Genomic DNA, 132,288 nt, shown 5'->3' with positions numbered 1-132,288 from the left:
CTCTGACAAGTATTTGCAACGTAAGTATGCATATGGATAATGTATCAATACACATGTGTAATAGATGCCAAACAAATTATTCAAATAATTGTCACACATTTAAATTTTCAGACATTCACAAAATCAAATGTAAAATATTAAACTGAAAGTTCGCAATTTAAATTTTCAAAAATTAAATCTAATTTCCAAAATTAACCGTTTTCAAAATTAAATTTTAAAATATTCAAAATTCCAAGGTAAATTTCCAGAAATAATTAAAACTTCAAAACTCAAATCTTTTAAATGAAATGTATAAACTTTAAAAGGTGAGTCATTCCTCAGCTGGAATCGCACCCAGGGCCCTCGAATAAAATGCTATTTTGATCGCTAGAACACACAGAAACTTCCCTAAAACTGCTCTACAAAATTCCCTAAAAACCCGGCATCAACCCGCCTTTAGCGGCGTTCTATAGGGTAGGTTGTATCTGGGGATCTGCCTTTTCTGGTTCTGCCTGTCCTGAGTTGGAGATGTAACAGGGAATCTGTGAACCTAAAACAAGCTTCCTAACCCGCTTCCACGCTCTAAATCTGGCTTTCCACCTGACACCCCACTTCCGCCCTCTCCCCTCGGCCTTCCCCTTGACCCGACTGCATCGCCAATCATATCCTTTCATTTGTCATCACCGCCTTGGCCCCGCCCCCTCGTCTCAGGCCGTCGCACACGTTTTGCGTCAGTAGGCAAGGCACTTTACGGCCGTCGTGCCGCTCATGTCAGTCAACATGGAGGCAGAGGAATCGGAGAAGGCCGCAACGGAGCACGAGCCGCTGAAAGGGACAGAACAGACACTAGACGCGGAGGAGGAGCAGGAGGAATCCGAAGCAGCGGCCTGTGGCCGCAATAAGCGGGTAGTGCCAGGTATTGTGTACCTGGGCCATATCCCGCCGCGCTTCCGTCCTCTGCACGTCCGTAACCTTCTCAGCGCCTATGGCGAGGTCGGACGCGTCTTCTTTCAGGCTGAGGGTAAGTATGCAGACCCTGACGGTGAAAGGAGGAGGTTGTCGCTCGTTGGCGGGGTGCAAGCATGGATGTCCTGTTGCTTCGCTGCGCGAGACCGAGGCACGAGTTGTTGGATTTTGGGAGTGGGGAGTGCGGTGCTCGGCTCCTGGCTGGTGAATCAGTCTGTGAGGATGCTGGGGTGGGTGGGCGGAGGGGATATGGGGAGAGTGGGTAGCGCAGTGCGTCTGGTGGTTCTTTAGTTCTCGGATTGTTACTATTCGTGTTCTTATCCCGGCCCTGCTCACCTCTCTTTCCGGATCTGTTTACTGGTTTGTTACATGAGTACAACAGAGTAAAAGCCTCGTTAGCTTTTCTACAAAACTGAACATACCCCTTTAGCATCGCGGCCTAGGTCAAGAAACTGATCAACCGCCTTTCCTCTTTCCACCCTCAATTTTACATTGAGGTTGGGGACTTGCGCGGGTGTTAAATAGCGTTCAAAGCCGGCCAGATTAAGGAGTGGACAATTAAGGAAATAATTGAGTTAGCTAGAGGAAAGGGTGCAATTTACAGTTCCCTCCCTCCTGGGCAAAAACTCTCAGGTGGAACTCCCGCTGGCAGATGTGAAGAACGATGCGGGCAATGGGAAGTGGTTTTGAGTGAGTGCTGCATAGTCCCTGACGGGTCTTTTTGTCTTTGGAGCTCAGATCGGTTCGTGAGACGCAAGAAGAAAGCAGCAGCAGCTGCGGGAGGAAAAAAGCGGTCCTACAGCAAGGACTACACCGAGGGATGGGTGGAGTTCCGTGACAAGCGCATAGCCAAGCGCGTGGCGGCCAGTCTACACAACACGCCTATGGGTGCCCGCAGGCGCAGCCCCTTCCGTTATGATCTTTGGAACCTCAAGGTGAGGAGATAGATCTTTCTGCCACACCTCTCACCCTCCCTTCTCCCCAGCTCTGGCCCAGGTATACCCATGGCTTCTCATTGGTCTTGTCCCCTGTCTCATCTTTCTCCCTAATCTGCACTATCCTGATCTTTTCTTATTTTCTGCCCACAGTACTTGCACCGTTTCACCTGGTCCCACCTCAGTGAGCACCTTGCCTTTGAGCGCCAGGTGCGCAGGCAGCGCCTGAGAGCGGAGGTTGCTCAGGCCAAGCGTGAGACCGACTTCTATCTTCAAAGTGTGGAACGGGGACAACGCTTTCTTGCGGCCGATGGGGACCCTGCTCGCCCAGATGGCTCCTGGACATTTGCGCAACGTCCTACTGAGCAGGAACTGAGGGCCCGGAAAGCAGCACGGCCAGGGGGTCGTGAACGGGCTCGCCTGGCGACTGCCCAGGACAAGGCCCGCTCCAACAAAGGGCTCCTGGCCAGGATCTTTGGAGCCCCACCACCCTCAGAGAGCATGGAGGGACCTTCCCTTGTCAGGGACTCCTGAGGGCCAGGGTGGCCCCTTCCAGCTCCTAGCCCTGCTCTGCTTCCTGTCTACCTCATACTAGAATGATCGTGACTATCCAGGCAAACATTTTACTGTGTTTCTCAGACCAAGTGTCTCTGCTAAGGGCCCAAACGTGCAAGTTTTGAGGGCTTCCACTATCCTCACTCCGAACTCCTGTATATGCCTGGCTGAGTCACCTAATTCATACTGTCATACTAGCATGATTATGACTATTGCATATGCTTGTTTTGTTTGACTCTTGGTTGCCTACGTCTATAGGGTCCCCTAAAAATCCCACGTTCTGCCCCCAGGAACGGGCCTTTATTTCCAACTAGGGGGATAATGCCTAGTCCCGGCAATCTTTCTCTGTTTAGCAGTCACAGGTGAGGGTGGTATTAGCATCTTTTTTATGTAGAAAAAATTGACAGTTAATGGCGTGGACTGAGTTGGGAAGAAATACATTTCCTAATGTATTTATAGAAAATAAAAATATTTTTTATGCCTTTTTATTTTTGTTGGGGAGGGTCATTGGACAAGTTCCAGCTTTCATCTCCTTGTGTTCACCTTCATCTCCTGATCTTAGAGCCCCCCCGCCCCCGCCCCCGCCACCCACCTTACTGTTTAACCTGGATTTTTTTTTTTATTTAATTTCTGTCTAATATCTTAGCCCAGTTTATCAATTAGTTATCTTAAGTCAGCATTTTCTAAGCCATTGTTTGAGGAAACAATGACAATAGGTAATAACACATCTTAGTATTAAGAGTTTTACAGGCCACTAGTATAAGATAGGCATCGTGGTAGATGCATATACGGGGTGGAATGGGGGCCACGGCATGTCATAGAGCCCCTCTCAAGGGGGACGTGATTGATGATCACAGTCTTCAGTGGTGAGTCAGTCCTCACCAAGTTTTCCAGGTCATTCCTACAAAATAACTGTAAGAATAATAAGAAGTTTGAAAGAGTCTGGAGTGCTCCCACAATTGCAAACAATGCTTCCTGGGTGGAGTGTTGAGTTGGAACCATTGTAAAGGTGGGCAAAGCCTAGTAGAGAACCAGTGCGCCTCAGGTGCACTTGTATATAGTGGGGCTGAGGCAAAGGAGCCCTGTAGGCTTCAAAGAATCAGTGTAAGCTACTAAGAGGAACTGAAAACCTAGGTGTCACAATAAACAGTATACACAGTTTCATGTAGACAAAAATTCTGATCATTTTCCAGGCTGTTTCAGGAAGTGGTAGATGATTATGATTAGTATTTTGCTTGTGCTGTTTGTTTTTGTTTTTTGTCTGTCAATGTGATGATCTGTGTTTTATGGGGTAGAGTGGATTTGTCTACTTTGGCTGTAAAATATCCTAACCACATTATGATCTTGATAGGTGCACTTTACTGGGTAGAGTAAAAAGGACCACACAGTAAAGCTTGGTATAACATTTCTCACAACCCACATACCTCTTATACTTGGCACAAAAACTTCATTTCCACTTAGAAACTTTCATCTTGTTTCTCTTTTTATTTCTTGTGGGTTTGTTTCATGTGAATTGTTTCCTCAGGTCATTGATGTCTTCAAGTGAAACAGAAAAATCCAGAATCTGAATTTGACAGGCTGGCATATTTATTCAGAATTCCAAGTGCCCATTGCTACTTCTGCTAGATAAAGAGATACCGATGTGAAGAAGAAACTTTCCTTCCAGTTGCTAACAGCTTAGAAAGTACAGTAGACATACTGGGGTTTTATTTAAGACTTTCTTGAATGAAGAAAGAAATTGCATTCCCAGGGTGGACAGACAGCATTAGATAACAGTATGTTCAAGGGTTGGTATTTCAGGCTTCATCTCCAAAACAGTTCGGTACAAAGAGCTCACACCTGCGGCCAGGCAAGCTGATTAAGTCACAGGTGGAGTGAGGACTGAGAATAAGTGGGTGGAATAAAATATCCTAGGGTCTTTCACCTTGACTTTAAGCCTATTGAGGGTAGGAAAATAATTTTTTTACATCCACAATTTTCTTTCTTTTTAAACAGCACTTTGTTTTTTTATATGAAGTAACTCATTTAATCCACAACTATATAATATTGTTATCCCCCCCATTAAAACTGAGCTCAGAGATACGACTCAATTTGCCTCTTAATATTTTATCCTTTGTTCCCCACCTTTTTCCCAGCTTTTCCCAGTGTGCATATAGTGAATGCTTATTACATGAAACTCATGAGAAATGCACGTCATAAACTAGAGAATGAAGTGTACCTGCAAATGTGAGTGGACTTATTTTATCTAAGACCAAGAGTAGCAAACGGAGTAATAATTCTCAGTCATGATTCTGTGGTTGCAGTGTATACTCTGATTCAACTTAGTTTCACTCCTGTCTGAGAAGCTGGGACTCTGCATTTGATGGCAATGGAGTGGGCTGATTTCTTTCCAAATAAGTTGAGGTGGGACTCCTGGTAGAATAAGAGGGCTTTAATAGGGTATGTCTGGGTGCCTAAAAACTGCCTTTTTTTTTTTTTTTTTTTTTCCAGAAGCAGGGTATCTCTATGTTGCTCAGGCTGGTCTTGAGCTCCTGGGCTCAAGCGATCCTCCCTCCTCGGCCTCCCAAAGTGCTGGGATTACAGGCATGAGCCACCATGCCCTGCCCTAAAAACGTTCAAAAGTCATACGTAGAGCTACTCTCAAATTACTTTTCTTGTGATTCCTTATAAAACCTTTCTCCCTGAAATTTGTCTTGTTACACCACAGTAGAATTATGAGGGGAAAATCCTTTGGTGGAAGTCTAGGGACACGCTCAGCTCCCCAGGAGGCTTTATATGAATTTTAGCGAATTGCTTAAGATCCAATATTAGATCTGCTGTTCCCCACCCACCCCCCTTTTATTTTTTGAGACAGGGTCTCACTTTGTCACCCAGGTTGGAGTGTAGTGGCACGATCCTGGCTCACTGCAGCATCCATCTTCTGGCCTCAAGCGATCCTCCCACCTCAGTTTCCTGAGTAGTTGGGACCACAGGCATGCACCATCATGCCCAGCTAATTTTTAAAATATTTTTTCTAGAGATGAGGTCTCACTGTGTTGCCCAGGCTACTCTCGAACTCCTGTTCTCAAGCGATCCACCCACCTTGGCCTCCCAAAGTGCTGAGATTACAGCTACAGCTCTCAGCGCCCATCTTGAAATCACTACCTGACAGAATATTAAAGAAAATGAAAATTGGCTGGGTGTGGTGGCTCACGCCTGTAATCCCAACACTTTGGGAGGCCAAGCCGGGTGGATCACTTGAGGTCAGGAGTTCGAGACCAGCGTGGGCAACATGGTGAAATGCTGTTTCTACTAAAAATACAAAAATTAGCCGAGTGTAATGGTGGGTGCCTGTAATCCCAGCTGCGCGGGAGCCTAAGGCAGGAGAATCGCTGCTTGAACCCAGGAGGCAGAAGTTTCAGTGAGTCGAGATTAAAAATCAATCTTCTGTCACCAGGGCCATTGAAACCACACTTTTTTCGCACCCCTTGTTAACTGGAGACACGAAGGCGGGCTGAGGGGAGAGACCATCAGAAACCTGGCAATGTCTTTTGTAGCTGCGTGGTGTGTGTCCAGCCACCTTCAGCAATTATTGTAGTGGCCAGTCTGTGGCTGACCTGGGCTATCAGGGTTAGCACACTCCAATGAGGTCCCCCAGCACGGTGGCTGTAAATGAATTCAGAGAACTTCTTTTTGTTTTTCACCTTTGCCTCCAATTCCAATGTGTCAATTATCATTGATTATTTAATCAGGACTTTATGGATGGATGTGCAGCTTCTTCTAATCTTTTTTTCTTTTAAGTGTTTAAAAGAATAATGCTGACATGAGTCAATTTTAGTTGTACAAATATACCTATTGTGTAAAAATTGTCAGAAGCGAAATTGCAGAGTCTAAGAGAGACCATCTTTGGTATTCATTTTGTTAGCAAGAAAAAAATAGAGAGTCTGGTAATTTAGGAAAATACCAGTCACAGGAAGCCTGTAGATATCCTAGCTAGAGGTCTCCACCCCTTTCATTCGTGGTCTATTGTGACGTCCAAAGCCTGACCCAAGGAACTGATTCAGGTAGAGGCAACACCAGCTCAGTGTAGAGGGCCAGCTCTGCAAGACCTTGGCCGAGTGACTTCTGCTGCTTTTTGCTGTGGGGACTCTACTGGATAGACTAGCACATTGAGAGAGATGGAGTTTGGAAACAAAATAAGTGGTTCAGAACAATGGGATTTCTTTCAGATCTACTGGCATTTAGAAGGAGCTTGGTAAATTTAATCAAGAAACAAGGAAATGAAGATACCCAAGGAACATCAGGGGAAGAATAATGGTTGGATTTTCATTTAATTTGCCAGACACAATCCCTGAAGTAAGAAAATACCATTTCTCACGAAATTCCGGCACCAGAGGTTCAAACCACCAACCCTACGGTTAACAGCTGAATGCACTAACCAATTGTGCCACAGAAATGAATATGGTGGAAGATCTCCATTCCAACAAGGTTATTTTACTTTTTTTCAGTCTAAACAATACGTTAGAAAGGAGGCTTCTTCTCTGTGTATTGGAAAAATGTTTTCCCATTTTTTGACTTTCATTGTTCCTATGTTAATGTATTTTAAAAACAGAGGTTTATAGGCTTGGCACGGTGGCTCATGCTGTAATCCCAGCACTGTGGAAGTCTGAGGCGGGTGGATCACGAGGTCAGGAGTTCCAGACCAGCCTGGCCAACATGGTGAAATCTGTCTCTACTAAAAATACAAAAATTAGCTGGGCATGGTGGCGGGCACCTGTAATCCCAGCTACTTGGGAGGCTGAGGCAGGAGAATTGCTTGAACCCGGGAAGCAGAGGTTGCAGTGAGCTGAGATCACACCACTGTACTCTAGCCTGGGTGACAGAGCAAGACTCCATCTCAAAAAACAACAACAAAAACAACAAAACACAGAGGTTTGTAATAATACAGATATTATTTTTAGAGAGGAACATCAAAGTGTTAATTGGGTGGAGAGCAGGACGCCGGATAGCTGCGTTTTTCAAAATAAGTATGAGTAGAATCAAAGGAGAGACATCAGACTCAATTTATTTTCGGTTCAATAAGGAAGTTTTCACTGATAGTTCAGTTGAGAGAGAAGCCACTGGAAGGCTGTTGCATGGAAGAAAATATATTAAATGAGAAAGACACCAGCAAGAGCAGAGGGGAAAATCATTTAATGCAAAATCTGATACAAATATTAAGGGATAGTACAGTAATTTAAGGGGCCAAACCCCAGGGCACGAAACCAGAAACTGCTGTACATTTGTGCTTGGCCACCAAACTGCGAGTCTGAAATTGCAATCATACCTTGTATTTGTTTTTTAAAGAGTAAGTTGGTGACAGATTTTATTTCATTTCTTTTCTGCCTGTCTTCCTGCTTCCTCTTTTTCTTTCTGCCTTCGTCTAATTCTCCAGTATGTATACCTTCTAATAATTTTCTTCTGGGTTTTATTCTGAATATTATGATTTTCTAAATTTGTGCCTGTTTTTCTCATTTTCTTAAGCATATGTGGGTTGACCTTGGAAGTACGATGATGGGTAGGAGATGGGTGAATGTGGTGATATTCACTACCCTATTTGTCTTTCTAGTCCTTTCAGTGACATTTAAGCCCAGGAGTCAGATTACATTAGGATGATTTCCTCAACTTGGAACTGTTGATTCTTGGATGTCCTCTATTCATTTAGTCTCCCAACTAACAGTTATTGAGTGTCTGCTAAAAGCTAGGCACAGTTCTAGGCATTTGAATACATCAACAGTATGCAGCAGAGACTAGGGTGGACTTTTCAAGCTGGGGAGAAACACACAATAAACACAAAAAAGTAAATTGTATATATTTGAAGATAATAAGTTCTATGGAGCAAAGAAAAAGTCAAGCAGGGTAAGGGGACCAGGGAGTGGGAGGTATGTGGTTTGCAATATTAAACAGGCAAGTTAGGGTGGCCTCTTTGTTTATGATGTTTTGGAATGGCTTGTTGGAGTTTTGATATATCCATCTTTGTCTTTAAAAGATGTCTCTCTGAGAATCTAGGCTGAAACAGACAAAAGAGACTGGATAGATCTTTCAATAGCAATTATGAGGAGTTTTGAGAGGAGGTGCTCCCTGGGATTGGATAAAGATACCAGTTAGGAAGGATGTAAATGCCTATTATTTAGGAATAGACAAACCTCCTAATCTATTTTACAACCATGAATTATGTGTTGGCCATTTTCAGAGATTTGGGTAGGGGGCTCAATGTAGAATGCCCTTTTCTATGGATCACTATATTCCATGCCAATGGGTCTCTTGGCTAAGGATTCAATGGTGCATGTGCAAGAAATGCTGCTGATAAGTAATATTAGATCAAGTTTCTCAAGAGTGGCTAAAGCTGAGCAATCTCGCCACTATACTTGGAGAGGATAATATGGATGGTGTAAATTAGAATTGTATATAAGTAATAAGTTAGAATATGGACAGTTTTTTTTTCCTTTTTTTTTTTTTTGGAAATGGACATTCTTTCATGATTCATCAAAAGAATCATTGAAGAAACTGATTTATCATGCTACCTCAAGTGTTTCTTGAAAACCTGTTGAAGGAAAAAGAAATTAAATATGCTGAATTGGCTGAAAAAATATAGAAGAAGCATTTTCAGATCACATTAATATATACAAACTGGAAATAATCTATGCACACAGAAAACACCCAATTTGAAGTGACTTTTAAAGTCTTCAGCCGAGTTAGAGGCATGACAACAGAATGAAATGAAAGTCTGGACAATGTTGGCTCCACTTAATATGGAGAAGAAAAACTTCCCAACATAGATGATGATCTGAGCCATGCACATGAAAGTTGCATTTCTACAGAAAATGGGCCAAATATCTTACAGAAAATCCTGAAAGTGCTGTTTGTTCTTCACAAAGCCAGATGAGTTCCCATGAGGAAAAATTATGATAACTGGAGGTCATCGACTCTGCTTGCTGAGAAAAACTTAGCTACATAAGAAAATAAAATGAGCCAGGCACGGTTGCTCATGCCTGTAATCCCAGCACTTGGGGAGGCTAAGGTGGGAGGATTGCTTGAAGCCGGAGTTCAGAACCATCCTGGCCAACATAGTGAGACCTCATCTCTATTTTTTAAAAAATGAAAAATCTGTTGTATGCATTTTATATTTATTTTATATCTTATATATAAAGGAAAATAAAATGCATACAGCAAACAAAGTATATGGAAGCCAAGATCATATGCGGCTTTTGGGAAGAGGATCCATATGCTCCTGTTTTAACAGGGCCACTTCGGAAAGGCCCAGGACAATAGGTTTCCCTGGAATATCAGATCACCAAGGAAGGTTAAGCTAGGTGGGCTCAGAAATCTAGGATCCATAGTTATCCTGTGAGGACCTGAAGAAACTTAGGATAAAAGACAAATTATTTCCCTAGAACAATTCCATTCTGATCCAGATCTTGCTCCAAAAAGCCTTTTGACTTTGATAGACTTGCTGAATCTGAAGACTTCAGAAGTTTCAGTACACCTTAAATGGAAATGAAGTCCAATAGAAATACTACAAAGATGTACCTGATGAGAACAAGTGACTTGTCTCCACCACCTGAAAGTGGAACAGCTGGCTCAAGCATAGTTCTGCCATCTCACAGTCAGAGTCCCAAACATTCTTATGAACTCCAGGGGCATTTCACATTCCAAAGACTTCCATTTGCTCGCCCTTCTTTGGAGAGTATATACGGATGTTCCCCAAGTGCTTGTTCTCTTAAGTGATTTCCAGGACCTAACACACTCTCCATTTACAATGTCAAGTTATTCTCTCCTAATTGCTGTATTCCTCCCCTCCCACTCCCATTGGAAAACCCTGAAGGTAGATGTGACCCGCACTTAGGGTTAGTTGAGTTTTCATATAAAACTCAATCCAAAGATCTGAAACCATAGTAAGGAATTCTTCAGTCCCTTGTGTCAACTAATTCTGAATTATCTGTTATTTAATGCAAATAATCTTAGTTAAGTAGTTACAAAATTGGATCAAATGGAAGCCTGATAGAATTTTAAATCTTAGTGCTTCCACTATATCCTAGAAGAGATAGTATAAGTATAGTAATTGTTATTACCTAGTCTTCTATAACAAAAACTTGAGTGGAAGTCTGACATGAGCAGTTTAGCATTTGGAGAAATTTGGAAGCGCAAAGGCCATTTTTCTATGTCATAAATTGTGTTTATTATAATTCTTAGACAAATGTTAAAATAACTTGTTTACTAATACAATTTAATTTTTTTAAAAAAATTATCTGTATATTGTCAAAATTAGCATGATAATTTGGGATATGGGAAGAAACATTGAGGACCATGGGGTTAAGTAATGTGTTGCTGGTTTTAGGGCTGTGTGAGGGAATGAGATATATATTTACATGAGCACTACATATTCCAGTAACTGAGGCAGATCTAGAGTCCAGGTTTTCTGACGTTCAGATTTGGATCTTAAGCACAGGGAAAAAGGAATTTTATAAGAAATTTTAAATCATTTACTAATTTCTATTCAATTTACTTTGCAACAAACATGTAAAGGTATAATTTTACCTCTGCAATAGGTCTGGAAATAATAACACTTAAAACATCTTGCAGTGGGGTAACTTGTAGTACAGAAACTCACATAAACACACAAATTCAATATAAAAATGATGCCAGTTATCATATGTGCCAGTTATCAAACAATTGTGTCCCAGCCCTGAATTCACCCTCAAGCACTCCAGGCTTTGAGATGCGGGGCTTGGGCTCTGCAAAACATTTTCTCTTTTGCTTGCGGTTCCCTGTTAGATTCTGACACTAGAGGGCCCCAGGAGCCTGTTGGTTCTCTGTTACTTTATTACAGGGCAACAGCCCTTCACCCTGGCAGTGATAGAACAGTTTGTTCCACTTTCCAGATTTTGAAAAGTGCCTGCAGACCTAGGCTCATTGCACCTTCAGCGGTGCCAGCGTCATCTAGGAAGTGTCTCCTTCTCAGATACTGAGTCTCAGCTCCACAAGACCCCAGTCCTAGGAGCTCCTGAGGTACTGACAGCAGCTAGGATGCACTTTCTCTTCAGAGCTCTAAGCCCCCATGCCGGGATCTCTCTTCTCACTTTCCAGTTTCTGATACCAACTCCTTTCCTTTATTCCCCACCATAGTGGGTGGGAGCTGTTTGCTGCAGTTTTCAACTCTGTGTTACCTTTTCGTGTTTTAGATTTCTAAAACCTGAGCAAACAATTTCCTGTATGAATTTCATGGTGAAATGCCTCACGTGGTTTTTGAATTGCTGACTAATTTATTTCTCCTTGATGTCTATCCGAATCTTGCCCGCCCACCCTTTCAGGCCCAAGTCTTTCCCCACAGTTTTTCTCTTTGCAGACTGGATGAATCTCCAGGTCCTCCAAATGACTACATTATATCATGCACACCTCAGTTATAGACCTCTGGGTAGTTATTTTAGTATTTATGCTTTATTACAGACTTCTAGGTTTTTATAGTCATATTGAAGACATGGTATTTTGTTATTAACTAGCATATATGCTCTTCAGGGACAGAGAACAAACCTCAATGTTCTTGGGATGTTTTTCGTGTTTTTTTTTGAAAATCAAAATGGTAAAAGTGAAAATAAATATGCCCCATCCAAACTTAGAATTTTCATTGGTTACAGAGCTGAGATGATCCAGGAAGCTGCCACCTAGCTAACAAGCCTGTCCTATTTGGGAGAGTATGGGCATGGGGGATAATTCTACGTTAGGAGAAAGGTCTTTAAGCGTTAAAAAGACAATTAGGCTGATCATGGTGGCAAACACCTGTAATCCCAGCACTTTGTGAGGCCAAGGCGGGCAGATCGCTTGAGGTCAGGAGTTCAAAACCAGCCTGGCCAACATGGTGAAACCCCATCTCTACTAAAAATACAAAAAACAAACAATAAAAAACAGCAAGGCATGGTGGCACATGCCTGTAATCCCAGCTACTCAGGAGACTGAGGCAGGAGAATCACTTGAACCTGGGAGGCAGAATGAGCCGAGATTGCGCCACTGCACTCCAGCCTGGGCAACAGATCAAGACTCTATCTCAAAACAAAACAAAACAAAAGACAATTATTCCAAAGTATGTTCATTAATTCAGAATTCTTAACACACACTAGGGGTGACATAGACTGTACTGAGGTCAAAAAGATGGACAAGAACCAAGAGAAGAAAGAAGCAAGGGTCAGCCATGCCCCTATTCCTTCCCTGTTTCCTCTGTTTCCTAAGTCCTCACTGATGAAAATGAATGCGTGGTTTGACAGTTCAGAAATTAGTATTTGAAGACATAAAATGGTGCTGCTTTCTTTATCCTGAAAACTTGGCCCCAGAATATGTTAAGCAGTAAAGTTCAGTTCTTACCAACATACCATCTTTGGTAGACAGAATGACCCCCTCAAAGATATCTAAATCTTAATCCCTGTAACTTGTGAATATGCTGCATTTCGTGGCAAAATAGACATTGCAAATGTAACTAACATTGTGAATCTTATAATAGGAAGATCATCTTGGATTTCTGGGTGGGCCTAATCACATGAACCCTTATAAGCGGAGAACTTTCTCTGAATTCAGAAAGATGCAGAAGGAAGAGAAACCAGATATTTGAAACAAGAAAAAGACTTGACAAGCCATTGCTGGCTTTAAGATAAAGGAGTCCATGAGTCAAGGACCTTAGTTCTAAGAACACTAGAAACTGAAAAATGCAAGCAATCTGAATGATCTTGAAAGCAAAATTTTTTTACAAGCCTCCAAATAAGAGTCCAGCCCAGCCAACACCTTGACTTTGGCCTCATGAGGTCCTGAGCAGTTGGAACACTCTGTGCCCAGACTCCTGGCTCAAAGTACTGTGAAATAAGAAATGGGTGGTGTTTTAAGGTGCCGAGCTTGAGGTGATTTATTATGGAGGCAGAGTAAAACTAATTTATCATCTTTCATGCAAATCAATTCCTCCTCCAACTCAAAGAGCAAATATACACAAATGTCAGACAAAGGCACAAGAGAAAGGCTTTTCATAAGCAAACCAGGGGAGACAGAGATTAGTCTAGTAAAACAAATGGGGAAGGAAGGGGAGATGACAGCTGTAAGTAGCAATGGGCATTCAGCCCACTCCAACATTGTAGGAAAACTGCCTAAGAGGTTCTTTCTCAAGGAGCAAGGAATCTGACTGATGTTTTCCAGGCTAACAGTCTTAAACCTCTAGGTGTTTAGGGCTAAATGGGCAGAGAGAGGATGGGGATGGAACATGATTTTTCTTTTCTTTTTTTTTTTATTTTTTGAGATGGAGTTTCTCTCTTGTTGCCCAGGCTGGAGTGCAATGGCGCGATCTCGGCTCACTCTCTGCATCCCGGGTTCAAGCGATTCTCCTGCCTTGGCCTCCTAGGTAGCTGGGATTACAGGCATGTGCCACCACGTCCACCTAATTTTGCATTTTTAGTGGAGACAGGGTTTCTCCATGTTGGTGAGGCTGGTCTCAAACTCCCGACCTCAGGTGATCCACCCACCTCAGCCCCCCAAAGTGTTGGGATTACAGGGTGAACCACCGCGCTCAGCCTGAGCATCATCTTTCTAAGGGACAGTGCAGACTTGGTGGGAGGAAGTGATTCAGCAGGAGCAGCATCCACGGTGTCTCTCAGGGGATGATCAGTATTTCCCAAGGATAAACTAGATTCAAGATTTTCTTAGAAAGAGCTCCTCCAAGGACTGTGTATGAACAACTAATGAAAAGTGAACAAACAGGCTCCCTATGAAGCAAGAGAGGGCCATGCCTGGTGGCTCACACTTGTAATCCCTGCACTTTGGGAGGCCAAGGTGGGCGGATCACTTGAGGCCAGGAGTTTGAGACCAGCCTGGCCAATCTGGCAAAACCCCATCAAAAAAAGCCAGAGGAAGAAAACCACACTTTACAGCCAGACCAAGGAAGGGAAATATTAAAGGCAAATGCAGTTTCCCATCCCCAAGATGCAAATGAAGAAAGACTATCTTCCTTATTTTTCAGGCAAGCATATTCCTAGGGAAAAGCAGGAAGGTAAGACTCCTATCTGAGCTCACATATTGAAAAGAGAAATGTTGGCCAGGTGCGGTGGCTCACGCCTGTAATCCCAGCACTTTGGGAAGCTGAGCTGGGCAGATCACTTGAGGTCAGGAGTTTGAGACCAGCCTGGCAAACATAGTGAAATTCCTCTCTACTAAAAATACAAAATTAGCCGGGTGTGGTGGCGGATGCTTGTAGTCCCAGCTATTTGGGAGACTGAGGCAGGAGAATCACTTGAACCTGGGAGGCAGAGACTGCAGTGAGCTGAGATTGCACCACTGCACTCCAACCTGAGTGGAAGAGGGATGCTGTCTCAAAAAATAAAAGATAAATAAAGATAAAAAATAAAATAAAAAGAGAAATGTCAATAGCATGGGCAGAAAAGTTGTGGAAATTTTCCAAAGGTTGTTGCTTCTGGGCTTGCAGTTGCTGAGCTCTTGTCTTATATCCCAAACTGATGGAAAATGAAGGTGATGATGCTCTGACGGGTTCTTCTCCCACTGAACCCTAGTTAGGGAGCATTGACTCCCTAGGGGCATTTCTGCTGCTTAACAGGCCCACTCTAAGCAGGACACTCTGACTGAGGCAGCAGTTAAGAGGTTTTGTTTTGTTTTGTTTTTTTGTTTTTTTGTTTTTGTTTTTTGAGACGGAGTCTTGCTCTGTCACCCAGGCTGGAGTGCAGTGGCGCAATCTCGGCTCACTGCAACCTCTGCCTCCTGGGTTCAGGCCATTCTCCTGCCTCAGCCGCCCAAGTAGCTGGGACTATAGGCGCTGGCCACTATGCCCGGCTAATTTTTTGTATTCTTTAGTAGAGACGGGGTTTCACTGTGTTAGCCAGGATGGTCTCGATCTCCTGATCTCATAATTTGCCTCTCTCAGCCCCCTAAAGTGCTGGGATTACAGGCGTGAGCCACCGCGCTCGGGGGAAGTGAAGAGGTTTTGAAACCCAGACTTACTCTGTGGTGCTGTCTCCTTTGAAGGGAAATCATGTGCCCTGAATAAAGGATTCTGGGTGTTCAGGACCAAATATACCCCAAAGGGCTGACAGCACCAGTGGTCCTACTAGGGCCTGCTTCAAAGATGAATGTTTCAGAAACGGAATTCCTGACTGAGCTAGACAGACCTATCCTAGAGCACCAGTGCCTTAGGATTGGCATTTCTCCAAAAGGAAGGCTCATGGGACTGTGCTACCAAATGCTGAGCCACTGGCCTCACTGTCAGGTGACTGTTTGGCAGGTCCCAAGTGGCCTTCTTTCTTTCAGACTGGGCTTCTATACTAGTCTAAATATAGGTGGATCAGAAGATCCAAAAGGATCTGTGTGTGTAAGAGAACTAAGGGTTGGGATGCTTACAGGAATTGGTTTAGAGCAGGTATGGTTGGGGGCTTGGCAGTCCTGTCAGTCTGAGGAGTCAGAGGTGGCTTGGTGGGGTCAGTGATGGGTAATGTGGTAGAAGCAGGAGTCAACCAGGAGTAAGTGACTGTTGGCCTCAAGTCTGAAGAGATGCCTGGAAGTGTCTCTGAGTTCCAGGACACCAAAGGGGTCAGCAAGTTGGATGTTTCCTAAGGCAAAGCAGCCACACAGGTTATCCCTCCAGTGGATTATAGGAAGGCCAGTGGGCCTGGGATATTCTGCATCACTTTCAAGCTCTCCAGCTTGGATTAGTGCTCACAAATGGAAGGGTAGTTGGAAATGGAGCAGTCCCAGCAGCAAGTAGGGTGACAGAAAGGACGGGTTGAGTGGCAGGCACAATCTCAGGGACAGTCATTGGTGGCCTCAGTCTGCTCCTTTATGACTTTGTTGATCTACCAGAGTGCAGCTTTCTTGTCCAAGTTTTCTGCAGTGACTGCATAACCAAGTTGGGGCTTTGAGGACAGGATAAGCTCCCCCTATGGCTTAGAAGGCAGTAGCAAAGTTTTGCCTTCATGGGGCCCAGAACTAACAGATGTGGTTGATGTATTCCTTGAGTTTTGTTTTGTTTTCTTCTGTGAGGGAGTCTCTTCAGCCTGAACCTCATTGTTTAATCCCCATACAGCAAAATGTGGACAGCTGTTTTTCTGTGCTCTTTTTTTTTCTTTCAGAGGGAGTCTTGCTCTGACGCCAGTCTGGAGTACAGTGGCACGATATCATTTCACTGCAACCTCAGCCTCCCGTGTTCAAGCTCTTCTGTGCCTTTTTTAGGGGAAGAAGATACTGAGTACTTTAGACATCAGGAGCAGATCAGGAGGGATGGCAAACTGCAAACTGGGACCTCCTCTCTTCCCTGCCTTTGAAGTTTCCAGTAGAGCTGTAGGAGCTGCCAATGTCATTTCTGTTGGAGCTGAGGGGACCACTTGTGAATATACTGGTCAAAGGGTTCTTGGACGGATGATGAGACTTCTTACTGCAGTGGTCATCTGAACTCTGGGAATGGAGGTTTGTCTTCAACGGACTCAGGCACCAAATAAACGGAGACTCCATTGGCCATCACAGTTGAACACCAAATATCTGGTCTCCTGGAGATTTGTTTTCCTGTCCTGGCTCAGAGAATATTGGGTCTTCCACTTTCTTTTTTTTTTGCATTCTCCGAGGGCCTCGGTTTGATCTCTGTGCCACAAGGGTGTGGAAGCTTTAAGGGTGCTTAGCTCAAAGTGGGCTTTGGTACTGGAAACTGGCTCACTTGGATGAGGTCGGGGGAAGCAATCTTGATGGTCACCAGACTCTTTCAGGGTGACCTGCTGGCTAATCTGTGGAAAGGAATGGGGCGAAACACATCAATGTATTGAACACTGCAAGGTCTGAAAGAGCCGGCGTCTGGAGGGCTTCTCCAAAAGCTCCTGGTCCCCCTAGGAAGGCGGCGGCGAGGGATCAGCCTTTTCCGCGTATAACTACCTTTAGTGAGTGATGTGGCTGGACCTGGGCTTTCGAGCTGGGTACTGCCTCCAAGGAGTTTAGTTGGCTACCGATGAGACCCCGCGCAAAGCGCAGTGTTCTGGTGACAGGTGGCCGTCAGGGACGAATGATGTGCACGGGTCGTCTGGGGCCCTGGAGCCCTTCTAGACAGCTGATTCTCTAACCTGGCGAGCCAGCGCCCAGCACATGGGCACTAGGGACCACCGAAGTATAGCGACAGCCCCAAAGAGCTTCCCCAGCCCCAGTTCTGCCACCGCCGACCCCTCCAGTTTCTCGTCCAGCCACTTCATTTATCACTTGCCTTAGCGAGGGCTTGGGAGACACCAAAGGAAAATAAATCCTGGAATGAGCCCGGGCATCAGGACTGATAGGTCCACCCGGCAGCCTTATCTCCCGCTACTGCTTAACTGCTGGAGATCTCAGCTTTGGGTTCCCGGGCACACGGGACCCCTCCCTCCGCCCTGTCCGGACCCTAAAGGCAAGTTCCCGGGGAAGGTTCCTTAACGAACAGCGGGCCTCCGGGTAGCCGGGTTGCCAGTCCAAGAATCTTCTCATTCACCTGCGCAGGGCCGCGGGACCTCACCCTTCCAGTGTGGTGCCAAGACCCAGACTGCCTGACGTGTTTTCGTGCCCCCGGGCGGTGTGTTTAATCGGTGCTTAGTTTTTACTCTCTAGTTTGAGGACCCGGCGACAGGGCTCTAGTCCCTCTTCCTGCAGCTGCGGGTGACAGACATTGGCTCTTTGGGAATCGCAGCGCGCCAGCCCAGGAGCGCCGCGCCGTCTGGGAACTGTGGGGCAGTGGTCCCTCGGGGCGGACAGAGTTTGGGTCCAGGGGGCTCGCGTTGTCTGATCCCGGCTTGAAGGGTCAGTTTGAAGAGAGTCTGTTTACCTTTCCACCCACTCCGGGCCCTGGTGCGGGTCGAAGGCCACGGGCTGAGAATTTGCTGGGAGGGATCGGGAAGAAGCGTGGGAGGGCTGACCGCCTCCCATTCCTCTTTCTCTGACTTCGCAGGCGGCACTACTTCCCTTTCCCGAATTCCGAGCGTCCCTCTTCAGGTCAAACGCTGGGCGCGGCCCTTCCGAGACTACCCGAGAAATTCTGACTGTGAGCGCCAGACAGCGGCGTGGTAGCGGCCTTCCAGGGAACTGCCCCTCGGGAGAGGAAGGAACGGGCGGGGAGACGCCCTCGGTCCCTCTCATTCCCTGAGTTCCTGCGGCGGCCCCTCTCCTGGAGCTTGAGACCTCAGGGACTGGGGGTCGCAGGGAGCCTGGGACACAGCAGGCAGATGGTGCAGAAGGTGCCTTCATTCTAAGTCTCTGGGGGCTCTGGTTTTTCCTGCCAACTGCCCATCTCTGGCGATCTCGGGAGGAAAGGGCCAAATGGCAAATTCTCTCGCAGGAAAATTCAAGTTTCCAGGGTTTTTGCCCCACAGGTCTTTAGAGACTTTTCAGTGGGTGAATCTTCCGGGGTCCCTCTTTCTTCATCTCTCTCTCACCTACGACAACTTCAGATTGTGCACCAAGGATGGGAGGGAAGTTATCAGGAAAGGACAAGATTATATTTAGAATTCACTGGGGAGGTGGTGATTCTGAAGACAAACCATGGGATCTTGGTCCTGTGCTTCTCAAGAGTCGGGTGTGGAACTGCTTTTGCTCTTGCTTCTGGCAATGACCTCCCATAGGATCTGCATCTCCAGCCTCTCCAAACTCCAACTCATCCTACACGGGACATCAAACCTACCTTTATACTGCCCAAGGATAAAAAAATTGTTTTCTCAAGGGCTCCTCAACCTTTGGGTACAAAATGAGTTCTCACTAAAGCTAATAGGGATATTCCCAACTCACAGGCCCCAGGGAGCAGCAGGGGGTGAGGAAGGATCTAGCAGCAGGCCATCAACACCAGGCTTGATGGAGGTCTGGCAGGAGACACCTCAGTGCTGGACGTCTGGATGAGGCACCAAGACCTCAGCACAGATCTGGGGTGTGTTCACAGTGGGCTTCTTTATTAGAGTGGAGAGTGGAAAATGGAAACAATGGAAATATCCAAAAAAATTGGACTGTCTAATTAATTCAGATAAAGACATGTGATGGGAAAACAGACAAGATAGACTGTGTGTGTGAGTGTCATGTATCTTGTTCCTGATACACAGTATATTATGTAAATCATACTTCTATTTATATTTTGAATTAGCTATTGATATATAGAGAGAGATGTGTTTACAAAGGCATAAAAATCAATTGAAAGGATATAGACTGAACTGTAATAAAGTGATTAACTCTGGTGTGGGACTGGATTGGCAGGAATGGCAATGTTATAGTGGTATATTGTTTCAAATTTTCTACTTGTATTATATCTTTCCAGTAACAAAACAGTGAACATAATTATAATTTTATTTATTTTTTTATTCAGTTATTTTTGAGACAGATTTTACTCTTGTTGCCCAGGCTGGAGTGCAATGATGTGATCTCGGCTCACCACAACCTCTGCCTCCGGGGTTCAAGCGATTCTCCTGCCTCAGCCTCCCGAGTAGCTGGGATTACAGGCATGTGCCACCATGTCTAGCTAATTTTGTATTTTTAGTAGAGACGGGGGTTTCTCCATGTTGGTCAGGCTGGTCTTGAGCTCCCAACCTTAGGTGATCCACCCGTCTTGCCCTCTCAAAGTGCTGGGATCCCAGCACTTTGGATCCCAAAGCGGGCGGATCACGAGGTCAGGAGTTCGAAACCAGCCTGGCCAATATGGTGACACCCCGTCTCTACTAAAAATGCAAAAATTAGCTGGGCGTGGTGGTGTGCGCCTGTAGTCTCAGCTACTCGGGAGACTGAGGCAGAAGGATCGCTTGAACCTGGGAGGTGGAGGTTGCAGTGAGCCATGATCGTGCCACTGCATTCCAGCCTGGGTGACAGAGCAAGACTCTGTTTCAAAAAAACAAAACAAAACAAAACAAAACAAAAAAACAAACAAAAAAAGGATGCTTTCAAAATTATACACGTTGTGCAGATGTTTAATGCTCAGTTCAAAGATGAACAACAGAGAGCATGTACCTGGCCTTATTTCTCCTGGTTTTCAAGGAATCTGGATTTTTCTATTCTTTAAAAAGAAAATGGACCAAAAAATAGTAAAATATAACTTTTTGCCATAGAAAAGACAACAAGCAAAGAAATACAAAGTCACAGATTCAGAAGACACTTGCTCATTAGCAGCTTTGTCTTTTAGCAGACTCTACAGCCATAATTCCTGATTCAGATATGCATTTTTATTGAAGATCACTTTTTTTTTTTTAAACATACTAACTGAATCACAGGCCGTTTACAGTCAAAGAGGTAGCAGTGGGTAAACAGATGACACTGGAAAACAGTACAGATCACAAACAGTTCAGGGATGAAACTCTGAATGCAGCATCTTCAGTGAAACTTGAAAGGGTCTTTTTAAACATACACTGTTATGTCAATGTGGGCAATTGATTTTTGATAAAGGTGCAAAGGAAATTCAATGGAGAAAAAATAAAGTATTTTGTTGTTGTTGTTTGTTTTTTTGAGACAGGGTCACATTCTCTCACTCAGCCTGGAGTGCAGTGGCATGATCATGGCTCACTGCAGCCTCCATATCCTGGACTCAAGTGATCCTCCCACCTCAGCCTCCCAAGTAGCTAGGACTTACAGATGTGCACCACCATGCCGGGCTAATTTTCACTTTTTGTAAAGATGGGGTCTCATTATGTTGTCCAGGCTAGTTTCAAACTCCTGAGCTCAAGCACCCTCCTGCCTTCGTCTCCCAAAGTGTTGGGATCACAGGCATGAACCACTGCACCTCACATAAAGTATTTTTAACAAGTGCTGTTGAAAGAATTCAGCATCCGTATGTAAAAATAACAAGCCTCCACCAAAATTTCATGCTGTATACAAAATTTCACTTAATATGGATCATAGACCTAAATGTAAAATCTAAATTAGCTATTAAAACTTTTAGAAGAAAGCATGAGAAGAATTTTGTGACCTGACATTAGGCAAAGACTTCTTAGATATTAGATACTAAGACTGGCCTAACATTTCTTTGGAGGAATGTTTATTCAAGTCTATTGCCCATTTTAAAATTAGTTGTTTTTGCTACTGAGTTGTAGGAGTTCTTTATACATTTTGGATATTAATCTCTTATCAGAGATATGATTTGCAAATATCTTCTACCATTCTGTAGGTTGTCTTTTACTTTCTATGATAGTGTACTGTGATACACAAAAGTTATTAATTTTGATGAAGTCCAATTTATTTATTTATTTTGTTACCTGTACTTTTGGTGTCTGTCATATTTATGAAATCATTGTCAAATCCAATGTCATAAAGATTTCCCCCCATTCTTTTTCTAAAAGTTTCATAGTTTTAGCTCTTGAGTTTAATTTTTGTGTATGATACAAAGTAAGGGTCTAACCTGAATTTTTCACATTGTGAACAAATGTGAACCTGAAAGAGCCAACCTTTAAGATGGACCTTAAGTGGCTAATTGGGCCTAGATTTAAAATAGAGCCAAGTGGCATTTTATTGACAAGAGGTCACACCAGTACGCTGAGATTCCTTGAAAACGCTCTCTCTGTTTAACTTAGGAACTTTCAGAGCTCATCTGAGTCAACAATCAGAGCTCACCGGTACCAACCAATCAGGGCTCAGCTGTATTGATGAATCAGAACTCAGCTGCATCAACCCATGGGAATTAAAGCAAATTTCAATCTTTAATTTGCATAAGGGGACTAATTGGGAACCTCAGCGGGAACGTCTGCTATAAAACCCTCTCTTTGTCCTCTGGAACACACCTTTGTTTTTGAAGGCTTCTCCCCGTTTGCAAACTTTTCACTGGACAAAAGTCATTTTCCTGTACATTTCTTTTCAGAGAACTTTTGTTCACAATATGTGGGTCTCTAGCATCATTTCGGAAAAGGCTCTCCTCTCCCCCATTGAATTGTCTTGCCATCCTATCAAAAATGAGTCATGTATCTGAGGATTTATTTCTGGACACTATTCTATTCCATGGACCTATATCTTCATATGTCAGTACTATCCAGTTTTAATTACTGGAGTGTCATAGTAAGTTTCAGTCAGGTCAGGAAGTTTGAATCCTCTAATTTTATTCTTATTTTTCAAGATTGGTTTGGCTATTAATGGCTCCTTGCAATTCCACATGCACTTGAGAATTTGCTTTTCCATTTAGGTGAAAAGGGCTGTTGGATTTTTAGTAGAGATTGCATTAAATCTGTAGATCAGTTTGGGTAGTATTAGTAGTGGAATATTAAGTATTCCTATCCATGAATGTGGGATGTCTTTCCATTTATTTAGGTTTTTAATTTTTTTCAGCAACATTTTGTAGTTTTCAGTATACCTGTCCTTCAGCTTCTTGGTTAGATTTATTCCTAAGCAGTTAATTATTTTAGATGTTATTATAAATGGACTTGGTTGTTAATTTCCCCTTTCTGATTATTCACTGCTGTTCTGTATTAACACAACTGATTTGTGTGTGTTGATCTTGAAAACTGAAACTTTGCTAAATTAGTTTAGCAGCTTGAGTAGCCTTTTGTGGATTTTTTGAGATTTTCTTCATAGAGGATTCTGTTATCTGTGAATAGAGATGGTTTTTACCTTTCCTTTCCAATTTGGATGCCTTTTGTTTCTTCTTCTTATAATTTCTTCTATTATTAACATATTATATTAGTATAATCATTTGTTACAATCGATGAATCGATTAGTTATCACATTATTATTAACTAATATATGTAGCATTCATATTTCCATATTTACCTAATGTCTTTTTTATGTTCCAGGATCCAATCCAAGGTACCACATTTAGTTGTCATATCTCCTTAGGATCCTCTTGGCTATGCCAGTTTCTCATACACATATTTTTAGTTTTGATACCCTGAATCCAGGATCCACTGGGACCTGATCATCTTCATTCCTCAAAACTGTAGGAATGAAGATGATCAGGTCCCAGTGGATCCTGGATTCAAAGTCCAGAGTACTAATCATTACACCAAGAGGTCTGGCAAATTTACTAATTGTTACTTTTATGGATTGTACTTTTGGTATCAAGTCTAAGAACTCTTAGTTTAGCACTAGATCTCAACGTTTTTCTTCTGTTATTTTTTTTTTCACAAGTTTAATAATTTTACTTAAAGAATATTACACTTAATTCAAAAGCCCACCAATGAAAGGCCAGCAGGGAGCACACTTACAATTAAACAAAATTAGGTTTATTTAGCTTCCTGTGGTAAACCAGAATGCACCCCAGAGGAACCTGCAGAAATCAGTAAGGAAGAGATGGGAAGTTCATTTTTTTTTAGAAAAATAGAGTTTGGCCAGTACTGGCTGTCTTCACCTCCAGTTGAAAACACTGATTTAGCTGTTTGCTGATTTAGCTTCTGGAAGAGGTTCAAATACCAATGAATATGTCAGTTTTGGCTTAGCTTGCTCGATAGTTTTAGCTTTTATTTTCAGGTATGAACCTTGAACAAATAAAATTAAATCAAGGTTATCCAAAGGAGTTTCCAAGAGAACTATAAGGGGAATGGGTAGTTCACAAACGTAAGTTAAAATATTGTGTGGGCCTGGAGCAGTGGCTCATGTCTGTAATCCCAGCACTTTGGGAGGCTGAAGCAGGTGGGTGGCTCGAGCCTAGGAGTTCGAGACCAGTCTGGGCAACATGGCGAAACCCCATCTCTACAAAAAATTAAAACAAAAAAAAAAATTGAGCCAGGTGTGGTGGCGCATGCCTGTAGGCCCAGCTACTCAGGAGGCTGAGGATCACTTGAACCCTGGAGGCAGAGGCTACGGTGAGCCATATTCATACCACTGCACTCCAGTCTGGGCAAAAGATAGGGACTTTGTTTAATAAAAAAGAAACGAGGAAAGAAAGAAAGGAAGGAAGGAAGGAAGGAAGGAAGGAAGGAAGGAAGGAAGGAAGGCAGGCAAGGAAAGAAGGAAAGAAGGAAGGAAGGAAGAAAGGAAGGAGGGAGGGAAGGAAGGAAGGAAGGAAAGAAAAGAAGGAAAGAAGAAAGGAAGGAAGGAAGGAAAGAAAAGAAGGAAAGAAGAAAGGAAGGAAGGAAAGAAAAGAAGGGGAAGGGAAGAAGGAAGGAAGGAAGGGGAAATCAGATAAGGGGAAGTGTTACTAGATTAAGGGTATTATAAAGATGAATAGTGGACATGTAAAGATGAAACAGATACGAAAGGCATAACATCTTCAGAGTCTTTAATTTTTCTCAGAGTATAATATGAATACCACTTAATGATGAAGATATTTAAGGCCAGAGACAAAATCTTTTTTGCAATCAATTTGTTGACAGTTATTGTGTCATTCTTTATATCTGAAAATCAGTATTTTTAAGGATACAACTGTTTCAGCAACCATTAAAATATTATATTTTGACTTCATTTTTAAATAAAATTTAAAAATATTAATTAATAGACTTTATTTTTTCCTTTTTTTTTTTTTTTTTTTTGAGATGGCGTTTCACTCTTTTTGACCAGGCTGGAGTGCAATGGTGTGATCTCGGCTTACCACAACCTCCGCCTCCCGGGTTCAAGTGATTCTCCTGCCTCAGCCTCCCCAGTAGCTGGGATCACAGGCATGTGCCACCACGTCCAGCTAATTTTGTATTTTCAGTAGAGACGGGGTTTCTCCATGTTGGTCAGGTTGGTCTCAAACTCCCAACCTCAGGTGATCTGTCTGCCTCAGCCTCCCAAAGTGCTGGGATTACAGGAGTAATCCTTGCCAATAGACTTAATTTCTTTAAAGTACTTTTGGGTTTATAGAAAACTTGTGCAGAAAGTACAGAGAGATTCTATATGCCCCCACACCACCCCCACAGTTTCTTCTATTAATATATTACATTTGTGTGATATATTTATTACAACTGATGAGCCAAGATTGATACATCATTATTTAACTGAAGCCCATAGTTCCCATTAGGGTTCAGTCTTTGTGTTGTACATTATAGGGGTTTTAACAAATGTATAATGTAATATATCTACCATTACAGTATCATAAAAATAGTTTCACTGACCTAAAAATTCCCAGTGCTCTATCTATTGGTCCCTCCCCCAGCTCACCCCCATTCTGGAAAACATTGATCTTTTTACTGTCTTCAAATAGTTTTATCCTTTTCAGAATGTCATATGGTTGAAAGTATATAGTATGTAGCCCCTTAAGATTGGCTTCATTCACTTAGAAGAATGCTTTTAAGGTTCCTCCATGTCTTTTTTGTGAATTGATAGCTCATTCCTTTTTATTGCTGAATAATATTCCATTGTATAGATGTACCACAGTTTATCCATTTGCCTAGTGAAAGACTTCTTGGTTACTTCCAAGTTTTGACAATTATCAATAAAGCTGCTATAAACATCTGTGTGTAGGTTATTGTGTGGACATGTTTTTACCTCATTTGGGTAAATATTAAGGAACAGGATGGCTGCATCATATGTTATGTTTAGCTTTAGAAGAAATTGCAAAAATGTCTTCCAAAGTGGCTGTATCAGATGGCTTTTTCCCATCAGCAATGAATGAGAATTTCCACTGTTGCATATCTTGGCCAGCATTTGGTGGTGTCAGTGTTTTGGATTTTTGACATTCTAATAGTGTGTAATGCTATTTCATTGTTGGTTTAATTTTCAGTTCCCTAAGGGCATACAATGTTGAGTATCTTTTCATATGGTAATTTGTCATCTGTATATCTTTTTGGTGAGGTGTCTGTTTAGATCTTTTGCCATTTAAAAAATTGGGTTGTTCTCTTAGTGAGTTTCTAAAGCCTTCTTTGTATTTTGAATACAAGTTCTTTATTGATACATGGTTTGCCAGTATTTTCTCTCACTTGTCTTTTCATTCTTCTAACATGATCTTTCACAGAGAAGTTTTCAGGGAGTTCAACTTACCAGTTATGTCTTTCATGGATTGTGCTTTTGGTGTTGTATCTAAAACAATCACCATTGCCCGGGCGTGGTGGCTCACACCTCTAATCCCAGCACTTTAGGAGGCTGAGGGAAGTGGATCACCTGAGGTCAGGAGTTTGAGACCAGCCTGACCAACATGATGAAATCCCATCTCTACTAAAAATACAAAATTAGCCGTGCATGGTGGCACATGCCTGTAATCCCAGCTACTCAGGAGGCTGAGGCAGGAGAACTGCTTGAACCTGGGAGGCAGAGGTTGCAGTGAGTCGAGGTGGCACCATTCCACCAGGTGGAACCGAGCTTCCAGCCTGGGCAACAAGAGCAAAACTCCTTAAAAAAAAAAAAAAAAAAAAAAAAAATTCATAAAATCAAGGGTCCCTAGACTTTCTCCTACATCATCTTGTAGAAGTTTTATAGTTTTGTGTTTTACAGATTAGGCCTATAATCCATTTTTACTTAAATTTTGTGAAAGTTGTAAGGTCTGTGTCTAGATTTCATTCCCCTCCAGTAACTCTCCTATCATTATTTTGGGTATTTCTTTTGTACTTCTGCAGTATCAAATCTCCTTTTCCCTCTCTCATATATTCTTGTGGTTTGGTTTCCTCACTCAATTCAATGGATCATATCACTCAATATTTTTCTTGGCCAGGCGCAGTGGCTCACTCCTGTAATCCCATCAAATTGGGAGGCCGAGGCGGGTGGATCACCTTAGGTCAGGAGTTCAAGACGAGCCTGGCCAAAATGGTGAAACCCCGTCTCTACTAAAAATACAAAAAATTAGCTGGGCGTGGTGGCACATGCCTGCGATCCCAGCTACTTGGGAGGCTGAGGCACGGGATTCACTTGAACTCGGGAGGTAGAGGTTGCAGTGAGCCCAGATTGTGCCATTGTACTCTAGTCTGGGCCACAAGAGAGAAACTCTGTCAGAAAAATAAAATATATATATATATGTATATATGTATATGTGTGTATATCTATATTTTACTGAGATTTTACTGAAAAAAAGAATAACATTCTTTTTTTCTCTTATTATCAAAATTCTTTTTTTTTTTTTTTTTTTTTTTTGAGACAGAGTCTCGCTCTGTCGCCCAAGCTGGAGTGCAGTGGCGCTATCCTGGCTCACTGCAAGCTCCGCCTCCCGGGTTCACGCCATTCTCCTGCCTCAGCCTCCCGAGTAGCTGGAACTACAGGCGCCCGCCACCGCGCCCGGCTCATTTTTTTGTATTTTTAGTAGAGACGGGGTTTCACCATGGTCTCGATCTCCTGACCTTGTGATCCGCCCGCCTCGGCCTCCCAAAGTGCTGGGATTACAGGCGTGAGCCACTGCGCCCGGCCCACTTATCAAAATTCTTTTCGTCTGAAACCTCATTTTTATTTTCCAAACATTTACTGAATTTTTCATTTTTGCTATCATATTTTTAATATCATCTTTTCCTTGTTTCACTTATGCATAACTTTTATTGTTGTGTGCATACTGATAACTTTCTCCTTAATATTCTGTCATCCAGGGTTCTCTCTCCGATTCATTTATTTCAGATTTTTTTTTCAGCTGCCTGGTGTTTCTTATCTGATCTATCCATGTTTAAAAATCATAGGCTAAAAACTGGCAGCAGGCCAGGCATGGTGGCTCATGCCTGTCCTGTAATTCTAGATCTTTGGGAGGCTGAGGCAGGTGGATCACTTGAGGTCGGGAGTTCACGACCAGCCTGGCCAATATGGGGAAACCTCGTCTCTACTAAGAATACAAAAATTAGCCAGGCATGATAGCGCAGCCCTGAAATCCCAGCTAGTCTCGGAGGCTGACGCAGGAGAACTGCTTGAGCCCAGTAGGCGGAGGTTGCAGTGAGCAGAGATCATGCCACTGTACTCCAGCCAGGACGACAGAGCGAGACTCCATCTCAAACAAAACAAAAAAAAACCCGGCAACATTTAAAATGTAGTGGGGGCTTGTTGACAGTGATCTTCACTAGAAGATAATGTGGCAGGGCGATGTTTTCAGCATTGATGATGTTCGTTTTCTTTACATCTCTCCTCTTCACTTGGTCAGATTTACCAAGTAGAACTCTTTCAATGACATGCCTGGAAGGTAAGGACCGCCTAGCCTGAAATCTGGCAGTAGAGTTGGATAAGACTGCCAAGATTTTGTAGCTAGCATGAATAAATTTGTGTGATAATTCTATTTCAATCTTCCCACTCCATGCTACCCATCACATCATCTGTGCCTTGCATCCTTCATTCAAGATACTGTTTCATCCTCTTTCTGCCACGGTTGGAAAGACAGAGAGCTTTAATACATTCTTCCTTATTTTAGCCCTTCACCAATTATCCCTCAGATCCAGAAGTACCTATGGTCACAAATTTCTGAATCTTTAGAAAATTCTGTGGTGTAACTTAGGTTGATTTTTAGCTTTCCCCACTGCAAACTTAAAACTCTTTTCTCTTTTCAATATAAAATATTTTTTAATGTAAAATATTATCTGATTCATTTGTTCTTGTCTTTTATGGCAATACAGTTGACCTTTGAACCACACTGGTTTGAATTACCAAGGTCCATTGTTCCGTGACTTTTTCCCTACTAAACGCAAATAGAAAATATAGTATTTGTGGGATGTGAAACCTGCCAACAGGGAGGGCTGACTTTAGACTCTGTGGTTCTGCAGGGCTGACTGCTGGACTTGAGTAAGTCCAGATGTCGGTATACCATAGGGTCCTGGAAACAATTTGCTGTGCATACTGAGAGATGGCTGTACTTTTTTTTTTCTTCAAAATCAATTTTTGTGTCCCATTTGTTTAGAAGCTCTATATTCTATATATATTACTTTTTGCATGTCATAAAACTTTAGCATCCATAATTAAACAATCAAAATTAATCAACATGTTTATAATTCTCCCAACAATAGAATGACACTAGAACACTTTTATAACTTTCGTCTCAAATTTTGTGATATTATTGTTCAATAGGCTGTTCACTCTGTGTAAATCACTTACCATTATTGTTTCATATACTGTGTATTTGTTAATATACACCTACCTAGTGATACCATCTCTCCTCATCATTTCAGCATTTTTCTTTCTTGGAAACATATATATAAGTGCAAACTGAGATTGTGCAACTGTATTTTTACATCTTACCAAATATTACTTAATATTTTTATGTGCATATATATCAAATGTCTGTGGAAGGACACATGACAATGTGATAACACTGTCTTTGGAAAGGAATTAAGTGACTAGATTTAAGTAAGGATGATCAAAAGAGACTTTTTTTTTTTTGAGACGGAGTCTCGCTGTGTCGCCCGGGCTGGAGAGCAGTGGCACGATCTCGGCTCACTGCAAGCTCTGCCTCCCGGGTTCATGCCATTCTCCTGCCTCAGCCTCCCGAGTAGCTGGGACTACAGGCGCCCACCACCACGCCCGGTTAATTTTTTTTTTTTTTTTTAGTAGAGATGGGCTTTCACCGTGTTAGCCAGGATGGTCTCGATCTCCTGCCCTCGTGATCCACCCACCTCGGGATTACAAAGTGCTGGGATTACATGCTTGAGCCACCGCGCCCGGCAAAAGAGACGTTTTTAAATGTAATGTTTCAAAATTTTTAACCTTTATATGTTGAGATAAATGTGGATTCACATGCAGTTGTAAGAAAGCATACAGAGAAATCCCAGTTTCTTCCAGTGGTAACTAGTATTTTGCAAAACTAGTACAATCATACAACCTGGATATTGACAATGACACAGCCAAGCTACAGAACATTTCTATCACATGGATCCATCATGTACCCTTGGATAATTACACCCACCTCACTCCCCAACCTTTATACACGACAACCACTAAGCTGTTCTCCATTTCTATAATTTGTCATTTTAAGAATGTTATAAATGGAATCATACAGTATATAACCTTTAGTATTGGATTTTTTTCACTCAGAATAATTATTTTAATTTTCTTACCAGTAGACACTATTTTCCTGCTTGAGGAGTTATGATTCATTTTTCTAAGGACAAGACAATATGGATGATCAGGGTTTTTTTTGTTTGAGATGGAGTTTCACTCTTGTTGCCCAGGCTGGAGTACAACGGAGTGATCTCAGCTCACCGCAACCTCTGCCTCCCAGGTTCAAGCGATTCTCCTGCCTCAGCCGCCCAAGTAGCTGGGTTTACAGGCATGTGCCACCACATCCGCCCACTTTTATATTCTTAGTGGAGACGGGGTTTCTCCATGTTGGTCAGGCTGGCCTCGAATTCCTGACCTCAGGTGATCCGCCCGCCTCGGGGTCTCAAAGTGCTGGGATTACAGGTTTGCACCACTGCATCTGGCCTGGATGATCAGGTTTTATTCTTTATCAGTTGAGATAATTGTATTTTTAATTGAATTAATTATGATTATTGGGCTGCATTCTTTTTGGTTGTTGATTTCTCATTTTCTCAAAGCAGATGCCCAAAATCTGTGGAGGTGGTTGTCATTGCAAAGAAGTACCACAGGGCTTAATGAGGTAAAGTTCACCCCTATGAACTTCTTGGTATTCAAAAACACAGGTTCAGTTTTTGAAAAATAACCTAGACTGAAGGAAACAATCATATTGAGCCCACAGGAAAAAATGAAGCACAGGGTCAAAATGATGGTCTCTTTAGTTGCTTTTATCACAGGGCTTTTTTTCTGGGGGAAGGAGTTTCACTCCTGTTGCCCAGGCTGGAGTGCAATGGTGCGATTTCGGCTCACTGCAATCTCTGCCTCCCGGGTTCAGGTGATTATCCTGCCTCAGCCTCCCGAGTAGCTGGGATACAGGCATGCGCCACCACACTCGGCTAATTTTGTATTTTCAGTAGAGATGGGGTTTCTCCATGTTGGTCAGGTTGGTCTCGAACTCCCAACCTCAGGTGATCCGCCTGCCTTAGACTCCCAAAGTGCTGGGATTACAAGCATGAGCCACTGTGCCCAGCCCCAGGGTTCATTTTGAATTAGGGGCCTGACCTGTGAAGGTGCTGTATTTGCTTGTGATGTCTGCAGAGGGGAAGCATCATATACCCACTCATCCAGCACATAAAACCCAGGAGGGGAAATGTCATGAATGTGAAATGCCATGAACATGAGAAAGAACCACCTAATAAAATTATCCGTTAGCAAAACAGAGCAAGATTTCACAATGTATCTGGATACAGTCTCATTCTTGAGGGCTGTAATTGAGATAAAATTAAGTTAGAAAATATGAGTAAATTAAGAATTCAAAGAAAAAGGAGTAAAGGTCACACAATGGTTTTCTGGTTTTGAACATGATCAATAGGGGTTACAAAGGCCAATGATGATGGCATAAAGAATGCTTAAGTGGCTTGTCTAACAGATGGAAAGGTCACGTGACACTGTGTAGCTATTTGTCTTAAAAATAACATAATTTATGAGAGTTCTCAGGACCACAGCTTAAGAATCCTTAGGGATTCCTATAATACAAGCCACTAACATGTGGACCAAGGAGAAATGGGTTATTAGTAGACATATGGGCCTCTGCTTGAGACTCACAATGAAAATATGAGCATAGCTCACAAAGAGAATGGCATTCCCCATGGCATCAAGTCTAGCTTAAAAAAGAAAAGCGGCCAGGTGCAGTGGCTTAGTCCTGTAATCCCAGCACTTTGGAAGGCGGAGGTGGGTGGATCACTTCAGCTTGGGCTCAGGAGTTCAAGTCCAGCTGGACAACACAGCAAAAACCCTGTCTCTACAAAAATTAGCTGGGCATGGTGACTCGTCCCTGTAGTTCCAGCTACTCAGGAGGCTGAGGTGGGAGAATGGCTGCAGCCTGGGAGATAAAAGTTGCAGTAAGCAGAGAGAGCACAGAGGTGGAGTACTGCACCACTGTACTCCAGCCTGGGCAACAGAGACACACCTTGTCTCAAAAAAAATAAATAAAATAAATAAGTAAAACAATTTCCAGGATGCCATGTGTTGAAATCATTCCAACACTTTATAAGTTGCATAATTGCTTTTTTAAAATTCTGCAGTTTAGTGGTTATTACCTGTGAGGACTAAACTCCAATTTTTTATCCTGCCTAAATTCCTATCTAAGGGGTTTGGAGAGTCTTGCCCTGAAAATCATAAATTCTCATCAGATGGGATTTATTTAACCCTATATATTGTGACTTACTTTCCAAACTGACTCTGCTGGTTAACTTCTAGGTTTTTGTCACTTTGGAGTCTCATGCATTTGAGTTCAGTTGGAACTGAGCTAAGTGTGTATGTTGCAATGGCATTTGTATTATTTAACAGCATTTGCAACCCACCTCCATTTCCTAAATCCATTTGTCATGCTCTTAGACTGATCTGTGTTCTTGCATCTGGGAAAGTAGATAGCAGAAAGTAGCAAAATGGGTACTGTTTTTTGTTTTGTTTTGAAGCTCTTGAGTTTCAGAAGCAGAACCTATTACAGCAATGAAGGGACCACAGTCAGTACTCTTAAGGGAAAACAATCAAACAGCTCAATCTTTATGCCATTTGGCCTGAGGTTTTTTTTTTTGGAGACAGGGTCTGGCTCTGTCACCCAGGCTGGTGCAGTGGCACAATCTCAGCTTTCTGCAGCCTCTACCTCCTGGGAACAAGTGATCCTGCCACCTCAGCCTCCAGAGTAGCTGGGACTACAGGTGGGAACCATCATGCCTGGCTAATTTTTGTAGACAAGGTCTTGCCACGTTACCCAGCCTGGTCTCAAACTCCTGAGCTCAAGCAATCTGCCTGCCTCCAATTCCCAAAGTGCTGGGTTACATACAGGTGTGAATCACCGTGTTTGGCTTCATTCTGCTTGAGTCTATCTACGTGTTTGCATCAAGTGTCTTAGATACATAAATGTCCCCACTTAAAAATCTTAATTATTTTTTCCTGCTTTTCCTATTAACTGTCCTGTCTAGGGGACTATCTTTTTAATTAGCTTTTTCAAAGAATAGTAGGGTGTTGGTTTTATTGATTCTCTGCATTATCTTTTTGTTATTTTCTATTAACTTTCCTCTCTAGGGGACTATCTTTTTAAGTAGCTTTTTCAAAGAATAATAAGGTGTTGGCCAGGATGGTCTCCATCTCTTGACCTCATGATCCACCCACCAAGGCCTCCCAAAGTGCTGGGATTACAGGCATGAGCCATCGCACCTGGCCTACCCCAACTTTTTAAGTTTCCTTTGCCAGATGGAAAGATTCCCTCTGCAAGTGTTAACTGCTTTCAGCCTCTCTCACTCATTTAAAATCCAAATCCCTGCCTGGGTAAAGTGACGACACAAGCTGATGTTTCAGGGAGAAAGAAGCTTCAATTGCACTATGAGTTTCTTTTCTCAATAAACAACGTAAAGACTATTTCAGGAAACACTTGTGGTGTGTGTGCTGGATAGTACTTTTCCCTTTCTACTTCACCAGAGACACATTTCTCTTTCAGTTACTTCTGGGGGTCACGGTTATTATTTTTCCCAGAAATATTTCTCACAACAGTCCACTTCAATGTTGGGAGTAATATCACTTTAAGTTAGAAAAATAAGCATGAAGGCTGCAAGTCTTGTTCTACCTACACAACTCTATATGAATCTCAGGAGGAAAAACCAAACTTAAAGCTGTACCTTTTCCCTTCCCTGTTTCATCCACATCATACCTCCTTCTTATCCTCCTCTCACAATGAAAGCCACTTAAAACTCTGGGATCTATTCTGTTGGTAGAGCAGACATAAACTAAGACAAACTTTATAATGGTGGGTAAATCAGAGCAACTATTTTTATACCATCTCCATCCCACTCTAATTCAACAAGCGATAAGACAAAGAAGGAAGAATTGGAACCAAATGTGGATCTCACTGGGAATTATAAATTTAAAATTTTCCCTAATTTTGAGGGTGTTACTCACACAAAAAAACCATAGATGGTTTTGCTGCTAATGAATTTCAGTAGGGCCCCAAACATGGTCAGTTCAAACTATTAGCCCCATTTATGGAATACAGTGCAGAGGTTCCAACAGGATCCAATGTCCACAGCAGAGCATAGACAATATTCCTTCTGTTCCTCTCTGCCTCAGCATCCAAAATTGCTGGAATTACGAGATGGTCCAATGGTTATCTCTACCTCCAGGTCTAAGTATCACATTATTAACCACTTTATTCTAATGCAAGTGTAGAGGAAATGCTGTTTCTCTCAGTACAGTGCAGACAGAAATGGAGTTTTTCAGAACAAATGTTTATTTAAGAATTAAGGGCAAACAAAAACATTAAAGCATAGGAATACATCAACCGAATACAAGTTGTCTTGTTTGGTCTGAAATCTTGAAAAAGTTAATCTAACTACTTACCTGAGGTAGATTTAGGTTGGCACTGCTTCAAGGGAACCTCCATCCATCCCAGAAGTTACCATCTAGTTTTGGTTACAGGCTCCCAAGTGGTCCTCTCCAACCTCAGGTTATGCTATATGAATAATACCAAAACCTTTTTTCTCCCATGGTTAAAAGCCCTCAGTCTTGTTTCATACTCCCAAAGTTCTCTGTTTGAGGGATGGTCCATCATTAATTTACTTAAAAACTAGAGACAACTACCAGTAAGATCAGTGAAAGAGGGTCAAATCATTGCCCTGTTAATGATACCAACTTTAACCCCTTCTCCATGTTCTCTCTAATGACTAACAAGTAGCCATAAGGCTACTTTTCATCACCACCATGCCTCACACCCAATACTATTTTAAGTATATTACAAATGTCAAACACATACTAGTGATAGGCATGATTTTCACCAAAGAGAAAAAAATACATCTTGTGTGTCTTACCATACTGGGCATTTTTCATGGTACAAGAGCTATTTCTAAAAATTACGAAAACATGTCAGATCAAATAAACTTCCAGGATCTTTTTCTAAAAGAAAGAAAAATACCCTAGAATCCTTATTATCACTATAAGCTATATTCACTGGTCCTAATATTATCATGATCATCAACCAGCCATTAGGATCAAAGCTTAGAGTCATACACAAGGTAGCAGTGTAGCAGTTCGCCAACTCCAAGAATCCAAATGGCAATACTCTCTGAATCTCAGGGATCTGCTAGGACAAATCAAACCAAAATCAGAGGATTTGGACTAGTAACAAAATATCTATTCACTAGTCTACAAAGTCCCAAATACTACAGGAATCTGAAGTATTGGTATTACACGTCTTTGAATCTGAGGGAAGAAAAAAACTGAGATGTGACCATTGATAGATCTCTGGATTAATTATAGTATTTCTGGAGATCATTAAAGACAATCCTAATTATACTTTTAAATTGGAAACAAGTACTTATCCTTAAGCCTCTGATGAATCCGCCAACTACTTTTCCCTTCTAGTATTTAGAATTCTGCATTCCACGCCAAATATATACCTTATAATGTGGTGATTGCAATCCTTTCCCTGGGATTAAAAGGTATTTTCTCTTTCCTTGGCAGAACTGAAATAAATGAAAGATGTATCATTATGGGTCTTGATTTGCTATAAACAGCAGGAAAGTGGAGTGAAAAGAACACTAGGTTTGGAGTTAGGACACTCAAAATAAAAAAAAAAAGCCTTACTCTTATATTAATAATGCATCATTATGTGATTTTTTACTCTATGCCTACTGAGGCTTAAACTTTTCTTTCAGTCTTCCTGTAGCCATTTTACTAGGAGTTGACTGTGGGTATCTATTGCTGAAAGAGATGATAAGTGAAGTCACAAAAATATGGACACTAAAACCATCATAACCATTATATGAAATTTGCACTTTGAGTTAAAAAGAAATGAATTTCTAAACTTGAAATTTCAAATACCAGCAAAAACTTGAAAGATATTTTAGGGGAAAAAACTTTTGAGAGTATGCCTCAACTGACACTAAGTAAAAAGCTGAGTATGTCTCTCTTTATAAGATTGGTCCTGCAAAGGGAAAACTATTGGGAGAGTTTTGATCTAGGATAGCTACTCCCTAGCTTCTTAGTTCATTTCACTGCCACCAAAAGGCTGCCATGTTACTATCAACACTCTAGTTCCGTCCTAGACAAGCATAAAAATATCAACCAAGGCAAAGTCAATATACTCCTTTCCCCCAACAGTAACACATGCCACACCTTCTATCATAAGGTTACAGTCCTTTCCTTTATTGGATTTCTGAAATTTTTAAAAAGTAAAAGTAAAGCAATCATTAAGTGGTTCAGATAAAAGAAAAGCATCTTTACCTGAGTTAACCATCAGGTCTACTCTGACCCGCCCTAGCTTCTCCCAGAACAAGATTCTGGGTATCTAAAAAACTATTTTCATACTGATTTCATGTAAAGTCCTCTCTATCATATGAGTCAACTAACTATGAGAACAGTTCTTCTCATACATATTATATGTATATAGATTCTCACCCACAAGTAAATCTCTCACTGCAGAACAGGTTTTTGGGGGCCCAATAAGACAGGAGCTTCTACCAAAGGTTTTTTCAGACTCAAGGTAAGTATGGGTTTTTTCACTTATGTGAGTTCCCTGATGTACCACAAGAGTTGATCACTAACAAGCACTCTTCATTCAGACACTTGTAGTCTTTCCTCAGATTGGGTTTTTTTTGGGAGTGCAAACCCAAGTAAGGCTCTCCAATGAATGTTTTTGCCATACTTAAGACAAATATACAATTTTTCACCAGTATGGCTTCTCTGATGGGTAAGTCAGAGTTCTGTTAGAAGCTTTTTTCACACTTGCTGGGGCTTCTCCCCAGGGTGGGTTTTCTGAGATCCAATGAGATGTTCATACTGTCTGCAGCACGACTGACACTGAAGGCATTTAAAAAGTTGTTCTCCGGTGTGAATTCTCTTGTAACGAGAAGGGCTGAGCATTGCTAGAAAGCTCTCTCACACTCAGTGCATTTGTAAGGTTTCCCACTTGTATGAATCCTCTTGTGAGGGATCAAATTTGAGCTCAGACAGAAAGTTTTCAAAAACTCTGGGCATCTGAAGTTTTCTCATTGGAGTGAGGATGAGGTGTTCTGTGAGGGCAGCTCTCTGGGCAAAGAATTTCTCCTACTTCCAATTGCAGGCTCTCTGGTCTCCACTGAATTCTGAGCTCTGAGCAAAGTCTGAGATTTGTCTTCATCTTAATGAGTTCTCTGATACGTAAATAATTTTTAAGATTGGTATTACAGCTTCTTGCCTGGTCAAGACATCTGTGAGGCTTCTGATGCATGGGGAGGGCTAAGCTCAAGACCTTTTTCACTCACATTACAGATAAATGGTTTTTCACCAGTGTGTACTGTCTGATGTTGAAGAAGGGCTGAGCTCTGGTGGAAGCTTTTATCACATACAGTGTATTTGTAGTGTAGCTCCTCTGTTTGAGTTCTCATTTTCTGTTGGGCAACAAAGTCCATACCTAGGAGGAAGCCACTCTCACACGTAGACCACTGATGTGGTTTCTCTTCCATGTGAATTCTCTGATGTACAATAAGATCTGAGCTACAGTTAAAACTTTTCTCATACTCAAGGCATTTAAAAGTGTGAGTGTGAGTTGCCTGGTGCCTAATTAGGTTGGCACTCCGAGTAAAACTTCTCATACATTCCAGGCATTTATACGGCTTCTCACCTGTGTGGACTCTCTGGTGTACGATAAGGTCTGATTTCTGGCCAAAGCATTTTTCACAGGCACCACACTTATAGGGCTTCTCCCCAGTATGAACTCTTTTATGTACAATGAAGGCTGAACGGTGTCGGTAACTTTTCTCACACTTATTACATTTGTAGGGCCTTTCCCCAGTGTGAGTTCTCTGGTGGCTAATAAGATCTGATTTCCCACTGAAAGCTTTTTCACACTCGAGACACTTAAATGGTTTCTCACCTGTGTGAGTTCTTCGGTGCCTTATGAGGTTTGTACTTCTACTGAAGCATTTGTCACACTCACTACATAGATACGGTTTCTCGCCAGTATGGCTTCGCTGGTGGACGAGCAGATCAGAACTCTGACCAAAATTCTTGCCACAAATGTCACATGTATAGAATTTTTTACCTGCGTGTGTTCTCTGATGTCCTGAAAGCGCTAAGTGGTGCCAAAAGCTCTTCTCACATTTGCTACATTTATAAGGTTTCTCGTAATTGTGGATCCTCTGGTGTGAAATAAGATCTGAGCTTTGGACAAAGGTTTTCTCACACATATCACATTTATAAGGTTTCTCCCCAGTATGGGTTCTCTCACACATAATAAGAGCTAAGTTTTCACAGAAGTTTTGCTTGCATTCAAGGCACTGGTATATATGACCATCTATTTGAGTAATCGCATGCACATGAATAAAAATCTTTTTACCCTTCTGAGGGCATACATTATATATTTTCCTTTTTTGAGTTCTCTGATTACATCTCTCTTCTGAAGTGTACATTTTCTATGGCTCTCTCCTAGGGAGTTTTCCACTGGTCTTCTTGACCCATCATTGCCCTCACAGTCATTTTCTTGATAAAAACTTGGAAGATACATCTGTTTCAGGCCTTTCAGTCATGAGCCTCTACAAGTTTCCAGCATCATATACGTTAATTCCTTACTTGACATTTCCAACCCTGTGAGACAAAGTAGAAATATTATTTATATTCCTACAACTAAGAAAAGAATTCTCAAAATTAAAATCACTGCAGAAAAGACAAACTCTGTATCAGAGGCCCTAAGTCTTCTTGGTTTTATATGGCTTGAAATCAGTTACTTGCTTTTACTCTTTGCTAATATAAAACTGATCAGCAATACATATGGGAAACTACAAGTAAGAACTCTTTCCTCTATGAATCTGGGTAATTTTAAAACAAGAGCTCTTCATTTTTCTTTGCTTCAGCTGAGAAATCAAGACAAGACTAATAATTATTATGCCTGCTCATGAAGAAAGCAAATCAAAAGGGACCGTCAATGAGTATCTCTGGAGTCCTTTCTGCAGAAAGCTTGGAAGAAAGTAGTTAATGATCATTAGAATTCCCAGTGACCAGAGAGAAAAGTAAGGTTTCTATGACTCTATCTTCTTAGTGGTGATATTAGGCAAGTTTCTTAACCACTGTGTGCTTTGTTTCCTCATCTGTAAAGTGGATTAATAATAGAAACTACCTTACACGGTCCCGTAGAACATTAAATCACTACGAATCTCCTGGTAAGCCCTCTGTTTTGGCTCTTACTGTCACTATTATTATGACAAAGGGGCTTAAGATTCTGCTTTGATATGATTATATAAGCACATAGCTTGCTCAAAAAGAAAAATCCTGACTGATTATAGATAAAAGTCTAGGCTTGGAACATAGATTTATAACAAGTGTTTCTTCACATGGTGAAAAGCTGTAAAAAAAAGTTGTTTTCCTCCTCATTCTATGGTTTAGAGGTATGCATACATACAGAAATGCCTAAAGGATCAAGTATCTTAAAAAGAGTTAGGTTGATTCAAGAGAGTTCAGAGGGAGTAATGAGTCAATGCATTTATCAACTACCAAAAATAGACTAAATAACATAAATAAAAGGAAGAAAAGAAGCCATTTTCCATATCCTTCACACTTAACTCTCTTCAGTGATCTTTTCATATGTTTGAACCTCTCCCTCATACATTCAGAACCCCCTATCCATCACCTAAAGAGTATGACCTGATAATTTTGCTTCCTATTTTACTAAGAAAATGGAAGCAAGCAAGCAAAACACCACCACATACACAAAACCAAAATCCTTTCCACGTGCTCCCACCACATCAAACAACCTCTTTTAAGTGTGGTCATATACTGCATCTTTCCTTCTGCTACCATAAATGACAAACTTTCCTTGCTCAACCTAAAGATAGCCTTTCCATCTGTATACCCACTTTGTTCACAAGGACATCACTCTAGCAACTCCACCCTCCCTTTCCTGCATTATCAATTTATTCCTTCCTATTGGACCATTCCAATATTATTTCTCTTCTCAAAAACAAAAGCACAATCAACAAGAAAAGCCTCTCAACTGCTTCACACTCAGGCTGTTCTCCCATTTCTCTGTTCCTCTCCACAGTAAAACTCTTTGAAATAAATAAACCTGTTCATTGTCTCCAATTTTTGTATTCCAAGATTTCTGGAACATACTCCAATTAAACATTCAACCCTCACCACTCCACCAAAACCACTCCTGTTAGAAACCTACAAGCTCTTAAGAAATCTGACTCCTAGTTACTACTCCAATCCATTTCTCTGCTCTTCCTCTACTTACTCATTGCACTCCAGTCACCCTGAGTTTTTGTTGTTGTTCAAATAAGACAGACTCACTCCCATTTCAGGGTCTTTAGCCTTGGTATCTCTTCCTGGCTGAAGGGCTCTTCCTCAAGGAATCTTCAAGGCCCTCTCTCTCACCTCATTCAGATCTTTGCTCAATTGGCATATTCTCAGTGAAGTCATTTCCAACCACCCTGTTCTAAACTGTACCACACCTCCATCCCAGCTGACTCACACAAACAATACTCCTCTCCTTTTCGATTTTGTTTTTCTCTAGAGAATGTAAGCCCCTAAAAGACAGGGATTTTTGGCTCACTTCATTCACAGTTGTTTCCCCAGCACTTAGAACAGTGCCTGGCACACAGTAGGTACTCAAACCTAGAAGAGGAGTTCTTAGTTGGTATCCACAGATTCCTAGGTAATTTTTGAAACCTTTGAAACTGCAAAATGTTCAGTATATGTGTACTTTTCTGGGGAGAAGGCACACAGTTCCTTAAATTATCAAAAAGGTCCAGTATCCAATAAACTAGATATTAGATTGGAACCTATTTGTAAAGGAAATGATATTAAAGCTCACCGAATACAGCAAATTACTAAGTGTAATGAGACCAGAACACAAATAACACTTGCACTCAGAGAAAACAGGAAGTCAAAAGGATCTAAAAGACATAGTAGTAACATGGTTACCTCTGGGTAATGAGATGATAGATAACATTCTGTTTCATCAATTTGTTAACCACAGTTTTCCAATTTCCATTCAGCAATTTGTATGCTTTCCTTGCGAAAGGCACAGAGGCTGCTACTTTTACTTACTTTTATTGTAGTAAGTAAAAGTTATTTATAAATATAAAAAGATATACCAAGATTTCAAATGTCAACTCAGAACTGTTCTAAAATTTAAAGGGATAGGAGAAAGAACTGAATGAGGTGGGAGTAGCGCAGTTTCTTCAGAGTCAAAACACAGATCCACAGAAATGTAGTATTGTGACCACAGAGGGACATAATGGGAGAAAAATGCACTGCAAGGCTAACAAGAATGGGGAAGTCAAAACTGAAGCAGACAAGCTAAACAAAACAGACATGTTTATGCTAAATACAGTGATTAAAATTCTACATTTCAAATATGTGGCGGAAAGAGAGATCAGACTGTTACTGTGTCTATGTAGAAAAAGGAAGACATAAGAAACTCCATTTTGATCTGTACTAAGAAAAATTCTTCTGCCTTGAGATGCTGTTAATCTGTAACCCTAGCCTCAACCCTGTGCTCGCAGAAACATGTGCTATATTGACTCAAGGTTTAAGGGATTTAGGGCTGTGCAGGATGTGCCTTGGTAAAAATGTGTTTGGAGGCAGTATGCTTGGTAAGAGTCATCGCTATTCTCCATTCTCCAGTACTCAGGGACACAATGCACTGTGGAAGGCCGCAGGGACCGCTGCCCAAGAAAGCCTGGGTATTGTCCAAGGTTTCTTCCCACTGAGACAGCCTGAGATATGGCCTCGTGGGAAGGGAGAGACCTTACTGTCCCCCAGCCCAACACCCGTAAAGGGTCTGTGCTGAGGAGGATTAGTGAAAGAAGAAGGTCTCTTTGCAGTTGAGATAAGAGTAAGGCATCTGTCTCCTACTTGTCCCTGGGAATGGAATGTCTCGGTGTAAAACCCGATCGTACATTCTATTTACTGAGATAGGAGAAAACCGCCTTATGGCTGGAGGTGAGACATGCTGGCGGCAATACTGCTCTTTACTGCACCGAGATGTCTGTGTAAAGTCAAACATAAATCTGGCCTATGTGCACATCCAGGCACACCACCTTTCCTTAAACTTATTTATGACACAGAGTCCTCTGCTCACATGTTTTCCTGCTGACCCTCTCCCCACCATTACCCTATAGTCCTGCCACATCCCCCTCACCAAGATAGTAGAGATAGTGATCAATAAACACTGAGGGAACTCAGATACCAGTGCCGGTGCAGGTCCTCACTTGCTGAGCTCCGGTCCCCTGGGCCCACTTTTCTTCCTCTATACTTTGTCTCTGTGTCTTATCTTTTCTCAGTCTCTTGTCTCTACCTTGTGAGAAATACCCACAGGTGTGGAGGGGCAGGCCCCCTTCACAAATATTTGAGCATATCTCTATGATCTATGAATTGTCCTAGAAATTACTTTTTTCTGGTCCAAATTACATCTTTCAGGTGACTTTCACAGTATCACAGAACTCCTTAGACTATAAGACCAGAGTATATTCTGTCACTGTCACAATCTCAATCCTCAAAGCCTAAAGTATCACAAGCATTACTCCTATTTTATTAAATTGAGTTTACAGAGCTAAATGGCAAGTATCTGCTTTTGCCTTATAGTCAAAGGAAGTGAGCAAAGGATTTACACTGGGGCTGGATGCCAGATCTACTCCACCTATCACCTGCCTCATCTCAGTTAATGGCAAATTCATCCTTTATTTCTTCAGGCTAAAACCTTGGAGTCATCCTGCACTCTTCTTTCTCATACCTCACAATCAAGCCATCAACAAATTTGTTGGCTCCATTTCAAAACACATCCAGAGTCTAACCACTTCTCACCAGCTTCTGTTGTTACATTCCGGTCCAAACCACTCTTTATTTCTTACTTTTACAATAGCCCAACAGGTCCACTTGAGCTGCCCTGCTAGCCTGTCACTGCCTCTCTGACACCCTTTTATATTATTCTTCTCTTTGCATGTTCTAATCCAGCCGCAACGGCTTCCTAGCTGTTCCTCATCCAGATATACTCCCCTTAGGGCCTTTGCGCTTTCTTTCTTCTGCCTACAGCTTTCTTCCTCCAGATGTGTGCACAAATTTCTCTTAATTCCTTCAAAGACTATTTTTTTCAGATGTCATTTCTGAGGAAGGCCTTTCCTAATCACTCTGTTTAAAGTTGTAAATAGTCTTCATGCCCCAACATTCACTATTCCCCTTTTCTGCTTTACTTTTCTTCATGGCACTCAAAACCTTCTAACAGACTACATAATTCACTTTATTCAGTTTATTGTCTATTGCTAAAATATGACAAGCATATCTGTTTCGTTTGATGATCTTTCCCTACCATATAAAGTAATGCCAGCTACAAAGTTGGTGCTTAACAAGCATCTGCTAAGTGCATGAATGAATTCTCATTGAAATTCTATTTCTCTACTTGTCTGATAAAAGGACTGAATGTCACAAAGAATGGGAGGTACTCTCATGAGATGGAGACTGGGGAAGAGAAGGGACACTTCAAAATACTGAAGTAACTGTCGCTTACCTAGAATCCAGACGGAAGAAAACATACATTCTTGATCCTGAGAATTTGACTTCTCAAGGAAGATAGCATTCTGTAAAACACAAAGACAAGAAAAGGATAGAAGCCATAAATGAGAGAATTTAGCACTAGATCATTTACACTCAAAGGACTTAACAATGGGTAAACTACAGTTAAAAAGAACAGATGGGTTTTCTTATCTAATCCCTTAAATTCAATTCTGTAGAGTCTTAAATCATCCCATATGACTCCTTAGAATCTATAACCCATCTGCACAATCTATAGCTTCCTTTGCAACTTTAACAACATTGCAGCAAAGGGCTCCTAACACTAAATCTCGGTGGTATCTTGAAAACACTAAGCCATTATCTTCCCCACAGGAACTCAGGCTGTCCTGATCCAAAGTATAATAGAGACTACAAAGTATTTTTGGGATTATAACAAAATTACCACCTTACTACCACTGGAACCCACGTAATTATCACAATTTTGGTTATTCAAAATTTATAACACCCTAAGTTGCTTTATATTTCAACCACAAACAACCCAGGAGGTGGTCAATTAGGGGCACAAAAAGAAGTTAGAGAGTCCACGCTTAGCCGCTGATGTCTTTCTCTAGAAGTTTTAACCTGCCTTATCCTTAGGTTAATGGGACTTTCATTTCCCTCAACAACCTTCCTGCTACTGAGGATCAGAAGCAAAAATGGAACCACTTGGACCCAGGCAGCATATAGGGCCATAGAGCTGAGGCTCTCTATGACACTTAGCTCATAGCTGCTAGTATTAAAATGACATGTTTTATGGCTCTACTTCCAGGTAAGATGGAGTAAACACATGTCACCAATGTTATCCTACTGAACCCAACTAAGAAGTCTGGACAGAACGTATGGCCCAGTTATTTGACAACTCTGAAAAGCACATAGCATGCAAGTCAGGAAAGACCAGAATTTTAAATGCCATTCAACCAGCAGTGATTTTACTTCCTTTTTTTTTTCCCCTTTTGGTCCTCTTCAGTATCCTGGGGCCTAAACTCAATGTAGCCCTAAATACAGAAGTGAGAAAAAACTGTAAAACATAATTGTCAACTGAGACTTTTCAGAAAACCTATAAGCTTCCACATCATTTATTTATTTATTTTTATTTTAAGTTCCAGGGTGCCTGTGAGGGATGTGCAGGTTTGCTACATAGGTAAACGTGTGCCTATGTAAATGTGTGCTGTACCTATCAACCCATCACCTAGTTATTAAGCCCAGCATGCATTAGCTATTTTTCCTGATGTTCTCCCTGCCCCCACACCTTGCTACAGTCCCAGTGTGTGTTGTTCCCCTCCCTGTGTCTATGTTCGGATTGTTTGGCTCCCACTTATAAGTGAGAACATGCAGTGTTTGCACACCAATTATTTAAAATTGGCCATGGAAGTCAATGGACAGAAAACTGACTTAAATATGAAAAAAAAAAAAAAAAAAGGAAAATATCTCTAGAGGAAATATAAAGAACGTGGTAATAAAACATAGTCAGAGGGGATAATGGTGGCTACAGAAATCCAAATCTCTCAATACATCCTTTTAAAGCAGTAAGAAAAAGATGAACAAATGTACTATACAAAGCCCACACTGTCACCAAATCCCATATAGCTGTCTCTCACATTCTAGCCATAAGCTATCAATGAGAGCAAGGACAATCTGAGAATGTGGGGTAAAGAGAAGAGAGCTAGCAGTGGGCAAGATTGGCCTAAAATTTATTGCCAGAAAGAAAAACCCACTCTAAGTACAAAAAACTTTATCACAAATAAGTATGTAAAAAAACAAAACAAAACAAAACAAAAAGCCATTTAGGGTTCAATACTATCTGCAGTTTCAGGTATACACCAGGAGTCCTGGAACATATCCCCCACGAATAAGGTGGGATTACAATGTTGTATTAATGGCAGGTGAGAGTTAAAAGATACTATTAAACTAAAAAATCACCTGAAGCTAAAATGGCCTTTTGGAAAAGAAAAATTTTAAAAACCTTAAAAACCAAATAATTAAAGGTTAAATATAGAAATTTATTTTTTTAATGGACTAAAGGCATTAAAAAAGATCTAAGTACGGACGGGTGCAGTGGCTCATGCGTGTAATCCCAGCACTTTGGGAGGCCGAGGCAGGCGGATCATCTGAGGTCGGGAGTTCGAGACCAGCCTGACCAACATGGAGAAACTCTGTTTCTACTAAAAATACAAAATTAGCCGGGCGTGGTGGTGCATGCCCGTAATCCCAGCTACTCGGGAGGCTGAGGCAGCAGAATCGCATGAACCCCGGAGGCAGAGGTTGCGGTGATCCGAGATCATGCCATTGCACTCTAGCCTGGGCAACAAGAGCAAAACTCCACCTCAAAAAAATAAAATAAAATAAAATAAATCTAAGTACAAAAGTAGCTAATGTAACAAAAATCAAACATTCAAAACAGAAAGTCACGAAAGAGCTACGAAAACCTATCATGTAGAAAAACATGTAATAAAATACAGTTATAACAAATAAAATGACATTGTTAAAACCAAACATCAACTATATCAATAAATATAAGTGAGCTTAACACGCCTATTAAAAGAAATTTTCATTTTGGCTCACAAGCAAGACTTAACTGTATGCTAAATACAAGAGACACCTAAACCAAAGTGATTCAGGCAGGCTAAAAGTAAGCAGGTGGGAAAGGGAACGCTAGGCAAACAGAAACAATAAAAGTAGAGCTTTTGATCCTGATATCAGGCAAAGTAGAGTTCAAGCCAAAAGCATTAAACATAATAATACTTTCTAAATTACACTAAAGTCATGGTTATCTATGTATCACATTACACAGCAGGCACATTTACAAAGGAAAAACAGAGACATAGACACAAAGAAACAGAGGTAAAGTACTAATAATAGGAAAGCTTAATATACCACTCTCAATAAAAGACATACAAACTGGACCAAGAAGAAGTAATGATGCAGAAGGCCTAAATAACCTAATTAATAAGTAAATCTTATTTATATTAAACTGTATGCCATGATAAGTACACATTCTTTTCAACCACACATGAATCATCCACAAAAATCTGTCATATATTATGTAACAAAGAAAGCATCATTAATTTTCATAAAGAAACATTATAAGAAACAATCTGCAGTAAAACTAGAAATTTATTAAAATATCAAATAACAAAAGGTCCTTTCAAATAGAGGGAAACTAAACCATTAAAAAACTCTTCAGTAAAAAGGGCAATGAAAAATTCAACAAAATTTCTAAGTATTCATAATTGAAAATATTATATATTACAATCTATGGGATAAATTTAAAGTAGTTTATGCCTATATTTCTTTAATCAATAAAAACAGAAGAATTAAACTGAACAAGTTAAATTCTTAGATCAAAAGCTAATAAAAAAATAAATTTCAATTGAGCCCAGGAGTTCAAGACCAGCCTGGGCAACACAGCAAGATCCTGTCTCTATCATTTTTTTAAATGGGAAAAAAATCAAAATAATAACAAAAATAGATAAAAGGAGAAATCAATGAACTAAAGAATACAAAAACAGTAAATCTAATGATAAATCAAAATCATACTTATTTTGTAAAACTTAAAGAAACAGATAAACCACTAGGTAACTTAAAGAAGAAAAAAAGGGAGAAAGCACACATTTACAAAATAAGAAATGACAAGGAAGAATAACCACCAAACAGAAAACACACACATACATGAAACCACTTTGCAAATCTCTATATAAATAAATATGATTAACTATGAAATAAGTGTTTCTTTATGAAACACAATTTATTAGAGTTGACTCCACTAAAGACATAAAGTTTTAAAACACCAATTTGCAGAGAATAAATAGAAAAAGTTATAAAGGAACCATTCCATAAAAAGCACTAGGCCCACATTGTTTCACAAAAGAATTCTACAAATCTAAACAGACCAAATAAACACAATGCTTCATACATATTTTCCAGAGCACTGAAAACAAAGAACAACTTCCTAATTATTTTTATGAAACAAGAATAGCACTGATAACTAAACTGACGAAAAGAGTATAAAAACTATTAATGTCCAATATTGCTTTTTTTTTTTTTTTTTTTTTTTTTTTAAAGAGTTGGGGTCTTGCTCTGATGCCTGGGCTGGAGAAGAGTGGCCCAATCAATCATAGCCCACTGTAGCCTCAAACTCCTAGGCTCAAGCAATTCTCCTGGCTCAGTCTCCTGAATAGCTGGGACTATAGATACACACCACCATGCCTGGCTAACATTTTTTATTAATGTGAGAAATACTAATAAAAATCGGTATCACATTAAGAAAATAATATACCATGACCAAGTGGAATTTTTTGCAAAACTGGTTCAAAATTAGACTATCTTTCAATATGAGGAAATCCACTAAATATAATACCCCATACAGACCTATGGAGAAAAATAATTTAATTATCTCCATAGACGGTGAAAGAACTTGCAACAGAAATCAGCATCTATTCTGGACAAAAACACTCAAGAAAGTGGGAATTAACAGATACTTCCTTTTAATATCATAAAACATACATTCTTTCATCCAATACCTTAAGTTAGGAAAACTATAATAATTTTTACTAAGATCAGGAACAAGGCAAGGATGGCCAATACTCCTCTTTTCAGTCACTGACCTGGAAGTATTAATCAATACAATTAGAAAAATGAATTAGAAGTGTGAAAGAAGTAAAACTATCTCTATTGGAGGTGATTTAATAGTATAATTAGAAAACCCTACAAAGGACCAATGCTAAAACTAACTCAAATGATAAAGGAATTCAGTACGATAGCATGATATAAAATTCACCACATAGAAATCACCAGTTTTTAAAATAAACATAAATAATACCTAATTGGAACACACAATGATAGAGAACAACCTTTGTATAACAGCAGCAATATAAAACTACTTAGAAATAAATAAAAAATAGCCATGCCCAATAAACCATAGGAAAACCTTCTCCCTCCTGACACCCAAAAATAGACTTGAAAAAATGAAAGGACATCCTTTGTTGTTGTATAGAACAATTCAATATTATGAAGATGTCCCCTCCTAAGATTTATAAACAATGCAATCTCAATAAAAATAACAAGCTTATTTATGAAACTAGACTAAGGAGTGGCAAACTATGGCCCACAGGCCAATTCTGGCCTGCCACATTTTTTTTCAAATAAAATTTTACTGAAATAGGGTCATACTTATTCATTAATGTATTGAAAGGCAGAATTGAGTAGTTACAATAGAGACCAGATAGCCACCAAAGCCTAAATAAAATACTTTCTGGCCCTTTACAGAAAAATCTCCAATGCCTAAGCTATACAGTTGCTACTCAAGTTCACTTTGAAAAGACCAACAAGGACAGCCAGGAAGCAATGAAAAGACAGACTATGAAGGGTAACTAAACCCATGAGACATTAAAATAAACTCTAAAGCTTCTAATATTAAAACAACAGAGTTTCAAAACACAATTAGATAAAGAGACAAATAGAATAGAGAATCCAGAAATAGACACAAACACATATAGAAATTTAGTATGCAATAAAGATGACATCTCAAATCACCAGGGCAATGGACTTTTAAATAAACGATGGTAAAACATCAAGGTAGCCACATGAAAATAGGTACAATTTCATCTATACCTCATACAACTCCCAACTGGTTAGGGATGTAAATGTATACATGGAAACGATAAGCTACTATAAGAAAACTAAAGTAAATTCTACTTTAATCTTAGGGTACCAAAAATTTTCTATCTGTAAGACTAATCATTTGACTAAAAATAAAAACTTTTTTTTAAAGTTTTCTTTTTTCTATTTTATTTTATATTTTTTGAGACTGAGTTTTGCTCTTGTTGCCCAGACTGGAGTGCAATGGCGTGATCTTGGCTCACTGCACTCTCTGCCTCCTGAGTTCAAGTGATTCTCCCGCCTCAACCTCCTGAGTAGCTGGGAATGCAGGCATGAGCCACCATGCCTGGCTAATTTTGTATTTTTAGTAGAGACGGGGTTTCTCCATGTTGGTCAGGTTGATCTCAAACTTCCGACCTCAGGTGATCTGCCCGCCTCAGCCTCCCAAAGTGCTGGGATTACAGGAGCGAGCCACCGTGCCGGCCAAAAACATTTTATATATATAAAAAATGAACAAAGTCAACAGTCAATGGGCAAACTGAGATAAAATATTTGTAACAATATTTGAGATACAGGAACAATATACCTAATATATAAAGATCTCTTAAAAATTGATGGAAAATAAAAATCTGATACAAAAATAAGCAAAAGACAATTCTCACACACAAAAAATATAAAAATGTCCCTTAAACATATGAGAAGCTGTTCAATCTCATAATTAGAGAAATGCAAATTAAAATACATGACATTATTAGGAATAGAGAGAAACTTCTTTAAGTTGATAACAACATCTACAAGAAAACCACTGCTAACATCATACTTAATGGTGAAAACTTAGAAGCTTTCAGCTAACATCAAAAACAAGGTAAGAATGTTCTCTCTCACCACTGCTTTTCAACATCATACGGGAACAGACAGATAATGCTGTAAGACAAGAAAAAGAAATAAAAGGTATACAGATTAGGAAGGAAGAAATAAAACTGTCTTTGTAAGTGGCATGACCACATATGTAAAAATCTGAAAAAATAATCAACAAAAAACTCCTGGAACTAAGAAGTGATTACAGTTAAGGTTGCACAATACAGGGTAAATATACAAATCAATTATTTTCCTCTATACCAGCAATGAACAAGTGAAATTTGAAATTAAAAACATAAGACCATTTACATTAACACTCTAAAAAATGAAACATCTTAAGCATAAATCTAACCAAGTATGTTCATAATTTATGCAAAGAAAATTTAAAAACTCTAATAAAAGAAATAAAAAAGAGAACTAAATAAATGGAGGGATATTCCACATTCATGGATAAGAAGATTCAATACTGTCAAATAGTCAGTTCTTCCCAACTTGTACTATAGATTCAACACAATCCCAGCAAATTATCTTGTAAATATTGACATATTGATACAAAGTTTATATGAAGAGGTAAAAGACCTAGATTAGCTATCATAATGCTGAAGGGGAAGAACAAAGTTGGAGCGCTGATGTTACCTAAGTTCAACACTTACTATATACTACTTGAAGTCACAACACTAAAGATACGGTAATCAAGAAAGTGTGGTAATGGTGAAAGGACAGACAAATAGATAAATGGAACAGAAGAGAGTCCAAAAATATACCCATATATATAGAATCAGCTGACCTATGATAAAGGAACAAAGGCAATAGATACAATGCAGAAAAAGATAGTCTTTTCAACAAATGGCGCTGAAGTAACTAGACATTCACATGCAAAAAAAAAAAAGAAGAAAATCCTGTCATTTGCATCAACATAAATGAAGTTGGAGGACATTAAGTGAAATAAGACAGACACAGAAACATGAATACCACATAATCTCACTTACATACAGAGTATAAAACAGTCTAACTGATAGAAACAGATGGTAAAATGGTGGCTACCAGGAGAGAGGTAGCGGGGTTGGGAAGATATTGGTCAAAGGATATAAAATTTCAGTTAAACAGCAGGAATACGTTCTAGAGTTCTACTCTAGGTAAGTTCTAGAGTTCTACATCATGGTGACTACAGCTAATAAAAATACACTGCATATTTGAAAATTGCTGAGAGTAGATTTTATGTTCTCACCACAAGAAATGGTATGTGAGGTAATATATGTTAAATAGCTTGATTTAGCTATTCCACAATGTATACATATAAATACATACATATTTTACTTCTCAATTAAAAAAAATTTACAAACCCCAAATGAATCAGATACCTAAGTATAAAACACAAAACTATAAAACTTCTAGAGGATAACATAGGAGAAAATCTAGATGACCTCGGGTATAGCAATGATTTTATTTTTTTGGAATGGGGGTCTCGCTCTGTGACCCAGGCTGGAGTGCAGTGGTGTGATCTCAACTTACTGCAACCTCTGCCTCCCAGAATCAAGTGGTCCTCCCACCTCAGCCTCCTGAGTAGCTGGGACCACAGGCATATGTCACTAGTCCAGGCTATTTTTGGTAGAGACAAGGGTTTTACCGTGTTGCCCAGGTTGGTATTGAACTCCTGAGCCCAAGTGATCTGCCTACCTTGGCCTCCAATAGTGCTAGGATTACAGGCGTGAGCCACCATGCCTGTGCTGGCAATACTTCTTAGATACAACATCAAAGGCATGATCCATGGAGGAAAATTGACAAGCTGGACTTTAAAATTAAAAATGTGTGCTCTATGAAACAAACTGTCTAGAGAATGAGAAGACAAGTCACAGACTGGGAGAAAATATTTGCAGAAGACACATCTGATTAAAGACTGTTATTCCCAACATTTTAAAATCTCCCAAATATACAAAAATATACATATACCTTAAAACTCAACAAAAAAACAAACCAGTTTAAAAAATTGGAAAGTCGAGCCGGGCGTGGTAGCTCACGCCTGCAATCCCAGCACTTTGGGAGGCTGAGGCAGGTGGTTCACCTGAGGTCAGGAGTTTAAGATCAGCCTGGCCAATATAGTGAAACCCCGTCTCTACTAAAAATACAAAAAATTAGCTAAGCCTGGTGGCAGGAGCCTGTAATCCCAGCTACTAGGGAGGCTGAGGCAGGAGAATCGCTTGAACCTGGGAGGCAGAGGCTGCAGTGAGCCGAGATGGCACCACTGCCCTCCAGCCTGGGCAACAAGAGTGAAACTCTATCTCAAAAAAAAAAAAAAAAAAAAAAATTATAGATACCCCATAGAATGTACAACATAAAGAGTGAACCCTAATGTAACCTATGGAGTTTGGGTGACAATGATGTATCAACTTAAGTTCATTGATTGTAAGAAATGTATCACTCTGTTGAAGATATTAACAGTGGGGGATGCTGTGTGTGCTGTGTGTGTGGTATGTGCATGTGTCAGGGTAAAGGGAGTGGTAGGGGACATACGGGTACTCTCGGTATTTTTTGCTCAATTTTCCTATGAACCTAACAGTTCTCTAAAAAGTAAAGTCTATAAAAATGAAATAATTTTTTAAATGTACATGAAATACCAGTTCTCACCAATTAAATCTGCATACACTAAAAGGTATGACAATGCATTTTGTGGTCAACACTGTAAGGAAACAGACACACTCATATGTTGCTGGGGGGAATGCAAATTGGTAAGTCTATATAAAAATGAAGTAATTTTTTAAAAGTACATGAAATACCAGTTCTCACCAATTAAATCAGCATACATTAAAAGGTATGACAATGCATTTCGTTGTCAACACTGTAAGGAAACAAACAAACTCTGTTGCTGGAGAGAATGCATATTGGTACAATCTCTTCCGCAGGGGAATGTGGCAATATGTAACAAAACTAGATATACATTTACTTTTGACTCAGCAATCCCATTTCTAGAAATGGACTCTGAAGATTCAACTCCAATAACATGAAAATATAAAGCATAATATTACTCACTGTAGTAATGTTTGTAATGGAAAAATATTTAAAATAACTTAAATATCTGTACATAAAAAAATGGTGAATAAACTATGGTACATCCACATATAATGGAGTACTATGCCACTGTAAAAGAGAATGTGGAACATCTTTATCAACTGATGTGGAGTGATTTCCAAGATAAATTATAAATTTTAAAAAGCAAACTGTAAAAAAGTATGTTGTATTTTATGTAAGAAAGTAGAAATAAAAATATGTATTTCTCCACTTGCCCCAAAAAACAAGAAAGTAATGAGATTGGTTATCATTACAAGGCAGATAAAAATGGAACTGGGGGCACAGGAAAACAGAATTGGGTGGAGGAGGAAGAGTCATGTTTCTCTAAGAATATGAAGACACAACACACATATTTTTACTTTTAGAATTATGTTATATTTTACATATTCAATAAATGAATGAACTAATGAACTAAATAGTCAAGATGGAGGAGAAAAGCATAAAAACAAATGTACCTGTGTTTCAAATAAATAACAACTATGCAGAAGAGGAAAAAAAAACTCTTTAACACAGTATTGGGACTATGTATATTCAATCTCAAGATAAAAATAACTCGAATCAGTAGAGGTTTTCTCCCCTGTCGGGATAAGGGTACACTACTTAATGTGTATCCTAGGACTGCATAAATAAGTAAATATACTATGGATAATGTCACCTAGATTCCTCATTGTCAATGAAGAAGGCTAAAAATATAGAAAAGAGAAAGGCTAGAATCAACTCTGTAGTGTTTAACTGGAATTAGAAGTATCAGTATAAGTCAAGATTTTAAGGTTTATATAGAGAATAAAGAAATGTATGTATGTGTGAAATTATGTGTATTTTTTTTTTCCTAGTAATGTTTGCTGAGAAGTCACAGAAACAATAAAATCCTAATAGTAATGAGTATACCAAGCATTCAGATATGGGTTTCTAAATACCATTCTCCATTGAAAAGAATCAAGACTCTTTGGAGAAATGGCTGTTTCCAGGGTTTGGAAAGTGTAAGATGAGCCTGGACTATCCTGATGTGTCAGAAAGTAAGGAAGTGCTCAAAAAGTGGTGCAATATGCCAGAAGGACCCACAATTCAGGATGGAAGGACTGCCACTGTACAAATCTGGAAGAAGTAGAACACTGAAATAAGTAATAACAATAATAAATTAGTCACACAATAAGAATCCATGAATTTGCACTCATTTAAAAAAAAGTGTATAGAAGGGAAAGCTTTTTTGCATTAGAAAAGCAAACAATTAAATATAGAAGAAATGATGGAATTAAAAACTTCATGTTCAATCAAGAGTACTGTGCAAAAATCTAGTGGATGAAAAATTTTTTGAGAATCAAGATATTTACATAATCTGAAAATATCTCCCCACTAGATATTTAATAATTATAAATACAAAAAGAGTAACTTCATATTATAGAAACCTGGAAGATGCCACCTTAACCAAGTGGTACTTCAACTAAAGTGAATATGACCAGTAATGAGCTAAAACATCATGTGCCTCCTAATATGATGCAAAGAGAAAAACATAACATCACTTCTGAGGTATCTTGCCAAAAATGTCTAACCTGAATCTGATCATGAGGGAACATCAGAGAAACCCAAACTGAGGGAAACTACAAATAAATGGCCTAAATATTCAAAAACTGTCAAAGTTATGAAAGACAAAGTCTGAAAATATGTTCACAATAGAGACAATATTATAATTAAATTAAATGACTGATGCTGAATTAGATCTTGGCCCACAAAAAACATTTTTCTCTTTTTGTCTTAAACAACATGAGTGGAGCAATTGGCTAAGTTCAAACAAGGTCTGGAGATTAGATAATAGTACTTATTCTATGAATGTTAATTTCCTGACTTTGATAATGGTAACGATAATTTCTAGAGAATATCCTTGTTTTTAGGAAATATACAATTGAGTATTTAGGACAGGCTTTCTCAACCAGGGTTCTAGAAAAGAAGTCCCCACAGAAAATGAATCTGAATGACTGTTTTCTCAGTTCTCCTAAGGATGGCATGTAGCTAGTAGTACTGTACATGCATATGAAGATGTTGATTCTGATTGCTTCTGTTGGAGAAGAGGCACGATGTCTACAGCTTACTCTCAAATGGTTCAGGAAAAAATCTATATATACGTATATGCGTATTGCTATGCTTTGAATGTATCCTCCAAAGTTAATGCATTGGAAACCTGATCCCCAATGCAGTGACGTTGGGAAACAGGTACTAATGGAAGGTATGTGGGTAACAGGGGCACCACCCTCATAGACTAATGCCATTATTTCAGGAGTCAGTTCCTCATAAAAAGATGAGTTTGGTCCCTTTCTGAGCACTCTTGCCTGCTCTCACTCTCTCTTTGCCCTTTTGCCATGAAATGACACAGAAAGAAGGCTCTCACTAGATGCCAGTCCCTGTCTTGGACTTTCGAATCTCCAGAATCATAAGCCAATAAATTTCTGTTCATTACAAATTACTCAAGTCTATAGTATTCTGTTATAGCAGCCCAAAACAGACTAAAACGTTTGTTTAATAGAGTCAAAATCCTAAAGCAAACATGGTAAACTGTTATTTAGAGCATATGGGTGTATCATTTTGCAATTTTTGTATGTCTGTACTTATTCAAAATTAAAAAGTATTTTATTTTGGTTTTCAAAAAACATGGTGGCTAAAGGTTGGTTTATTTTAGTGGTTAATACTGACAGTTTAAGCTCTGTATGCAGATTTTGGTTCAAATTCCCACTCTACTCCTTTGTAGCTGTGGTGAGTAACTTAATTTCCTTTAACTTCAACTTTCTCTTTTTTCCTCACAGAGTTGCTATGAGAACCAAGACACTGCCGGTACTAAGCTCAATGTCTAGGTCTCAGTAGATACTTAATAAATGGTAGATTCTACTATTTTCTTAATTCTACCTTCACATGCACAGAACCACTAACATGTATTAAGCCCATTTTCTATGCCTGATTCTTGTGCAAAGCCTTGTTCAAAACCCACTTAAAACAACTAATAAAACAATTTGGCCAGTTAATGATAAATATGAAGATTATGCAAAAACTAGAAAAAATTTATGGAGCAATATTAGAAGGAAAAAGAAGAATTCCCACTCAGAATCACAATTAAGTAAAGATATGCAGGGATACAGACAAATAGCTGTAAGATGGGGGGTTCATTAAAGGTTTTGTCTTTTAAAATTTGTACTATTGTTAAGCTCAATAGGAGAATACAGTGAAAATAAAGGATTCTTAGTTTTGTCACAGCCAGGCAAATCACTTACATTTTTCCCTAAAGTTATCAGTCCAAGGTGTCTTATTTGTGCTAAACAACCAATGAAGTGTGGGGCATTAAGAAGAAGAAGAAAAAAAAACTGAATAAATAAGGAAATAATTTTCCTATTTATATCCAAGTTTTTTTTTAGATGTCAACACCTAAAAAAGTAAGTGTGGGTGCCAAACCTCAAAACAGATCATAAGGCAGGGCGCGGTGGCTCACGCCTGTAATCCCAGCACTTTGGGAGGCCGAGGTGGGTGGATCACAAGGTCAGGAGTTCCAGACCAACCTGGCTAACACCGTGAAACCCACTCTTCACTAAAAAATACCAAAAAATTAGCCGGGCATGGTGGCAGGTGCCTGAAGTCCCAGCTACTCGGGAGGCTGAGGCAGGAAAACGGTGTGAACCCAGGAGGCGGAGCTTGCAGTGAGCTGAGATCGTGCCACTGCACTCTAGCCTGGGTGACAAAGCAAAGAATCCGTCTCAAAAAAAAAAAACAAAAAAAACAGATCATGACACTTCCCTAATTTCAAATACTGTTTCCTATCACACTCAGAATAAAATCCAAAGTTTTTACTGCCCTACATAATGTGGTACCTCTGCGTATCTTCAGCCTCACAGGCCACCTCCAAGCTTTTTGCACCTGTTCCTTCTGCCTAGAATGCTCTTTCCCATGCAGCTTACTCATTTATTGGACTCAAGTCTCTGCTTGAAGACTACTTCCTCAAAAAGCAGCACACCCTGACTATCTTATTTAAAATTTAGCCTGTGTTGCTTTATCCCATTTTATTTCTCTCCATAGCACTTATCACCATTCAACTTTGTGGTACACATTTTATATTTGTTCATTTGTTTGTCTTTTTACTAAAATATAACTTCTATTAGGGTTAGGACTTAGTCTTTTGCTTACTGTAATATCCCTAGTACCTAGAGTACATTTGTTGAATAAATGAAAAGTGTGAACAAATACCAGAACAAAAAGGCAATCATCATCCTTGGACCCCCAGTAGCAATATAACAGACTAGACCAGTAGCCCTGGCTGGTTCATCTAGCAAGCTCAAATACATCTTTCAAGTCTTAGCTCCAGGGTACCCTCCTTTAGGATGCTTCTCTTGCCGCATCCTAGGAAGAGACTAGTACTCTTTCATGCCTAGGGTCGAAGTGAAAGGAATAAACTGGAAGACAACAAAAGTCCAAGCAGACAGGCTAATTCATACAACTTGAGAGTTCATGGTTATCCTTAAAGGGTATATGGGACCAAGAGACAAAGTTAGTAAAGCATTATTTAAAAACTAGATGGTGTTTATAGGCCTTAGGCTTGGAAATTTCTCATTTATTTTTCATTGATTACATAGATTATCTCATTTAGTCCTCCCAAGGATCCTATAAAATAGGTATTAATACCAATGTTTGGATCTTACAGATGGAAAACCTGATGCTTACGGCAGTTAGATAATCACCCAACAATTTACAAATAGTAAGTAGCAGAGTCAGGATTTAAATACCTATCTTCTGACTCCAGAGCCTACCTAAGCATTAGGCATACTACCCTCTTTGTGTTACAAATCAATCAAAAAGCAATTACTGCAAGCCTAATGTGTATATGCATGCATGTTGAAAAGGAGTAGAAAATAGCCTTAAGTTGGTAGGATAGAGCCCAGTTTTATCACTCTGCTATCTTAGGAGCTAAGAAAGGGCCATTCTCTTTTTCCATATATCTTCTCCCATACTTTCCTTTCACCCTGCCCCACCCCACGCCCCCATCCACATTTATACAGAAACAGAGCCTGGTATGCCACTTACCATAACAAGAAAGACTCAAGACCATCTTCCTTTTGGTTTCAAAAGGTTTCTAGTCCAGAACTATTCACAACACTCAATTCTTCCCTCTCCTAGAGGAAAAATAAATAATGTAGACGATGACCTTGTGAAATTTATAATTCATAATTTTTCTAGAGCTGGCCTAGAAAACTGGTCTGATTTCCTCTCCATTCTAGTGAGTATCCTTCAACCATAGCTTATCTCTTCCTATCTTTGTTTACATTGTTTCTCCTGCAGGAAGTACCTGCCACGGGTAGCCATCAGTTCCGACTAACTCTAGACAAAATGTCAGGAGTCTTTCTGAATAATTACTAACTGCAACTTCGTAACAAAGCCCTAAGCCTCGTTTTTCGTTTGTTTTTTCTCCTTCTGCTAATTGTTGTTGTATGTATTATCTCAGCTTCTAAGATCAAAGACCCATTCGTCTACAAACCCCAAAGTGCACGCGATAAGTGTATATAATATAAAGTTATATGTAATTCCGTTTTCCAAAAAGAAATGGTTATAGGAAGATTAAACAAACCAGATTTTTCTGCAGATAGATTCAACTGCAACATAATTAATTCCTGCACTGAAGATGAAGAGAAAAATCCACTCAACGTCCTTTTTTTCCTCGATATATATGAAAGATATATATTGCTTTGAAAAGTGCCTTGACGTGTTTACTATTATTATCTCTAGGAACTACCGTACTAAGGTTCTCTTCTTTCAACTTTTCATTGACCATCTTTCAGTCCTCCGTCCGCCGTCAGGGGGGACCAGACCATGCTCAGTGTCCAGGAACAGGGGCTGGTCCCACTCGACTGTGGCCCTGGGTCTTGGGTCCCGCCGCGCACCCTTCCCACCCCTGGGCCCCGCAGGCCGCGCTTACCCTGCAGCCGCCGGCGCCGCCCCTAGGCCTGGGGACAGCACTTCCGGTTACTCTCCGGACACTCGAATCTGGGCTTCCTGGCAGCCGCAGACTCTGCGGTAGTGGATCTAAGAGCCAGGCATCGGGAAGGAAAGAAAAGCGAACCCGGGACGGACGAGAGCTAGGAGCAACTCCCTTCGTGCGCCTAGACTAAGGGAGTTGAGGCCAGGCCGCCTACAGAGCGCTTTAATAGAGCGCTTTAAGGGCCCACAAGGCCGGTTACGCAAACCCTTTCAAGCTGGCTGGGAAGAGGCCGGCGCAGCCCCACCCCCGCAAGTCACATGATCACCCCGGTCCGGCTATTAGGGCGTTTCAACCCCGGCCCCTGGGCCAATAGGAGCCGAGTCTTCGGAAATGGGCGGGGCCCGGGGCGCCTGCGCTCTGGGAGCCCTCGGCGCTTTGGTTGGAGGCGGTCTTGCTAGCGCAGTGGAAGGCCGGCTGTCGGGGTAGGCAATCACTGCCACCTTGTCTAACAAGAAACGGCACCAACAGCGTTGCAGTTTATGTTACAGTTTTCCCAAGGCTGTTAACTGAGGTCTCAAACCAGGAGTAGAGTCACAAAGATTAGATGCCACTGACCCTGAGAAAAGCACCTGGAAAGATCTGGAAGAGATAGAGGATTCTGAAGCACAGTGGCAGCGTTGTCATCCACGAAGATGTGGCCAGCGAGATGGAAGAAATGCTTTTAAAAGTGGTGGACTTGTGTGGGTGGAGAAAACTGCAGCGAGAGAAAGTACTGTGGGAGGTTCCCCAGTCCTTGCTGATTATGTTTCTGATTTGGAATCAGCTAAGAGTAAATCACCTAGTGGTGGGCCGGAGCAGAACTCACAGTTCTTTAGCTTGAACACTGGGTATTCTCCCAGCTCAGTTGTTCAATTAAAAACAAACAAACAAACAGTTTTTAAATGTCCTCAGCTATCAAAGGGGAAAGGTGAGTAGTAGGAATATGGAAAACTAAACCCTGGGCAGCCTGGCCAAGGACTTGGATTGTGAGCCGATTGCTGGGGTTTAGTAATTGAGGAGCGCAGCCTCTGGGGCACGTGTTCAGTATTAACTAATCATGTTCCTACTATTGGAATTCTTCCGCAGAGGGGCTGCAGCTTATTCTACTTTCATGTTTATTTTTAATGAAACTTCCAATGTTCCACTCAGGGTGGTCTTAACATTTTAAATAATAACATTTTGAGTGTGTAGCATGTATCAAACACTGTTCTAATAACTTTACACTATTGTCTCATTCAGTTGTAACAAAAATTGTGTGAGATATGTATTCTTTTAGGAGGAAACTGGTGCACAGAGAGATTAAGTAGCTTGCCCAGGATCACATATTACTAACTGATAAAGCTGTAATGTGAACAGCCTGATGCCAGATTCTGTGCTTGCAATCACTATACTTATGGCTGCCTCAATAGTGGTGAGTGTATTGTGGAAAAGTATTGGAATAAAAATTAAGCAAGTTGGATTCTGATCTCTGCACTGCGTATAACAAGGTCTGAATATGTGTAGAATTGAACTGTTCAACCTTTTCTTTCAGGAGACATTGGCCGAAAGTACTGTTTTTATTCATTGTTTTATTCAGTTAAACATTTATTGAACACCTCCAATTAACAGGACACTATAGGCCGGGCGCGGTGGCTCACGCCTGTAATCCCAGCACTTTGGAAGGCTGAGGGGGGTGGATCACCTGAGGTCGGGAGTTTGAGACCAGCCTGACCAACATGGTGAAACCCTGTCTCTACTAAAAATACAAAATTAGCCAGGTGTGGTGGCGCATGCCTGTAATCCCAGCTACTCGGGAGCTGAGACAGGACAATCGCTAGAACCTGGGAGGTTAAGGTTACGGTGAGCCAAGATCGCGCTACTGCACTCCAGCCTGGGCAACAAGAGTGAAACTCTGTCTAAAAAAAAAAAAACCAAAAAAACAGGACACTATGCTGTGTATTAGGAATTTAAAGATTTAAAGGCCAGTGAGACTCAGTACCATTCCTTTAATGGCTCACAGTCTGTTATGGAGACGGCAAGGGTTTTAAGTGGTGTGGTAGAGGTAGAAGTTATATAAGGTAATCTGGGGGCATAGAAGTGAATCACTTTGTAAGAACTTTGAGAAAGAGTCAGAAAAGACTCTGTAGGATATGAGACATAAGGTGAGACTCGAAGGAATAGAAGCAGGGAGTTGGCTGAAGATGAACCTGAAATGAAAGATGGAAAATAAGTACAGAGACATTTGAATGTGATTTCAGTTAGTGGATTTTATCTTATATGAAATAGGAAGCAATTCTTGGAATTTCAAGCTGTGGAAATAGCACAATTATCCCCAAACTTAAAATCTTTAGAAAGATTATTTTTAGTTTTAAGTATGGAGATAAAGAATAAGAAGGAGCAGCCAGCAAATTATGAGGAAAACAAAAGTGGATTATGACAACCAAGGGAGGAGAGTTTGAGTGAAGAGGTGTTTGACCAGGCATTGTGGCACATGCCTGTAGCCCCAGCTACTTGGTTGGCATAGGTGGGGGAAATCACTTGAGCCCAGGAGTTCAAGACCAAGCTTGGGTAACATACTTGTAGCTCAGAAGAGGATCTGGCTTTGAGGATAGAGATGAAGGGTAGGGAAAGACTATTGTGACTAGAGTTGAGCAAATGGGAAATTGTGAACCGCAGTCCCTGGAAAGGTGCATTTCAGTATCTTGTTTCCTAGAAGCCAATAGGTCTGAAACTTTTTTCTGAGATTATCCACTGGAAAGTAGATTGGTCCTATGGAGAGTGTATGTATCTAGAGTTGCCAAATTTAGAAAGAAAAAAGTACAGGAAACCCAGTTACATTTGAATTTTAGATAAACAATAGATTAAAACAAAGTTTTTAGGGAATTTTTTTTTCCCCATGGGACATACACTAAAAAAATGGTTCATTGTTTATCCGAAATTTAAATGTAACTGGGCATCCTGTATTGTATCTGGCAACCATATAAGTAGCCTTTGTATGGAAACAGATATTCTGTGGAAGCAGTTCGTTTATAAGGTAGAATTTGTGATAAGATGAGGCAGCAAATTGCAGTTTCCTAGGATTTCTCCTTTTGGGAGAATAAAGAGACTTCACTTTAGAGGGTTAGATCATGTGAGTGACTGAACTAATGTGATAAGATCTGATTATGGGAGAGAGAGATTGAGTTATATCTTTAGTTTGGTCAAATATTTGGTAAGAATAAGGACGTGGTGATTTGGGAAAGAAGAAATATAAGTTTAGGACTAATGTCAAGTAGAAAGATAAGAGATTGGAGATCCAGGGAAAAGGAGCAGGATCGGGGATAGCATAGGTTTAGTGTATGAACCATATTGAGATGGAAAGGTAAATTTGAGTAGAAAGTAACATCAAATAGGTTACTTGTATGATCAATTAACATTGGTTGGATGAACATGATGAGGCAAGCAAGTCAGAGGCATGGAGGGTGTGAATTGGGGTTGGATAAAGTATGGGGAGTTGATGAGTTGTAGAGGAAAGTGATCAATGGATTTGAGACTGAGGAGTTTTTTTTTGGAAGGTGTAGATACATTGGAGTTCCATTTGAAAGCCTTTGTAATTCTTTTTAGACATCATGCAGTCTTTTTATTTTTCTAAATCATCTTCTAAAGTGATTTACACACTAAAAAGGAAGACTTTAGGCCATGCAATAAAGGACAGACAGATGACCTGAAGGACAGGACATAATCAAGATTTAAGTGGAAATTCCCAAGATACTTAAGGAAACAACTGGAGCCAGAGGAGGGCTAAAGAATACTCAGGCAGGTTTTGGCCATGTTAGAATTTTTCCTGCCCAAATCTAAGCTGAATGTTTCCAGCAAGGATCTCTGAAGAGGAGAAAGGCCTCTTCTGTGTCTCCATGGCAGGCATATTTGCGATTTTGGGGATCCTGATGCATGCACTGTTGCAGATTTACAGGAGTCAGACCCAGAATCAACTGTTAGTGCCCCCAGTTTGTCCTCATATGCTCCAGCTTGTTTCTGAGAATTCTGGTGATTGTTCCATACCTGTTAATCCAACCAGATTTTAACTTAGTATAGAAAAGGTCTTCAATCCATGTCATCTCCTCTTTTTTTCTTTTCTTCTTCTTTTTTTTTTTTTTCTTTTTGAGACGGAGTCTCACTCTGTTACCTAGGCTAGAGTGCAGTGGCATGATCTCAGCTCCCTGCAACCTCTGCCTCTCACGTTCAAGCAGTTCTCCTGCCTCAGCCTCCCAAGTAGCTGGGACTACAGACACATGCCACCAAGCCCAGCTAATTTTTTTATTTTAGTAGAGTTGGGGTTTCACCATGTTGGCCAGGCTGGTCTCGAACTCTGGACCTCAAGAGGTCCGCTTGCCTCAGCCTCCCAAAGTGTTGGGATTACAGGCGTGAGCCACCGCGCCTGGACTTTTTTTTTTTTTTTTTTTTTGAGATGGAGTCTTGCTCTGTCGCCCAGGCTGGAGTGCAGTGGTGCAACCTCAACTCACTGCAACCTCCACCTCCTGAGTTTGAGCGATTCTTCTGCCTCAGGCTCCCGAGTAGCTGGGACCACAGGCATGTACCACCATGCCTGGCTAATTTTTATATTTTTAGTAGACACAGGGTTTCACCATGTTGGTCAAGCTGGTCTTAAACACCCGACCTTAGGTGGTCTGCCCGCCTCGGCCTCTCCAAGTGCTGGGATTACAGGTGTGAGCCACCGCGTCCAGCCCATCTCTTCTTAATTTACCTTTTCTCTTATACATTGAATCTATCTGGCTATTCACCATTATTCCTTCTCCTGAATAATGCCTGGTCGCCTTTTTGTGTTTTCTGTCCAGCTCTCCAGCTTATCTGTTTTACAGTGCTCTACTTTGTCTTTCCATCTTGACTGTTACAAGTTCATAAGACAATACCTCCCTCCTTGAGCTGGGGTAAGAATGAAATGTAGTAATTAATGCAAGAGACCATCATAGTGACTCGGCTTTTAATAGGTACTCATTAAAATATTAGTTCTAGGTCTGGCATGGTGGCTCACACCTGTAATCCCGGCACTTTGGGAGGCCAAGGTGGTGGATTGCTTGAGCTCAGGAGTTTGAGACCAACTCAAGACCAGCTTAGGCAATGTGGTGAAACCCCATCTTCACCTAAAATACAAAAATTAGTCAAATGTAGTGGCACACACTTATGGTCCCAGAAACTCAGGAGGTTGAGGTGGGAGGATCCCTGAAGTCCTCTGGCAAGTTGAGGCTGCAGTGAGCTGAGATTGTGCCACTACATTTCAGCCTGGGTGACAGAGTAAGACCCTGTCTCAAAAAAAGAAAAAAAGTCTTTAAAGCAGGGGTCCTCAGCCCCTGGGCCACATACAAGTTAGTTGCTTATTCAGAACTGGGCTATACAGTAGGAGGTGAGTGACGGGCAAGCGAATGAAGCTTCCATCTATATTTACAGCTGCTCCCCATCACGCGCCTTACCTCTTGAGGTCCACCTCCTGTCAGATCAGCAGCGGCATTAGATTCTCATAGGACCGCGAACCTTATCGTGAACTGAAGATGAGAGACATCTAGATTACATGCTCCTCATGGGAATCTAATGTCTGATGATCTGTCACTGTCTCCCATCACCCCCAGATGAGTATTTGAATTACGTCTCTAAGCCTCACTGTGCTGCACCTTTTATACTCATAGACTCTGTATCTAAGTTAATGAGACATTTTATGTAAATCATGCCCAGTGAATCTAGTCTAGTTGCACAAAGACAAGCTCAGGGCTCCCACTGATCTTACATTATGGTGAGTTCTATAATTATTTAATTAGATATTACAGTGTAATAATAATAGAAGTAAAGTGCACAATGAATATAATGTGCTTGAATTATCCCAAAACCATCCCCCTCCACCTTCTGTGGAAAATTCATCTTCTACAAAACTGGTCCCTGGTGCCAAAAAGGTTGGGAACTGCTGCTCTAAGGGGCACCATGCTCTCTGTTTCTTTCTGGATCCAAAGTTTTCGGAGCCCTTAGATGCCAAATAAGTGCGAAAAAATTTGAGACTGTTTTCTTTGAGTCTTTTTTTTTTTTTTTTTGGTCTTTGTCTCTGTCTCTTGGTTTTATCATATCTTTATTTTTCATTTACATTCAGATTTCTCTTTTTCTATTTCTGTTTCCTAGGATTCCTTTCATTCAATCCATCCTCAACCAGATATACTTGGAGGACTAGCCTTAAGGGGACTAACATAATCTGAGGAAGGTAAACTATAAGGAAGTTTAGGTGAACCTAAAGCATATTCCCTGAATAGACTGAATCTTTCTAAGATTGCCCACAGTGGTAGGGACAGCACCTGAGTGTTTGAGTTACACCTGTAAGCCTCATTGTGCTGTACCTTTTATACTCATCAGCTCTGTATCTTAGTTAGTATGACATTTTCTGTAAATCCTGCCCAGTAAGTCATGTAGACTCAGGTTTTGATTTAGACAAGAAGGTTGTTTTTCAAAAGATTCATTGTCAGCTCAGATGAGCAAGTAAAACCTTGTATAGCCCCTTATAGTCCCTCCTCTTCTGCAGCTGAAGAACAATATCTTTCAGTTAACAGAAAGCATATTGTCAGTTTATCAATCAACAACAGTTTGCTGATGTGTGTAAGATAATGGAAGCCCTCAAAACAAATGGGAGACACTTTTGCAACTGAAGGAAAAAAGTAGAAAATAAAAATAAAAAGCAGGTAAAACAGTCAAGAAATAACTTCTGATTCAATGGAATTGTTTTGTAAGACGTCGGTGATTCTTCTTTTAGAGAACAATCATATAGTACCTCAACCTCAAGCTAGCCAAAAATCTAGGTACACATTCATGAACACAATTGGGGCAGTTTTAATTTATTCATTTGGTGAGTAGCAGACTCTCATCAAAGGGCTTCATATGTGTGGGAAATCATGCCCCCAGATTGCTTTGGAAGAGAGAAGCAGCAGTTCTCAAGACAGATAAGACTCTGTATACCCTAAAACAGCAGTCCCCAACCTTTTTGGGGCCAGGGACTGGTTTCATGTAAGACAACTATTCCACAGACTGGTGGGGCAAGGTGGTTTTGGGATGAAACTGTTCCACCTCAGATCATCAGGCATTAGGTTCTCATAAGGAGCACACCACCTAGATCCCTCGCATGAGCAGTTCATAATAAGTTCGTGTTCATATGAGAATCTGATCTGACAGGAGGCGTAGCTCAGGTGGTAATGCTCGGTTACCTGCCACTCATCACCTGCTATGGCAGGCCACACATCGTTACTAGTCTGCACCCTGGGGGTTGGGGACCTCTGCCCTAAGAGGAATGTGAGTTAGTTTTTTTGTTGTTGCCGAAACAAATTACCACAACTTAGTGTATTAAACAATATATTAATAAATGTATTATCTTAAAGTTCTGTAAGTCAGAAGTTTAACCTGGGTTTCACTGTGTTGGCAGCATGTGTCCCTTTCTGGAGAATCTGTTTCCTTGCTCTTTCCAGCTTCTAGGCTTCCTACATTCCTTAGCTTATAACCCTCTTCTTTTGTCTTCAAAACAAGCAATGAAAGATCAGTTCCTTCTCATGTCACCTTGCTCTAATCCTCTGTCATTCAATTGCTCTCTGAAACAGCAGAGAAAATTTGTTTACTTTTAAGGATTCATGTGATTAAATTAGGCTCACCTGGATAATCCAGGATACTCTATCTCAGATTCCTAACTTTAATGACATCTGCAAAGTCATTGTTTTCATGCAAAGTAATATATTCACAGGTTCTGAGGATTAAAATACGAATATCTTGGAGGGGGGCATTATTCTGCCTATGCGGAATTTTAACTACACTTTCCCCATTTTCCTATTTTCTTGACTGATTTTTGTCACGATTTGGAAAATTATAAATTTCCCAAGAAATGCCAGGAAGTAATTTCCATGTGGAAGCACTGCAATACAGCCTGGAAAGCGCTATGGACAGTTGCATGGACCTCATAGTAAGAAAATCTAACATAGGCTTCAGGCTGGGGAGAGCTTTATATACAATGGATGTCATAAATAGTTTTTTGAAGAATATGTAATAATTATCCTTGCAAAAGTTAAGGGAAAAGAGGGAGAGAGGATTGGAGTCATTAATTCACAGGACTGTGATTAAACTGAGACATATACATTTCATTTTTAGGGGGAAGTTAAAAATAGTTTAGTATGAATTCAAGTGTAGGAGGAGAGGGATATAAAATTTGAGAGTTAAGCATGGGACCTGTGTAAGTCTATTCTCATGCTGTTAATAAAGACATGCCTGAGACTGGGTAACTTATAAAGGAAAGAGGTTGAATTGACTCACAGTTCAGGATGGCTAGGGAGGCATCAGGAAAGTTAGAATCATGGCAGAAGGGGAAGCAACCATGCCCTTCTTCACATGGTGGCAGCAAGGAGAAGTGTCAAGCAAAAGGAGAAAAAGCCCCTTATAAAACCATCAGATTTAGTGAGAACTCACTATCATGAGAACAGCATGAGGTTAACTGACCCCCATGATTAAATTACCTCCCACAGGATCCCTCCTGAGACATGGGGGTGTTATGGGAACTACAGTTCAAGATGAGATTTGGGTGGGGACACAGCCAAACCATAACAGACCCAACATTAAAGCCTAACAAGCTTTGACTTTTAAGACAACATTAGGAATGCTTGAAGGGTTGTAAACAGTGGCACCACAGAAAGAAAATTGTGTTTTTAAGATAACTTCAGAGGCTACAATACAGTGTATACATTAAAATACAATCAACAGATTAAAATGAAATAAACAGGGAAATGGTTTGAGAACCTGCATAGTAATCACAATGAGAAACATTACAGTGACTTCAACTAAATGGAGCAACAAAAACACTAATATACAGCTACTGTGAGTGCAAGTTAATGCAGTAAATTTGGAAAAGAGTGTGGCAGTATCTAGTTGAAGATACTTTTCTTACCAGTAATTCTGTAATCATTTGACAGGTTCTTCTTGTCTGCTGCCCAGAAAAGCCAATGCAGTGAGAACAGCAGGTTTTGCAGCAAAGAAAGAGTTTAATAATTGCAGGGCCAGCCAAGTGGAAGGATGAAAGATAATGCTCAAATCCACCTCCCTGAGAATTTGGAGGCCAGAGTTTTTCAAGGATAGTTTGGTAGACAGGGGGTAGGGACTGGGAAATGCTAATTTGTTGGGTAAGGGATGAAATCATAGGAGGTTGGAGCTGTCTTCTTGCACTGAGTCAGTTCCTGGATCAGGGGTTCATGAGACCCATTGAGCCAGTTTTGTTTTTTGTTTTTGTTTTTGTTTTTGAGACAGAGTCTCGCTCTGTCACCCAGGCTGGAGTGCAATGGTGCGATCTCGGCTCACTGCAACCTCCACCTCCTGGGTTCAAGCGATTCTCCTGCCTCGGCCTCCTAAGTAGCTGGGATTATAGGCACACACCACCATACCTGGCTAATTTTTATATTTTTAGTAGAGATGGGGTTTCCCCATGTTGGTCAGGCTGGCATTTTTTTGTTTGCTTGTTTGCTTTTTAATGGGTTACCTGTCCAGGTGACATCAGCTGGTCCCTCAAAATACAGGGTCTAAAAAATACGCCAAACACCAATCTTAGGCTTTACAGTAGTGATATTATCTACAGGAGCAACTGAGGAGGCTACAAATCTTGTGACTTCCAGGTACATTATTCCTGAGCCATAATTTTAACCTCATGCCTAATTTGTTAGTTTTACAAAGGTAGTTTCAGTCCCTTAGCAGCGAGGAGTTACTTTTGGGAAGCAGCTGTTATCATCTTTGTTTTAAAATTAAACTATGAATTCCTCTATAGTTAGCTTGGCCCATGCCCAGGAATGAACAAGAACAGTTTGTGAAGTTAGAAGCAAGATAGTCAGCTATGTTAGATTTTTCTCACAGTCATAATTTTTGCAAAGATGGTTTCAATTCCGCCCATTTTTGTATAGAAAATGCATGCTTATGTGTACCAGGATACACATTCAGGAATGTTTAGAGTGGCATCATTTGTAATAACTGAAGGATAGATACAATATAATAGCTATCAATGGCAATATGGTTATACACACTGTGATATGTTCATACATGGAAGTCGGTATTGCAATGAACAATATCAGGCAAGTCGTCACCCAACAACATAGATGGAATTTAAAAACATAAGAAAAGTTGATATAAAAGAAGCCAGACCTAATAAATTCCTACATGATTCCATGTGTATAAATATTGAAAACATGTATGTATACATACATACATACAAAACAGTTTGGAAAAAGAAGACTTGCTGAGTCTTCTGGCCTTCATCTTTCTCCCATGCTGGATGCTCCCTGCCCTCAAACATTGAACTTCAAGTTCTTCAGTTTTTGGACTCTTGGATTTACACCAGTGGTTTGTCAGGGGCTCTTGAGCCTTTGGCCACAGACTAAAGGCTGCACTGTCGGCTTCCCTACTTTTGAGGTTTTGGGACTTGGACTGGCTTCCCTGCTCTTCAGCTTGCAGACGGCCTATTGTGGAACTTCAACTTCCGACTGTGTGAGTCAATACTTCTTAATGAACTCCCCTTCGTATACACATCTATCCTGTTCTGTCCTTCTAGAGAACGCTGACTAATACAGATCTAGGTGTACATACAAACAGATTTTGTGTACATACATACATACATGCATACATACATACACGTATACAGCATACATACACCCCTACACATGCATGTGTGCACACATACATGTACACTGGCATGCAGGAATACACATGTCCATACATATGTGTGTGCATGCACACACATGCCTACACACATGCATGCGCATACACACACAAATATGTGTGCAAACACATGTATGTACACACATACATAAATAACATATGTGTGCATAGATGCACGTACACACATGCACACACGTGCACATACATACGTCCATACACACATAATGCACGTATACATATGTACATACATGTAGGCACACATGAGCACAATGTATACATGTATGCATATATGTGCATACACATGCACACAATCGTACATGTGTATACACACATGCATAAATACACACCTGTATACACACATGTATACATGTTTAAACACATACATGCAAACATGCATGTGCACATTTATATATACACGAATACCTACACACAAACATGCAAAAATTCTGTGCACACACATACATGGACACACATGCATGCATGCACACACACGCATGTGTGCCTGCAGACATGCATATGCAGACACATGTATACACACATGCATACACGCAGATGCACGTGCACATGGGTGCACACACGGTACATACACACGTGTAGATGTGCATGCACACATGTGCACACACATGTATAATGCACATGTGTTCACATGTACATGCGAGCATTATGCATGTGTAGATACATGTCTACAAGCATGATACATGCACATATACATGCACACACATGTATAGTGCACATATGCATGCACATGTACATACATTTAGACATACATGTAGATGCATATGTACATGCATGTATACATACACATATACATCTACACATGCATGGACCCACACATGCATGTACACCTGCATACTGTGCACACAATACATGTATACAGATACATGTGTGCATACATGTGAACACACATGCATGCATACACACATGCATTTGTAGATACATGTGTACATGTGTGTACACACAGACATACACATATGCATCCACACATACAAGTATACACATGAGGTGGCACATTCAGCTTTCAGGAGGACAATCAGGGACTCTGTCACCTTGACAACTTTAGCCTCGCCTTCTTCTAGTCATCTTGCCAGAACACCTGTGCCCATGTTTTCCTAACACTGTCATCAGAGTACTTTTACCATCAAGGCATCTGGGGGTTAGGAGAGCTTTTTGCACAGAAGGCTAGTTGGCTTCGTTGGAAAACTGATGATACATGAGGACTGGGGTGGTCAATCCCTCACAGGTTTCTTCATATGAAAAATGAGGACTGTGGGATTCTCTGGCTGGATCTCAGCACCTAGAGGTGGATCCGGGCAATAGGAGCTGCTCAGCAAGTATTAGCTACTGCTTTGGTTGCCTTCTCCCTGTGGAAAACTGGCCTCTTACATTGAATTTGTATCATAGGCACTCATGAGGGGCTTGACTGTATCAATATCTGATGACAGATTTTAGTGCAGTTCTGTTGTCGTGCTGATTTGCTCATTTGGTAGGTAGCATCCAGCTTCTTGTGAACATTAAAATGAAATAAAATAGATTATGGAGGAAAAGAATACAGATACATACTAAGGTATTATTTTCCAGACAAAATGGATTTGGATAAAAGAATCTAATTAATACTTTGTGCATAATTCTTTTAAAATTCCTTTGAGTCCTTTTTTTTTTTTTTTTTTTGGCCTGTTTTTCAAGTCTCTGATTTTTGTCACCCTTCTCCCATCAGGTCAGAGAGATAGCCAATGGTCAGAAGGAATCTTCCAGCAACGACCATAGCACTTTCTCCTGCCTGCAGATACATCTTTTTATTCAGCCATTATGGGAAGTAGCAGCACCATCCAGTTCTCAGAGAGCAAGCTCTGGGATAACTGAGCTAACCCCAGTTGCTAATCTAAGATAATCCCAGTTACCCCAGTGGATTTACAGATTGAGGTTAAAACCTAGCAGGGTTCTCTTCCTGGAAAGGACAGCCTTCCCTCTAAGGTTTCAGATAGACCCTGGGTGAGGAAAGGGCCCTAAATGGCTTGAAAAATTGAATGCCCTTTAGGCAAAGCAGGAAGCCCTGCTATGGAATAGCATCATTTGAACATAAATCAGGTTATCAGTACAAACAGAGTGTTCAGGAGGTCAAGATGGTTAAGCAGAGAGCCTGACCAGAATGTCCGTGGTGGAGAGAAACAATCTTGTTGGGAGAAAGATGACAATAATTGGAGACTTAGAATAAAGGCTGAAAATGATTCAAAGAAACTGCAAAAAGAATAAGGCATAAATCGTTTACTATATTATGTGGTGCAAATCTCACCTTACTATGTGTTTGTATTCTATTCCTCCACAATCTTTATTTCATTTTGATGTTCAAAGAGACTTGTGGTGCCAATTAAATGAACAACACAGCTAGTGACAACAGAAATGCACTAAGAAAAAGTCCCTCATCAGCTCTTGAAAGCAGGTTCCTTAAAGATGAACAATATTCCACATACAAGGACTTTCTCAGCACCAAACATTAGAAATGGAACTGAATGTTTATTATTCTTTATATAAGTTGGTTGATATGACTTTTCAGCTTCTCTCAGTATCATTATCCAAATTTTGTAGATGACACTAAAGCTCAGAGGAGTTAAACAATTTTCCTCAAATCACATAGCTTTAAATGGGAAAACCAGATATGAAAAGCAGATTTCTTTCTAAACTAAAAAATAAAATAAAATTTAAAAACCCATGAACTCTTGCTTTACCTTAGCACATAGTCTCGCCATCTGTTTTCTCCACACCAGGTCATTCATGTAACATTTACTCACATAACAAACACAAATAAATGAGTGAATTCATTCATCAGATATTAATTCACAATCTCTTTTGTGTCTACAATACTAGGCTCCAGCCTTCCCAGTGTCTTTGTCTCCTTTCCCTCAAATCTCCCCACCCAAGGTCTTGACAAATCCTATAGATCCCTCCTACACAAAGTCTCCAGAATTTTTTCTTCCTTTTCACTCACCTCTGTTGTCATCCATGCTACGGTGTTTAAGGAGGATGTATTCTGCGCCATGAAGTGTGATGGGCACAGGCGATGCAGAAAGAGTCCTGCTATCCACCTCAGGAGCTGACACAATAAATGAGGGTAAACCTCAATCCTTTAATATCTTTGTGACTTCTTTCCCCTTAAATCCAATTCCTGTTTTCTTAGTTCAAGCTCTGACATTCAAAACTAAACACTTTTCTCTAACATGTTGCTTTAATTATTTAAGCCTTTTGCCTGGGACTTTTTCAATTTCTCTTAAGTTTTCATAAAACTCTCCCACTCTCCCAACATATCTCTAAGTAACCAGACTTTTCAATCACTGCTTCCCTCAATGTGTATTTGACACACACACACACACACACTCTCTCTCTCTCTCTCTCTCCACTTAAATTGAACAGGTTTATTTATTTACACAGGAATTCCTACAAACAGCCCAGTTTTCTCCAACGTATGTCCACTCCTTCTCTGCATAGCTCAATTTTAATTCTTACACTCTGATATTTTATATATTCTTACACTCTGATATGATCTTGTCTCTTATTCTTTATGGCTCTGCTCTGTAATTTTGTTGTTGTTGTTCCGACATATAGTTGGACGTGTAACTTGTACATGACACACCTTAGCAAGGAGGCAACCCATATCTCAGATGTAAGTGAAAGAAGCACTCTCCTGGGGTTTCCTAGGGGAGTGGTCAGCATGCTAGCCTCATTCCTGAAAGGGCCTAGTTATGAAAACAACAGGAGCTTTTTGCCTTCCAGAAATCTGTACCATCTCACAACCCCTGACAGTCTCAGCCACAAGGAACAAGTGATAATGCCATCCCACCTTTATAACCACACACACAACACACACACTCATACAAAATCATTTAATCATTTTAAATTATTTAATCATTTTTTAAAAATCAGTGACACTTTAGCTGGGCAGGTCTAGGCAGGTCCTCCTTTGCTGGAACACGCCTTTTTCTGTCCTGGAATACCCTAAACTTGATATTGTGGTAGCACGAGTTTTCCCTTTGTGACTTTATCCTTCTTCCCTTTTCTCCTCCTTCTTTGCAGGGAATGAGTAGACACTGCACTGTTGCCCTGGCCCATCAATGAAAAGATCTGCTCTTAGTAGAGCCCTGCTTTTGCGCTGAAGTCCCTGAAATCACCTGTGTTCCATGCCACCCACTAAGGATAAATAAAGCTCCACTGATGTGGGGAATTAGCTCAAGTGGTAGAGCGCTTGCTTAGCATGCAAGAGGTAGTGGGATCGATGCCCACATTCTCCAAGCTTTATTATTTAGACCTTGGGCCTCCAAACATTCAGGTCTCCAAACCCGAGTCAGTGTCTGAGGGCAGGATACTGCTTTGGTTCAAGATATAGGAGCAGCAACAATACAGGGCTGGTGATGGCTCCCTCCTGGCATTCAGTACAGTGTAGATCTACCGTGTAATTAATTTTCTGTTTCTTTGAGGAGTTGTGAAACCAAGGGACATATACAATTGCTCTTTTCTCCCTGTTTCTGCCTGCAGCTTGAATGTGAGACAATTGTGAAAAGTGCCACTTGGGTAAATACAGCCCAGGCTTTCTGGTGAGAGGACTGAAACCAGGATGTGTCAGGTAACTAGAATGGGCCTGGACAGATACTGTAGAAAGCAAACCCATAAAGTTGTTCATGAGCTTGTGGACGCACCTGTCAGCTGTGAATAAGTGGCTCTAATCCCAAACAACTTACCAAAAAAGAGCCTGAGAGCTGAACTGAGCAATGACACACTTCCCAGTCCTCACTGACCATTGTGTTGCACACACTCCAGAGATCTCTGAACAGTAGTGTCAAGGCTTTGTAAATAGAGTTATCTTTGAAACAGCAACACATGGAAGGCTGGTTGGTACTTGGAACTTGAACACAAGGCTATTGTGTGCCTGCAAAAACAAAAATGGCAATATTATCCTTAAGATTTCAACAAGACACAGTGTCTCATCACATAATCCAAAGAAGTCCAGGTTACAACCCCAAAATATTCAGCATATGAAAAAACAGGGAGATCTTAATTCACATGGCAAAGAGAATCCTTGACAATACTGAGAGGACACAGGTGTTAAATCATCTGACACATACATTAAGCAGTTATTTTAACAATGCTCCTAGAATTATGGGATAGCATTCGTGAAGTGAATGGGAAGTCTCAGCAAATATTTGGAATATATAAACACCAATTTTAACTGAAGAATTAAAAAAATGTATTAAAACTCTTAGGAGAAATAAAAAGCTTAATTGGATGATCTCAATAACAGAATGCGGAAGACTAAGGAAAAAGTCAGCGAACTTGAAAACAGAACAGGAATACCTACACAATCTGAACTATAGAGAGAAAGGAAGATTTTATTTGTCCCTGAACAGAGGCTCAGGGAAAAATAAAAAATAACAAATTCAATATTCACATTATTGTAATCTGGAAAGAAGAGGACAAAGAGGTTTTTGTGGGATAAAACTTTGAAGAATTAATAGCTGAAAATGTATCAAATTTGTCAAAAGATATAAACCAGATTTTTAAAGTTCAGTAAATGTCAAGCACGATAAACCCAAAGAAACAAGTAGCAAGACATATCATAATCAAACTGCTGAAAACTAAGAAAATACAAAGCAATTTTGAAAGCAGCCAAAGGGAAATGAAAGAGAAAATACTGTATGAATGAGTGTAGATTTCTCATCAGGAACCACAGGGGCCAGAAAAAATGTCATAACATTCAGTAAGTACCAAAAGAAAAAGACATATCAACCCAGAATGCTATGTGGAGCAAAAGTGTCTTCCAGGCATAAAGGCAAATAAATGCATTCTCATCGGAAGGTAAATAAATACATTCTCAATCCTAGCAAGACTGCTGGAAAAGAATTAGCAAAGATTTGAGATAAGAAAAGTGATACCAGAAGGAAACTTAGAACATCATCAATGAAGGAACAAAAGCAGAAATAGAAAATGTCTGGGTAGACCTAACAGACTGTTATTCTTCCCTTGAGATCATTAAGGTATGTTTGATGACTGAAAACAAAAATTGTAAATTTCTCTGATGCAGTTGTCATTTTATCTAGATGTACTACATACATAAGATAAAAGGGTAAGTGTAATGGGTCTAACTCTTCATGAAGTTTCTATATTCAATTTGAATGGTGAAAAATTGATTCTCAGTATATTGTAAAAGGTTATATATGTATATGGTAAACCCTAGACCACTTACTAACAAGATTTAAATAAACCAAAACAAGATAGAAAGAGGAACATAGATGAGTTAAAACAAAGGGAAAAAAGGTTAATAAATTATTAAATAATACACCTATCTAAAAACTTATCTGTAATAACATTACATGTAAATAATCTAAATCCATTAATTAAAAACTAGAGATCATCAGAATGTGTTAAAAATAAATATGCTCACTAAAGAAAGCCACCTGCAATACACTTACATATAAGAATCAAAGTCATATAGCAGATTGAAAGAAAAGAGTGGGAAAAGATACCTCATGCAAGCATTAATCAAAGACAGCTGTGGTGTATATATACATAAAATCAGACAAAGTAGATTTGAAAGCAGAGAAAAGTTTCAGGAATAATCAGGGCTGCTAAATAATTATGATTGTCAATTTTCCAGGGGGATACTGTCCCAAATGTATATGAGAACACAGAGCTTCAAAACTCATAAACAAATTTGGATACGCAAGGTAAAAACAGAAAAATCTAATTATAGTTGCAGACACTAACACTCCTCTCTCAGTAATTGGTAGACTTAGAGAAAACAAATCAGCAGACATATTGGAGAATTGAACCACACCATCCAGTAATGGACCTATCAACTTTGTAACACAAAATAAAAATTTAGGTAGAAGGCAAAGACAAAAATTAAAAGAAAAGTAAGATCATGTTATAACCAGGAAATTAAGAGTAGTCCAGCATATAGAAGAGTGCTATTATTGAAATAGTTTGAAAGAGTTACTTAGTTATTTTGAGACTTTTTGAAGGAGTTATTTAGCTGGAAATGACAGAAAGGCTGAAAATGGCGAATCTGGAGGTGGATCTTCCCTCATCCATATTTATGTTGTCTTCTTTTGAGGTCTAGGGTGTCTATACTTTCTCTAAATTACCTGATCCTACTACAGTGTCTGGCACAGAGCATCTCCCCAGTGAATATGTACCCAATGAGTGGATAGTAATTGATAGATTTAAAAGAGCTGTGCAAGAATAATGTTAATTATTTGACAAAACATCGAATGTGGTGTTTGAAGGAAGACAATGAGTCAAAGTTGACTTGAAAGGTATGCCCAAGGCCAGACTTATTTCTGTAATCCCAGCACTTTGGGAGGTCAAGATGGGCAGATCCCTTGACACCAGGAGTTTGAGACCAGCTTGCACAACAAAGTGAAACCGCTTCTCTACACAAAATACAAAAATTAGTCAGGTGTGGTGGTATGCATATGTAGTTCCAGCTACTCAGGAGGCTGAGGTGGGAGGATCAATGAAACCTGGGAGGCCGAGGTTGCAGTGAACAGAGATCGCACTGGTGCCTGGACAGCAAAGTGAGACCCTGTCATAAAATAAAATAAAATAAAATAAAATAAAATAAAATAAAATAAAATAAAATAAAATAAAGTAGTTAAACCCAGGCCGGGAGGGGTAGCTCAAACCTGTAATCACAGCACTTTGGGAGGCTGAGGTGGGTGGATGACCTGAGGTCAGGAATTTGAGACCAGCCTGGCCAACATGGTGAAACTCCGTCTCTACTAAAAATACAAAAATTAGCCGGGCGTGGTTGCAGGCACCTGTAGTCCCAGATACACGGGAGGCTGAGACAGGAGAATGACTTGAACTCAGGAGGCAGAGGTTGCAGTAAGCCAAGATCTTACCAGTGCACTGCAGCCTGGGCGACAGAGTGACACTCTGTCTAAAACAAAAAAACAAAAAACCCCAAAAAAACAAAAGAAAAACTTTAGCCCAAAAAGTAAGTAAAGAGGAGGTTTGAAATTAGATATTTGGTGTACGAATGAATGGGCTAAAGTGCAAAAGAATGGGCAGAATAACTGAGCTAGTACAGAGGTAAAAAAATCACATTTAAAATGTAAAAATATCTGCTTCTCAATTCGGGCTTTCCCACTTAGCAGCTTTGGTGCCTTAGAAAAAATACTTAACTTATCTGACCATCTATTATTTCTAAAAAGTGCATAAGTACAGACTAAGACATAGTTTTTCTGGCAAAATTCAGTCAGACTACATCAAGTAAACTCCCCTCCTAGTATAATTCATGGCACAAAAAATTGGGGAAAAAAAAGAGAGGATATGATCATAAGTTCAGCTTGTGTTTTTTGTTGAGTGAATGTCTCCAGTCATATAGATGCAAGTGGAGACACACAGTAAGAGTAGTATGAACGGAAGACACTTTGGAACGCTATTTCTTCCTTCATTCATTCAGTTGGTCACTCAATGAACTATCATGAATTGAGCACTATCTCTGTTTCTTATCAACAACGGAGACTACGGAAAGGAAGAGTGAATAAGATCTCTGAAGAAGGGAAAAGCTAGATCACTGGGCCACAAGAGGGAGAAAAGTAGCAAGACGTACAATTGTTTCTGGTCCCCCAGGCCAGAAGGTCCTATCATTGTGAAAAATACTGGAAACGGGTGGACTCCACCTGTCCTGAGTGGGGAAGTTTTCCAGTGCAGCACTGGTTGATAAGGAGTGATTTCCAAGTAGCATTGATTGTGTTCTTTAAAAGCTAGGAATTGGCCGGGCGAGGTGGCTCAAGCCTGTAATCCCAGCACTTTGGGAGGCCGAGACGGGCGGATCACGAGGTCAGGAGATCGAGACCATCCTGGCTAACACAGTGAAACCCCGTCTGTACTAAAAATACAAAAACTTAGCTGGGCGAGGTGGCAGGCGCCTGTAGTCCCAGCTACTCAGGAGGCTGAGGCAGGAGAATGGCATGAACCCGGGAGGCGGAGCTTGCAGTGAGCTGAGATCCGGCCACTGCACTCCAGCCTGGGTGACAGAGCGAGACTCCGTCTCAAAAAAAAAAAAAAAAAAAAAAAAGCTAGGAATTGATAAAGCAGCAGTGTGTGAGAAATGAGATGTGATAATCTGGATGTCAGCTCTTGGGAACAGTTGCTCTCTTAGAGCAGGAGACCGCCTGTCAATCTCATATTCTGAAGGTCCTGAGTTTGAACATCAGACAAGGTACAGCTTTTGCCACTATTTCCTTTAAGGGAAACAAAATAGGTGTGATAAATAATGGAATACAAATGCTATGAGATAATGATTTCAAGACAGACCAAATATTAGCTTAAAATTTAAAAGTGAGATTTCTTTCTTTCTCTCTTTCTTTCTTTCTTTCTTTCTTTCTTTCTTTCTTTCTTTCTTTCTTTCTGGTCCTTCTTTCTTTCTTTTTCTTTCTTTCTTTCTCTTTCTTTCTTTCTTCCTTTCTTTTTCTTTCCTTCTTCCCTTCCTCCCTCCCCCCCTTCCTTCCTTCCTTTCTTCCTTCCTTCCTTCCTTCCTTCCTTCCTTCCTTCCTTCCTTCCTTCCTTCCTTCCTTCCTTTCTCTCTCTTTCATTTTTTCCTTCTTTTGGCTTCTCAGTGCTTTGAGTACAAGGGATGGTGAAGAGATATAAATTACACAAGAAACTGCAAGCTATGTCATATGTCTACCTCTCTAGCTGATAGGGGAAGCAGGGGAAAGTTCTCTTCCTTCCTTCTCTTCCTTCTCTGAAGGTCATCCAACCACAATTATGGGGTGGGGTGAGTGAACTCTTTTATTCTTTTAATCATCCAACAAATATTTCTCAAGCACATACCTTGTTAAGAGACTGTTTTGGGTACATCAATTCACAGTGAATAAAATGCAGGTATTCTCACCTTTGTGGTACTACCTCATAGTTGGAAGGAGAGGGGAGAAACAGACAGGAAGCAAATAAGAAAAATAAATAAGAAGTCATGTGATGATATCTACTGGGAGAGAATCATTAGGCAGTAAAGGACTCAGCAGTGTGGAGGTGACACATTCAGTTTTCAGGAGAGGAATCGGGGAAGTTGTTATTTTGAAGCTATCATTTAACTTCCCTTTCTTCCAATCTTCTTTCTTTACATGGGATATAAAGACTGTGGGATTCTTTGGGTGGATCACAGCACCTAGAGATGGACCTGATCAATAGGAATGGCGCAGTAAGCATTAGCTACTGCTTTGGTTGCATTCCTCCTGTGGACTGCTGGCCTCCGGGATTGAGCTTGCATCCTCGGTATTCAGTAGGAGCTTGCTTAGTGGATTTACAGGTTGAGGTCAGAACCCACCAGGATTCTCTTCCTGGAAAGAACAGGCTTCCCTCTAAGGTTTCATATAGACCCTGGGTGAGGAAAGAGCCCTAAATGGCTTGAAAAATTGAATGCTCCCTGGGCAAAGCAAGAAGCCCTCCTATGGAAGGGCATGATTTGGGCATAAATCAGGGTCTCAGTACAGGGATGAGTGCTCAGGAGGTCAAGATGGTTAAGCAGAGAATCTGACCAGAATGTTCATAGTACAAAGAAATAATCTTGTTGGGAGAAGGATTACCACAATTGGGGAATTACAATACAGGGTAAATGAGATTCAAAAATAATACAAGAATCAGGCACGAATCCTTTACTGCTGCATTCTTTTGTACAAATCTAATTTGCCTAGAAAATCATACTTTACTATGCATCCCCATTGTGTTTCTCCACCATCTATTTTGCTTTTTAAACTTTATTTCATTTTTATCATCACAGAAGCTTGTTGCTACAAAATAAATGAGCAAATCAGCCAATGGCAACAAAACTGCACTGATATCTCTCTTTAGACCTTGAGAGCCTTTTCCTTAAAGGTGAACAATACTGCATGTTCAAGGACTTTTTCAGCACTATCTGCTAGAAATTATACTGACTGTTTACTAATTTTTATGTAAGTTGGTCGACATAGTTTCTCAGGTTTCCCAAGTATTATTACCCCAGTGTTATAGATGACACTGAAGCTCAGAGGAGTTAAACCATTTTCCTCAGATCACATAACTTTAAAGAGGGAAACCAGATACGAGAAGCAGATTTCTTTCTCAGTGAAAAAGTCATAAGCTCTTGCTTTCACTTAGCACATAGTCTCATCATCTGTTTTCTTCACACCAGCTCACGCATGTAACATTCATTCATTTACCAAATACAGATAAATGAGTGGTTTTATTCTTGCATTCATCAGATACTAATTCAAAATCTCTTCTGTGTCTGCCACACTGGGCTCAAGACTTCCCAGTGTCTTTGTCTCCTCTCCCTCTAATCTCTCCCCCCAGTGTCTTGACAAATACAGTAGATCTTTCTCGCATAACCTCTCCAGAATCTTTTTCTTCTGTTCTCCATGCTACAGTGTTTATGGAGGATGTTTTCTTCACCTATGAAGTGTGATGGGGGCTGAAGCTGAAGAAAGACTCATGCTGTTCGCCTCAGGAGCTGACACAGTAAATGTGGATAAACCTCAATCCTTTAATATCATTAGGACTTGTTTCCCAGTTACCCCAGTGGATTTACATATTGAGGTTAGAACCCAGCAGGATTACCTCCCTGGAAAGAATAGGCTTCCCTCTAAGGTTTCACATAGATACTGGGTGAGAAAAGAGCCCTAAATGGCTTGAAAAATTGAATGCTCTTTGGGCAAAGCAGGAAGCCCTGCTATGGAAGAGCATCATTTGAACATAAGTCAGGGTCTCAGTACAAACAGAGTGCTCAGGAGGTCAAGATGGTTAACCAGAGAGCCTGACCAGAATATCCATGGTGGAGAGAAACAATCTTGTTGGGAGAGGGATGACAATAATTGGAGACTTAGAATAAATGCTAAAAACGATTCAAAGAGAATGCAAAAAAAGTCAGGCACAAATCCTTCACTATATTCTGTGGTGCAAATCTCACCTTACTATGTGTTTGTATTCTATTCCTCCACAATCTTTATTTTATTTTATTTTTATATTCACAGAGACTTTTTGGTGCCAACTAAATGAGCACAACAGCCAGTGACAACAGACTGCAGTAAAAGAGTCCCCCATCAGCTCTTGAGAGCAGATTCCTCAAAGGTGAACAATATTCCACATACAAGGACTTTTTCAGCACCAAGCATTAGAAATGGAAGTGAATGTTTATTATTTTTTATGGAAGTTGGTTTATATGGCTTTTCAGCTTCCTTCAGTAGCATTATACGAATTTTTTAGATGACACTAAAGCTCAGAGGAGTTAAACCATTTTCCTCAAATCACATAGCTTTAAATAGGAAAACCAAATATGAAAAGCAGATTTCTTTCTAAATTAAAACACACAAACAAACAAACAAACAAACAAAAACAATGAGCTCTCGCTTTACTCTGGCACATAGTCTCACCATCTGTTTTCTCCATACCAGGGCATTCCTGTAACATTCATTCACATAACAAATACAAATGAATGAGTGGATTCATTCATCAAATATTAATTGAGAATCTCTTTTGTGTCTACAACACTAGGCTCAAGACTTTCCAGTGTCTTCGTCTCCTCTGCCTCAAATCTCTCCACCCAGTGTCTTGACAAATACTGTAGATCCATCCTGCACATCTCCAGAATCATTGTCTTCCTTTTCACTCACCTCTGTTGTTATCCATGCTATGGTGTTTAAGGAGGATGTATTCTGCGCCATGAAGTGTGATGGGCACTGGTGCTGCGGAAAGACTCCTGCTGTCCACCTCAGGAGCTGACACAATAAATGTGGGTAAACCTCAATCCTTTAATATCTTTATGACTTCTTTCCCTTTAAATCCAATTCCTGTTTTCTCAGTTCAAGCTCTGACATTCAAAACTAAACACCTTTCTCTAACATGTTGCTTTAATTATTTAAGTCTTTTGCTAGGATTTTTCAATTTCTCTTAAGTTTTCATGAAACTCTCCCAACATATCTCCAAGTGACCAGGCTTTTCAATCACTGCTTCCCTCAATGTGTATTTGACACACAGACACACACACGCACACACACACACTCCACTTAAATTGAACAGGTTTATTTATTCACACAGGAATTCCTACAAACAGCCTGGTTTTCTCCAACACATATGTCCACTCCTTCTCTGCAAAGCTCAATTTTGATTCTTACACTCTGATATTACACATATTCTTACACTCTGATATGATCTTGCCTCTTATTCTTTATGGCTCTGCTCTGTAATTTTGTTGTTGTTGCTCTGACATATAGTTGGACACGTAACTTGTACATGACACCCCTTAGCAAGGAGGCAACCCAATCTCAGATGTAAGTGAAAGAAGCACTCTCCTGGGGTTTCCTAGGGGAGTGGTCAGCATGCTGGCCTCATTCCTGAAAGGGCCTAGTTATGAAAACATCAGGAGCTTTTGCCTTTCAGAAATCTGTACCATCTTACAACCCCCAGACAGTCTCAGCTACAAGGAACAAGTGATAATGCCATACCACTGTTATAAACACTCACACACACACACAATACACATACACACAAAATCATTTAGTTATTTTTTAAAAATCTGTGACACTTTTGCTGGGCAGGTCTAGGCAGGTCCTCCTTTGCTGGGACATGCCTTTTTCTGTCCTGGAATACCCTAAACTTGACATTTTGGCATCACAAGTTTTCCCTTTGTGACCTTCTCCTTCTTACCTTTTCTCCTCCTTCTTTGCGGAGAATGAGCAGCCACTGCGCCCTGTGTCCTGGTCCAGCAATGAGAAGATCTGCTCTTAGTAGATCCCTGCTTTTGCACTGAAGTCCCTGAAATCACCTGTGTTCCAGACCACCCACTAAGGATAAATAAAGCTCCCCTGATGTGGGGAATTAGCTCAAGTGGTAGAGCGCTTGCTTAGCATGCAAGAGGTAGTGGGATCGATGCCCACATTCTCCAAGCTTTATTATTTAGACCTTGGGTCTCCAAACATTCAGGTCTCCAAACCCGAGTCAGTGTCTGAGGGCAGGATACTGCTTTGGTTCAAGATATAGGAGCAGCAACAATACAGGGCTGGTGATGGCTCCCTCCTGGCATTCAGTACAGTGTAGATCTACCGTGTAATTAATTTTCTGTTTCTTCGAGGAGCTGTGAAACCAAGGGACATATACAATTGCTCTTTTCTCCCTGTTTCTGCCTGCAACTTGAATGTGAGACAATTGTGAAAAATGCAGGGCAGAGCCACCTGGGTAAGTACAGACCCGGCTTTCTGGTGAGAGGACTGAAACCAGGATGTGCGAGGTAACTAGAATGTGCCTGGACAGATACTGTAGAAAGCAAACCCATAAAGTTGTTCATGAGCTTGTGGACGCACCTGTCAGCTGTGAATAAGTGGCTCTAATCCCAAACAACTCACCTAAAAAGAGCCTGAGAGCTGAACTGAGCAATGGCCCACTTTCCAGTCCTCACTGACCACTGGGTTGGACACATTCCAGAGATCTCTGAACAATAGTGTCAAGGCTTTCAAGTAGAGTTATCTTTGAAAGAACAACACATGGAAGGCTGGTTGGTACTTGGAACTTGAACACAAGGCTATTGTGAGCCTGCAAAAACAAAAATAGCAATATTATCCTTAAGATTTCAACAAGACACAGTGTCTCATCACATAATCCAAAGAAGTCCAGGTTACAACCCCAAAATATTCAGCATATGAAAAAACAGGGAGATCTTAATTCACATGGCACAGAGAATCTTTGAGTAACAATACTGAGGACACAGGTGTCAAAATCATCTGACACATACATTAAAGCAGTTATTATAACAATGCTCCTAGAATTATAGGATAACATTTATGAAGTGAATGGAAAGTCTCACCAAATATTTGGAATATATAAACACCAATTTAAGCTTAAGAATTAAAAAATGTATTAACCAAAACTCTTAGGGGAAATAAAAAGCTTAATTGGATGATCACAATAACAGAATGCAGAAGACTAAGGAAAAAGTCAGTGAACTTGAAAACAGAACAAGAATACCTACATAAGCTGAACTATAGAGAAAAAGGAGGATTGTATTTGTCCCTGAACAGAGGCTCAGGGAAAAATAAAAAATAACACATCTAACATTCACATTATTGTAATCTGGAAAGAAGAGGACAAAGATTTTTGTGGGATAAAACTTTGAAGAACTAATGGCTGAAAATGTATCAAATTTGTCAAAAGATATAAACCAGATTTTTAAAGTTCAGTAAATGTCAAGCACGATAAACCCAAAGAAACAAGTAGCAAGACATATCATAATCAAACTGCTGAAAACTAAGAAAATACAAAACAATTTTGAAAGCAGCCAAAGGGAAATGAAAGAGAAAATACCATATGAATGAGTGTACATTTCTCATCAGGAACCCAGGAGCCAGAAAAAAATGTCATAACATTCAGTAAGCACCAAAAGAAAAAGACACGCTATGTGGAGCAAAAGTATCTTCCAGGCATAAAGGCAAATAAATGCATTCTCATCGGAAGGTAAATAAATACATTCTCAATCCCAGCAAGACTGCTGGAAAAGAATTAGCAAAGATTTGTGATAAGAAAAGTGATACTAGAAGGAAACTTAGAACATCATCAATGAAGGAATAAAAGCAGAAATAGAAAATGTCCGGGTAGACCTAACAGACTCTTATTCTTCTGTTGAGTTCCTTAAGTTATGTTTCATGATTGAAAGCAAAAATTGTAACTTTATCTGATGCAGTTGTCATTGTATCTAGATATACTACATATATAAGATAAAAAGGTAAGTTTAATGGGCTTAACTCTTCATGAAGTTTGTATATTCAATTTGAATGGTAAAATATTGATTCTACATATACTGGAAAAGGTTGTATATGTATATGGTAATCCCTAGACTAGTTACTAACCAGATTTAAATAAACCAAAACAAGATAGAAAGAGGAACATAGAAGAATTAAAACAAAGGGAACAAAGGTTAACAAATTATTAAATAGTAGATCTATCTAAAAACTTATATATAATAACATTACATGTAAATGATCTAACTGCATTAAGTAAAAACTAGAGATCATCAGAATGTGTTAAAAATAAATGTGCTGACTAACGAAAGCCACCCGCAATACACTTATATATAAGAATAAAAGTTATACAAGAGATTGAAAGAAAAGAGTGGGAAAGATACCTCATGCAACCATTAATCAAAGACTGCTGTGGTGTATATATACATAAAATCAGACAAAGTAGTTTTGAAAGCAGAGAAATGTTTCAGGAATAATGAGGGCTGCTAAATAATTATGATTGTCAATTTTCCAGAGGAATACTGTCCCAAATGTATATGAGGACACAGATCTTCAAAAGTCATAAGCAAAATCCAACCATAGTTGTAGTCATTAACACTCCTCTATTAGTAATTGGTGGACTTAGTAGAAAACAAATCAGCAGAGATATTGGAGAATTGAACCACACCATCCAGTAATGGACCTATAAACTTCATAACACAAAATAAAAATTTAGGCAGAAAGCAAAGACAAAAATTAAAAGAAAAGGAAGATCATGTTATAAGCAGAAAATTAAGGGTAATCCAGCATATAGAAGAGTGCTATTATTGAAAGAGTTTGAAAGAGTTATTCAGTTATATTGAGACATTTTTGAAGCAGTTATTTAGCTGGAAATGACAGAAAGACTGAAAATGGTGAATCTGGAGGTGGATCTTCCCTCGTCCATATTTATCTTGTCTTCTTTTGAGGTCTAGGGTGTCTATACTTCCTCTGAATTACCTGGTCCTACAATAGTGTCTGGCACAGAGCATCTCCCCAGTGAATATGTACTAAATGAGTAGAAAGTAATTGATAGATTCAAAAGAGTTGTACAAGAATAATGTTAATTATTTGACAAATCATTAATGTGGTGTTTGAAGGAAGATAGTGAATCAAAGTTGACTTGAAAGGCAAGCCCAAGGCCAGATGTGGTGGGTCATTTCTGTAATCCCAGCACTTTGGGAGTCCGAGATGGGCGGATCCCTTGACACCAGGAGTTTGAGACCAGCCTGGACAACACAGCGAAAACCTATCTCTACAAAAAATACAAAAATTAGCCAGATGTGGTGGTATACATCTATATTCCCAGCTACTCAGGAGGCTGAGGTGGATCACTTGAACCAGGGAGGCAGAAGTTGCCGTGAACAGAGATCCTGCCAGTGCCTGCACAACAAAGTGAGACTCTGTCATAAAATAAAATTAAATTAAATTAAACAAAACAAAACAAAAAAGTTAAAGCCAGGCTGGGAGGGGTGGCTCACGCCTGTAATCCCATCACTTTGGGAGGTCAAGGTGGGCGGGCGGATCACCTGAGGTCAGGAGTTTGAGACCAGCCTGGCCAGCATGGCGAAAACCCGTCTCTACTAAAAATACAAAAATTGGCCGGGCGTCATGGCAGGCACTTGTAGTCCCAGCTACTCAGGAGGCTGAGACAGGAGAATTACTAGAACCCGGGAGGCAGAGGTTGCAGTGAGCCAAGATCTTACCATTGCACTGCAGCCTGGGTGACAGAGTGACACTGTGGGGGGAAAAAAATGTTAAGCCCAAAAAGTAAGTAAAGAAGAGGTCTGGAATTAGATATTTGGTGTATGAATGAATAGGCTAAAGTGCAAAAGAACGGGCAGAATAACTGAGCTGGTACAGAGGGAAAAAAAAATCACTTTTTTTTTTTTTGAGACGGCACCTCCAGTGCCACCCAGGCTGGAGGTGCACTGGCGCGATCTCGGCTCACTGCAAACTCCGCCTACTGGGTTCACGCCGTTCTCCTGCCTCAGCCTTCCGAGTAGCTGGGACCACAGGCACCTGCCACCATGCCTGGCTAATATTTGGTATTTTTTTTTTTAGCAGAGACGGAGTTTCACCATGTTAGCCAGGATGGTCTCGATCTCCTGACCTCGTGATCCGCCCGCCTCAGCCTCCCAAAGTGTTGGGATTACAGGCGTGAGCCACCGCGCCCGACCAGAAAAAAAATCACATTTAAAATGTAAAAATATCTGCTTCTCAATTCGGGCTTTTCCACTTAGCAGCTTTGGCACCTTAGAAACAACAGTTAACTTATCTGAGCCTCTATTACTTCTAAAAAGTGGATAAGTGCAGACTAAGACATGTTTTTTTTTGGCAAAATTCAGTCAGACTACATCAAGTAAACTCCCTAAGTCTCCTAGTATAATTAATAGCACAAAAAATTGGGGATAAAACAGGGAAGATATGACTGTAAGTTCAGTTTGTGTTTTTTTGTTGAGTGAATGTCTTCAGTTATATAGATGCAAGTGGAGATACACAGTAAGAGTTGTGTGAATGGGAGACACCTTGTAAGGTTATTTCTTCCTTCATTCATTCAATTGGTCACTCAATGAACTATCATGAATTGAGCACTATCTCTGTTTCTTATCAACAAAGGAGACTACGGAAAGGAAGAGTGAATAAGATCTCTGAAGAAGGGAAAAGCTACATCACTGGTCACAAGAGGGAAAAAAGGCAGCAAGAGGTACAGTTGTTTCTGGTCCACCAGGCCAGAAGGTCCTATCATTATGAGAATACTGGAAACAGGTGGACTCCACCTGTCCTGAGTGGGGAAGTTTTCCAGTGCAGCATTGGTTGATAAGGAGTGATTTCCAAGTAGCATTGATTGTGTTCTTTAAAAGCTAGGAATTGATAAAGCAGCAGTGTGTGAGAAATGAGATGTAATAATCTGGATGTCAGCTCTTGGGAACAGTTGCTCTCTTGAGTAGCAGACCACCTGTCAATCTCATATTCTGAAGGTCCTGAGTTTGAACATCAGACAAGGTACAGCTTTTGCCACTATTTCCTTTAAGGGAAATGAAATAGGTGCGATAAATAATGGAACACAAATGCTATGAGATAATGATTTCAAGACAGACCAAATATTAACTTAAAATTTAAAAGTGAGCTTTCTTTCTTTTCTCTTTCTTTCTTTCTTTCTTTCTTTCTTTCTTTCTTTCTTTCTTTCTTTCTTTCTTTCTTTCTTTCTTTCTTTCTTTTTCTTTTTCTTTCTTTCTTTCTTTTTCTTTCTTTCTTTCTTTCTCTCTCTTTTCTTTCTTTCTCTTTCTCTCTCTCTCTTTCTCTCTCTCTCTCTCTCTTTCTTTCTTTCTTTTTTCTTTCTTTTTTTCCTTTTGACTTCTCAGTGGTTTGAGTACAAGGAGTGGTGAAGAGATATAAATTACACAAGAAACTGCAAGCTGTGTCATATGTCTACCTCTCTAGCTGACAGGGGAAGCAGGGGAAAGTTCTCTTCCTTCCTTCCTTCTCTTCCTTCTCTGAAGGTCATCCAACCACAATTATGGGGTGGGGTGAGTGAACTCTTTTATTCTTTTAATCATCCAACAAATATTTCTCAAGCACATACCTTGTTAAGAGACTGTTTTGGGTACATCAATTCACAGTGAATAAAACGCAGGTATTCTCACCTTTGTGGTACTACCTCATAGTTGGAAGGAGAGGGGAGAAACAGACAGGAAGCAAATAAGAAAATAAATAAGAAGTCATGTGATGATATCTACTGGGAGAGAATCATTAGGCAATAAAGGACTCAACAATGTGGAGGTGACACATTCAGATTTCAGGAGAGGAATCGGGGAAGTTGTTATTTTGAAGCTATCATTTAACTTCTCTTTCTTCCAATCTTCTTTCTTTACATGGGATATAAAGACTGTGGGATTCTTTGGGTGGATCACAGCACCTAGAGATGGATCTGATCAATAGAAATGGCGCAGTAAGCATTAGCTACTGCTTTGGTTGCGTTCCTCCTGTGGACTGCTGGCCTCCGGGATTGAGCTTGCATCCTCGGTATTCAGTAGGAGCTTGCTTAGTGGATTTACAGGTTGAGGTTAGAACCCACCAGGATTCTCTTCCTGGAAAGAACAGGCTTCCCTCTAAGGTTTCATATAGACCCTGGGTGAGGAAAGAGCCCTAAATGGCTTGAAAAATTGAATGCTCCCTGGGCAAAGCAAGAAGCCCTCCTATGGAAGGGCATGATTTGGGCATATATCAGGGTCTCAGTACAAAGGTGAGTGCTCAGGAGGTCAAGATGGTTAAGCAGAGAATCTGATCAGAATGTTCATGGTGCAAAGAAATAATCTTGTTGGGAGAAGGATTACCACAATTGGGGAATTACAATACAGGGTAAATGAGATTCAAAAATAATACAACAAGAATCAGGCACAAATCCTTTACTGCTGCATTCTTTTGTACAAATCTAATTTGCCTAGAAAATCATACTTTACTATGCATCCCCATTGTGTTTCTCCACCATCTATTTTGCTTTTTAAACTTTATTTCATTTTTATCATCACAGAAGCTTGTTGCTACAAAATAAATGAGCAAATCAGCCAATGGCAACAAAACTGCACTGATATCTCTCTTTAGACCTTGAGAGCCTTTTCCTTAAAGGTGAACAATACTGCATGTTCAAGGACTTTTTCAGCACTATCTGCTAGAAATTATACTGACTGTTTATTAATTTTTATGTAAGTTGGTTGACATAGTTTCTCAGGTTTCCCAAGTATTATTACCCCAGTGTTATAGATGACACTGAAGCTTAGAGGAGTTAAACCATTTTCCTCAGATCACATAACTTTAAAGAGGGAAACCAGATACGAGAAGCAGATTTCTTTCTCAGTGAAAAAGTCATAAGCTCTTGCTTTCACTTAGCACATAGTCTCATCATCTGTTTTCCTCACACCAGCTCACACATGTAACATTCGTTAATTTACCAAATACAGATAAATGAGTGGATTTATTCTTGCATTCATCAGATACTAATTCAAAATCTCTTCTGTGTCTGCCACACTGGGCTCAAGACTTCCCAGTGTCTTTGTCTCCTCTCCCTCAAATCTCTCCACCCTATGTCTTGAGAAATACTGTAAATCCTTCCTGCACAACATCTCCAGAATGTTTTTCTTCCTTTGCTGTCATCCATGCTATGGTGTTTATGAAAGATGTATTCTTCAGCATGAAGTGTTATGGGCACTGCAGAAAGACTCCTGCTGTCCACCTCAGGAGCTGACACAATAAATGTGGGTAAACTTCAATCCTTTAATATCTTTATGATTTCTTTCCCTTTAAATCCAATTCTTGTTTTCTTCGTTTAAGCTCTGACATTCAAAACTAAACACTTTTTATAACATGTTGTTTTAATTATTTAAGCATTTTGCCTGGGATTTTCTCAATTTATCTTAAGTTTTCATAATACTCTCCCAACATATCTCTAAGAGACCAAGCTTTTCAATCACTGCTTCCCTCCATGTGTATTTCACACACACACACACACACACTCTCTCTCTCTCTCTCTCTCTCTCTCCACTTAAGTTGAACAGTTTTATTTATTCACACAGAAATTCCTACAAACAGCCTGGTTTTCTCCAACATATGTCCACTCCTTCTCTGCATAGCTAAATTTTGATTCTTACACGCTGATATTTTACATATTCTTACACTCTGATATGATCTTGTCTCTTATTCTTTATGGCTCTGCTCTGTAATTTTGTTGTTGTTGTTCTGACATATACTTGGACATGTAACTAGTACATGACACACCTTAGCAAGGAGGCAACCCATATCTCAGATGTAAGTGAAAGAAGCAATCTCCAGAAATTTCCTAGGGGAGTGGTTAGCACGCTGGCCTCATTCGTGAAAGGGCCTAGTTATGAAAACAACAGGAGCTTTTTGCCTTCCAGAAATGTGTACCATCTCACAACTCTCAGCTACAAGGAAGAAGTGATAATGCAATCCCACTTTTATAAACACACACACGCACAACACACACACACAAAATCATTTAATCATTTTCAGTTATTTAATCATTTAAAAAAAATCAGTGACACTTTAGCTGGGCAGGTGTAGGCACCTCCTCCTTTGCCAGGACATGCCTTTTTCTGTCCTGGAATACCCTAAATTTGACATTTTGGCAGCACAAGTTTTCCCTTTGTGACTTTCTCCTTGTTCCATTTTCTCCTTCTTTGCAGAGAATGAGTAGCCACTGCGCTCTTGCCCTGGACCATCAATGAGAAGATCTGCTCTTAGTAAAGCCCTGGTCTTGCAGTGAAGGCCCTGAAATCACCTGTGTTCCAGGTCACCCACTAAGGATAAATAATGCTCCTCTGATATGGGGAATTAGCTCAAGTGGTAGAGCGCTTGCTTAGCATGCAAGAGGTAGTGGGATCGATGCCCACATTCTCCAAACTTTATTATTTGGGTCTCCAAACGCAAGTTAGTGTCTGAGAGCAGGATGCTGCTTTGGTCCGAGTTGTAGGAGCAGCAACAACACAGTGCTGGTGACAGCTCACTCTTGGTATTCAGCATAGCGTAGATCTACTGTGTAATTAATTTTCTGTTTCTTCGAGGAGCTGCGAAACCAAGGGATGTATGCAATTGCTCTTTTCTCCCTGTTTCTGCCTGCAGCTTGAATGTGAGACAATTGTGAAAAGGGCAGGGCAAAGCCACTTGGGTAAGTACAGCCCCAGCTTTCTGGTGAGAGGACTGAAACCAGGATGTTTCAAGTCACTAGATTGTGCCTGGACAGATACTGTAGAAAGCAAACCCATAAAGTTGTTTGTGAACTTGTAGATGCACCTGTCAGCTGTGAATAAGTGGCTCTAATCCCAAACATCTTACCAAAAAAGAGCCTGAGAGCTGAACTGAGCAATGGCCCATTTTCCAGTCCTCCCTGACCACTGGGTGGCACACACTCCAGAGATCTCTGAACAGTAGTGTCAAGGCTTTCAAATAGAGTTGTCTTTGAAAGAACAACACATGGAAGGCTAGTTGGTACTTGGAACTTAAATACAAGGCCATTGTGTGCCTGCAAAAACAAAAACAGCAATATTATCCTTAAGATTTCAACAAGACACAGTGTCTCATCACATAATCCAAAGAAGCCCAGGAGGTTACAACCCCAAAATATTCAGCATTTGAAAAAACAGGGAGATCTTAATTCACAAGGCAAAGAGAACCCTCAAATAACAATACTGAGAGGACGCAGATGTCAAAATCATCTGACACATACATTAAAGCAGTTATTATACCAATGCTCCTAGAATTACGGGATAGCATTCATGAAGTGAATCAAAAGTTGGAAAGTCTCAGCAAATATTTGGAATATATAAACACCAATTTTAACTTAAGAATTAAAAAATGTATTAACCAAAACTATTAGGGGAAATAAAAAGCTTAATTGGAAGATCTGAATAACAGAATGCAGAAGACTAAGGAAAAAGTCAGTAAACTTGAAAACAGAACAAGGATACACACATAATCTGAACTACAGAGAGAAAGGAGGATTTTATTCGTCCCTGAACAGAGGCTCAGGGAAAAATAAAAAATAACACATCTAGCATTCACATTATTATAATCTGGAAAGAAGAGGACAGAGAGGTCTTTGTGGGATAAAACTTTGAAGAATTAATAGCTGAAAATGTATCAAATTTATCGAAAGATATAAACCGGATTTTTAAAGTTCAGTAAATGTCAAGCACGATAAACCCAAAGAAACCCATAGCAAGACATATCATAATCAAACTGCTGAAAACTAAGAAAATATGAAACAATTTGAAAGCAGCTAAAGGGAAGTGAAAGAGAAACTACTATATGAATAATTGTAGATTTCTCATCAGGAATCCCAGGAGCCAGAAAAAATGTCATAACATTCAGTAAGTACCAAAAGAAAAAGACATGTCAACCCAGAATGCTATGTGGAGCAAAAGTATCTTCCAGACATAAAGGCAAATAAATGCATTCTCATTGGAAGTTAAATAAATACATTCTCAATCCTAGCAAGACTGCTGGAAAATAATTAGCAAAGATTTGAGATAAGAAAAGTGATACTGGCCGGGCGCAGTGGCTCAAGCCTGTAATCCCAGCACTTTGGGAGGCCGAGACGGGCGGATCATGAGGTCAGGAGATCGAGACCATCCTGGCTGACACGGTGAAACCCCGTCTCTACTAAAAAATACAAAAAACTAGCCGGGCGAGGTGGCGGGCGCCTGTAGTCCCAGCTACTCGGGAGGCTGAGGCAGGAGAATGGCGTGAACCTGGGAGGCGGAGCTTGCAGTGAGCTGAGATCCGGCCACTGCACTCCAGCCTGGGCGGCAGAGCGAGACTCCGTCTCTAAAAAAAAAAAAAAAAGAAAAGTGATACCACAAGGAAACTTAGAACATCATCAATGAAGACACAAAAGCAGAAATAGAAAATGTCTAGGTAGACCTAACAGACTGTTATTCTTCCCTTGATATCCTTAAGGTATGCTTGATAATTGAAAGCAAAAATTGTAACTGTATCTGAAGCAGTTGTCATTGTATCTAGATGTACTACATACATAAGATAAAAGGGTAAGTGTAATGGGCCTAAATCTTGATGAAGTTTCTATAATCAATTTGAATGGTAAAATATTGATTCTAACTATACTGTGAAAGGTTATATATGTATATGGTAGACCCTAGACCACTTACTAACAAGATTTGAATAAACCAAAACAAGATAGAAAGAGGAACATAGATGAGTTAAAACAAAGGGAAAAAAGGTTAATAAATTATTAAATAATAGACCTATCTAAAAATTTATCTATAACATTGCATGTAAATTATCTAAATGCATTAACTAAAAACTAGAGATAATCAGAATGTGTTAAAAATAAATATGCTCACTAAAGAAAGCCACCTGCAATACACTTATATATAAGAATAGAAGTTATATAGCAGATTGAAAGAAAAGAGTGGGAAAAGATACCTCATGCAACCATTAATCAAAGACAGCTGTGAAGTATATATAAAAAATCAGACAAAGTAGATTTGAAAGTAGAGAAACTTTTCAGGAGTAATGAGGGCTGCCATATGATTGTCAGTTTTCCAGGGGAATACTGTCCCAAATGTATACGAGAACACAGAGCTTCAAAACTCATAAACAAAATTGGATATGCCAAGTAAAAACAGAAAAATCCAATTATAGTTGCTGTCATTAACACTCCTCTCTCAGTAATTGGTAGACTTAGTAGAAAACAAATCAGCAAGCATATTGGAGAATTGAACCACACCATCCAGTAAAGGACCTATCAACTTCATAACGCAAAATAAAAATTTAGGCAGAAAGCAGAGAAAAAAATTAAAAGAAAAGTAAGATCATGTTATAACCAGAAAATTAAGAGTAGTCCAGCATATAGAAGAGTGCTATTATTGAAAGAGTTATTTAGTTATTTTAAGATATTTTTGAAGGAGTTATTTAGTTAAAAAATGACAGAAAGACTGAAAACGGTGAATCTCGAAGTGGCTCTTCCATCGTCCATATTTATATTGTCTTCTTTTGAGGTGTGGGGTGTCTATACTTCCTCCGAATTACCTGATCCTACTACAGTGTCTGGCACAGAGCATCTCCCCAGTGAATATGTACTAAATGAGTGGAGAGTAATTGATAGATTCAAAAGAGTTGTGGAAGAATAGTGTTCATTATTTGACAAATCCCTGAATGTGGTGTTTGAAGGAAGACAATGAGCCAAAGTTGACTTGAAAGATAAGTCCAAGGCCAGATGTGGTGGCTCATTTCTATAATCCCAGCACTTTGGGAGGCCGAGATGGGCGGATCTGTTGACGTCAGGAGTTTGAGACCAGCCTGGACAACACAGTGATACCCTGTCTCTACAAAAAATACAAAAATGAGTGTGGTGGTATACATCTGTATTCACAGCTACTCAGGAGGCTGAGGTGGGAGGATCACTTGAACTCGGGAGGTGGAAGTTGCAGTGCATGGAGATCCTGTCAGTAGTGCCTGGACAGCAAAGTGAGACCCTGTCACACACAAAAAAAAGTAAAATAAAATTAAATTAAATTAAAATGAAATTAAAACCCAGGCCGGGAGGGGTGGCTCATGCCTGTAATCCTATCACTTTGGGAGGCCAAGGTGGGCCGACCACCTGAGGTCAGGAGTTTGAGACTAGCCTGGCTAACATGGTGAAACCCCATCTCTACTAAAAATACAAAAATTAGCCAGGCATCGTGGCAGGCACCTGTAGTCCCAGCTACTCAGGAGGCTGAGACAGGAGAATTACTAGAACCCGGGAGGCAGAGGTTGCAATGAGCCAAGGTCTTACCATTGCATTGCAGCCTGGGTGACAGAGGACACTCTGTCAAAAAACAAAAAGCAAAACAACAACAACAAAAAAAGTTAAGCCAAAAAGTAAGTAGAGGTCTGGAATTAGACATTTGGTGTATGAATGAATGGGCTAAAATGCAAAAGAATGGGCTAAAGTGCAAAAAAATGGGCAGAATAACTGAGCTGGTACAGCGGGAAAAAAATCACATTTAAAATGTAAAAATATTTGCTTCTCAATTCGGGCTTTCCCACTTAGCAGTTTTGGCACCTTAGAAACAACAGTTAACTTATCTCAGCCTCTATTACTTCTAAAAAGTGCATAAAGTGCAGACTAAGACATAGCTCTTTTGGCAGAATTCAGTCAGACTACATCCAGTAAACTCCCTAAGTCTCCTAGTATAATTCATGGCACAAAAAATTGGGGGAAAAAAAGGGAGGATTTGACTATAATTTCAGCTTGTGTTTTTTGTTGAGTGAATGTCTCCAGTCATATAGATGCAAGTGGAGACACACAGTAAGAGTAGTATGAACGGGAGACACCTTGGAACGCTATTTCTTCCTTCATTCATTCAGTTGGTCACTCAATGAACTATCATGAATTGAGCACTATCTCTGTTTCTTATCAACAACGGAGACTATGGTATGGAAAGGAAGAGTGAATAAGATCTCTGAAGAAGGGAAAAGCTACATCATTGGGCCACAAGAGGGAAAAAAGGCAGTAAGAGGTACAATTGTTTCTGGTCCCCCAGGCCAGAAGGTCCTATCATTATGAGAATACTGGAAACAGGTGACTCCACCTGTCCTGAGTGGGAAAGTCTTCCAGTGCATCATTGGTTGATAAGGAGTGATTTCCAAGTAGCATTGATTGTGTTCTTTAAAAGCTAGGAATTGATAAAGCAGCAGTGTGTGGGAAATGAGATGTGATAATCTGAATGTCAGCTCTTGGGAACAGTTGCTCTCTTAGAGTAGCAGGCCACCTGTCAATCTCATATTCTGAAGGTCCTGAGTTTGAACATCAGACAAGATACAGCTTTTGCCATTATTTCCTTTAAGGGAAACAAAATAGGTGTGATAAATAATGGAACACAAATGCTATGAGATAATGATTTCAAGACAGACCAAATATTAGCTTAAAATTTAAAAGTGAGATTTCTTTCTTTTCTTTCTTTCTTTCTTTCTTTCTTTCTTTCTTTCTTTCTTTCTTTCTTTCTTTCTTTCTTTCTTTTCTCTCTCTTTCACTTTTTCCTTCTTTTGACTTCTCAGTGGTTTGAGTACAAGGGGTGGTGAAGAGATATAAATTACACAAGAAACTGCAAGCTATGTCATATGTCTACCTCTCTAGCTGACAGGGGAAGCAGGGGAAAGTTCTCTTCCAATTGTCTGCTCTGAATGTCATCCAACCATAATTATGGAGTGGGGTGGGTGAACACTTATTTTTTTAATCATCCAACAAATATTTCTCAAGCACATACCTTGTTAAGAGACTGTTTTGGGTACATCAATTCACAGTGAATAAAACTCAGATATTCTCACCTTTGTGATACTACATCATATTTGGGAGGAGTGGGGAGAAACAGTCAGGAAGCAAACAAGAAAAATAAATAAGAAGTCATGTGATGATATCTACTGGGAGAGAATCATTAGACAGTAAAGGATTTCGCAGTGTGGAGGTGACACACTCAGTTTTCAGGGGAAGAATCAGGGAAGTTGTCATTTTGAAGCTCTCATTTAGCTTCCCCTTCTTCCATCTTCTTTCTTTACATGGGAAATAAGGACTGTGGGATTTTTGGGGTGGATCACACCACCTAGAGATGGATCTGATCAATAAGAACGGCTCAGTAAGCATTAGCTACTTCTTTGGTTGCCTTCCCCCTGTGGAGTGCTGGCTTCTTGGATTGAGCTTGCATCATCAGTGTTCAGTAGGAGCTTGCTTAGTGGATTTACAGGTTGAGGTTAGAACCCACCAGGATTCTCTTCCTGGAAAGAACAGGCTTCCCTCTAAGGTTTCATATAGACCCTGGGTGAGGAAAGAGCCCTAAATGGCTTGAAAAATTGAATGCTCCCTGGACAAAGCAAGAAGCCCTCCTATGGAAGGGCATGATTTGGGCATATATCAGGGTCTCAGTACAAAGATGAGTGCTCAGGAGGTCAAGATGGTTAAGCAGAGAATCTGACCAGAATGTTCATGGTGCAAAGAAATAATCTTGTTGGGAGAAGGATTACCACAATTGGGGAATTAGAACACAGGCTAAATGAGATTCAAAAATAATACAACAAGAATCAGGCACAAATCCTTTACTACTATATTCTTTTGTACAAATCCATTTTGCCTAGAAAAATCACACCTTGCTATGCATCCCTATTGTGTTTCTCCACCATCTATTTTGCTTTTTAAACTTTATTTCATTTTTATCATCACAGAAGCTTGTTGCTACAAAATAAATGAGCAAATCAGCCAATGGCAACAAAACTGTGCTGATACCTCTCCTTAGACCTTGAGAGCCTTTTCCTTAAAGGTGAACAATACTGCATGTTCAAGGACTTTTTCAGCACTATGTGCTAGAAATTATACTGACTGTTTATTAATTTTTAATGTAAGTTGGTCGATACAGTTTCCCAGCTTCCCCAAGTATTATTACCCCAGTGTTATAGATAACGCTGAAGCTCAGAGGAGTTAAACCATTTTCCTCAGATCACGTAACTTTAAAGAGGGAAACCAGATACGAGAAGCAGATTTCTTTCTCAATGAAAATATCACAAGCTCTTGCTTTCACTTAGCACATAGTCTCATCATCTGTTTTCTTCACACCAGCTCACGCATGTAACATTCGTTCATTTACCAAATACAGATAAATGAGTGGTTTTATTCTTGCATTTATCAGATATTAATTCAAAATCTCTTCTGTGTCTGCCACACTGGGCTCAAGACTTCCCAGTGTCTTTGTCTCCTCTCCCTCAAATCTCTCCCCTCCATGTCTTGACAAATACTGTAGATACTTCCTGCAAAACCTCTCCAGAATCTTTTTCTTCTGTTCTCCATGCTACAGTGTTTATGGAGGATGTTTTCTTCACACATGGAGTGTGATGGGGGTTGAAGCTGCAGAAAGACTCATGCTGTTCACCTCAGTAGCTGACACAGTAAATGTGGATAAACCTCAATCCTTTAATATCATTAGGACTTGTTTCCCAGTTATCCCAGTGGATTTACAGATTGAGGTTAGAACCCAGCAGGATTATCTTCCTGCAAAGAATAGGCTTCCCTCTAAGGTTTCACATAGATACTGGGTGAGAAAAGAGCCCTAAATGGCTCAAAAAATTGAATGTTCTTTGGGCAAAGCAGGAAGCCCTGCTATGGAAGAGCATCATTTGAACATAAGTCAGGGTCTCAGTACAAATAGAGTACTCAGGAGGTCAAGATGGTCAACCAGAGAGCCTGACCAGAATATCTATGGTGGAGAGAAACAATCTTGTTGGGAGAAGGATGACAGTAATTGGGGACTTAGAATAAAGGCTAAAAATGATTCCAAGGGAATGCAAAAAGAATCAGGCACAAATCCTTCACTATATTCTGTGGTGCAAATATCACCTTATCATGTGTTTGTGTTCTATTCCTCCACAATCTTTATTTTATTTTATTTTATTTTATTTTATTTTATTTTATTTTTATGTTCACAGAGATGTGTTGGTGGCAACTAAATGAGCACAACAGCCAGTGACAACAGAACTGCACTAAAATAGTCCCTCATCAGCTCTTGAGAGCAGATTCCTTAAAGGTGAACAATATTCCACATACAAGGACTTTTTCAGCACCACGCATTGGAAATGGAAGTGAATGTTTATTATTTTTTATGTAAGTTGGTTGATATGGCTTTTCAGCTTCCCTCAGTATCATTATCCAAATTTTGTAGATGACACTAAAGCTTGGAGGAGTTAAACCATTTTCCTCAAATCACATAGCTTTAAATAGGAAAACCAGATAAGAAAAGCAGATTTCTTCCCAAATTAAAAAACAAACAAAAAACCCTTGAGCTCTTGCTTTACCCTAGCACATAGTCTCGCCATCCGTTTTCTCCGCACTAGGTCATTCCTGTAACATTCATTCACATATCAAATGCAAATAAATAAGTGGATTCATTCATCAGATATTAATTCAGAATCTCTTTTGTGTCTACAACACTAGGCTCAAGACTTCCCAGTGTCTTGGTCTCCTCTCCCTCAAATCTCTCCACCCAACGTCTTGACAAATACTGTAGATCCTTCCTGTATAACCTCTCCAGAATCTTTTTCTTCCTTTTCATTCACCTCTGTCATCATCCATGCTATACTATTTATGCAGGATGTTTCTGCAGCATGGAGTGTGATGGGCACTGGCGCTGCGGAAAGATTCCTGCTGTCCATCTCAGGAGCTGACACGATAAATGTGGGTAAACCTCAATCCTTTAGTATCTTTCTGACTTCTTTCCCTTTCTCCCCAGTTCCTGTTTTCTCATGTTCAAGCTCTGACATTCAAAACTAAACACCTTTCTCTAACATGTTGCTTTAATTATTTTAAGCATTTTGCCTGGGATTTTTTCAATTTCTCTTAAGTTTTCATAAAGCTCTCCCAATATATTTCTAAGGGACCAGGCTTTTCAATCACTGCTTCCCTCCATGTGTATTTCACACACACACACACACACACACACACACACACACACACACACACACTCCACTTAAATTGAATAGGTTCATTTATTCACACAGGAATTCCTACAAACAGCCCGGTTTTCTCCATCATATGTCCACTCCTTCTCTGCATAGCTAAATTTTGATTCTTACACGCTGATATTTTACATATTCTTACACTCTGATATGATTTTGTCTCTTATTCTTCATGGCTCTGCTCTATAATTTTGTTGTTGTTGTTCTGACATATAGTTGGACAGGTAACTTGTACATGACACACCTTAGCAAGGAGGCAACCCATTTCTCAGATGTAAGTGAAAGAAGCACTCTTCAGGGGTTACCTAGGGGAGTGGTCAGCACACTGGCCTCATTCATGAAAGGGCCTAATTATGAAAACCGCAGGAGCTTTTTGCCTTCCAGAAATGTGTGCCATCTCACAATCCCCAGACAGTCTCAGCTACAAGGAACAAGTGATAATGCCATCCCACTTATATACACACACTCACACACGCACACACACACACACACAAAATCATTTAATCGTTTTTATTTATTTAATCAGTTTTTAAAAATCTGTGACGCTTTAGCTGGGCAGATCTAGACAGATCCTCCTTTGCTGGGATGTGCCTTTTTCTGTCCCGGAATAACCTAAACTTGACATTTTGGCAGCACGAGTTTTCCCTTTGTGACTTTCTCCTCCTTCTTCTCCTCCTTCTTTGCAGAGAATGGGTAGCCACTGTGCTCTTTCCCTGGGCCATCACTGAGAAGATCTGCTCTTAGTGGAGCCCTGCTTTCACACTAAAAGCTGCCTTCCAGGCCACCCACTAAGGATAAATAAAGCTTCCTTGATATGGGGGAATTAGCTCAAGTGGTAGAGCACTTGCTTAGCATACAAGAGGTAGTGGGATCGATGCCCACATTCTCCAAGCTTTTTTATTTAGACATGGTGTCTCCAAACACTCAGATCTCCAAACCCAAGTTGGTGTCTGAGAGCAGGATGCTGCTTTGGTTCAATACATATGAACAACAATAATAGAGGGCTGGTGATGGCTCCCTCTTGGCATTCAGTATAGCGTAGATCTACCGTGTAAATTATTTTCTGTTTCTTCGAGGAGCTGTGAAACCAAGGGACATACACAACTGCTCTTTTCTCCCTGTTTCTACCTGAAGCTTCATCCTAAATGTGAGACAATTGTGAAAAGTGCAGGGCAGAGCCACCTGGGTAAATACAGCCCTGGTTTTCTGCTCAGGGGACAGAGTTTGAGGCACTGCAGAGGAACCAGCTAAAGTATGAGACCCATATGTTGAGAGTGACAGAGTGTAAAGTTCAAGAAACTCAAAATATTTAAAGATTTATCATGGGTCTTGATGTCATGATGGAATCTCTCTGCTCTCTGGACTTACTATGTGTGGTAATAAATCTACTTTGTTTAAGCCAGTTGAGTGTTTTTAATGTTATGGAGCTATTGCTGAGAGTTTCCTGAGTTTTTTCTAGTAATGTAGAGATCTTTGTGCTAAATATTTCATTAACAAATTTGGAGGATATTGTGTTCTAAATCCTAATCACCAGCATTAACTCAAACCAGCCATATAAACGGTATAAAAAATGTCTGTCTGGCGTGCACTTCGTTCACTAAGTTTTTGCTTTCCCGTCAATAAATTAGACATTCTCTTCTCTTAGGAGGCCAACTTCTCAGCCACTGGCTCCAGCCTAGCCCTATGATCTGTCAGTGGCTTTAGATTTAACTGAGACATGCCCAGCCCCAACTCTCTCCTACCTTAAGGATAAAAGCACCACTGTGAGCCTCAAAGTTATTATATTCAAGAAACCCAGAAAACCATTTATGTGTATAGCAGCCCACAGTTTTTTCATTTAAACACGTGGGTTGGAATAGCATAGGATCATACACCTGTGAGCCTACCTGTTTTACAAGTTAAACTTTTTCCTGATGCTTGCAAGCATTTTTTTCCTCACTCAACTCTTCATGCATGTGTGCAGAGTTTTAAGGTAAAATTATTTTTTGTAGACACTGAATGTGCTGCCCCCAAGGAATATTACAATGGAGTAGGGAAGACAGTTGAGAAAACAGCTGTTTACAATTCTGATAAAAGTCACCATTGAGATACATACTCTACACACTAGAAATACAGAAAGGAATACTACTCTCGAGGATGAGTAGCCTGATAGGATTTGCCAGTGTTTCTGTTATTTCATTTGTTTATACCGGTCCCTGACACCTGGTTTCCTTTTCCAACAACAAAATCCTAAAATCTCCATCATCTGCTGCTTTCAGGTTCCTCACCACTGAGGTTAGTGACCTGAGGCTGGCAGGAAACGAACTAATGACGCTTCAAGTAGACCGTGAACCTTTACATTTTTTTCAGCTGGACAGCTGAAAGAGGACAAATGGAGGGAGGCCAAGTGTTATCAACCACTTTTAGAAATTTTATTTAATCTGCACATCTTTGTTTGGTAGAAAGTTTTACAGATAAAATTTAACACAAAACAATTTTTTTGAAAAACGATGTTGACTTAAGTAGGGCCAATGATGCAATGCATCATGTATCAGAAGATTCCCAATTCAACTGCTAGCTTGAAGTTGCCCCCTCCTTGTGTTCTGGAAAGATGGGGTGTTGTTTCTCATCCACATATCAAAAAGTAAACAGAAAACAGTATTTCTGAAACCTTTTATGAGGAGGTCTTCATAAAACTTACATTGTTACTCTTTTTGGATCATCACACACCTAAGAAAGATTGGGTGGGGGAAGGTGAAGAAGGCTGGAAAAGATTTACAACAGAATAAAACAAGAATCTGGTACAAATTGACTAATAGTATCTTCTGCATCAGCCCATTTTGAGTGAAAAGTCCCCCGTTTTAGAACTTTTGGCTCTTTGTTTTAATGCTCCCTCCTAACAATCAACAAAAATTTTGATTACTCTGGGCACACTACCTGGTTAGCCCTGCTCCGCAAGGGGCAGTTATATATATATATATCACACACACACACACACACACACACACACACACACACACACACACACACATTTTTCAGGGAATCCTGCCTAATTTCTTCCGAAGTTCAGCTATATCAGTTCACACCAAAACAAGTTACACAATTTCATAACGGATAGAGGACAGAAGCTTAAGGAGGGAGGGACGAACGCACCGGGATCCCCAGTCAAGTGTAAGAAATCATCACGAGCGAGGCGAAGCAGGTCGTGGGCGACGAGATCTTCACTCAGGAACGGGGACGATGTGAATCGTGTTTCTATCGAGTGGCTGGGGGACCGGGTTGGGATCAGCTGGGAGGAGGTACCGCACAAGACTTAGCTGGGTCTCCCGCGCAGACATCTGCTGGACAGCGACCCAGCGCCGCTCAGGCGCTCACGGCACGACTCCAGAGCTGCGGGTGGCGAGTCCCTGCCGACGCCCGGCGCTCGCGGTGGGGGAAGGACCGACGCCTCGCGACGGACGCAGACGCGCCAGCGGGCCGGTCAGTTCGCAGAAGAGAAGCAGGAGACAAACCCCAGGCAGTGAATGGTCGGGTTTTTCCATCCTGTTCGAATGAGGGCAACGCTGAAAGCGTGCGGGAGGCGGCCGAAATAATTCCGGCGACAGAAAACAGAAAAGGAGTCGGAGACAGGGAGGGCGACCCGGGTTCTCTGAACAGGGCCCTATCTCCTGTCTCTGTCGTGGCCTTGTAGGTTAATAGAGCCCAAGTGTTCTTTTTAAACGTTTAGAAGGTGAGATACGCTCCAGGGGTGAAAAGACAGACGCCACTAATACCACTGCCCAGGTTGCCCCGTCACTGACAACCATTTTCAGTAGCACTGTGGGTGCGCGCAGGAGAAAAGTATTTATGAATTTGCTTTCGCATTCTCTTCCTGCTTGCAAAATCATTGGTACCAGATCTTCTGTTATAGTTACGCTTCACTTTGTCTTGAGATTTCTAACAAGGTAATATTACTCCCTAGGCGCTGATGACAGCACATGGTAACCAACTGAACTACAAGAATACTAATAGCTTTGATCAGATCTCTAAGGCGTTTCCCTGAATGGTCAATAATAATACGTACTTCAGAGTTACTTTTCGCCTCCTCAGGTTCATTACTAAGACAAAAGTTTATCCTCTCCTCTTTATTGCTAACCCGAAATTTTGGTCACTATGAAACTCTGCAGTGGGAAACTTCAGATGTCATCTGCTTCGTGTGATGACCCTTGTCATAATACAACGTACCCTGCTACCCCCATAGCCTGGTCTGTCTCTAGACCTTCTTCCTGCTTTGTCTCCATAGTACCTTGATGATCCTCAGAGGCTGACTGAAGATAAAATTTCTTCCTTTTCCCAGCCTGTCAAGTTGAGCAAAGTTGCAAGGGTGCAAAGGCAAAGAAACACACTTTAGCCTCTCTGCTCCTGGGTTCTCTCCCAATTTCCTCTTTCAACTCTACCCATTTTTCTGAAAGGGAAATATTTTGATTCTCCTGAAATTTGCACCAACTTCTGATTGCTTACCCAACCTGCTTTTGTAAAAGGAATTATGGAAGTACAGATGCTCCATGATTTACAATGGAGTTACATTCCAATAAATGCATCATACATTGAAAATGCATATAATACATCTAGTCAAACATCATAGCTTAGCCTAGCCTACCTTAAGTGTGTCCAGAACACTTTAGCTTACATCTGGGCAAAATCATCTGACAACACATTACATTGTAGCATATCAGTTTTTTACCTTTATGATCATGTGGCTGACTGGAAGCTGTGACTTACTGCCGCTGCCCAGCATCAAAAGAGAGGATTATACCACATATCATTAGTACAAGAAAATATTAAAATGTAAAATTTGAAGTAGGGTTTCTACTGAGTGCATATCATATTTGCACCATTGTAACATTGAAAAATTGTAAGTTGAACCATCCTAAATGAGGGACTGTATATGTTTGCTTAACATCTGTGTTGATTGGATTCATATTCTTGTTGATCAGGTAAGTGAATTGACATTTTATGCACAGAATAATGAACTTGCTTTAAACCCCCACACGAGGATCTTCAGATTAAGAAAGGAAAGTTCTACCAATTCCCCCAATCAATCAACAGATGAGGTTGTCACATTCAACTTCAAAACTTAGACCTAATATATCCTCCCATGTACCAAATACTGTTTTACAGAATGTTATTTCTCCATGTAGAGAAACAGTGGTTCCTTGGAATCTCCCCATATAATTTCACATGAGATTAAATTTTGAAAGAGTCTCATATTCGTGACCCATGGGTCAATGCCGTCTAGCAACCATTCAGAGGCTGAATCCTCAGTCACTCAGCGTCCCCAGAGCCTAGCGGCATGCCTTATGCCCCCACATAAAGATTTGTTGAATGAATGCAGGTGTCTCACTCCATTACCCTGCCATATTAAAGATGTATACTTTCTCTGCCTAGACCGTTACGGTAATGCCCTGACCTTCCTCATGATCTTTGCACTCAACTCTCAACTCTGTGCCCTAATGGAATGATACTGAAATGCAAATTCAGTTACAGTCTGTCCTAAATTCATTTACCAGCAAACTTTGCATATAGTGCTTAAACATTTTATCCTGACATTCAAAGCCCTTCGTAAAAACCTGGCCTGTCTTCCAGCTTTACTCCTGGAATTCAATCCTATGCACACTCTCAGAAAACAAAATCATTGTTAATTCAGCTTCAAAACCTGTTGTTTTATTCTTCTGAGACTTTGCCAATACCTTTGAGCAAGGCGTCTGGATAGCTCCTCATTTTTAAATGTAACTGTGGATACTGCCTTGAGTGGAGATAGAGAGAAAAGGGAAGCTGAAGGATAATGGATTGTAAAAATCTATGCTTTATCATTCTTGTCTGGTTTGATAATCAGTGCCTAGAAAGGAGTCAAAGAAGGTTTTCTTTCTACATCTAAATAACACAAAACCTAGCTCCCCATTAAAGCCTTAGAATCAGTTTCTGGGATTGAAAAAAAAAACAAAGCAGTAGATTTCAGACTGCCATATTCAGATTCCCACAGATGTGGCAGCCACAATGCAGAATACTAACCACTGTATGATCATGGCAGGCCACTGGGAAAAGCTGATGACTTCTATTTATTACAAATTTGTCATGCCAATTGCGTTTTCCTCAAACTAGTAAGAGCTCAAAAGGGCATACTTTATGATTACAAAGTAGAAATAACTGCGAAATCTTCATGGGTAGATTGATCTTGCTTCTTTTCACCTGTGACCAATTATCTTGCTCATTCCAGAAAAGCTCACAGCTTGCCATCTTATCTTGGTTTAAGAATTCTTTTTGAACTTACCCTATGAAAGAAAACACACAGAAGAAAGCTTTCCCTCTGCATGTCATTGATTTCTGAACAGGAAAATACAAGAAAGTATCATCACTACTGTAGACGCTGGGCATAAACTGGGAAATCTAGATTGTCAGCTTTTCAAGAAACTTATATTCCAGGGGAGAGATCGAAAATAAAAAATAATTTAAGATGCTTTCCAATTTATTAAAAATTTTATTTAAAAGATGGAGAGAGAGGCAGGACATTGATTCAGCCAGAGAGGTCAAAGAAGGACTCTCTGAGACAGTGACATTTGAGTTGTGGCCTCAGTGATGAAAATGAGTCCACTGTTCTGGGTCTGGAGCAAGACTGGTAGAGTGCAGAGGCCTACAGCTGGGGTCTGGGCCTCTGTGGGCAATCAGAAGACGAGCCAATGGAGGACCCCAGTTACCAGACTGACAGCAGAGCCAAATATGAAAATGTTCTTTTTCTCTCAAGCCTTGAGACTGCACACCAAAGTCCCGAGCAATCAAGGTCACTCCATTTCCAGAGGACCCTTGTATCAGAGCTTCATCTCAGTTCCTTGCAGACTTTTCCTGAGGTGAAATGCAGGGACGGTCCCTCTGCTCAGCTCAATGTGGATCATCACCTTCCTGCCCTTCCCCTTTAGCTCACCCTCACCAGATTCTGAGGATTGATGAGGAAGGAATTGCTTTACAGCATGTTCTGCTGAGCATTTACTGCAAGATTAGGTCAATGTCCAGCTCATTGTCCACTTAGAGAAAAAAAAATCTGCCAGGTTTCATGTGTGACCCTGAAAAATGTCCTCATTTGTTCTGTTTGTAATATAGGAGGTTATCCAGAGGAATTTTCCCTGGATGTTATTACATTAAATAGTAGACAGGGTACTGCAATGGTGAGGCCCAAGGCAGATGGAAATAACCACAGTTCACTGCCTGCTGCCACATACACCCTATTCCTGATCTGCCTGTGGGACCTTTTTCTAAGAATTGAGTTTGTGCCAAATCCTTCATTCCCTGACTCTGGCTTTCTGTCTGACAAATTCAAAAGAGATGTGCAAGAATAATTTTCAGTATTTGGCAAATCATTGAATGTGGTGTTTGAAGGAGGACAATGAGTCAAAGATGACTTGGAAGTCTAGGCCCAGGAGGAGGTTGAGAATTTGGTGTATGCATGAATGGACTACTGTGGACCACTGTGGAGAAAAACAGGCAGAGAGATAATGAACAGGAGCAGAGAAAAGACTCCCATTTTGGAATCTAAAATAAATCTACTTCTCAGTTCAGGGTTTGCCACCTAGCATCTGTGACACCTTAGAAACAATAATTATCTGAGAATCCATTACATCTAGAAAGTGCACATTAGGGCACATGGTTTCGTTAGCGAAATTCAATTGCACCACGTAAACGTAATAAATCTCGTAGTGTAATTAATAGCACACAGGAGAAAACAAAGGAGTAAGAAACAAGGACGGTACTATTATAAGCGGTTTGTGCTTTTTGTAGCGGCAATGTCTTCAGTCGTGTAGATGCAAGTGGAGATATGAAGGAAGACAGTAGTATGGTCAAGAGACATGTTTGATGACCATTTCTTCATTCACTTATCCAGGTGGTCAGTGAACTATCATGACCTGAGAACCTCGTGTCTTTTTTCAACAGAGGAGACCATGGAAAGTGTAAGAGTGACTAAGATCTCTGAGGGAAGGAAAAGCCGTATCACTGGGCTGCAAGAGGGAAAAAGAGTAGCAAAAGACAGGTACAATTGATCCTGGTAACGCAGAACCCAGACGGTCCTATGAAATACTGGAAAGGCGTAGACCCCTCCGGTCTTGGGTGTGGAATCTTCCTAGTGCGGCATGGATTGATACAGAGTAACTTTCAAGTAGAATTGATTGTGGTTTTTAAAAGCTGAAACCGTAAAGCAGGTGGGAAATGAACTTTGATAAATTGGATGTTGTAAAACCATAAACGGGAGCCCTCTTAGCGCAGCTGGCAGCGCGTCAGTCTCATAATCTGAAGGTCCTGAGTTCAAGCCTCAGAGAGGGCATTGTTTTAGTATATTAGTTCCATACACTAAATATCGGAACATAAATGCTGTACCAGATAAGGATTTGAAGACTGACCCGATATTCGTAGAAAATGGAAAGATTATTTAAGTTTTCTTGTTTCTTCGACTTTCCACTGGTTGGAGTAAAATGAGTGGTGAAAACAGAAGAGTAGATTACACCAGAAACTACAAGCTATGTCATATCATCGGTCTTTCTAGCTGACACAGGAAGCAGGGGAAACTTCTCTTCCAACTTCCCGCTCTCAGGTTCATCTAACAGTAATTATTGGGTGGATTGGTGAAGTCATTTATTCTTTTCATCATCCAACAAATATTTCTTGAACACGTATCTTGTTAAGAGGCTGTTTTGGGTCAAGAGTGAACACAACGCAAGCATTCCCACCTTTGTGAAACTATGTCCTAGTTGAGAGGAGTGGGGAGAAAGTGTATACAACGCAAATATTCCTACCATTGTGAAACTACATCCTACCTGGGAGGAGTGGGGAGAAACAGACAGGAAACAACACAAAATACGTAAGAAGTGATTTGACGATGTCTACTGTGAGGGAATCGCTAGGCAGTAAAGTGTTTGGGAATGTGGAGGTGGCACATTCAGCTTTCAGGAGGACAATCAGGGACTCTGTCACCTTGACAACTTTAGCTTCGCCTTCTTCTAGTCATCTTGCCGGGACACCTGTGCTCATGTTTTTCTAACACTGTCTTCAGAGTACTTTTACCATCAAGGCAACCGGGGGTTAGGAGAGCTTTTTGCACAGAAGGCTACCTGGCTTCGTTGGAAAACTGATGATACATGAGGACTGGGGTGGTCAATCCCTCGCATGCTTCTTCATATGAAAAATGAGGACTGTGGGATTCTCTGGCTGGTTCTCAGCACCTAGAGGTGGATCTGGGCAGTAGGAACTGCTCAGCAAGTGTTAGCTACTGCTTTTGTTGCTTTCTCCCTGTGGAATTCTGGCCTCTCCCACTGAATTTGTATCATAGGCATTCATGAGGGCCTTGACTGTATCAATATCTGATGAGAGGTTTTAGTGAAGTTCTGTTGTCATGGCTGATTTGCTCATTTGGTAGCTAGCATCCAGCTTCTTGTGAACATTGAAATAAAATAAAATAAAATAAACTATGGAGGAATAGAATACAGATATATAGTAAGGTATTATTTTCCAGACAAAAAGGATTTGGATAAAAGAATCTAAGAATTTGTGCATGGTTCTTTTAAAATTTGAGTTTTTTTTTTTTTTTTTTTTTTTTTTGCCTGTTTTTCAAGTCTCCAATTTTTGTCACCCTTCACCCATCAGGTCAGAGAGATAGCCAACGGTCAGAAGGAATCTGCCAGCAACTACCATAGCGCTTTCGCCTGCCTGAAGATGCCTCTTTTTATTCAGCCTTCATGGGAAGTAGCAGCACCATCCGTTCTCAGAGAGTAAGCTCTGGAGTAGCTGAGCTAACCCCAGTTGTTAATCTGAGCTAATCCCAGTTACCCCATCAGATTTACAGATTGAGGTTAGAACCCAGTAGGGTTCTCTTCCTGAAAAGAATAGGCTTCCCTGTAAGGTTTCACATAGATACTGGGTGAGGAAAGAGCCCTAAATGGCTTGAAAAATTGAATGCTCTTTGGGCAAAGCAGGAAGCCCTGTTATGGAAGAGCATCATTTGAACATAAATCAGGGTCTCAGTACAAACAGAGTGCTCAGGAGGTCAAGATGGTTAAGCAGACAGTCTGACCAGAATATCCATGGTGAAGAGAAACAATCTTGTTGGAAGAAGGATGACGATAATGGGGGACTTAGAATAAAGGCTAAAAATGATTCCAAGAGAATGCAAAAAGAATCAGGCACAAATCCTTTACTATATTCTGTGGTGCAAATCTCACCTTACGATGTGTTTGTATTCTATTCCTCCGCAATCTTTATTTTATTTTATGTTCACAGAGACTTCTTGGTGCCAACTAAATGAGCACAACAGCCGGTGACAACAGAGCTGCACTAAAATAGTCCCTCATCAGCTCTTGAGAGCAGGTTCCTTAAAGGTGAACAACATTCCACATACAAGGACTTTTCAGCACCACGCATTAGAAATGGAAGTGAATGTTTATTATTCTTTATATAAGTTGGTTGATGTGTCTTTTCAGTTTCCCTCAGTAACATTATCCAAATTTTGTAGATGACACTAAAGCTCGGAGGAGTTCAACCATTTTCCTCAAATTATGTAGTTTTAAACAGGAAAACCAGATATGAAAAGCAGATTTCTTTCTAAATTAAAAAACAAAACCAAAAAAACTTGAGCTCTTGCTTTACCCTAGCACATAGTCTCACCATCTGTTTTCTCCACACCAGGGCATTCCTGTAACATTCATTCACATAACAAATACAAATGAATGAGTGGATTCATTCATCAGATATTAATTCAGAATCTCTTTTGTGTCTACCACACTAGGTCAAACTTCCCAGTGCCTTTGTCTCCTCTCCCTCAAATCTCTCCACCCAATGTCTTGACAAATACTGTAGATCCTTCCTGCACAACGTCCCCAGAATCTTCTTCTTCATTTTCATTCACCTCTGTCATCATCCGTGCTACACTATTTATGCAGGATGTTTCTGCACCCTGAAGTGTGATGGGCACTGGTGCTGCGGAAAGACTCCTGCTGTCCACCTCAGGAGCTGACACGATAAATGTAGATAAATCTCAATCCTTTAATATCTTTATGACTTCTTTCCCTTTCTCCCCAGTTCCTGTTTTCTCATGTTCGAGCTCGGACATTCAAAACTAAATACCTTTCTCTAACATGTTGCTTGAATTATTTAAGCATTTTGCCTGGGATTTTTTCAATTTATCTTAAGTTTTCATAAAACTCTCCCAACATATTTCTAAGGGGCCAGGCTTTTCAATCACTGCTTCCCTCCATGTGTATTTCTCTCTCTCTCTCTCTCTCTCTCTCTCTCTCTCACACACACACACACACACACACATACACTCCACTTAAATCGAACAGATTTATTTCTTCCCACAGGAATTCCTAAAAACAGCCCGGTTTTCTCCAACGTATGTCCACTCCTTCTCTGCATAGCTCAATTTTGATTCTTACACTCTGATATTATACATATTCTTACACTCTGATATGATCTTGTCTCTTATTCTTCATGGCTCTGCTCTGTAATTTTGTTGTTGTTGTTCTGACGTATAGTTGGACACGTAACTTGTACATGCAAGGAGGCAACCCATATCTCAGATGTAAGTGAAAGAAGCACTCTTCAGGGGTTTCCTAGGGGAGTGGTCAGCACACTGGCCTCATTCGTGAAAGGGCCTAGTTATGAAAACAACAGGAGCTTTCTGCCTTCCAGAAATGCGTACCATCTCACAACCCCCAGACAGTCTCAGCTACAAGGAACAAGTGATAATGCCATCCCACTTTTATAAACACACACACACACACACGCACACACACATAAAATCATTTAATCATTTTTTATCATTTAATCCTTTTTTAAAAATCTGTGACACCTTAGCTGGGCAGGTCTAGGCAAGTCCTCCTTTGCTGGGATGTGCCTTTTTCTAAGTTTAGGATATTCCCGGAATATCCTAAACTTGGCATTTTGGAAGCACGTGTTTTCCCTTTGTGATTTTCTCCTTTTTCCCTTTTCTCCTTCTTTGCAGAGAATGAGTAGCCACTGGGCCTTGCCCTGGGCTATCAATGAGAAGATCTGCTCTTAGTAGAGTCCTGCTTTTGCGCTGAAGTCCCTGAAATCACCTGTGTTCCATGCCACCCACCAAGGATAAATAAAGCTCCCCTGATGTGGGGAGTTAGCTCAAGTGGTAGAGCGCTTGCTTAGCATGCAAGAGGTAGTGGGATCGATGCCCACATTCTCCAAGCTTTATTATTCGGACCTTGGGTCTCCAAAAACTCAGATCTCCAAACCCAAGTTAGTGTCTGAGAGGAGGATGCTGCTTTGGTTCAAGACATAGGAGCAGCAACAATACAGGGCTGGTGACGGCTCCCTCCTGGCATTCAGTATAGTGTAGATCTACTGTGTAATTCATTTTCTGTTTCTTCAAGGAGCTGTGAAGCCAAGGGACATATACACCTGTTCTTTTCTCCCTGTTTCTGCCTGCAGCTTGGTCCTAAATGTGAGACAATTGTGAAAAGTGCAGGGCAGCGCCACCTGGGTAAATACCACCCCGGCTTTCTGGTCAGGGGACTGAAACCAGGATGTGTCAAGTAACTAGAATGTGCCTGGACAGATACTATAGAAAGCAAACCCATAAAGTTGTTCATGAGCTTGTGGACGCACCTGCCAGCTGTAAATAAGTGGCTCTAATCCCAAACAGCTTACCAAAAAAGAGCCTGAGAGCTGAACTGCGCAATGGCCAACTTTCCAGTCCTCACTGACCACTGGGTTGCACACATTCCGGAGATCTCGGAACAGCAGTGCAAAGGCTTTGCAAATAGAGTTATCTTTGAAACAACAACACATGGAAGGCTGGTTGGTACTTGGAACTTGAATACAAGGCAATTTTTGTGTCTGCAAAAACAAAAATAGCAATATTATTCTTAAGATTTCAACAAAACACAGCGTCTCATCACATAATCCAAAGAAGTCCAGGTTACAAGCCCCAAAATATTCAGCATTATGAAAAATCAGGGAGATCTTAATTCACATGGCAAAGAGACTCCTCGAATAACTATACTGAGAGGACACAGATGTCAAAATCATCAGACGCATACGTTAGAGCAGTCATGATAACAATGCTCCTAGAATTAGGGGATAACATTCGTGAAGTGAATGGAAAGTTGGAAAGTGTCAGCAAATATCTGGAATATATAAAACCAATTTTAAACTTAAGAATTAAAAAAAATGTATTAACCAAAACTCTTAGGGGAAATAAAAAGCTTAACTGGATGATCTCAATAACAGAATGCAGATGCTAAGAAAAAGCCAACGAACTTGAAAACAGAACAAGAATACCTACATAATCTGAATGATAGAGAGGAAGGAGGATTTTTGTAAATGAACAGAGCCTCAGGGACAAATAAAAACAACAAATCTAACATTCACATTATTGTAATCTGAAAAGATGAGGACAAAGAGGACTTTGTGGGATAGAACTTTGAAGAATTAATGGCTGAAAATGTATCCAATTTGTCAAAAGATATAAACCAGGTTTTTAAAGTTCGGCAAAGGTCAAGCAGGACAAACCCAAAGAAACCCATTGCAAAACATATCATAATCAAACTGCTGAAAACGAGGAAAGCACAAAACAATCTTGAAAGTGGTCAAAGGAAAATGGAAAAGAAACTACCATGTGAATGAGTGTAGATTTCTCTTCAGGAACCACAGGGGCCAGAAAAAAAATGTCATAGTATTTAGTAAGTAACAAAAGAAAAAGACCTATCAACCCAGAATACTATGCGGAGCAAAAGTATCTTTCAGACATAAAGGCAAATAAATGCATTCTCATTGGAAGGTGAGTAAATCCATTCTCATTCTTAGCGAGAATGCTAGAAAATAATTAGCAAAGATTTGAGATGAGAAAAGTGATACCAGAAGGAAACTTAGAACGTCATCAATGAAGGAACAAAAGCAGAAATAGAAAATGTCTGGGTAGACATAACAGACTCTTATTCTTCTCTTGAGTTCCTTAAGGTATGTTTGGTGATTGAAAGCAAAAATTGTAACTCTATCAGAAACAGTTGTCATTGTATGTAGACGTACTACATAAATAAGATAAAAGGGTAAGTGTAATGGGCCTAACTCTTGATGAAGTTTCTATATTCAACTTGAGTGGTAAAATATTGCTTCTAAGTATATTGTGAAAAGTTACATATGTGTATGGTAATCCCTAGACCACTTACTAACCAGATTTAAATAAACCAAAACAAGACAGAAAGGGGAACATAGAAGAATTAAAACGGAGGGAACAAAGGTGAATAAATTATTAAATAGCAGATCTATCTAAAAACTTATCTATAATAGCATTACATGTAAATGATCTAAGTACTTCATTAAAAACTAGAGATCATCAGAATGTATTAAAAATAAATATGCTGACTATAAGAAAGCCACCTACAGTACACTTATATATAAGAATAAAAGTTATATAGCAGATTGAAGGAAAAGAGTGGAAGAGATACCTCATGCAAGCATTAATCAAAGACAGCTGTGATGTTTACATTAAAATCGGACAAAGTAGATTTGAAAGCCGAGAAACTGTTCAGGAATAATGAGGGCTGCTAAATAACTATGATTGTCCATTCTCCGGGTAATACTGTTCCAAATGTATATGAGGACACAGATTTTCAAAACACATAAACAAAATTAGATAAGCCAGGTAAAAATAGCAACATCCAATTAAAGTTGAAGACACTAAAACTCCTCTCTCAGTAATTGGTAGACTTAGTAGACAACAAATCGACAAACATGTTGGAGAACTGAAGCACACCATCCACCAATGGATCTAATCAACTTCATAACGCAAAATAAAAATTTAGCCAGAAAGCAAAGACAAAAATTAAAAGAAAAGTAAGATCATGTTATAACCAGGAAATTAAGAGTGGTCCAGCACACAGAAGGGTGCTATTACTGAAAGAGTTGGAAATAGTGACTTAGTTATTTTGAAACATTTTTGAAGGTGTTATTTAGCTGGAAATGACAGAAAGACTGACGATGGTGAATCTGGAGGTGGATCTTCCATTGTCTGTATTTATCTTGTCTTCTTTTGAGGTCTGGGGTGTCTATACTTCCTCTGAATTACCTGACCCTACTACAGTGTCTGGCACAGAGCATCTCCCCAGTGAAGATGTATTAAATGAGTGGATAGTGATTGATAGATTCAAAAGAGTTGTGCAAGAATAGTGTCCGTTATTTGGCAAATCATCGAATGTGGTGTTTGAAGGAAGACAATGAATCAAGGTTGACTAGAAAGGTAAGCCCAAGGCCAGACGTGGTGGCTCATTACTGTAATCCCAGCCCTTTGGGAGGCCGAGATGGGCGGATCCCTTGACGCCAGGAGTTTGAGACCAGCCTGGGCAACACAGTGAAACCCTGTCTCTACAAAAAAAATACAAAAATCAGCCAGGTGTGGTGGTATGCATCTGTAGTTCCAGCTACTCAGGAGGCTGAGGTGGGAGGATCCCTTGACCCGGGAGGCGGAGGTTGCAGTGAACAGAGATCGCACCGGTGCCCTGGCAATAAAGTGAGACCCTGTCTTAAAATAAAATAAAATGTAAAAGTTAAGCCCAGGCCGGGCGCGGTGGCTCACACCTGTAATCCCAGCACTTTGGGAGCCCAATGCAGGCGGATCACCTGAGGTCAGGAGTTTGAGACCAGCCTGGCCAACATGGTGGAACCCCATCTGTACTAAAAATACAAAAATTAGCCAGGCACCTGTAGTCGTAGCTACTTGGGAGGCTGAGGCAGGAGAATCACTTGAACCTGGGAGGCAGAGGTTGCAGTGCGCCAAGATTGCGCCATTATGGCGATCCCTAGACCCCTGGGATGGTGATCCCTAGACCACTTACGAACCAGATTTAAATAAACTGAAATAAACTAGGAACAAGAACATACAAGAATTGAGACAAGGGGAGCAAATGATTAAGAGATCATTAAAAAGTAGATCTATGGGCGCGGTGGCTCACGCCTGTAATAACAGCACTTTGGGAGGCCCAGGCAGGTGGATCACCTGAGGTCAGGAGATTGAGACCAGCCTGGCCAGCATGGTGAAACCCCGTCTCTACTAAGAATACAAAAAAATTAGCCAGGCATGGGGCCGGGTGCCTGTAATCCCAACTACTCGGGAGGCTGAGACAGGAGAATCACTTGAACCTGGGATGCGGAGGTTGCAGTGAGGGGAGATTGTGCCATTGCACTCCAGCCTGGGTGACAAGAGCACGACTCCACCTCAAAAAGAAAAACAGTGGATCTATCTAAAAACGTATGTATAAAAACATTAAATGTAAATGATCTAAACCCATGAGTTGAAAACCAGAAATTGTCAGAATGTGTTATAAATGAATATGCTGACTATAGGAAAGTCACTAGTAATATGCTTATATATGACATTAAAAGTTACATAGCATATTGAAAGTAAAGAATGCGAAAAGACATGTCATTTAGGCATTACTCAAAGAAAGCTGTGGTGGATATATTCAAATCAGACAAACCGGATTTTAAATTGTAGAAAACTTCCAGGGATAAAGCTGTTACATAATTAGAGGTGTCAACACACCAGAGAAATAATGTCCCAAATGCATATAAGGACACAGGGCTTCAAAACTCATAAGCAAAATTGGATAATCCAGATAAAAACAGAAAAATCCAATTACATTTGCAGACGTTAACACTCCTCTCTCAGTAATTGATAGATCCAGCAGATAATAAACCAGTAAACACATTTGAGAACTGAACAACACTCATCCAGCAATGGATCTAATCAATCAACTTTCTAAAGCAAAATCACAATTTGGGTAGAAAGAAGAGGAAAAAAAATCAAAGAAAAGCAGGATCATGTTATAACTAGGAAATCAGGCATGTTCAGAGTGCAAAAGAGTGATATATTGAAACTGACATTTTTGAAAGCGTTATTTAGCTGTAAATGACACGGAGACTGAAATGGTATCTTCCCTTGTCCATATTTATCCTGCCTTCTCTTGAGGACTGGGCTGCTTGAATCTTTAGAATCTCCTGAACTTACAACAGTGTCTGGCACAGAGCATCTTCCCTGTGAAAGTGTACTGAATCAACGGAAAGGAATTGACAGATTCAAAAATGTTTTGCGGGAATAGTGTTTACTCTTTGACAAATCACTGAATGTGGTGTTTGAAGGAGAAAAATGTGTCAAAAGTTGACTTGGAAACGAAGCCCAAAAGGTAAGTAAAGGGGATTTGGGGAATGAGATATTTGGTGTGTGAATGAATGCGGTGCTGTGGAGAGGAGTAGGCAGTAAGATTGTGAACTGGAGCAGAGAAAGAATCACGTTTTAAAATCTAAAACATCTTCTCCGTTCAAGCTTTGATACTTAGCAGCTCTGGCACCTTAGAAACGAAACTTATCTGAGGTTCCATTACTTCTAGAAAGTGCAGATTAGGACACATAGTTTTGTTGGTGAAGTTCCATTGGACTATATGAAGTAAACTCAATAAATCTCTCCGTATAATGAATGGCATACATGATTTGCTTTACGCTTTTTGTAGCAGGATTGTCTCCAGTCATGTAGATGCAAGTGGAGATAGAGAGTAAGACAAAGTAGTATGGACAGGAGACACCTTTAAAGACTATTTTTTCATTCCTTCATTCATTCAGTTGGTCAGTCAGTGAACTATTATGGACTGAACATGTCCTGTGTGTCTTTTCAAAAAAGGAGACCATGGGAGGTGTAAGAGTGACTAAGATCTCTGAAGGAGGGAGAAGCCAGATGACTGGGCCACAAGAGGGAAAAAGTCAGCAAAACAGGTGCAATTGTTCCTGGCCTCTTGCCTCAAGATGGTTGTATTGTTAGGTGAATACTAGAAATGGGTAGATTCCGCCTGTCCTGAGGAAAAAATTCTTTGGTTGCAGGATTGGATTGGCTGATAAAGAGTGATTTCCAAGCACCATTGATTGTGTTCTTTGAAAGTTAGGAACTGATAAAGCAGCAGTGCTTGGGAAATAACATGTGGGATGTCAACTCTTAGGCGAGAACTGCCTTCTTTCTGCAGCAGGCCACACATCAATCTCAAAATCTAAAGGTTTTGAGTTTGAACATCAGAGGGGATACAGTTTTTGCTGCTATTTTGGTTGAGGGAAACAAAATGGGTGCACTAAATAATGAAATGCAAATGCTATGAGATAGCAATTTGAAGACTGACTCAATGTTAGCTTAGAATGGAAAAGTGATTTAGGTTTTCTTTGTTTTTTGGGGTTTTTTTTGGCTTGTCAGTGTAAAATGAGTGGTAAAGGGATATAGATGACACAAGAAACTGCAAGCTATATCATATAATTGGTCTTTCTCGCTAGCTGATGGAAGAAACAGGAACTTTTTCATCCAAATTCCTGCTCTCAAGGTTACCTAATTGTAATTATGAGGTGAGTGGGTGAAGTCATTTCTTTTAACCTACATGTATTTCTCGAGCACATATCTTGTTAAGAGACTGTTTGGGGTACAGCCGTTTAACAGTGAAAAAACACATATATTCCCACCTTTGTGAAACTACCTTCTAGTGGATAGGAGTGAGGGGAGAAACAGAGCAGAAGCAAACAAGAAAAATACATAAGATGTTATGTGACAATGTCTACTGGGAAGGAATCCGTAGGCGGTAAGGGACTTGGGAGTGTGGAGGTGGCCCATTCAGAAGCTTTTAGGAGCGGAATCTGAGAAGTTGTCACCTTGAAGACATCCTTTACCCACTCCCCATCCCCTTCCCCACTCCCCACTCCTGCTTCTTCCTTCAATCATCTTTCTTCACATGGGAAATGAGGACTCTGGGATTCACTGGCTGGATCGCAGCACCTAGAGATGGATCTGATCAGTAAGAACTGCTCAGTAAGCATTAGCTACTGCTTTGGTTGCCTTCCCCCTGTGGAGTGCTGGCCTCTTGGATTGAGCTTGCATCATAGGTGTTCAGTAGGAGCTTGCTTAGTGGACTTACAGGTTGAGGTTAGAACCCACCAGGATTCTTCTCCTGGGAAGAACAGGCTTCCCTCTAAGGCTTCCACAGACGGTGGGTGAGGAAAGAGCCCTAAATTGCTTGAAAAATTGATTGCTCTTTGGGCAAAGCAAGAAACCCTCCTACGGAAGGGCATCATTTGGGCATCTATCGGGGTCTCAGTACAAAGATGAGTGCTCAAGAGGTCAAGATGCTCAAGCGGAGAATCTGACCAGAATGTTCGTGGTACAGAGAAGCAATCCTGTTGGGAGAAGGAAGACAATTGAGGCCTTGGAATATAAGCTAAAGAAGCTTCAAAGGGAATACTAAAAAGATTCAGGCACAAATCCTTTACTACATTCTTTTGTACAAATCAAATTTTGCCTAGAAAATCATACCTTACTATACATCCCTATTGTGTTCCTCCACCATCTATTTTATTTTTTTAAGCGTTATTTCATTTTTATGTTCACAGAAGCTTGTTGCTACAACTAAATGAGCAAAACAGCCAGTAGCAACAGAAATGCGTTAATCTCTCTCCTCAGACCTTGAAAGCATTTTCCTTAAAGGTGAACAATATTCCACATACAAGGACTTTTACAGCACTCTGTGCCAGAAATTATACTGAATGTTTATTAATTTTTACGTAAGTCGGTCAATACAGTTTTTCAGCTTCTCCCAGTATTATTACTCCAGTGTTATAAATGACACTGAAGTAAAGGACATATCGCTCTCTTTATTCTGTGTATGTGTGTCTGCTTACAGCTAAGGACTTCCCAAATTATAGTTTTGTAAACATTAGTTCTAAATCATGCCGATCACTTGAATTTTGAAAACGTCAAAGCCAATCACATTAGTGTAGTAGAAAATACGGGTTTGCGGTGCATTGGCTCACTGTTTTATTCGCTATGGATCAGTGGAGCAGAAATTCCCAACGCGGAAAGGGGTTCATTCCTGTCTCTCAGCCTCAGCAAAGTTAAGACATTTCAGACCTTTCCTGACTTTGGATCTATTGCGCATGCTCTGTCCTTTACCACTATCCAATCCTAGGGGCATATAGAGCCACTCAGAGCCTTAGAAGTACATTCAGCGAAATGGAACCAATCACCATATAGTGTAGCCTATTGTTCTTCAGATCAAAACGCACCGTGTTGAGATAGCATGAATTCTACAGACCCGTGAAGCCCATGTGGACCACAAGACACTCTTTCCATCCTGCCTGCACACATATCCCTCACTCTTCATTGATTCATGCAGACTTTTAAAAGTGTTTAGCAATAAGCATCCTACCCCCAAGAAGCTTATGATCTCATGGAGAAGATGGCCACGCAACAGACAATCACAACGTGGTGAATGCCACAAAACAAATTGTACCTGGATCTCCGTGAGTGCTAGGAGGAAGGCAACCCAAACTCAGAAAACTAGGAGAGGTGTCAGGGAAGACATTTCCCAGAAGATGGTGTTGTGTCTAACAAAGCCGTGAGACCAGCAAAGAGGAGGTGAAAGGCTCAGCGTTCTGTGGGACATTTCCTTAAGTCCAGTATCTCTAGAATTGAGTGTGGGAAGCTAAAAGAGCGGAAATAGAAACGAAAAATGGGAGTTCTTGAGAGGCTTTTTTACCCTGCACAAGCCAAGGACTGGTCTGCAGGAAGTAAGCAGATGCACAGTTAAGAAAGCCCATATCAGGAGTTAGTCATGATAGAGAAGGATTTGTACACTTTGGAAATCGTAAAAGAATGAAAAGCCCAGGTCTTTATTTCCGTGTTTTCGCCTCTGTTTTTCACGTTCCTCCCGGATTTCAATTTCCTTCTGGAATCTCAGCTCTCTTCATCATCTGCTCTTGCAGGAACACTAAACTGCAAACGCAACCCTACGATTCAGGGAACTACGTCCCATCAAGATTAGTGGGTACGTATATATTTTCTTTCTTGTTCTCTTGCGACTTTCTATACCACTGCACACAATTGTTACCGTGAAATAAGCATTAAGAGTCTGCGTAGATTACCGGGTACATATACATTTACTTTCTTGTTCTCTCGTGACTTTCGATATCACTGCGCACAATTGTTACTGTGAGATAGACATTAAAAGAGTGCGTGTGGCCCGTACGGGGATCGAACCCGCGACCTTGGCGTTATTAGCACCACGCTCTAACCAACTGAGCTAACCGGCCCCGCCGACGGAGGGGCACCCTGCGTCTTATGAGAGGCTTAAAGGCGAACGTTATTCCAGTCACCAAAGGAAGTTTCCTGAAAGTTCTCGGAGCTGGAAAGAACCTACGGTCTTTGCTAACTTCTTTACGATCCTCGGCAAATTTCTTCGAACCCTGCAATTTCATTTAAAATACAACTCGGCGGAAGGAAAGTTCAAATGTCACCTGCTTCAGTGTTTCATGACGAGGGGTTTTAGTGACCACCCTTTTAAATGCAACGCCATCACCTTCCGCTGGTACTGTAGCCCGACCCTATCACTCCTTTCTACTTTGCTTCCGTAGCTTCTGAGCGACCCTTGAAGAAATTGACCGAAAACGGGAGGAATTACCGCCAGTTCCTCTCCACGGGCGGTCAAGGCCAATATGAGTCTCCACCCAGGCTCCTCTGCTCGTAACTTCTAGCACAGTTCCCACTGTGTTCGCCCATGTTTCCCGAAAGTGAATATTTGATCCCTACCCCACCCCATTTTTAGCAAACTCAGGAAAACGCTCTCGTTTTTCTACCTGAAAAGGGCACTTTAGAGAAATACGTCCCGTTACAGTCTTTGTGTTCGCATTTTATTCCATCTCGATGAAACAGGTATAAGTTCGTTGGTATTTTATGCACAAGACAACTTTGAAGCCCGACTCATGGCCTTTGGCCTTTAGATTAGGAAACATTCTCCGGGAGCTCTGCTGATCGCTAGGTCTTACGAGGTTGACGCCTTCTGTCCCAAAGAGAACTATTTCTCTGCGTGTTTCCGCCTGGCTGCCCACTTCTCCAGTAGAGAAACGGCTGTTCCTCGGGATTCATTTTTGGAAGTGCTTTGGGTCCTGGGTACTGAGGCCGCATCCTGCAGCATCGACAAGGTGGTTGAATACGCAGGAGCACCCACAGTACCCAGGGACTAATAAATAGCTCAGTAGACCCATTTCGAATAATTGAATAAAGGAAGTCTCAACCAACCCCCTTGCTGTATTACAGATGGTCCACCTCTCTGCTTAGACTATTGTGCTGACGTCCTGTTCCTTCTCCTGGCTTTTGAACTAGATTCTCACCTCTCTCCAATCCATCTTTCGCGGGGCTGGCCTGTCTTTCCGCCTCACTTCTGAAATTCTATCCATTGCCGCCTCTATGCAAACCGACTCTGGTTAATACTTCACTCGGTATGGCTCCCCTCTTCCTTCCGCACTTTGCACTGCGAGAAGTGCCCTTCCTTGAGTCAGCTGGAGGCCTCCTTCTGCTGAGAGCTTAGTTGTGGACACAGCCTGGAGTAGAGGCGAAAAGGAAAGAAGGCCGGGAGATAATCGGGGAAACACACACACCTTTCGTGTGGTTTGAAAGCTGGTGCCCGAAAAGGGGAGCGAAAGAAACAAGAAAAAAAAAAAACACGCTCCAGAAGTGTCTGAGATTGCTGCGGCCATAAAGGAGAGAGCACTAACCGCCGTACGGATACGGGAGGGGAGGAGGGCTCCACCCCCGGGCCTGTGCCCACGGACCTAGGTGAGGACGGGCACTCCTGCCTCCGCGCCCAAATGTTGCATTTCCCAAGAGCACCCCGGCCCGCCACGACCCCATCCCGTGCCTATAAAAACCCCCGAGACCCTAGCGGGCACAGACACAAGCGGCTGGATGTGAAGAGGAACACGCCGGCGGGAGAACACAGAACACCCACCCTCTCTTTTAGTCACCCTGGAGGCGTCGGAGAAGGCGGTTTCAGGGATCCGTGAAGAGACCCTGAGTCTTTTACATCCCGGAGAATGACGAGAGAGAGAGAGTACCTAGGCGACGTTTACTTTCTGGGATTTCGGGAGATGCGGTTTTCTACATGCCAGGGGCCAAGCCTGAGAGATAGCTAGACGGCAGGGATAGGAGCTCTCTCCGCGCCCCAAACGCCCCTGTTCATACCTGGGTTCCTTGATTTTCCTGCCTATATAACCGAGCCTCCCATGGCCGGGCTCTGAGCTCTCATTCTGCGAACTGGGACAAAGAGGTTAACTGTGATGCGCTTTGTATAACCCCAGGATTCTGCACTTGCCCAAGGGCGAGGCGCAAATCCAAAACCAGGCACAACTGAACACCGAGATCAGCTGAGCCCTGAGTGTCTCACGACATAAAGTCCCTACGATTTTAACAAGGGCTGTATGTGTGCTAGTACTGTTACTGACAAACGCATGTCAGATCCTATCTGTCTTTAGCTCAATGTGTGACGTTAGACATGTCGTTTTGCTCCTCAACTTTCTTATTTGTAAAAAGAAAAAAAAAAAAGTGTTCTGGATTTGCAGAGGGCCTCTTCAGAGGTAAGTTCCAGTAGCTGTACTGTAAATTGATCTCTTGGGCAGTCCTGTTGGTGAGGAAAGAGGACAAATTGAGAAATGAACAAACAGAGAAGCTGCGAAAGTCTTGTGACTTACAGCACAGGACAAGTCTACAAACCATGCCACGCCGCACTAAGCTCTAATTGTTTTAACACCAGCTTACTCAGACCGGGTGATCCAAGATAAGACCAAAGCCAAACTGATCCAGCAACTCTGCACAGATCTTCATGTTCCGGCAGCTAAGTTCCGCTGAATAAACCTGTGATTCGCCTAGTTTAGAAATTCTGTCCAGTCCCTCCTGAGAAGGACCTTGCTAACTTTCCCCCTAAAACTGTCCTTTGAATATCTCCAGTCCCCAAACCCTGTAAATTCTGGTCTCTGACTCGCCCTTGTTTTAGGCAGTACTGGGACTCCACAGAGGTGGGGCTCTTTGCTCAGCAAGTTTAATAAATCCAAGGTAGTAGAATCGATTTGTTTTCTTGGTCGTCTTTTTTTGGGGAGTGGGTCTTCTAAATGTTGATTCTGATCCCCGCCTATGGATACTTATAAATAAATAGATATTTGCACTCCATCATTATGTGGAGCTAAAAGTGTTAAATTTAACTATCTAATTACCTCTAAAATAATCATGAAATTCAACGATCTGAAACTTATCTAATGAGTTCCACATTCTGGAATGAAGGGATGTAATAGGTAATAACAGGTCTCAGTCCCGAATGGAGAAATAATCACACAGACACCAGGTGAAAGATGAGTAAAGTGGAAAGCAATAGGCAGAACAATAATTTGCTTTATGCTACGATTTTTGGAGTGAAGCAAGAAAATTAACCAAGGAAACAAAGAAGAAATCCAAGACATAGTAGTGTTGGAGTTGCGTTTTTGTCATATGACACTACTTCGATTCTACAGGATTCACTTAGTCTCCATCTGACCTCCTCAGAGTAGACTGCTCTTCCCCAATCACTCCTGCAATTACCCTAGGAGATTTGTGATCCTAAAGTAAGGGGGAGTTTTAAATTTACTCCTAAGTACACCTGCATGATGCCATTACTCAGGACAGGGTAGCTGAACAAACTCAGCTCTGAATCCTTTAAGCAGAGGCAATAATTACTGACACTCTATTTAATCAGATTCTGAACATGATGTGCCACTTTTCCTTTTGGGTCTGAAGTGACACCAGCCATTTTCACAGTTTCTTCCACTAGGAGGTCCTGGGAGAAAAGTGATAAAGGTAGATTCAAGAATGGTTAGTTTGAGAAGAGAAATAAAAAGGCAAGTGTATTTTTCACTCAGTTCACCTTGGTTCTAAGAGTGGGTCTATATAAAGAAATGGAACATGCTTCTGCTAATTAATATTCAGGCAGAAAAAGTCATGAATTTCACTACAAACCCATGTCCCTTCTTCCACATGACAAATTGATGAGGGTATTCTTTCTTCTGTCGGTAAAACGAAGTCTGGGATATAGATTGCAATATTAGCAGTGCCATAGTGCAGAATTTCTCATAATTAACACTTTTTACTTAAATACATAAGAAGACAGAATTGGAATGTAAAGTTAATAAATTAATCAGGTTATAAACAATATGAACATAGAAGCAACAATTGCATGGTCTTTGGCATGCAGTCTTTGATTTGGCGAATGCATTCTTTTCTATTTCTATCAGGAAGGAGGAAGAGAAACAGTTCATATTCACATGGAATAGACAAAAGTATGCATTTATGCTCTTGCTCCAGAGGTATATCAAGTCCCCCAATTTTTCATAATCTAGTCCAAAGAGAATTGAACTGTCTGGACTATCAGCAAAACATTGGTACACTGTATTGATAGTATCATTTAAATCTTCAGTGAGCAAGAAGTGTCAAGTAAGGTATAGATTTTGTTAAGCCCTGCATGTTCCAGAGGATGGGAGAGAAACACAGAAACCATTCATCGACCTGGTCCGTGAATGAAAGTTTTTAGGATCTGTGAAATTCTCAGACATTTCCTCCAAGGTAAAGACTCATTGTTGCATCTCCAAGTTCCCATCACTTAGAAGGGAGTGCTGTGCTCACCATGTTTCTTTGGGCTGTGAAAGCGGCATGTCCCGCACTTGGAGGCCCTTCTCTGACACACTTACCAACAGATACTGAATTAGAATATTAACAAATTGAATCCAGCATTATCTATAAAGCATAATGCACCATGAGTTAAGGGAGATTGCCTCGGGAATAAAAAAATTAGTCAAGCATTGAAAAGTCAATTAAATGTAATATACTGCATTAACAAAACAAAAAATACATGTAATCATCTCACTAGATGCAGAAGAAATATTGGACCAAATTTGCCATTCATTCGTGGTTTTTAAAAATTATCTCAGTAAACTAAGAACGGAAGGAAAATTCCTCAGATGAATAATGGGCATTTAAGAAATTCCTACAACTAACAACAGAGTTAATAGTGGAAGAACAAATATGTACCCTTTAATATTGGAGAAAAGTGCAAAATATCTGTTCTCACTTCTTCTACATGTTACAGAAAGTCGTAGCTAGTGCCAGAAAGTAAGGAACGCATGAATAAAGAATAAATGAATAAATAAATCATTTTAGAATAAGAAAAATATATTCATTTGCAAACAACATAATCAGATACACGAAAAATCCTAATGCATCTACAAAAATAAGCATTATAAGTAAATACAGCTATGTCACAGATTACAATATACAAAAATTAATTGGATTTCTATGTACTAGCATCAACAAAAATGGAAAATTAAGTTACCATTTTCAATAGGATTAAAACAAATGAAATATTTAGAGATAAACTTGTCAATGTGCACAAGACTTGTACATAGAAATCTACAAAAGATTGCTGAGAAAAACTCAGGAAAATCTAAATAATTGGTGTTTTTGCCATATTTACAGATTGAAAAATTTAATATTATTAAGACATCATTTTTTTTCTCTGAGTTGATCTGTAGATTTACTACAATCCCAACAAATATCCCAGCAGGAGTTTTGTTTTGCTTTGTTTTGTTTGTTTGTTTCTACAGAAATTGACAAGCTTATTCTGAAGGACCTAGAGTGACCAAAATAATTAGGAAAAGAAAAACAAAGATACAGGACTTACACCAAGTGATTTCAAGACTTACTATAAAGCTAAGGCTAATCAAAATAATGTGGTATTGTCTCAGGGATACTTACACAGATTGATGGAATAGAATAGATAGTCCAGAAATAGACCAACGTTTGTGGTCAACTGATTTATGACACAGGTAAAATGTTATTTAATGAGCTTTTTAAACAAATCGTCCCAGGCAACTGAGTATGGAAAAAATGATTCCCTACCCTTACCTCACATCCTATACAACAATTAAATCAAAATGGTTTATATACATGAAGTTTAATGTTAAAGATATCAAACTTGCAGAAAGAAAAGAAGAAAAGAAGTCTGCACATATTTGATGTAGGCAAAGCTTTTTCAGAAGAGACCAGGAAAGCATGAGCCCTTACAAAAAAAGATACATTGGATTTCATAAAATACTAAAATGCTTTTTCTTTGAAAGACAATATTAAGAAATTGAAAAGGCAAGACATAGACTTCAAAAGAAATTTAATATATGTTATATGCACACACAGTTGTTATACATCATATGTGTTATACATACACATATAACAAAGGACTTTTATGGAGAACATAAAACACATTTTAGAACTCAGTGATACAAACACTCAGTAAGGATAAGGGCAAAAAACTTGAGCAGGCATTTCACAAAATAAGATACTTATATGGCCAATAGACACACTAAAAGATGTTCAACAACACCAATCAGTACAAAAATGCAAATTAAATCTATCAAAGATTAACAGGAAACAACAGATCTCAAATCCCCTAAATGGAGAAACAATTAGTAACACAGATATTAGATAAAGATAAGTTACTTGAAGGATCAATTGATAAAAAGATACTTGGGTTTATTTCCAGGTTTGCGTTATCAAAAAGCGATGCATTCAACAGAGCATTTGAGGTAACTGCTAATTAGGGACGGTACTTCCTTCTCTTTCATCTAATGGGAGAGTGAAATCGGATTAGAACTAGAGCTTTCCTAATGAGATCTTTTCTCTCTTTGTCAGGATCCCGACTCAGATTGAAAAAGCAGAGGATGGTCACTGCCTTCCAGGTCTGAGGCCGTCTCCCAGAAGCTTCACTCCTGGCTTCGCCCTGGTAAGGAAGTTTCCGGAGGTGTTTGAAAACCTGGACACTTAAGTGGGACATGGAACGATATTTGTACTTGTGTCCCGGTTATAAGAACAGGCAGAAAGGACAAGTGTAATATGGGGGAATTAGCTCAGGTGGTAGAGCGCTTGCTTAGCATGCAAGAGGTAGCAGGATCAACGCCTGCATTCTCCAGCTTCTTTTAATCCCTAGTCTACCAACGGTGTCTGATAAATACTTTCAGCGGATTTACCGCTCTTTATTCAATTCAGTGTCATCCTGTTATGTACATCTTTTTCTTTTTAAGGAAATGATACGTAGTATTACATGGAAAAGCAAAAAAAGGAAGAGATTAGTCACAAATGAGTTTTGCAAATACAGGTTTTGGGGCTTCAGCTCGAAGTTAATAAAATGTATTTTCGTGGGGAAACCAAACCTTAGCCTTTTGGGTTCAAAATATGAGAAACAGCCTAGAAATAGTGTCCCGAGGCAAGAGCAGGAGATTTGAATGTGCCAGTCTTTTGCTTTTAATTACATTGACAACACATGGTCAGGTAGAGGATGAAAATGTGTCTTCTATCAGATTATCTGAGAGTTGGCCAGGTATTTAGAAGAGAGACATGCAGGAGAGAGGTAAGGAAGGAGTATAAGTGAAGGTGGGAACTAGCATATTAACTCTAGTAGTCGGATACACTCACTAAGAAAAGTGACATTCAATCCTTCTATTCAACTCTCTGAAAGCTCGTTGTGACAAAATGTGCTCAAAATAAATTGGGACCTAGGTCTTCCTCTAATTTCCAACACGAACCACAATGTAAAAAATAAATAAATAAATAAATAAAATGTATTTTGGAAACTGCAACACTATCCTCTATTTAAAGAAACTACATGAGGCTCTGTATTAACAACACATAGGTTGACTTTAGCTCAGCTGGCCAAAGCAGAGCTCAAAATGCTGAAGAGAGTGGTCTTTGTGTAGGTGACTCCAGGAAGTTCTTGTAGGTCCCTGGGACGTGCCACTCTTTCCATCCTTCTTTCTTTCCCATCACTCAGATCTCTCTCTGACACCGTTTGACTTCTCAGCATTGCCCTTTGTCAATTGTAATAGAAAGACCATGTTATTGATTACATGTTTTTCTATCTTATTTCCTTATTCATAAATGAACTCAAAAATGAATATCAGAAATAATGAACATGTTGTTGAATTTTTGTCCCATAGGAGCAGCCTCTTGCATTCTCAGGATGTGCCCTCCTAATAAACTGGGACCATGAAGGAGGGACCTGAAGCTGCCCCAAACCACCTGTAGCTCCATGAAGGTCATGCCTCCACCCACTAATCACTCTGAAAGTAGCGCCCCTCCACTCTTCCCCAACCACATTTCCTTTTCAGGCAAAAACATTTCTACGGGTTTGTTAGACCCTAGCTTCTAATCCTTTCTTCAGTCTTTACTGATCTGAAGCCACTCTCTCCTTTGAGGCTTCTAAATTATCTGTATAGCCTTTCTCCATTCAGCAAATTTTCATCAGGCAAAATCCTACTTGATGCTACTTATACTCAGAGAAAAATGACTATGTTACTGTCTTAAATGAGAATTCTTCATAGGTGGAAAGCAGATTTGGAATCCACTACAACTCCAAGGCAGTGGAGCTAATGTAGCTTCCCCTGGGCTACAGGGGAAGTCTTCTTCGGTGGGCCTGGGAATTGAAGAACTAGACAGGCGTAAGAAGGACAAGTGTGGTGCCCAATGCAGCAAGAGAAGGGGGGAGGAAGCTGACAGGGAAGGAGAATGGCAAGGGAAGCACCTAAACAGCAGACACTGTATAGCCTGCATCTGTTTTTCCTTTTGCCTGAGAGATCCCTGAGCCCTGTGGTGACAAATTTCCATAATTTTTCCATATAAAAAACCGAAGATTAGAAACTATTTTTAGGCCGGGCGCGGTGGCTCAAGCCTGTAATCCCAGCACTTTGGGAGGCCGAGATGGGCGGATCACGAGGTCAGGAGATCGAGACCATCCTGGCTAACACGGTGAAACCCCGTCTCTACTAAAAAAATACAAAAAACTAGCCGGGCGAGGTGGCGGGCGCCTGTAGTCCCAGCTACTCGGGAGGCTGAGGCAGGAGAATGGCGTGAACCCGGGAGGCGGAGCTTGCAGTGAGCTGAGATCCGGCCACTGCACTCCAGCCTGGGCAATAGAGCGAGACTCCGTCTCAAAAAAAAAAAAAAAAAAAAAAAAAAAAAAAAGAAACTATTTCTAGGCATTTTACCTGCATTAATATTAGTATGTGTACAGCATCCAAAATAGGGCCTAGACGACAATTGCACAGTACTACTACTTGTTGTTGTGGCAGTTTCTATGTGGATCATTGGCCTCATCCATTGTGCCTGGTGCTGAAGAAGTGCTTCAGGAATGACTCCACAGATTGAGATTAAAATTCTCAAGCTTTCTCTTTCTCAGCTCCTCCAAGGTTCTCTATCGCTTTCTGAGTCCTACAGGAGGAAAGTGCTCTTGAAGATGCGGCCGCGTATGGCGTAAGGCTCTGGGGCTGGGAGAAGGCGCCCCACTACTTCCGGGCGGCCTTGCCTGCAAGGAGCAGGTGACGATCACAACTCTAGAGCAGGCTGCAAGAGCCATGCCCGCTAGCCAGGCAGTTCCGGGTGGTGCTTCTCCGTCTGGAATGTGCTCTCTACTTCCGAGAGATGAGGAAGGCGAAACTGGGAAGTGAGGAGAGAGGTCTCCCTCATGACCTTCTTTGGAAATCCCTATTCTTCACACTGTCAGGCTCATAGAACTTTGCTCAAGGCAGTATCTGAGAAGCTCCGCCCTCAATCTTGTCCTACCAGGGGTTTGGCGGCCCAGAGTCCCGGCAGGCTCCTAATAATCAGGAAAATGGGTGGGGTGCGGCGTTCCCCCAGTGGGGAATTAGCTCAGGCGGTAGAGCGCTCGCTTAGCATGCGAGAGGTAGCGGGATCAACGCCCGCATTCTCCAGCTTCTTGTCCGGTTTATGTCTCTTGGTCTGTATACCACGTTCTTTCTCCTGTTGACGACATCGGTGCTTCTTACCTGGGAGAAGATCAGAGGAACCAGCCGCCTCCCTGGAGCCCGTGTTTCCCTGCTCCCCATACAAGAGTCTTGTTGCCCCTGCTTCCAGCCTCCCTTCTTTTCCACTCCTGCCTCAGGTTTGGCACTTCTAGGTACCCAGGTCTCAAGGCAAGTTTCCCGTCTTTCGGCAAGTACAGCTAAAAGTGATGCCACACGATCTCTCAGTTCCTGCTATAGCTTCACAAATATCGTCTCCTCCGGAAAGTATGTCTTTAAGTTATTCGCTTGTTTTTCTCTCCCCTAGACTGGGAGCTTCCTGAGTACCAAAACACTATGTAGTCTATGTAGTCTGTGTAGACTGTGCTCAACTCACTTCATCCCCATGTGTAGAGTTAAGGTTCTATAAAATACAGTTACTACCTTGAACAGATGAGGTGGGTGGTATAAGGAAACAGGGAGATAAAACACAAAGCAATACTTAAAAACATCATCCTGCCACATTTCTCAAATCTTAATAATAGCATTCACTAATGTATTTTGGTTTTTCTTTGTGCTTTCTCCATATCCATTTATTTATTTATTTATTTATTTATTTATTTATTTTTACATTTGACTGACAATTTTACTTTTTTTTTTTTTTTAAATGACCAATCAGATTTTGCTATTTTCTAGTTAATTCCTGTGTTTCCTTCACCATTCTATTTTCTGGCTTTCTATCAGGCTGCTGATCTTCTTCTTCTTCTTTTTTCTTTTTCCTTCTTTTTCTTACTTCGTATATTTAATGCACTGATTTCTTCTAATGTTTTGTAACTTG

At 40.5% G+C, this 132,288-nt stretch overlaps 2 protein-coding genes, 5 long non-coding RNA genes and 6 other non-coding genes across 17 annotated transcripts; 10 read left to right on the top strand and 3 right to left on the bottom strand.

Annotated features, from left to right (window-relative positions):
* The first annotated feature begins 714 nt into the window (after nt 1-714).
* LOC105482611 (activator of basal transcription 1) lies at nt 715-16,840 on the top strand. 4 transcript variants are annotated; one of them, XR_011623944.1, is made up of 6 exons: nt 715-1,000; nt 1,684-1,880; nt 2,034-2,797; nt 4,571-4,661; nt 6,757-6,902; nt 16,659-16,840. XR_011623944.1 is itself a non-coding variant. In XM_011742824.2 (3 exons), exons 1-3 carry the CDS (start codon nt 748-750, stop codon nt 2,412-2,414), a joined length of 831 nt encoding a protein of 276 aa, XP_011741126.1. In that variant the 5' UTR covers nt 715-747; the 3' UTR covers nt 2,415-2,920. The 4 variants fall into 4 exon arrangements, 1 of the variants encoding a protein (XP_011741126.1); XR_011623946.1 differs by lacking the exon at nt 6,757-6,902; XR_011623945.1 differs by lacking the exon at nt 6,757-6,902 and having other exon boundaries at nt 16,559-16,840.
* A 17,625-nt stretch (nt 16,841-34,465) lies between these two features.
* LOC105482613 (zinc finger protein 322) lies at nt 34,466-59,557 on the bottom strand. Of its 2 annotated transcripts, XM_011742825.3 has the most exons (5): nt 59,248-59,557; nt 58,359-58,447; nt 50,265-50,303; nt 43,738-43,807; nt 34,466-38,819 (listed from the first exon to the last, which is right to left on the bottom strand). In XM_011742825.3, the coding sequence occupies exon 5, from the start codon at nt 38,642-38,644 to the stop codon at nt 37,436-37,438; it is 1,209 nt and encodes a 402-aa protein (XP_011741127.1). In that variant the 5' UTR covers nt 38,645-38,819; nt 43,738-43,807; nt 50,265-50,303; nt 58,359-58,447; nt 59,248-59,557; the 3' UTR covers nt 34,466-37,435. The 2 variants fall into 2 exon arrangements, with proteins under 2 accessions (XP_011741127.1, XP_011741128.1); XM_011742826.3 differs by lacking the exon at nt 50,265-50,303.
* A 14,395-nt stretch (nt 59,558-73,952) lies between these two features.
* LOC105482614 (uncharacterized) lies at nt 73,953-82,699 on the bottom strand. The gene is made up of 3 exons (XR_011623150.1): nt 82,611-82,699; nt 74,697-74,884; nt 73,953-74,061 (listed from the first exon to the last, which is right to left on the bottom strand). It is a non-coding gene; the product is annotated as an uncharacterized lncRNA (long non-coding RNA).
* On the top strand, nt 74,177-74,249 carry TRNAA-AGC (transfer RNA alanine (anticodon AGC)). Its single transcript has one exon. It is a non-coding gene; the product is annotated as a tRNA-Ala (tRNA).
* LOC105474586 (uncharacterized) lies at nt 79,027-88,757 on the top strand. Its single transcript, XR_011623149.1, has 4 exons — nt 79,027-79,183; nt 81,972-82,068; nt 82,492-82,729; nt 88,365-88,757. It is a non-coding gene; the product is annotated as an uncharacterized lncRNA (long non-coding RNA).
* TRNAA-AGC (transfer RNA alanine (anticodon AGC)) lies at nt 83,809-83,881 on the top strand. Its single transcript has one exon. It is a non-coding gene; the product is annotated as a tRNA-Ala (tRNA).
* Nucleotides 88,758-91,324: 2,567 nt separating the features above from the next.
* Nucleotides 91,325-102,301, top strand: LOC139363201 (uncharacterized). Its single transcript, XR_011623148.1, has 3 exons — nt 91,325-92,430; nt 99,738-99,912; nt 101,450-102,301. It is a non-coding gene; the product is annotated as an uncharacterized lncRNA (long non-coding RNA).
* On the top strand, nt 92,091-92,163 carry TRNAA-AGC (transfer RNA alanine (anticodon AGC)). Its single transcript has one exon. It is a non-coding gene; the product is annotated as a tRNA-Ala (tRNA).
* Nucleotides 102,302-108,713: 6,412 nt separating the features above from the next.
* On the top strand, nt 108,714-111,241 carry LOC105482615 (uncharacterized). The gene is made up of 3 exons (XR_987734.3): nt 108,714-108,801; nt 110,409-110,533; nt 111,042-111,241. It is a non-coding gene; the product is annotated as an uncharacterized lncRNA (long non-coding RNA).
* On the top strand, nt 109,020-109,092 carry TRNAM-CAU (transfer RNA methionine (anticodon CAU)). The gene has a single exon. It is a non-coding gene; the product is annotated as a tRNA-Met (tRNA).
* A 1,664-nt stretch (nt 111,242-112,905) lies between the features above and the next one.
* TRNAA-AGC (transfer RNA alanine (anticodon AGC)) lies at nt 112,906-112,978 on the top strand. The gene has a single exon. It is a non-coding gene; the product is annotated as a tRNA-Ala (tRNA).
* Nucleotides 112,979-113,506: 528 nt separating this feature from the next.
* Nucleotides 113,507-119,419, top strand: LOC139363200 (uncharacterized). The gene is made up of 3 exons (XR_011623147.1): nt 113,507-114,573; nt 117,760-117,973; nt 119,100-119,419. It is a non-coding gene; the product is annotated as an uncharacterized lncRNA (long non-coding RNA).
* Nucleotides 119,420-121,827: 2,408 nt separating this feature from the next.
* TRNAI-AAU (transfer RNA isoleucine (anticodon AAU)) lies at nt 121,828-121,901 on the bottom strand. Its single transcript has one exon. It is a non-coding gene; the product is annotated as a tRNA-Ile (tRNA).
* Between the last annotated feature and the right edge of the window lie 10,387 nt (nt 121,902-132,288).

Source organism: Macaca nemestrina, chromosome 5 (assembly GCF_043159975.1).
Source record: "Macaca nemestrina isolate mMacNem1 chromosome 5, mMacNem.hap1, whole genome shotgun sequence".
NCBI lineage: Eukaryota > Metazoa > Chordata > Mammalia > Primates > Cercopithecidae > Macaca > Macaca nemestrina.
This window is presented reverse-complemented; position numbering and strand designations above follow the sequence as displayed.

Excerpts from the sequence above, each read along its gene's own strand:
- LOC105482611 (XM_011742824.2), top strand. The coding sequence starts at position 748 with ATGTCAGTCAACATGGAGGCAGAGGAATCGGAGAAGGCCGCAACGGAG. Across the intron at positions 1,001-1,683 it reads CGTCTTCTTTCAGGCTGAGG|ATCGGTTCGTGAGACGCAAG; the intron begins GTAAGTATGCAG and ends TTTGGAGCTCAG. Across the intron at positions 1,881-2,033 it reads ATGATCTTTGGAACCTCAAG|TACTTGCACCGTTTCACCTG; the intron begins GTGAGGAGATAG and ends TTCTGCCCACAG.
- LOC105482613 (XM_011742825.3), bottom strand. The coding sequence starts at position 38,644 with ATGTACACTTCAGAAGAGAGATGTAATCAGAGAACTCAAAAAAGGAAA.